Below are 131,301 nucleotides of genomic sequence, written 5' to 3' on the forward strand. Positions count from 1 at the left end.
TTCTTCTATTTATTGCTTAATTTGTCATTACCAACCATAATCACACCATGTCAGCTATTTAATTTAAATTCCATTTGTAACATTGTATATATCTAAATTGTATTCTAGCTTTATTTTTATCTATTTTTATTTTACTTATTTTTTTATTTTATTTTTTTTAATTTATTTTTATGTTATTTTGTTTTATTTTTTGTTTTATTTTTTATTTTTATTTTGTACTTATTTTTTTTTATTATCTTATTTTGTACTTATTCTGTACTTATTTTGTACTTATTGAAACTTCTTTCTTGATTGTACTTATGTCTGGGTTGCTGTAACAACTGAATTTCCCCCCCGGGGGATCAATAAAGTGATATCTTATCTTATCTTATCCTAAAAGTACAATAGTTGTCTTCTGAATGTAGTGGAGTAAAAGTAATAAGTACCCCCAAAAAATAATGGCACTCCTGGCCTTGGTATGGCGCTGTGCCAGTCCTGCACTGGCTGAAATTGACGGAGCGCACCTTTAAATAGGGGCCGTCAGCACTCCACTCCCCTTTCCTCTGAACCTGGCAGTCGGCGTTCAGGGACTGACGAAGGTGGATAGGCACCCTGGGGCGCACAGTTTGGCGTGCCCTTTTACATTTGTGTGTCAGGCAAGAGGTAAGTTATCCGTGTCTCACCTGCGTTAGGTACCAAACGCAGAGTACTAATTTAGATGTTTATCCAATTTAGCAGTCTCCAGCGGGGGTGAAACAAATTGAAACATCCAGGTTGGAGGTGGGTTTGACAAAGTTAGAGTCTGTCACATCATCATCATCATCGTCCTCTTTATCATCGTCACTAATGGTAGGGTGGGCCGGCACAACAACATTCTCCTTCCTCTTGCCATAAAACATCTGTGCAGACATTGCGTAAAATTTAGACACACACAATAAAACATAAATTGTATGAAAACGTATTCTTTATTTATTTATATCATTTCATTATAGGTAGGGCTGCAAGTATTGATTATTTGTACAATTATATATCAGTTTATCAGTACCTATAGGTGCAGTTCACGTCACCTCAGGTTTCTGTTGAATTGTTTCGTACTACATTTGTGCGCTCAACTCTGACACAAGGAGGGTGTATGTCCAAAAATGTCAATATCATACTAACTCTAGTTATTACTTGAACAGGGCATATGATCAAATATGATGCCTACATTTTTCATGCCATGATTGCACTTATTTTACCAATTTCTCTGCAAACAACACACATCATCGCTTAGTACAACTACTTAAGCATAAAATGCTTGAGTTTTGTCAGCTTACCATGGTTTGTTTTGATGTTGCACCTTATTTACTGCAGTGGGCGGTTCTGATTTCTGATTGATTTGCACCAGGAGGCCGAGGAGGCAAACCAATAATTCTGTTCTTTTTTTGTGTTGTGCAGGTGCTGTGGGCCGACACGAGCAGCAGTCCCCTTCCCTGGTGTTGGTGTTCTTCACAAATCATTTGGTTGTTGTGTTTCACAGTTGTCTTTGATTTGTGTGTTCTCCTTGGTTGTCCTGCCGCCGTGGTAAGCCCCAGCCCATACGTATTGCTTGTCTCCGTAGAATTGTTGCCTCCTGTGGGGAATAATTTAAACTTTCCTTCAAAACGAAGGAATAAATTGTACATTTTTATAAGAATCACGTCTCCTGCTCTGTGTTATCAAACCCGTGTGTCTCTAAAAGTAAATAGAGTAAATTTACTTTGTTACTGTCCACCACTGTTAATAAGCCAGCCACAGTAAAGATGGAGTGTAAGGCCAGCACAGACTAATATCTCCTCCATACTTGGGTGAGTGTTGAAGTTAAGGCCAGCTTCAGTCCAGATTAGAGAACAGTGAGAAGACCTTTTGTGTTCAACAAACACGTGTAACTGTAATTATGATTCACAGTCGTATCAGGAAAATATAAAATGAATACACCAACCAGAGCTCACGAAGGAAGATCGACCTTTATTTATTGAAACTGCTTGCATACAAAATATATTGCACTATAACATGACATGTCAACCCAAACATTGTAAATGCTAGTAGTATAAACAGAAGGAAACGAAAAAAGCCCCAAAGTGCACACAAAGTTTCCACCTTCCTCTTCTCTGGTCTGAGTATCTACAGGGACTCTGTGTCTTCACTTTTTGGCACTCTACCGTTGAGCGTCTTCACAATAGAGTCTAGTTAGTATTTGACAGCGTTATATAGACTATGTAGATAAATGACTGCTGAAGGTTCCTGTGCACTGGCTCACATTATATTGGTCCCACATGAAGCATGTTGCAACCTCAGCTGGACTAAAGGCATTATTGAAGGGGGTGGACACACTCTCATATGAGACAGGTTTTCAGATTCTCAACTTCAGTGATTTCACAAATGATATTTTTATTCTTTCTTCCTCAATTTTTAAGGTTATTTTTTTGCCTTTACAGTCCAGGACAGCTTGAGAGAGACAGGAAACATGGGAGGGGGAATGACATGCATCAAATCATGCCATGACAGGGAATCGATCCTGGGACCAGTGCAAAAGAGGACTGTCGCCTCCAAACATGAAGCCCCTGCTCTACCAACTGAGCCTCAGCAGTTTTATTTTTGAAGTTTATTTTTAGAGCATTTCTAGTCAAAATCAAGAGGTTGGTGTTAATACTACACTAACCTGACAACACTGTTGTGTTTGACTTACAAACTACAATCAAATGACTATTAAATTGGACCAGTTCAGGCCAAACAGAGGTGAAATAATTAGCATGTCTCTTCTACAACCCCCGCTGGAACATGGGTAAAGTTTACCCCCTGTGCACCAAAAGGTATAAAGACAAGTCAGCTACAAGCCCATCATTTGCTGAAAAATACCTCAAATATAAAACATGTCATGAGAAAAGCAACCAACACTAATATAAGTCAAATGAAAGGTTTCCAAATCCTCCTCTCATACAGGATATTAAACCTTTTCTCTTATTTTATATTCCTCAGAAAGATGGAGCTGCACAGATTGAAATAATCTTATCCAGCTCCGCCATCTCTCTTCTTTATCCCTTAACAGCAGATAATACATAAGACACATTTTTGGAGAAAGTACTTGTGAAAACCTCGCAGCATCTGCTCATTAAACAAGTAACAGAATACACAGTACAAGTCATCTGTTTTAGTTTCAAAAGTTTCATGTAAGTTATCAGTATTTCACAATTTTAAAGCAACATTACTCTTTCAAAACCAAACTGTATGGATTATACAGGTTTTATAGTGCCACCAGCAGAAACTCACATCTGTCATGGTGCTATTTTAATGAACTGATGACATAGGGTTGCATTGAGGATAGTGTCATGCCAAAACAACAAACAAGCCAGGGCAACAAAGTTCATTTCAAGAACGGTACATCTGCAAACCTTAAAAGCCCTCAGCAGTGAATCATCATGAACACGGTCAGGATCTGGGGATCACGCATGCAGCATGTTGTCTTAAACTTTGGTTGGGGTTCCCTAACGGTTCACAAGTTTATCCAATGTGTCTTTATTACTGCCATGATGTCCACTCCACTCATCTAAAGATAGTCTACAGTTAGTTTTTCCATGAGCGACAGAAGAACAGAAGGATCGGATAAGTATTTCACGACCAGTCTGTTAAAGGAGACTATTCAGTAAAATGTAAACCCTGGATTTGTGTCCCAACTGCTCAGCATGCGACATCCTCCCTCATCTTTTAGTTTTCTGCATCAGAGGCACAGCGATGTACACCAACAAGCTGTCTGAAGGACAGTCAGGTATTTGTTATCACTGGTGTAGCACAGCAGAGTGGTTCTGAATGTTGGACCTCTGCCTGCAGTCAGGGGGGAGAAGCTGTTTGAAGAGAACTCTCTCCTGAAGTCCAGGCCCTTTATGACACAATGTTTTAAAAACTCACATAAAATAAGTCTATCATTCATTTTTGAGGGAAACTTAACATGTGTTGTTTCTGGTGATTGAAAGCTAAAGGTCAAGTATTGGTGATTTGATTTACAAAGCTATATTACTGCCTCGACTGCATGTTTTTCTTTTTAAAGGTTGAGAGTTATCACGTTTGAAAACAAACAGAGCTAGAGACAGAACTGATCCCTCTCTCATATGTTATAACGATGCTAAAAGCATGCTTACTTCTTGTTATGCACAAAGAATAAAAGCAGGGGCAAACAGCTCGCCGGGCTACGACAAAGTTCATTCATGTATTTGTGGAGCTCATAACTGAACTCTCATGAACTGAATCTGTTTCACAGGAAACCACAAACTAAAACTTTGAACATCTGTTGATGATGTTTAAAATAAAACTCAAATACTCTATTTAATATATTCAACTACTATCTGCCTCTGTTTCTTTATGTTACTGATCATTATGCTAAGCTAAGCTTGCTACATCATGGCTAGCTGTTAGCACGGAGAAGTGAAATAGATAGATGGGATTACTGGATCCAGATTCCCAACAGTTTATGTCTAACTTTTAAACTTTCTTCTTGCTTAAAGGACGCTCGATCACACTCATTCACGTCCATTATTGAGCTCTTTTAGATGTTTTAGCAGTATCTCATGACCCCGAGAGCAGCCTAAGAAAATTACTTTTGATAACAAGTGGTTGTAAACAACAACTGAATTTATGAGAGATCATGAGATGAGACTAAAAGCTATCAAAAAATCCAGTAAGTCTTGGATGTGTTCCCTGTAAATCCTCAGGTGAGATTAAAAACTGTTATCTAAAGATAAACTACCTTCTTTATTTTAAGAGCAACAAAACCTGCAGATGTTACATTAATAAGATAATCCCATGAAGCAATATGAATGATAGAGCCAGTGTTGTGGTTTCCCTCCTAACACTGTCGCTAAAGTCTGAAGGGGGGCAGGACCAAGGATTGGACGATTCCTGAGTGGGTTTTCACTCATGAATTTAATCTGAAGGTGTTTTTTTTTCACAAACTCTTTCTGTTTCTGTTGCACAATGAACAAGTGTTTATAAATCACAGCTGTATGTGTGTTTCCACCCTAACATAGAGGATACACATCATGAAGTTTATATCAAGAGTTATAGCAATTAACTGATATGAAACAGCAAATAAAGAAAAGATCAGGATAAGTGCACATTAGAAACAAAAGTACAAATAATAAAATCACTATATACAGTACGTTATCTCTCATTCTAAAGCCACTCCAGACTGTCACTGCTCCACAGAGGAAATGGAAAAGGTTACTTTCACTCAGTTTGTTGATGCCCTGCAGAGGATGCTTATGGCTGCAGCGTGAACAGCAAAGGACTCTGTCTGCTTGGAGAGAAATCACCACAAATGATACATCTTCAAAATAAAATGAGCTCAGAAGAATGAGTTTCAGGGCTCATAACTCAGGTTAGATCAACATTTCTTCAGACATTTTCTTAAGGTGCGTCTTTACCTCTAAACTAATGGATGACAGAAAGTGTGACCCATCACTGGCTACTTCAGCTGAACTCAAGAAGGAATTAAAGGAACACGGATCATAAACTAATCTGGTAAACGCCTTTTTAAACATCTGCCAAAACCTACGGAGCACATCCTAAATAAATAATATGTACATGCTTAGCACGGCTAGAAGGTGCAACGATCTCAGGTAAAGACATCACTCAGCCCCTCTCAGAAACCTTTGAAGACTCGCACCTTGCTTAGTGAGTGACAGACAGAGAGAGGGGGAACAGGGTTAGACTGGAACAAGGTCAGGGTAATGGTCAGGATTAAAATAATCTATTTCATGTCTGTTTAATTGAGTTATTGTGTTATATAAATAGAAGTAACATTGGCATATCAGTTCAACCAGGTCATGAGATACAGGCCTGTTTGCCTCCTGTAAATATAACACAGGATACAACAATGTGACGGAGGATGAGGTGAAGGCAGATCTGTAGAGTGTGAAGTCACCCGCTCAGTCTTTGAGTCTAAGGGGAAATCCAAAATACTCAAATCATGTGAATAAATGATACATGAGCAGGTGTTGACCTGAACACACCTGCTCATGATCTGTCCATCATCCCTGATTTACATGTTGTTATTATACCATCAAATTAAAGGCACATTGCACTAAACTTGGAGAGGTTTCTCTTAGTCTGGATGGAGGAGTCTTCTTTGTTATAAAGGGTCAGCCTGAGCTGTGTGTGAATCTTTTTTTCTCAGCAGCTGCTGAAGGTGGCTGCTCAGAATCTGAAGCAGTTTCCTTTTGGTCTGCTTGGGTCAAATAGTCAGGATAATTTCATTGTTTCAAAGGATGAGTGATACTGCCACAGTATTATCCAGAAAGACCATTGAAACAACAACTTAAGTAGAGTAGCTTAGCATTAAAACAGGTAGCATAGGAAAGCTTATCAAAAGTGATTCTGCCAGGACAATGTGAATGATGTAAAACTGCAAATCATCACTTTTAAATATCAGGGTTACAGTTAAATAAAGACAGGATGTTACATGGGGGGTAGAGAGCTGGAGGAAAGTAGGTGGATTTAAGACTCAGCAAGGTCCGTCATAGCCCTGTTACACCACCAGGCTCTAGAGTCATATTTACAGACCAGATATCCTCAGACTCCTGCAGGTTTTTGACACACAGACTTCAAACAGTGTAAAAATAGACTTTCAAGAGCACATTAAAGAGAGGAGTACAATTTAAAGGATTATTTCGCCCGTTAAGTTCTTGCACGTATCAAAACTGAGATCACCGCTGCTTAGATCCCAGCAAGAAGATACAGTTTCATGACTGAGCACATTGTTTTCAGCTTACACACCTCACTTCATGGTTTCCTTTTTATCAGCACATTTTCACATTATCTACATCGTGTTTTATTTCTACCAACGTGAGCCTCAAGAATGATCTCACAGATACTCGACTCAAGCCCATCTCAGTGACTGCAGGGAGTTAAATTTAAGAACACAGTTACAGATGTTAATGCTTTTTAAAGGCGTTTATGCTGAGCTGACATGTTTTGGTGATAATGCCGCTCCATAGTGTTACCATGAAGATTTACAAAGTGGGTAACTTTCTGGGGTGTTAAGACTTCATGAAGCCAACATTTTCTCTGCATGGCATGCCTACAGTGTCTGGAAACCTCTGATGGTTCCAGTTATATGATTTAATTCCTGCGTTAGCCTTTTTTTTGTTTATGTCTTCATCCATGTCACAGAGCTTGAGCAGCAAGCAGACAAGTTGAAACCAAAGACAGAAGACCTGACGATTTCAAACTAAATCAATGATTTCAGACCATCATGCACACCACTGTGCCTCCTGCAGAAACTCAAACAGCCTAAAGCAAAATAAACTCAAGAAAACAGGTTGTTTTTAACAGACGGGTATTTTTTGGAATTGGGAACTGGAATTAGAGATTCATAAATCCAAGGCACAGAGATTTCTCTAAAGATGTTCAGACCAGAAGCAGCACCGTGACGCCGGCTCTCACTTTGCTGTTAATCCAGAGGATTAGAAACCTGGACTCGTGGATGAGACTTTCCTTCATCTTCAGTTACAAAACTTCACTCTAGAGCAGGATGTCAGTTTACAGCTGAAATCATACACACCAAAAAAAAAAACACTTCATGGTAACTGACCTGATACGTTTTTGCACTCTCGTATTTACAATCCACAGCCAAAACAAAATAAGAGTATAATATGAATGCATAAACAACTCCTCCAAAGTGACCTGGGATCAGTAGGAAAACTAGGACAAACAAAGCTTGGACTGAACTTATATTTAGAGGTGAATCTCAATGAAAGGTTTCTTTTAAATGATCTAGATCCAAAGAAAACTGTGACGTATGAATGCTTTGAGTTAAAGAAAGCTCATGTCATCAGTTGACTACATTTACGATGATGCTACTTTAATCCTACAGCCCTGTCCAGTTTGTCTGGAAACAAAGGTGATATAAAGGTAATATAGATTAAATCAGCCACATAAAGTCCAGCTTACAGCCTGTGCACTCAGTCTCAGTCTCTGAAAGCTCTCAGTCTGGTTAAGGATTCTGTGTGATGGCCTGATATTAAAAATGAAGTTCCTCCCTGATAAAAAGGAGGACAACGTTTACTACAAACACATTGTGTATCATAGCCATATATATGTAACACAACAGCTTAGGTTCTATATACAACAAAGATTTCATCCTTAACAGTTCATTATATGACTGTACACCATAGTGAATATACAGCTTTAATCCGTTTCTAGCTTTTTAAAACGTTCTGAAATTAAAATTCCTTCATCATGACATTTTAGTGAATTACTGAGATTTAAAGTGCCTACTCTCATCTTCTATTCATCTTGTCTCAGAATTATCAAAGCCAGTCCATTGAGTTTTTGTACTACAGCAGCCATTCATCTCAGGAGAGATATGAACACCATAAACCTGTTTTGCTGTCTTTGTTTTCTTTAAAATGAATCACATCTATGCAACGAATCAAAGCTCAGAGTTTGACTCTGAAAAAAGCCTTGACAGAAACTAAAGTCAATAAATTGAATTAAATGCATAAAAACAAAGCGATCACCTTTCTGTGTAATCGTCAAGAGAACACCTGAAGACTTTACAGTAAATTCTTGACTCAGCACGGTGAGGATATCTGGGGCCGTTTCAGCCCCTCAGGAGCTGCTGCTCAACACAGTGAAGGCTGAGGATGAAGTTTGTGGGTCGTGTGTTTAAACTGTCACGAGCAGCTCAGTTTGTTTTTGATGTGGATGTCTAATGACTGTTGGCTTAGTCAACAGGTCACATAACAGGGAGGTCATTTAAAGGGAAGCCTGGTGATATTCTGTCTCCTGTTAAAGGTTGTAATTAGGTGGTTTCTTTGCTCCTGTTGAGGCTGTTTAATTGTTTAGTTGCATCAAAGTGCCTTAGATTTATGTCTTCCCATTGATACGCCTTGTTTTGTTGAAATCATTTCACTGTTGGGAAGACTGAAAGCAATCTGAGAACATCCTGTAAACAGTGAAATCACAGAAAACATCACTGATGGAATCACATTTCTTTTTCAGAGATGACCCTGCCTTTACATACCCATGTGTGTTCAGCTCTGAAGACACTTTACCTCATCTCTACTTTGTTGATCCCAAAAGGTCAGTTTTATTTACTCAACTCGCAACACGATGATCAGGGCTATTAATAAATATCTTCTGTTAGTCTGAAGGCTCTGCTTTCCATTTCTAGAAACTATCTGTGTGACACCAAAACACATCTACAACTTCCGGTAGAACAAAAGGCTTCTGCACTGAAAGCCTTCAGGGACTTGGAGGGAAACAATGAAGGTGTATCCTGAGAAACCTTTTTCAGTCCCTGCACACTCAGCCTTCAGACAGCTGAGGCAAATGTCCGATGTGGAGCTTGCAGGACAACACGTACTGATGAAAACTGGGGTTTAGCGGAGTGTAAGATCTGTTTGTCAAAACAGCTGATGAGTTATGGATCAGGGTAGGCTGAATCTTTCAGTCTCTGACTTTACCGATGGAACGAGAGCTTCTCCGTGCACCAAGCTTTCTCTCCACGTCTCTCATTTGCATGAAGTCCTGCTGACTGGAGAGCATCGATTTCAAATCTTTTTATTTAAGGCCAGCTCAGAAATAAAATCAGCAACCTCTCCTCAGAATACGCCTTCATCAAACCTTCCCTCCATGTCCCATGAGGAGCTCCGTACTTTTGGAGTGAATCTGTAAAGTAATTCTGGAAAAGCACCTGAAAGTTGCTGAATGAGCTCTCTGTTGAATAAAGAATAAACAGAATTGTAATGTAGTGCAGCAGCAAACATATCCTCAAACAGTGCTGCAGGCAGGGAGGGCTGGACCTTTTCTATCCTGCTTCCCAAGACTTGTTTTCTGGTTTTCCTGACAGACTATGACCTCCTGGATTTGTTAGATTTATTTCATTTAGAAGTGAGAGAAAATTCAAACAGGGCAGTAATAAAAAACAAGTAAACAACGATTTGCATTCGATGGGTAGAGGAACAAGAAGACTGGGGTTATGCCTCTGCGAGCGATGAGCTGTAGTCCACTTCTTTTCTTTTCCTTTTGTACAAAAAAGTGCTCTTTTTGAAACTGTCACTCCAGAGAAGCGTGGTACAAACCCCACCAGTCAAGTAGACACCAGAACAGTACACTCAGGACTCAACAGAGCAGACCAGCGGATACGAGATCAACTCTGGTCTACGACTTCACAATGGTAAACGCTTCCAGGCTGATGAAGTATGTGTATTTGTGTATTTGACAAAAACAGAGAAGGAAAAAGCCGGGGAGACTAGACTCTACAATGGTTTATGACAGGTTGATCATGTGTATGTGTTTCTGAGTGTGTCTAAGTGAGAAGGTCCTCCGATGACGCTTCTACGAAACCCCGTTCACCAGCGGAGGGGCGTCCTGTTTTTCCTTCTTCATCCCTCGGTCTCTGATGGGTCTCTGATGGTGATGGCGAGACGGGCCGTCGCTGCCACCACTGAGGCCACCCTGGGATGAGGAAGGACCTCCTCCTCGCCCTCCTGAGGAGTGCTGCACGCTACGCTCATTGTTGCCATCCACACAGATCTGTGGGAGACAAAGCACAGTCTGATTTCAGCAACAAGCTCATTCTATGAAGGAAAGCAGGAGCAATGATGACTGGGACGTTTTTATAAAATGCCTCAAAACTCCTTAAGACTTTATTAACTGTTCACCGACTTTGAAGTTTCATCAATGTGCATAAGTGACTTAACTGTGACACACAACCAAAGTTATCCCTCTAGAGTCATGTTGTTATTGGTTTGCTGTAATATCAGTGCATCATGTAGTTTTCTCCTCTGTCTAAATCCAGTCATCCATTTTCAGCCCACAGATTTATATGGATAACACTTTCAAGATAAAGTACACCATACAAATATCAATATATCTATTAAACACTCTAATTCTACTTTAATAATTACATAACTAATTAATAAAGCACCTGGTTTCAAAAAGATTCATTACAGCCACAGACTCGGCTCGATAATGAACAAACATGTAAATGTGGAAAGAGAGTTTGAGTCTATCACAGGCGCTGTACTGATAAGTTTAATAAGTGACTACAGCAGCTGTTGGTTGTTGCTTTGGCTTGAAGATATGGCAGAAGTATGATAATTCGTTTTTAATATATAGCTCAATAGGTACATTTAGACCCAGAACTACTTTACCCTGAACTGAAAGGTTCCTGTGCCCCGGGTAGATTGTGTAAATCAGGCCTAAGACATATGGAGGAAATTAAAAGTAAAGGCACTACACCACCAGACCAGTAGAGGGCAGTAAAACAAAGAGGAATGCCATTCATCACAGATGACACCATAGAAGCAGACGGACAGGCAGGTATCATTATGAGCAACACAACAGTTAGCCTGTTAGCATGAAGAGACTCAGCTGGTGCTGTTTTAGATGGTGCTATATTTCATCACAGATGGATTCACTGAATCAACACGTGAGAGGAGATAAGCGCGAGTAGCAAAGACGTTTCAACACGCCTTTAAAATCCTTTTGAACTCAAAAAGCCGTGGCAGAGAACGGCCGGTGTTCTGGTTTAAACAGCGACCCTGTTAACTGGAGACTCTCAGCCGGATGCATCCCTCATAAACGTCTTTAGACGATCATTAAATATCTGATGAGGATATTTTGAAATCTTAATAAAAACTAAACTAGTTTGCATTCCCAGGAACTCCCTCTGTGTTTCAACAGCTGTGTAAACTCCACAAACACTGACACGTTCAGCTGAAGGTCTCCAGTTTACAGGGTCACTTTTAAAACCGGAACACCGGGAGGAGAGACGCATTCACGGTGGGCTGAGAGAAGACTACTGTTACAAGCTGCTAAATCAAGAGAATCACAGCTTCTTCTTTTGAAAAGTACACACACATACAAAAAAGATAGAACAAATAAAAACTAATGAAAGAAAGAGAAATCAAGAGAATCACAGATGTGTGTGATGTTATTGTGGACGGAGGGAGGAATAAAAACACTGCGGTTAATCTACCAATCAGACACGTTCAGCATTGCAGGCCCCGCCCCCTGAAAGCCCCGGGGCTTTTGAAAAGTACTACCCCCCTAGCAGGGGCTTTTAAGAGGGGAGATTATCTACACCTGAACTAAATTTAGACCCTGGTTCCTGGAAACGCATGTAGTTCAGGGGTAAAGTCCCTAGTTCCTGGGTAAAGTTCCTCCAGTCGAAATGCCCCTAATGTTAATCTTATGCAGCTGATACAGCCGTTAGTTGATTGCTCAGCCACCGAACAAACAGATAAATCATTATCCTCTTAAAACTGCTGCATTCAGCGTAAACAGGTCTCCTCAAATCAAATGGACCCAGTTATTAAAACTACTACATCTTCACTTTCACACCCTTTACTTCCTCTATTTCCCCTCTTTTTAAAAACTCATTCTTCTTTTAGCTGACTGCTCAATAATATGTACGTGCTCTTAGATTTCACGCCGTAAGCCACAGACTAAAGTGTCAGTTTCTGTCTTTAGAAAGATGTTTGATGTCTTCATACAGCAAACATCACCTTTGTTGATGTTTTGTGTTATCGTACATTTCTTTCAGGATTCCTTCTGAAGCTCGTTTCGCTCATCATCTAAAGCTGATTGGCCGGATCACATAAATGATTTCTGAGTGATGATGCCATTTTTATAGTCTCCATAGTTTCAATGATAAACAGGAATCACTCTCTTCACACATAGTTTGGAGAGAACAGATCACTTCACAGAACGTGTGTTTGTTTTACTTGTAGTGATTCTTCCGGCGCTCTCGGCTTGGGGTCTCTGATGTGACGAGGCCTCAGGTCGCCCCACTGCATGTCGTCACCTGAAGAAAGAAAGACAAGTCCTGAGTCACAGACATTAAACTTCACACCCACATTACGCCTATTTTTAAATCCTTACATTGGCTGCCTGTTGCTTGTTAAGTTGATTTTAAATTATTTTACTAGTTTTTAAGGCGCAGCATGGCCTCACACCAGACTACATGTCAGAGATGCTTTTAGTGTGTAAGCCAGGAAGGCCTCTCAGATCCTCCAGCTCCTCTCTTTTAGCTGTTCCTCAGAGGAGAACAGAAACTTTCAGTGACGCTGCTTTCAGCCACGACGCTCCTAAACTATGGAACAGCCTGCCGGAGGATCTGAGAGGAGCTGATAGAGATATTGAGACTTTTAAACGTAAACTAAAAACTAATTTATTCAGTCTGGCACTGAAGTAGGGTTCAACAATTTTATTACTTACATTTTACTATTATATTGATTTAAATGTTGCTTTATTATTTTATTAATTTAACTGTTTATTTCATTTTTATTCATTTATTACTACTACTACTATTACTCTACTCCGTTTTATTGATATTTTTAGCCTTAATTTTATTTTCAACTCTTATCCTTACCCTTTTTAAATTTATTTATTTTAACTATTTATATTCTTACTATTAATTTGATGCTTTAACTTATTTTAATTACACATATTTTATTGCTGTCAGTGTGCATTTGTCTCTATTTTAAAATCCATTTTTGTTTTCTATATTTATTGCCATTATTTTTATTTCTGCTTCTTTCTTGTGTTCAAAACGCTGTAAAGCACTTTGGGTTGCATTTGATTTGTATGAAAGGTCATTGTTTCCCCTAGGCGCCCGGCCCCCCCAGTATAATGGTAGGGGAAACAGTGAAAGTGCTTTATAAATAAAGCTTGATTGAGTGACCCTACTCCACCTCTCGATAAAAAACATGTTCTGGGACCATCTATGTCCTGGAAATCTATGTGGTGTACAAGTTTAAATAACTAAAGAAAATATTAAAACAACATAAACTTGGATGATGAAAAAAAAGAGGTCAAAATAAATATTTAGTAAAGCGTGTCTGTAAAGAATCTATAAAAATGATTTATGTTCACGTCACACTTATGTCTCCTTCATATTCTCTCCTTTTAACCTGACGGAGATATATTTTCATCATCATCAAAATTAACTTCAATTTCAGCTTCAAGTCAAAGGGTGAAAGGAAACAGATTAGTAGTTTTGAAGTTTAAAGTTTATCAAACTTTTCATGTTCCATATAAACACCTCGATCAGAATAAAAAAGCTTAGATTGAATGAAATTTCATTTAGTAGCAGAGGGGTAGTTGAATAAACATTGATTCTGATCATCGCCAGCTTTCTCACCTTAGGAGAGGGAAGCGGCAGTAACTTAATGTTTCCACAGGAAGTGTGTGTGTGTCACGTTCCATGAGCGCAGCGCAGTCTGGAGGTGATCAGGTGTTCCCACAGGGAGCGCAACACATAGCCCCGCTCCACTTAAGAGACATACTAAAGGCTGATCTATACCTCTGCGTCGAATCAACGGCGTAGCCTATGCCGGAGGTCTGCATAGCTCCTGTACCTACGCAGAGGCCTACGCGCGTAGCGGACGTGCCTTTAGCCTACAGATTTCTGCAAACTAGTTCAGTCCTGCCAGGTAATTTAGCTCATTCTGAAAGACTCTGACCCGGGCACTCATCTAGGTTGAGGTGTACGCTCTACTTGGGATTTTTTCCACCAGAAAGTCTGTTTGTTTTTATTATTTATTTATCATTTGCGGACACAACACAGACGTGCTCCTCTGCCTGCAGCGCACTGATCAGCTGTTCAGGTCTGCAGCTTCAAAGAGACAAAAATACAACCAAACTTAACACTGAGGGATTCTGACAGCGCCGATGTCATGCCGTTTACTGCGGGTACACGTGGACAACTTCATGAGCCGGAGTTTACAGAGGAAAAGGTGATTCAATGCCCCGGAGGAAAAAGAGGAGAATCTTCAGAGTTAAACTGGAGAGCAGGAGAGATCCAGAGTTACCTGGTGGTGTACACTGTGAGCTAATACACACAGCTTACACACAATGAGCCGGGAAACTTCATGCTGTCACAAGTAAGACTTAACAACAGTCCTTCTGGACCTTTGGGAATTAAGACATTCCAGCAGATTACAAAATAGTGTGACTAGTATAATTACTGACATAAAACTCATACAACTTCCAAATCAATGAAAAATCCCTGTAAGAAGCAGAACTCGGGTTTGTCTCCTCATCATATAAACAACTGTCCAGTACTTTTTAAGTGTTTAAACAAGTAGTTAGCAGCAGAGTCCGGTCATTTCCCCGTAGCCCGTAACAATAAGGAGCCTCTTTTTGCCCCCCAGGGGGGCGTTCCACAAGTGTGTGACGTCACATGAAAACTATGAAGAGACGGTAGATATCCATCTTCGGATGGGGAGTTGAGCAAACAAAAGTCTGTTTTGGACTGGAGGAGCAGCGGAGTGAGAGGCTGAATAACATCACTATCATGCACGTCACACAGCTGTTCTGATTCAATGTAACACCTGATCTGATTAAGTCACGAGCCATGTGAACACCTGAATGGTAGCTTCAATCAGAATGGAGAATTATTGTCCATTTCAACTGAGGACCGTTCTGAAGGTGACAGAAACCAGCGACTGTGAATGATGAAGTGATTACTACCAACCTTTATAACCTCCTCCTCTTCCTCTCCCTCCTCTGCCACGAGGCCCTCCACCACCTGCCCTCTTCCTCCCATCCGTTCGTCGAGGCAGGGTCCCGCCTCCCGTCATCAGCTCCTCGGTCGGGGCCAGCGACCAATCGCTGAGCTCCTCTCTGTGGTCGGACTCGGTCTCTGATGCATTTGACGCCTCTGAGTTGGTGCCTGGAGGGATCAGAGGTAACATTTAGCCTTTGATAAATAGAAACTTGTACGAGCTAAGTATTTTAATGTTTACATAATACAAAAGTCCAAACACATAATATGTTCTCATTCCTATATTTGTCAAGGTGTTTCTGACCTGAGGCAAAAACTGCACCACCGCCTCTTCGTCCTCTGCCTCCTCGTCCTCCTCCCACATAGGGTTTTCCTCCTCCTCCTGCTCCTCTGCCGATCCCCAGACCCATGCCGTTATCGAACACAAAGGTTTTGTCTTTGGGGTTCCGGGGTCCCGTCCCTCCGCCTCCACCTCCCCCTCCTATCTGCCTCAGCTGCTCGTCAATCTGAAGGCGCTCCAGACGAAGCTGATCCACCTCCTGGAAGTGAGAAGGAAATAAACTAGGGCTGTCATTGACAAAATAACCCTATCAATGAAAGGCTTTGTACTTCATTTACTGTGTAGAAACATCAAAATGTGAAGCATTCACAGGTAGACTTCCTTTATCAAGACTGGACTAGATTACTGCAAGTTGTGACTAACTTCACTGTTTCCTGAAGCACTCGACTTCACTTCAAATTAAAACGAGGTAAAGAAAAACGCCTGTCCATCTCAAGCCCTTCAACTCTGCCTCTTTGCCTATTGCTAGGTTGACCAGAAGTTAGGATGAGTCTGCATTTCAGTGATTGATCTAACCAAGCCATTCAACCTGGGAAAGTCCTTCAAGATCCAATCAGAAACATTTAAATCTAAAAACAAATAAGCAACGCCTGATGTGCTGCCTGCATCCCAGGAGGGATATCTTTTACTGATCCCACACACACTGGACTCTGCTGGAGCTTTGTTTTCACCACTTTGCCGTATAAAATGTTTCATTATAAAAATGTTTCTCATGTTTGTTTTCTTTTCTATAGTACCTTCTTTTCTTGTAAATGTTGGCATGTAAGCTGCCATGAAGCCAACGTTTTCCTGGATTGTAAATCAATAAGAAGTGTGCCACATACTTTACACAGGAAGCAAGGTGTGAAGCAATGCCCTGAGATAAATGACCAATGACAAGCAGTCCTGATCATACTCACCTTAAGGTAGTTGAGGTGATAGTCCAGCAGGACGGTGGCATTGGAGATGCTCTCTTTGGTCCCCACAAATACAAACGGCACCATTCCCTGTGGGAGAAACAAAGATTCATCTCTGGTCTGATTCACAAACAGCACACCATCAGTATTTACTGATATTCATTTTTCAGTAGCTCAGGGGTGTGAGGGTCAACCCTGAGCTGTGTGTTGTGTTGTTACAGTTGAAACCAGAAGTTTACATACACTGTATAAAAATACACAATCTTTTTTTTCTCACTGTCTGACATTAAATCAGACTAAACGATTCTTGTTTTAGGTCAGTTAGGATTACCAAAATTATTTCTATTTGCTCAATGTCAGAATAATGAGAGAGATCATTTCTAAGAGATTTTAGTATTATTTTCTTCAAAGCCAAAAGTTTACATACATTTCCCTAGTATTTGGTTGCATTGCCTTTAAACTGTATGACTTGGGTCAAACGTTTTGGGTAACCTTCCACAAGCCTCTCTCAATAGTTTGTTGGAGTTTTGTCCTACTCCTCCTGACAGAACTGGTGTAACTGAATCAGGTTGGTAGGCTGTCTTGCTCACACATTCCTTTTCAGATCTGCCCACAAATTTTCTATGGGATTGAGATCAGGGCTTTGTGATGGCCACTCCAAAACATTGACTTTGTTGTCCTTAAGCCACTTTGTTACTAATTTGGCAGTATGCTTAGGGTCATTGTCCATTTGAAAGACACATTTGTCCCCAAGCTTTAACTTCCTGGCTGATGTCTTGAGATGTTGCTTCAATATTTTCACATAATGTCCTTTCTACAAGATGCCATCTAATTTGTGAAGTGCACCAGTCCCTCCTGCAGCAAAATACCCCCACAACATGATGCTGTCACCCCCATACTTCACAGTTGGGATGGTGTTCTCAGGCTTTCAAGCTTTCCCCTTTTTCCTCCAAATGTAACAATGGTCGTTATGGCCCAACAGTTCAGTTTTCATTTCATCAGACCACAGGACATGTCTCCAGAAATGAAGGTCTTTGTCCCTGTGTGCATTTCAAACTGTAATCTGGCCTTTTTATGTTGCGTTTTGAGTAATGGCTTCTTCCTTGCTGAGTGGCCGTTCAGCCCATGTCGGTGCAGGACTCGTTTGACTGTGGACAATGACACTTTCTCACCAGCTTCAGCCAGCATCTTCACAAGGTCTTCTGCTTTTGTTCTGGGGTTGATAAACACATTTCACACCAATAAACGTTCATCTCTGGGACACAGAAGCCATGTCCTTTCTGAGCGACATGATGCCGGGACATTCCCATGGTGTTTATACTTGTGTATAATTGTTTGCACAGATGAACGTGGAACCTTCAGGCATCTGGAAATTGTACCGAAGGATGAACCAGAGCTGTGGAGGTCGAAAATTCTCTTGCTGATATCTTGGCTGGTTTCTTTTGATTTTCCCATGATGTCTAACTGGGAAGCAGTGTGTTTGAGTTGTGCCTTTAAAATACATCCACAGGTGTGCCTCCAATTAACTCAATTGTTGTCAATAAACCTATCAAAAGCTTCCAAAGCCATGACATCATCATCATCTGGGCTTTCCCAAATTGTTTAAAGGCACAGTAATCACAGTGTATGTAAACTTTTGGCTTTGAAGAAAGTAATACTAAAACCTCTAATAAATTCTCTCCCTCATTATTCTGACATTTAGCAAATATAAATAATTTTGGTAATCCTAACTGACCTTAAACAAGAAAAGTTTAGTCTGATTTGATGTCAGACAGTGAGAAAAAAAGATTCTGTGTCTTTTTATACAGTGTATGTAAACTTCTGGTTTCAACTGTATGTAGGAACAGGCTTTGGTCTTTTCTTACACACTGACCTCGTCTATTGCTGCCGCCGCTGCTGCAGCTGCAGCTGGTGCCAAGGGCTTCTTGTCACTCTCAGGCTCAATGCGGACACGCACCACCCCAGATTTGTCAACGACTTCCTGGATCAGTTTGCCGTTTTTGCCGATCACCTTCCCTGTAAGGGCACAGACACATGAAGGTTTAATAGTCTCACTTATTCTTTAATAAATCCAATGAAAGTTGTCATTGTGTCTGCTGAGTGACAGTCTCACCTACTAAGTTCCGGGGAACTTTGATGACGTCCTCGGAGAACTCCAAGAAGCTCCTGGCTATGCGGACAGCATCCTGGTCCTGAGACAAACAACAGAATGAAACAACATTTTTGAATAACATAAATTACTTTCAGGTTTAACTCATAGATGTGAAAATATAAATAGAAGGGCTGTCGAAGATTGATTTTTTAGATTGCGATTTATTGCAGGATCTCAACAGTCATTCAAGATGAATTGCCTTTTTAATTGAATATTTCAATGTCTTTATTTTGCATTTCAAAACATTTTTAAGACAATAATATGAAGAGGATAACTCATTATTACCAGCTGTTTACCAGCCAACTAAAGATGAGCGTGCATCAGATTCAGAAGATGATATCACAGTGTTGTTATTTTTTTGTAGTATACCATTAGGGCTCCAGCAGAGTCTCAAGCTACTTGAGTTTTTAGAGTTCTACATCGGTCACTATGGCTGGACTGCTTCTTTGCTGATAAGCAAGTGCAGCGCTGAGTGCATCTTTGTTTCTCGGGTGGTCATAGTCAATCAATCAATCAATCAGTCTTTATTTCTATAGTGCCAAATCACAACAAATGTTCTCCTCAGACTCTTTCCAAACAGAGCAGGTCTAGACCGTACTCTATGTTCTATTATTAACAAAGACCCAAAATCAAGACAGGATAAGATCCAGTCCCATCTTACAGACCATGACTGCCTTATAGTGTGGAGTTCCATCTGGTGAAAGGTCTTGAATTAGAGGCTCTGGCTGTTGTCCATGCTCTGCTTGTACTTGTTGCAGTTCTGCTGGATTTGCTTGACTATGCTTGAACTGTGCACAATGCAAGGCGTGCCCTTGCATGTCACGCATCTTGTTGCTGCTTTTATATTCTGTGCAGTCTGTGCAAGCTTTCATCACTTTACTTATGATATACCATTGTTCTGCAACTTCAGAGTAGGGAACAAGTTTCTGCACAGTGTTGTTAATCTGCATGTCCAACCGATAAAGTAATGAAGTGCAATGTCCAATCAATGTCCATATGGTGTGCAGTCACTCTGAGGTCACTCTGATTTCTCACTGAAGTCCAGTGATTCCTGATTAATGTGACTTAATTTGCACTTTTCAGGAGTTCCAGTCTGGTTCCTGTCTCTGTTTCATGCATGTCCTTCAAACATTAAACTATTGTCCCCCATGACGTAAGATGTCAGTTTCTAACCATTTAGCAAGCACTGTGGTGAACGTCTTTGACTTAGTATCATCAACAGGTCTGTGGTGATTCACACACTCCAAAATACTGCTCTGCTCCAGCGACATCAGTCTTATGAGCTGCTCCTGTAAGATGAGCTCGTAGGTGGTAGCTCAAACTGGAAGTACTATCAGTGATATTTTACTTCCATGTGAAACAAACTGCATATTTCTTTTGACCTGCTTACTGAGCTGTCCAAGAGGTTTTTTAAAGCGTTGTTATTCTTCATTACAGTGGAAGCAGGAAGCAGATGCTGCTTAACTAAGATGTGCAGACTTCTTCATCTTCCTCTTCTTGTTTTAGGGCGGGTGGCAACTGGTGTTCAAGAGGTTAACACCCCTTACTAACACCCCTTACGGTATTGAAGCATGGGCTGGAGTAAATAAAATAAATATGCGATTAAAAAAATAAAATTGACCTTAATACTGTCAAAATAAACCTGTTACTGTGACAGCTCTAATAAACAGCATACTTCTGAAATGAAAGCATACAGATGTACTGCACACATGGAACATACGGGCCCTGACGCTCGAGGCAGTCCTGCTCTGTGCAGGGACATGAGCACTGCTAAGGCCATTGTACCTCTCCATATATGTGAAAGGTGCACGTCTCCTCATCCAGGTCGATGTTGGTCACTCCAGGGACTTTTCTTGCTTGCTGAATATTGGCTCCGTGAGTCCCAATCGCCAGACCCATCAAGTCATCTCTAACCACAAACTGCTCGTGAAACCGGGACGCCAACTGTCTGGAGCTCTGAAGAACACAACAACACAGAGAGGAACGTTATCACTGCCACAACAGTAAACATATGTCTAAATGATTCTTGATTAAGTCTATTACATGTGTAGCAACATGTTACTACAAAACATTTCAATTTCACACGTGTATAAAGGAACCTGTTTGAAGCTGCAGCTGTCTCTAAGCATCTTCATTAGTGCCCGTGTATATTTACCTCCAGCTGTCGGCTGGCCTCTTCGTTCCTCAGCATGAGAGACAGTTTGGTGCGAAGGCTTCTGAAGTGCATGTCACTCAGCATGTTGGCCCTCTTTGTTGTGACCTCGTTCACTGACTGCAAGAATGACAAACGCTTCAATCACACGGAGAACTGGACACAGGACTTAGTTTATCACAACAGAGGTTATCTACAAATGATGCGTTAATGTAGTTCAACACAGGGTGTAAATAAATAAGCTCTATGCAGAACACAGGTACATTTAGAAATCGTGACCTTTAAATAATAAAAAATACAAACCAAAATGACCAGCTGCTTTTTCTCAGAGTCGTAGGTTACACTGAAACCTCCCACGGCCTTTTTGAAGTCTTTGTGTGCTGACTCCTTAGAGCACCTATCAATGCAGAGTAACACAAATCAGTCATGTCACAACATTTGACATCCCAGGTTAATTCAGTCACACACATGAGCATGTGGCCTTTTATTGATCTGAGGAAGAAGAGTTTGATTCCCACATTTGTCAACATTTGCATGTTGTATTGTTGGCTTCTACTACTTCTGTTCTCCCGGTTGTTCTTCACTTGTTATCACCTCACTGAATGTTTTTGAAAGATGGTTCCACAAAATGAGCAGGTTCTGATGTTACACTGAATCTCTCTGATGAAGTCCGAATGTCAATGATTAAATATGTTTGCTGTGAGTCATGGCCCAAAAGCTAGAGCCAAAGTTTTAGTTAATTCTTCTTTTTGCTTACACTTGCACATTCAGCATTAAGCATCAGCTCTGCTGCTAAAGTAATAACAGACAACACACGAAACTCCAGTTCTTCATGTGTTTTCTTGAACAAGCTCAAATCCTGAGCACCAGGAGTGCAGGCTTTAAAAGGCTCACATTAAACTTGGTGTATTTGACGTGTGAGAAACTTACATCTGCCGTAGATCCTCAGGTACGTCCAGTCTGATCTTGATGAAGGTGTTTTTGTTGGATGGTTTATTTGGGTTGACTGGCCGTAACCGCTCCAGCGTCACTATCTCATTCAATGTAGCGTCACATGCTGCATACTCTATTACATAGAACTAGAGATACAGGAACAAGAATCATTTCAGAGTGGACATGTTTTACACATTGTGAAAGCAAAGCATGCACAACTATGGAGACAAATATAACAACTTTATATCAGGATACAAAACCTTTGAACATTAATGTCAGTGATGAAGAAAGATCAGTTTTGTTGTCTTGAAGCGTTTTGGTCAGTAAGCTGTGGTTACAGGTGACTTTTCAGACACATTTCAAGGTTTTATTTCAGTGTCAGTTCAATATTTACTTTTCTATGCATACACACGGATGATCACGATCAATGGAGTATCGAGTAATTAATTGATAAGAACCTGCACAAACATGTATTTTTTGTTTCAATTTTTCATCAGACAGGGATAAACAGAGTGTGTTCTCATGTTGCATTCATCTTTCAGGCTGGTGTTTTAAGTTTAAAGCACGTTTCAATTCAAGCGAGGGATGTACATTTCCATTTTTTTCCATGATTGATCTTTGGAAATTTCAAGGATCAATTATTGATTAATCATAAAAAAAAAAAACCTTCACATTTTACATGTCAAAAATAATGCCAAGTAGGTTTTTCCCCTGAATCAAATTTTCCTTCACGACACAATGTATATAACTGACAGTATTAAACAGCTACGGATCATACTGAGGCGTACAAAACGTTTAACACGCTGAATATCAACGTGAGGAGCAGGCTCAAAATCCCTGCGGATATACAGTCATAAAAGTGAAGGCTCAGACTTCAACAAGGGAACTGAACAGAAACATACTTCAGACTCACAGTGTCCAGTTTTCTGTCTACTCGTTCTTATTGAGAGAAATAAGCATGTGAACGTGGTCAGGTGTCAGCCGGGTGAGCACCAGTATGTCTTCATCCTCATACATCAGTACTGTCTGAGCGTGTTTTCTGCCCCGGACTGATTATGTCCTGTTTGCGCTCCCGACTGACACCTGACCACCTTCACATGTTTATTTTTCTCAATAAGAACGAGTAGACAGAAAACTGGACACTGTGAGTCTGAAGTACTTCTTTGTTTACTTCTCTTGTTGCAGCAAAATCCACATTTAGCAGTTTGATCTCGCTCGACATGACTATATGTCTGCTGAGATTATCAGAAATTATATTATTGGGTTTTTTAGTTATTTATATAATTATATTACAGGGAACACCCACAACCTCAATTTCAGAGCGCTTTTCTCCAGTGTTTGTTACTAGGTTTACTAAAGTTGTCCTGCGGCATTCTCTGAATCCTCTGCATCCTTCAGCAGAGACCAATGGGTCTGTTTTAAAATGCTCTGTACGCTTCATATTTGCTTTCACTCTAGGTATTTTAACAACACTGTAAAAACTATTGATATCAGTTGTGTCACAGCATTAACAGCAGCTCCTAACTTTGAAATTGTACTTTGACAAAAACGAGTGTGATAAGTTTTCTCCTCCAAAGCTGATATCAGAAGTCCCGCCCCTTCAAGATTCTGATTGGTCGTTGATCAAGGCGTGACATTGATTAGAGCAGCAGTGTTCCAAAGGTTCAACTGTCTTTAACTGAGAGCGCTTCAACAAAAATCAGCAGGCGCCCAGGATGCTAAGTGCTGGAAACACTGAATCAGATTTGGTTTGGATAGAAAATAGACCCTGCCATCGCAAACAAAACAGCCTTTATGGACACAGCATATCATTTATTAATTATTATTAATGAGAATATGTTGATATTCTGTGTGTTAAACAATATGTAGGCCTATGCCTCATTATGTTATGTTGCTATGTGGAAAATAAGGAAATATGATTTAGGAAAATCTGCATTTTGTAATGCTTAGTCAAAGAAAGAATCTAAGTTCTTTTTTGTATAGAAAGTAATTGATTATTGGTCATTAACCAATCCAAAGATCAATTCATGAGAATACATCCTTAATGCACACTTTATATCTGTACAGACTCAGCCCTCTGCTCCTTTAAAGTGTCTGTGGTAGTCACGCTTCTTTTCTCTGTTTGCTTTGGCAGTTCTGTTTACCTGAACTCCAGAAAGGCCAGGTAACAACTCTGCCCTCTCTCACTGAAGGACCAGCCTGACTAATGGGAGACCATAACCCTAACCTGACCCAAACTTTAACCTTACACCTCGTTCCACATACCAGGGAATCTAAATGCATGAGTTTTCATCAGTGAGCCACGTATTGTAAAAGTTAGAAATAAATACTAAAGAAATTGTATCATTTGGGTAATAAAAGTTTATTCCTTCAACAAAATAAAAACGTGTCCCCTTACTGTTGACACTCTAATATTAAACAGACTACTTTTGTATCTAAGTAATGGAAATGAGAACCTGGTAAACCACTGAATGGTATATTGTGCACCTTTATTTGTAATCAGTTTTCACACTGTGTATCACTGCTGCTCCCCTTCACTGTCAGGTGACACTGTGCCTAGATTTAGAAAACGGTCTGGACCCTACCTCTCCTTTGACCATGCGAACTTTGGCCAGCCACCATCCACATGGTTCCTTGTCGTTGGCCCTGGAATACACCTGGCAACAGAGACACACAAAGTTAACTTTGCAAAGCTTGACAAATGTCACCAAAAAGGGTCGTCAGGATCTCAGGACTTTAAACTTGGATGTGATAATAATGCAATGTGGATGAAACTCTGTTAATGGTGACAGAGTGACAGCTGTCTCAGATCCTCTGCATGTTTAAAGAGCATTGATTGATCCTGGTTATATTACTTTGTAAAGAGGAAAATAACTGTGATTATTACTTTACCCGGACAGGTAGGGTTCATCTATTTACTTTTTTCATTAAACAGCTGCTCGTAATGACGATCACTCATGTCTCTGCATTAAAATGTACGTTTTCTTCTTATCTTAAATTATTTTGTTAATATTAAACTCAGTTGTCTCTTCTCAGCTGACCGTCCTCTGCCACGTAATGGAGCTGAAGCACGGGCAGGCTTATTTCTCACGCTCGTATTGATTTGAAGCGGAGATGAGTGTTTCTAAAAATTTACAAAGTAAAGTCAGCTGAAACTTTTAGATACAATTATTCCACTAAAATCAAAAATAGAAACATGTAGCCAGCTGCTAGTAAGTGTTTGGCTGACAGCTGTTGTGTATGGATAGACTCACATTAAGGCAGTATGTCAACATAAAATACCCATAAGAGCACTGTTTCCCATGAGCTTAACGGTGCTTTTGGTACTGCCCAATCACAGTACCAAAAATTCTCGATACCCATCCCTAGTTCCAGGCCACCGTTTGGCCCAGACACGCTGAATCTCTTCTTCTATACTTCACAGAGACTGTACTTCTATGTGAACCATATCTGGCCGTTAACCGCTCTTTAGATCTATTGGCAAAAACAGTGAATCAGTCCCACCTCCACCTCGTCGCTCTCGTTGATCTCCTTGCAGAACCCGGTGGGAGGAGGAAAACGCACATCCTGGAAGGGGATCTGACGCTCTGGTTGCCAGCTGTGACAGAGAAACACATAATGCAAAGACATATGAATGAATTTGATCATTAAGTTGAGGTTACTTTACAGCATGCATTATGTACGTGCATTACTCACTTATTTTCAAATGCAACAGTGACTGAGCCTTCTTGAACGTCCTTCACGAAGGCCTACAAGGATCACAGAGATGAAAACAAGGGTTAGAAAAGTGACAACGTGACAGAGCAGTAAAAACTGGCAACACAGCTTTAAACCGGCATCAAGTGTGTGGTGGGAAAAATACAGACATGATAGTATGTTGTTCTTGCTTTGATCAGAAGCTAGAAACATTCACACATACCAAACCTCCTGTGATTTGCTTATTGTTATCTGTTCCCATGGCTGAGGAGCAGACCATAAGGTGAGAAGTCAGGAAGGTGACCAGGAAGCAAGAGGTGATAAGAAACTCTCTTGTTCGTCTCACAGTTCTTTGAAGATGCTTAATGATGTGTTAATATTATTCTCTGAAGAGGATAAGTAACGTGTTGTATCTTCACTCTGGGTCAGTTGAGCAGACCTTGCCTCGGTTGTTAGATCACTCTGCCATCTGACCGCTTTGCAAAGCTTACTGAAGGCCGGAATAAAGCTCACAAAGACAAACCGTTGTTGTTTGAGTCTATCATTTCCAGATTTCCACCACAAGTGTAAAAAGTGACTTCTTGATTTTGTTAATCAACCATCACTTTAAGCAGTCAGCAATGGATCGGCACAAATTGTGTCCTGTGGGAGAGAATCAGCTTTAGCTGTGCCTGTCTTTGTTTGGTTGAACACATTCTGTTTCCATGTGTGTCAAGTAGAACATGCAAAGCCAAGAGGAGAGATAGAGAGGCCAGGCTGAACGTAGTCTGATAAGGCAACATGACTTTATCCGGTCCTGCCAAGTTTTCTGCTTGCTTGTCCACAGGGAACTACAGCAGCTCCTGTGATTGGTCCGCTGGGCAGCATCGTGTTGTAATAACTGCTGTATGATCAACAGCGATCTGGTGATTACATTGCCTACAAGTGTTTAGGTGGAGTATAGTAAACACAAACACTACAACGCACAAGTATGTAGTGCTCACGGACGCATCAGCCTTTACGCCGTACAGTCAACACAGAAGTGTAAACCAGGCTTCAGGTGACCATCACAGAGTCAGAGCAGGCAATCATTGGGACAATTCTCTGTGCATCGAACTCTTTCTCTGGATTACTTTTTTAGTTTTCGTGTGCAAAAGGGGGAAAATCACCGCCAAGTTAAAGCCAAACTTTAGATATCTTAACGAGCAGCTGCAGATATAAGCTCTCAACAAATGGAAATGAATAATGGCATGGCAGGCCGTCCTACTGTGGCCTTGTTCTCAAAGACCCTCAACAAACACGGAGCTCAGAGCAACAGAAAGTTCACCCAACAAGAATCCTTCAGATAAACTTTCCAAAACCAGATCCAACAACCAGCAACGAGCACAAGAGATCATTTTAAAAATGTCTGATTTCATATTCCACCTGTGTCCTGTAAAGATGTTTTTTTTTTTAATTGTTTCTTCTTTCATCCCAACATGTGAGGAGGTCGTCTAAACATTAGAGCTGGGTGTACAGGAAAAAGGAAAAGACTGGAAAGGCCTACTCAATGTCTGGATTTATTCAGCGAGGAAGTCAGATTCATTTTTTTCTTTAATTTGGGAGCATATTTACTCGATCAAAATCTGCATGACAACAGCCAATCAGAGTCGACCTTTTCCTGCTTCACTTTCATTTTCAAGTTGCCAGAGAAGTAAACAGAATTACTGAACGTGGAGCTAAACGCGCAGCTGAGGGCAAGAAATAGATGTCAGCAGCCATGACTTGGAGTTATCCTCCGAAGCTGAGGCTATTGTTGAGAAGAAAAGTTATTCAACGTTGGTTGTGTGGCGGTGGTTTGGGTATCTCCAAAGTGACGTGGAGCAAATTAAGCCGATGTGCAAGGTATGTCGGCGGTCGGTACCCTCAAAAACCGGCAACACAACAAATCCATTTAACCATTTGAAGAAGTACGACCCAAGTGATTATATGGACAGCATGAAAATGCGAGTGGAGTCTGCACAGCCTGCCACTAAGTTGTAAATAATGTGCACTAGATTCAGCATGTATAATGTTTACAAGTTTTGCACATTTTATTCAGGTGGTTTGTAACATTGCAAAACTAGCAGATCTGTATTGCTATTAAAGATGATGCACATTTGAAAGTAGCAATGATGTTAACAGGGTATGTAGCATCATAACTTGAATATATTTACATTCCAAAGTGTCTTCATTATTCCTGAGGGGGCAGTTTGTTTATTTTGTATCTCTTATACCTCCAATAAATACTCAGGACTGTAAACTAGTGCTCTGTTTTGTGAAATGTTTTCTTATATTTTTCTACATTTATTTTATTTACTTTGCCTTGTTTGTTAATATACTGTTGTTTTAAATATTGACCATGAAGAGTGTTGTTTGTAAAAGGCATCTGATCAAAGTATTCAGTGCTGCTAATTTTTAAATTGTTATGTTTGTTTTGAATTGTGTTATATTTTAACTTGAAAAGCTAAACTTATCAAAGATGATGCACATTTGCGAGTAGCAATAATGTTTACATTTTAAGGCCCCTAGAGGGGGCAATTTCTTTATTTTGGGTCCATGCCTGCAAAAACACTCAGGACTGTAAACTAGTTCACTGCTATTTAATATTTTTCTACATTTTTGTACTGTTGAGTAAAAATAGTTTTTGTTCATCTTATTTAATTTGATTTATTTACTTCGGATCTTAATAAAATATTGAACTAATCTCTAGTTTCTTTAGTTTTCAGTACAGATGCTTTAAAACTGGCAGTTTAAAAACAATATAAAAAAATCGTGATAATAATCGAGATCGGACGTTATGAAAAAATATATTGTGATTTTATTTGCCGTATCGTCCAGCCCTATCCCACACTGAGGAGGTAAGAGAAGAAGATGTAAGTAACAGATGTGATTAGCAAGCTTTTATAGTATTTCACAGTAGTGGAAGGAGACGGAGCATGATCACTGCCTCCTCATATCAGTTCCTTAAGCCAGTGCAGTTAGGAGACATAATGTGGATCTTTGAGTAAATTAAGTAATTGTTTTCTGGTTTTTTTTGACTGGAATCAGAAACTCAAATCTGCTGATCAGTCATTGTTATTCACAGATAAACAGCAGATCTGTGACATCAGAAACAGCAGGCTTCATTTGATCAAATAAGAATTGTAAGTGCTTGTGCAGTGTCTGTCTGTGTGTGCATGTGAGAGAGAGAAGCTTTCATCGTGTCTGCAAAAAGGTTTGATCATCATTGATGTTTTTAAAAGTCTAATAAGAGGTGAACAGGGCTCCCTGTTCATTTGAATTTGAAGCGGGAAAATGAGATCTGATCACAGACGACTCACGGTTGATGCAAGATAAAAAACAACCCTGAGCCTGGACTGTATGACTGCAGCCCGAGGCTCCATGCTGTGTATGCTATAGCCATCTTCACACGCTTGCCCAGGTGGTTTCTTTTGCTCCCCTCCTCTCCTGATACAAAAACACACATGCATGCAGGAGAGCTTTCAGGATGGGCAGGGCAGGGTGCGGTCTGCAGTGAAAGTTAGTGTCGTAGTCAAGACCACATTAACCGAGACAAAGACATGTCCGAGACCAGAGTGCACCAAGACCAAGACCAGACCAAGATATTTAGGGATCGAGACAGAGTCAAGACCAAGACCAGGGCAGGGCAAGACCGAGACAAGACCAAGATGTGTTGGAAGGGTGGCTAAAGCATGCATGCTGCAACTCCGCCCCCTTGTTAAGTTTCATTTTTGAATTAATGTGCAGTTAGGCAAGCAGAGGGAGTGGAGCCACACAGTTTTTTGACCTCTCTCTCTCAGTCTCACTCTCTTTTATTCTTTTGGGATTTTGTGGATAAAACATTTGGAAAATTGACACCTTTCTGTACTGTTCTATTATTTTTGCTGAAGTAAACAGTTCAACTTGTCATCGAGTTGTCGAGTGGATTTTGAGAGCGTCAAAACCACGGCTTCGTTCAGTGGAACCCACAATATATGTAAATGAAAAATCATGATGAGAGTTAACAAAATAAAAGACTTCTGTTTATTTTATTTAAGTTTGCTTTAAATACAATTAAAAGCAACAAACAAGGTTTGTTTTTGTCTTTGTTGCCTTTCTTTTGACACACTGAGAGAGACTTTTGACTCCTTAAGTTTCGTTTTGGTCGTCGTTAGTTTAACTTTCGCTTTAGATCAGAGGTAAAACTGTGTTTCTGTTGCCTGTGATCTCAGGAGAGGTAGGAGGTCGTATCTGCGTAGGATTATTTTGCCATGCCTTTTTTTCCTCATTAGTTATGTGCATTTTCTATTTTCTAATATTTGTGGTGTTTTTATCTGATGGGTTATAGGTGTTGACTGTGGTAATCCAGTGCCAGGTATTAAACTGGGCCCTTCTCTCAGTGTGCCTCTAGAGTTTGTTACTGAATGTGTATTTATTGCTTAATTAAACATCTTAGCAGACATCTCTTGTCACGAGCACACAGTCTCTCTCTCCATTCATTAATGCACGAGTGCAGGGGGCCGAAACAGGTGGGACAAAAAATGAATGAATTGAGAAAGGAGGGGGGGTTTCTTTTTTATCACAGTAAAAACAGGGACACGGTGCTTCAGTGGTGGTCTCCACCGGTCATGATGTTAAATACTGAGTTTGCCCAGTCAGAGACCAAGACAGGACCGAGTAAAAATGCTTTCAATTCCGAGACGAGACCGAGACCTTAAACAAAGGGTCTCGAGTACTACAACACTAGTGAGAGGGGCATTAAGGAGGAGGGAGAGGAGCAGAACTCCAGAGACTTTACAGATGTTAGATGGCTTATACCTTCAACATTACAGTACTCAATGGTGGTGGTGTTGTCATGTTTTATATATAAAGGACTACTATCCAAAACAAGCACTAAATGACAAACGCTGAAATCATCTGCTTGTGCAGACAGACAGACAGACAGACAGACAGACAGACAGACAGACAGACAGACAGACAGACAGACAGACAGACAGACAGACAGACAGACAGACAGACAGACAGACAGACAGACAGACAGACAGAGTTTACAGTGAATACTAGGGCTGAACGATTAATCAAATTCAAACCGACATCGTAATGTAATAGAATGCAATTTTCAAATCACAAAGGCTGCGATTAAAAAAAAGAAAAAAATTTTCATGCTCACAGATGCAACCTCACGTGACATGCATGCAGTAGGTGGCTGTAATGCACCTTTCAGCTGGATTGCCGACGGCCAAAAATCTCAGAAGAACGAGACACCTGCGAGCGGGAGGTTGAAGAAAACAACTTCAGCCACGCTAAGTTTGGATTTGTTGTTTTGTTGTTGACATCTTTAAAAATGACCTCAGCAGAAGAACCGATCATAATATTGAGGCGTACAAAATAATCAACACGCTGAATATCAACGACGCTGAGCGTCTCCGCTGTGAGCAACACCTTCAGTCAGCTGATTCACATCGACACATGCTTTAAACTTAAAACACCTGTCTGGAAAGATTTTGTTAAGTAGTTGTGGTGAACGCTTACAAGACTGCAAGTCAAAGTATTTAGTAAGTTCACAACTGTAATTCAAGTAAATAAATAAACCGTCTTTCATATTAATTCATGCTTCATTTGCCTTTATCTTAACAGAAGTCTATAAGAAAGAACAGTTTGTGTATAATACATCTGATATTGTTTATTATAATACAGATTGATTTATTACTTGTGTTTGTTGAAAAATACATGAGAAGAGGACCTTGAAAAAATAATTGCATATTAAATCACAATCGCAATATTAAGGAAAATAATCGCAATTAGATTATTTTTTTTATTTGAATACACTAACAAACGCCATGCTCCGTGTCTTCAGTCAACTTTCCAGCAGAAATATTCTCGTTGTGTTTCGATCTCTCAGACTTACACTCCTCAGAACACAGATATTAGGATTTATTTGAACTGTTCCGTGTGTCATCCAGAGACGAACACGGCAACAAACTCTGCAGGGCTGCACAGTGATGTTTTCCCCACACTAATGCTAAACCATTTATTGTTTTCTGATTGAAGTTTTCTGATCATGTGATCGCCAAAGCTGCGTCTTTTTTGCAGGGCTCCTGACTGATCCAGGATCTGTTGTGTCAACTATTTTACACACACATGCCGTCTCCCTGCCATCCTGCCATGCTCACCAATCAGAAGTGGCATGCTACTCGGGCACAGGTCACGCTAACCAATCAGTATTAACCTGCTCCTCGTGCTTTGTAACATCCACATGTTTTGAAATGGCTTCAGTTGAACCAGAAGCAGAGTTTGGGGATTTAATCCCAAAGAAAAACAGCATGCGGTCATTTGGGAGTATTTCGGGTTTGAGGCTGCAGACGTGCACCAGAAACCAGGTCCTGTGCAAAACCTGTCGCACTAAAGTTGCAACATCCAGCGGGAACACTAGTGTTGTAGTACTCGAGACCGGTCTAGAGACCTTATCTAAGGTCTTTGTCTTGTCTCGGAATCGAAAGCATTTTTACTCGGTCTTGTCTCGGTCTCAAGACCGGTCGAGACCACCACTGATGCACTCTGTGTCCCTGTCATTACTGTGATAAGAGAGACCCCCTCCCCCTTTTCTCAATTCAAACTGCGCAGCACAACAATATATTCAGCAATTTGCATCCACATCTGATTTCTGGTCAAGTAGGACGATGGATCCCATGTTGAGCCTCACTTTGCATTACATTGATGACAAATGGACTTTGCTTAAGAGATGCCTTGAGACGGCACATTTACCAGATGATTCAGAGATGATTGCACAGAGCCTGAGACATATGCTTTCTGCGTCTGACCCATAGACTGTATAATAACTGGACGTAGTATCCGTGACCTCACCCATCTGTTCCTGAACACTGTTTTGAAGCTGATCGTCGGCGGGAGCCATACTGGAAATGCAGAACTCAACTTAACTGTGTCGAGCTACAGTGAGGTAAAGAGGCGAGCTTTGAGCCTCCTCGCCAACAGCTACAGCGTTCGCGCCTGTCTATCAAGTCAGCTTTGCCTCAAGCGGATGCTCGAGAATCTGCAGTTTTTAACACTTCCACATTGCCTTCAATTCTCGCAGCCGGAGGTTGCTGCTTGTTTCCAACTCATTTCATTTAAATAATAAATGCCTGGTATTTCCAGCATCAATATCAAATTTCTCATTCTAGCAGGGAGAGAAGTGTCATCAGTGTCAGAGGTTTACATCTTCACCTAAGCTTCTCTGGCTTTATTAGAGACTGTGAATTTTCAGGCTTTAAAAAATGAGCGGGTTTACTTTTAATGCAGTTGTTAAAATCTATCTTGTTGTTAAAATCTTCAGACAAATCCCTGTTTTAAAACAACGCACTGTTCTACATTAAATTCATGGATATGTCGAGCTGTTTGCATAACCTGACTGTAGCATGTTATCATGAATTTTAACCTCTGCCTCATTGACTAGTTATGGAAATAACAAGTGCATACTTTGTTACTATCATCAATGGACACAGTAAGGGATGGACTCTCTTTAATAACACACTAACATGCTTTAAGGACAGAGAGAGATGGACACAAGTGCAGTTGTGAAACATAAGCCGGTCACTTGGTGTAACTCTCAGGTGTTACTGAAGTGTATGGACTGCAGTCTGGAGTCTCTGTTGACAGAGACAAACAGTGACAGCTGGAAAACAGTGTTCTTTGAAACTTCTGTCAGACCGTGGTGAGGCCGGGGGCAGAGTGTGAAACTTAGCCGAGGCAGCCGCCTTGGAGTTTCACATGCAAGAAAACCTCTGCATTACTCTAATGTGATTAACTGTACCTCAAAATGCACAGCTACAGTCCCAGGAAGTACACAAGTATCTTCTATTTCTTTTGGCCAATCTGACAAATAATCTTCAATGTACTGTGTGACACAAAACTGTGGTCCCATCGTAACTGTAACATTTGTGATTCATTGCATTCTTACTCTCGTACATCCATCCATCCATCCATCCTTCATCATCATCTCCAATGCTTATCCCGCCCGGGGTCACAGTGGGCTGGAGTCTATCCCAGCTGTCATTGGGCGCAAGGCCGGGTACAACCTGGACAGGTCGCCAGCCTATCACAGGGGTTATAGAGACAGACATGCATACAACCAGAGAGAATCCAAACACGCATTCAAGCACCACACAGAAAGGCACCTGCCCAGCTGGAGCTAAGAACCAGAAACCTTCTTGCTGTTTCGTACAGAACAGTCCAAATAAGGAGAGGATAAAGTCTTGATTTGACTTTAATTGTTTCAGAGTAAAAAAAAGAAAACTGTGATGTGTCAAGCTGCTTTTTTTACATGTTGCTGTAGCTAAGGTTTCTGCATAAGGTTTCTGCATGTCTCAATGCATAGCTAAAGTGTAGTGGGTCACAGCTAAATGTGAAGAAACTGGTAGCTTAGATCACTATATTGGAGGCTTGCTCATCAAGGGAATCCACTCTCCATCTAGTTGGCTGTAACAGAGTGAAATGTGACAATTATGTCTAATATCAGACGACCTTATAATGACAGGCTTCTTCAACATTTGAGGACAGATACAAGGATCAACACAGACATGATATCTGCCAAACAAACACATGACAAGACATCTAATACTCAGTCTCTTTCGATGTTGGTACAATATTAAAACAGCATAATGCACCCACTGACTGATCGCCTCACTTGTTGACCCTGTCTCTAAAATACTCACTGCTCGCCTCATATGAAAGACAAACTACCTGCCCGCTGGGACACACCCCCCTAATATGTTAAACATAGTATCCAGCTGTAAAGATCCACCTTTAGAGAACAAAGTAAGCACTACTTCTGCCTCTTTCACAAACTCTTATCTATCACTTTCACACAACACTGAATTACAAGCGCGTCAAAGTAATAACGTTACTATCACATCAACTGTATCGCCTCAGCATCGTCAAAATCCCCAAGTATTCATTTATTTAGTGACCATGCTCAAAAACACAGTGTAGGCTCCAGCAGAGAGGTGACTGTGGCAGCTTATCACCAGCTTTGTTGACAGATTCTCGGCAGTCCCGGTGGAGGCTGGACAAAAGCGCCAGGCCCGGTGAACAGCCTGGTTCTCTCTCGGCTAGTCCGGAGACACAATCCAGTGTCAGCTAGCCTTATTTATGTGGACTGCGGGGTTAATGGGGGGGATACATCTGAATGAAAGTGATGAACTTACCTTATAGAAGGCCCCACTTGTTCCCCTCACTTCCACGACCAGTTCATCCATGACGAAGTAACCACAGCTCGCTAGCTAGCTAACTACACCGAGAGATTTCAGTAGCTAGCTAGCCAGCTGGCTAGCCCGTCGCTAGCCCACGAAGACTGAGCTCTGCCTGCTAAGCTAGCCAAACAGGAAGAGGCCACGATAACTGTGTTTGACAGTAAAGTTATTCCCCAATCTGCATGTTCTATGAATCTTAGAAGTGTAATATTCCGGATGAATAACCAATCCGCAGCGAGGTGTGTGTCAGGCTCTGATAGCTTGGCTGGTTGTGTTACTGTTGAGTGATTAGTGGAGGAGCAGCTACTGCTGGGAGCATCTCTCCATGTGACGTCTCTCCGCCTTCTTCCTCGACCACAGTCAGAGCCTGGTTACACTGAACCGAGGCAGCTGCTGCTCTCCACAGGCAGGAGCAGGAACGCCCCTTTCAAGACCCAGGAACAACTATCAACATCTGCATTGTCTTCATACCACATAACTCATCATGCTCCCTGAGCCCCTCAAACACACATTTATTTATTTTTACTTATTTCTTTTATTTATTTATCCTTGAAAAAACTCTCAACGATTTGCTGGTCTATTGTCCCACCATTCTGTTTCATTTACGTGTATTCCTTTTAACCTCTTGCGTTGCATTATGTTTTGCATTGTTGAAATTCCTCCACCCTGTCGTTCGAAATCTTTGCTGTTATTTGATGCTTTGTTTGTCAAAGCACTTTGTAAAAATGTGTTTTTAAAGGTGCTATATAAAAATAAAATAAAATAAAATAAAATAAAATAAAATAAAATAAAATAAATAATAATAATAATAAAAATATATACAGAAGTTCAGAATAGTTAGAATTATCTATGTACAAAAACACTGGGAATCAGAATCAGAATCAGAAATACTTTATTTATCCCAGGGGGAAATTCAATTATTACAGTAAGCTCTTATAAACAGTATGGAATATAATACAAATATTAATAAAAAATAAGGAATAAAAGAAGATATAAATACGAATAAAATAATAATAAAAATAATAATTATACAAAAAAAATAAAAAATAAAGTATATACAGAAGCGCAGGATAGTTAGAATTATCTATTTACAAAAGTAGAGTATTGCATGGCTATTGTACGGTTATTGCAGAGGGAGGAGTTGTACAGTCTCATGGCCACAGGCCGGAATTACTTCCTGTGGCGTTCTGTGGTGCATTTAGGGCAGGGGTGTCAAACTCATTTCAGTTCAGGGGCCACATACAGCCCAATCTGATCTCAAGTGGGCCGGACCAGTAAAATCATAACATAATAACCTATAGAGAAGGACAACTCAAATAATTCCCTTGGTTTTAGTGCAAAAAAGTACAAATACATTCTGAAAATGTTCACATTACATGAACTATCTTTTTCATAAAAACAGCTGTTGTATTTTTCGTCATGATGAGTCTCATAGTGGGGCCAAATATGAAAATGTTTAAGCCCTGAAACCTGCTGCGAACACACCAAGCACACAGGTTTCCCAGTCACCTGACACACAGTGTGTAATGTTTACAGCAAAAGAACAGATTGATTCTAATAATGAAGGTAAAGTTGACTGTTATGGACCCCTCAGCTCCAGCATGAACAGTTTGCTTGCTGGACAGCATTGTATGCAGGGGTGTAGTGCTAGTGCTAGTAGTGACAGAGCGCACCTATGACGTGCGCACATGTATGGTACGCACACCCACAATAGGAGGCTCCTTTTTTTGAAAAATTTGGATCCACTTCTATTCCAACAGTTTGTATACTTTCAGGAACCTGACATTGGAGGTACAAGCATTTTAAGCAAACGTTAAGTCCTGCTAGCAACTAATGCAAAGAACTTGACAATTTAGGTCATCAGTTGAGCTTTGAATCATTTTTAGTGTGACACACTGAAAAGTCTCACTGGTGTCATGTTAAGCTTAACGCGCCAGTGGTTGTCGACGTATAGCTACATCAACTGTTAAAAGCAGGAGGAAAACATGTAGCGATTAAGAAAAATGTTGTAATTTATTCAATACAATGTCAACACATCCTTATTGGTCTTTTGAGCCTTGCTTAGTGAAAACGTGTCACGTCTTTACAACCTGTCCCATACAAGTGCTGCTTGTCTTTACGGTAGAAAGGAAGAGGAGAATTTCCTTTTCGTGTGAAAGTCAACACGGAATAAACTTATATAAGTTAATGTATTTGACTCTGAAGTCTTTTTTTTTTGACAAGACATATGTTAAGCATTATTCAGGCCTTTGTATGTACAAATAACAATCAACAAATTAAGGCTCATTTTCTGTGCAATGCCTAGTTTGTATTTTAAATTTTGTCTGTGTTCATGCATGTGAGATACAATTTGTCACAGGATTTGTGTATTTTATTTTTCACATTTCAAACCAGCTCCTACAATGAGTCCACAATGCTCTCTGTCGTGTAATCAGTCACACTTTAAAACTGTAATACAAAAACTTTGCCCTTAAAATCCATTGGAACTGTAAGTTTTGATCCCACATCAATAACAGGATTGAATCATGCATTGTGTTTGTCTATGGTTTGTCTGTATTAAACAGGTCTTTCCGGTTGATAGTTATAATTCTCACAACTTGCCACGAGATGGCGCCATTGTACCACACGACCAGATGGCTAAAAAACATGCTTTAACCAGTTTGCACTGTCTCTCATCTAAAGCAGGTTTTATACTTCTGCGTCGAATCAACGGCGTAGCCTACACCGGGGGTCCGCGTAGCTCCCGTACCTACGTAGAGGCCTACGCACGTAGCTGACGTGCACCTTCTCCAAAGTGTAACTGCGCGAAGAATCCATGCGGACCGCAAGCCCTGTGATTGGTCCGCTCTGGGGCATTGTGTTTCCCGCATTTGCAGCACTTCCGGGATCCCGAACATCAGCCGCACATCGGCTGTGTATTTCATCTCCTCCTCTCTATTCTTCATGTAATCATGTCTGTATGATAAACAGCAACATGTATCAGCTGTAGATTAACATAACACGCTCTGAATCTCTGTGGAAAAGTAAACAGAGATCGTAGCGGGGCCGGAAGCAGGCGACCGGACTATCAGAGAGACCACACTGCCCTCAAGTGTCTCGGGGGATCTCAGCAAGAAGACAAGAAGAGGAGCTACCTTAACCAAAAGGTAAGCTAATAATTTAGTTTAATCATTATTTGTATAACATTTTATAGATAGCTTGACCCTCTAATAACATTAATTACGTCCTATTACTCAGCATGCAAGCTTGTAAGCACCAATTAGCTTGAGAGGCCAAGTCTTACTAGCCAGTTAGCAAGTGTAGCATCAATGTTTTTTGCAGAAACTAACTAAAAATGACATGTAGGGTATATTGTTTGGATTTCTCCTGGTAAATTGGGATCCTTATTCACAACTATTGGAGAGTTATTGGTAAAATTGTTCATGTTAATGATGGTTTTGCTTTCTTATTTATAATATATTTGCTGCTATGACATTTTTACATTAGATTTATTGATAGAAAACAATCTAAATATCAAAAAAGGTATTGCCATTCTAGGCCTCCCTTGCATACGTGTCCGGGTTCTTCTTAATTATTTTAATTCCACAGCTGTAAAATGATTTAGATAATCAAAATAAAAAAGATTTGCAATAATGATCAGACATTGAAGGACCAAGAGCGTGGGGGGAAAAGACAAAAGATGCTTTTCAAAGTTGACATGTTTTTTAAGCCTGCAGAGACACAACAAAATAACATGTTCCCCCTGCGTTATTTGAATCTATCATGTTAAGCCTACAGGGACACCACAGGCTTAACATGATAGATTCAAGTAACACAGGGGGAACATGTTATTTTGAATAGAATTTCCCCCCTGTGTTACTTGAATCTATCATGTTAAAGTGTTTCTGAAGTGACAACTTGAGAATTATGAGAAATCTTGAAAGTTTTTTTTTTTAAAGCAATCAAGCATAGTACGACATTTTTAAAATAAATGGGATTTGTTATAAAGCTGACTGTAGTTTTTCTTGAACTGATGCAAAAGCTTGCTAATTTTTCTAACATTCTTTTGCAGTTCGGGATGCCGCCCAGGGTCAGTCCATTCAAGGATGCCTTTAAGTATGTTTGCTCAAAGACTGACAAAACCAGCAAATTAGAGCTCAAATACATCAATGCAGTGAAAGGTAAGATGATGTCTGCCCGATATCTGGGTGTCATGATCGATGACCAGCTAACCTTCAAGGTTCATGTTGCCTCGATTGCTCGGTCCTGCCGTTTTTCCCTCAATGACATCAAGAGGATCAGACCCTACCTGACAGAACACGCAACACAGCTCCTGGTTCAAGCTCTTGTAATGTCACGCATTGACCACTGCAACTCTCTACTGGCAGGCCTCCCTGCATTCACAGTTAAACCTCTGCAAATGATCCAGAACGCAGCAGCACGTCTGGTCTTCAACCAGCCTAAGACAGCTCATGTCACTCCCCTGCTCATCTCGCTACACTGGCTTCCATTTGCAGCTCGCATCAGATACAAAACTCTAATCATGACTTACAAAGCAGTCACCAAAACCGCTCCAGTTTACCTGGAACCCCTCATCCAGGCTTGCTGCCCTTCTCGCCCGCTACGCTCAGCCTCTGAAAAGCGCCTAGTGCTTCCAGCACACAAGGCCTCAAAATCACTAGCTGGACTCTTCTCTTCTGTTGCCCATAAATGGTGGAATGAATTGGCCAACTCGATTCGATCTGCAGAGTCCCTCTCTACTTTCAAAAGACAGCTAAAGACCCAGCTCTTTAGGAAGCACTATGCACTTAGCTAGACTGTTCTCCACTGTTGTCCCCAGTGGCAGATCATGTCTTCCAGCTACGATTGACTCACACTGTCCTGCTCTACTCTGGGAATCTGTGTTCAGCTCTTGAGTGACCCAGCACTTGGTACTTTGGTCATTATTGTGGTGATGTTAATTGTTGATGAAGATAATGGAAGGTCTTAAATTGTTTGGTTGCTTCATTGTAGATGTTCCTTATTTTACAAGAAAAATAAAAAAATCCTTACTTACTTTTGTGCATTGCCTTTACACTGCTTGGCAGTACCTGCACCCTAATGGACTTGAAGCACTTTGTTACTCTTACTGATCTTGTTTCCTCTTGTCTAGATCTTTGCTTGTGTTGTTCTTGTTCTCGTATGTACGTCGCTTTGGATAAAAGCGTCTGCTAAATGACATTGTAACATTGTAAAATGACATTGTAACATGTCAGAGCTGGTACTTAGAAATATTTTTAACACAGTACTTACTTAATAGATGTAGTCTTCAATATAATGATACTGGGACACTTTTGTTAATCTGCAGGTTGTATTAGATAAACAAAATGACAAGCTGCTGTCAAAGGAAGTCAAATTATGACAGCGTGATTGTCACTTTTCATTTGAAATATGTGTTTTCGTTAGCCTACATATTGCAACCAAGCGGCAACCTCCGGTCTAAAAACATGAGTCAATGCGGAAGTGCTAAAAGCTGCAGTTCATCGAGGATCCCCTTGAGGCTGGCTCCGGAAGTACCAGAAGTCACATACACATGAATGGGGAAAAGACGATCTTTGCAGCATTAATAAACATGTTTACAGCCTGGTACAAAAGATGAGTGTAGTCTGGATAGCTCATTTCTCGACGTCCTCTCACTGTGAGGGGGGTGAACTTTTTTCTAATTCGGCAATTTTGAAGATATTGAGATTACCAGTCTTCCAATGAGAAGCACAGCTGCCTGTGGGAACACTGCAGCTGTTGGCTAGGAGGCTCAAACTCCGCCTCTTTACGTCACACTGGCTCGACAGAAGCAATATGGCTGCCGCAGCCGATTGGTCTCAAAACAGCTCTTCAGAAACAGATGGGTGACGTCACGGATACCAAGTCCATATTTTTTACAGTCTATGATTGCAACAGACTAACATTTATAGTGTTCTGACTTGTTGAAAATGTCTTTTGTTTATATTGGTCAACAGGACATGGTGTATTTGCCTTAGCCTCATTCTCCAAAGGAGATTGTGTACTAGAGTACAGAGGGGACATGATTGATGGTGCAGAATCCCACAGAAGAAGAAGCATTTACCACCCAGCATGTTTGGCATTTATGTTCTTTTCCAAATGGAGAGGGAAGACACGGTGGTAAGATTTGGAGCTTCACCACACAATTTATCCCTAAACTCAACTACACTGAACTTATTTATTGGCACATACACAAAAGTTAGGCACTTATTTTACTTTCTACATGTAAAAAGTTGTGATATGGTTGGGAAAAAAAAGTTGTTAGTTCAAAATGTTTTCTGCCTGGCTGACTCCAATGAAAACAATCTAATAAATGAGTGTCCTAGATTAAACATGAGACTTGAAGCCAGGTACAGCCTTACGTTGTCCCGCATTTTGAATATATTGAACTATCAAAGGTTGAAATATTTCTCAAGTGAAAGACTTTTCATTTGGATAGCGCAGTTTTTAATTTTTTCCATTTCACCTCTTTTGTCCTAAAAGTATTGAAGCCTCCAGAGACGATGGATCGTTTGGACGGCTTGTCAACGATGAGCACAGTCGTCCAAATTGTAGGATGAAAAAACTTGATATAAATGGAAAACCCCACTTATGTTTGTTTGCCCTTCATGACATACAACAAGGTGAAGAGATAACATATGATTATGGAGGTGATGACTGCCCATGGAGGATGAAGGTATGTGGGACAACTGCAAAGCTGAGGTATTCAATAGATGGAGGTATCAAAATATATGAATTTGATTAATCTCTATGATTTTAAATATTATAGTGAAATTGAGAGCTCTGAAATGGATGAAGAAAACATAGTGAAGTTTTGACATACAGTGATCTAGACCTCCTATGTTTGTAAAAGCGTCTTGAGATAGCGTTTGTTGTGATTTGACGCTATACAAATAAAGATTGATTGATTGATTGATTGATTGATTGATTGATTGATTGATTGATTGATTGATTGATTGATTGAAGTATGTGGCCAGAATGCCATAAGTCTAGCACAAATTGAACACTGGTTTGCTTGGTTTTAAATTGATTTATTGAAAATCTATTTGCATACCACCCTGCATGAAGCTGGTGTCCGTCCTGCAGAAGCCTGCTCCTCTGCTTGGCCTTTAGAGACACAGTTTGAGGAAGCTCCAGGTCCACATTACCCTGATCCACAGGTACATTCATGTTGACTGTAGCTCTCGGTCTATAACTCTTCTACATCACTCTCTGATGCCTCTGTTCTTTATTTAAGCAGGTTAATAAAGGTAGGGACTGTATTATCATGGATATCTATTGTATATGAGGGATGCCATGTAGCCTCATGTAATGCACATAGAAATAGATGTGAAACATGAAGGATTCATTTTGAGCTCCACTGTGACCTTTTTGCTTAAATTTGTCCATATTCTGGGACATTAACGATGTCCCCTGAACGCACCTTACGCCAGTGTTTGAGGAAAGGAGCTGTGTTCACAGTGATGAACTAGAGACACTCAGTCCCCATAAGGGATGTTGTGTGAAATGTCCCCCCTAGGCATGTTCTATCCAGTGTGTGTGAGAATATACAGAGGTTGATGCATGTTAAGCTAATATTGTATTTAACATTAATAGTCAATATTGAAAATATATTTGCAGACAACCCTGCATGTAGCTGGTGTCCGTCCTGCAGAAGCCTGCTCCTCTGCTTGGCCATTAGAGACACAGATGGAGGAAGCTCCAGGTCCACATTACCCTGATCCACATGTGCATTCATGTTGACTGAAGCTCTCCATGTATAACCCTTCTGCATCACTCTATGATGCCTCTCCTCTGTTTTTTAAAGTTTGCATTAAATTTGAAATGTATTCCCGGAAGTAGTGTGTTAATGTTGACTTGCAATAAAATCTATGGTTGCTTTAACAAAATTAATTGCCATCTTTTTTTAATGTGTTGATGTTATTATGTTACATGTGCTTAGCAAATTACATAAGTCAAACATAACAACTTTTCAATACACTGCTCTCTTTTAAATAAATAATTGAATCAGTGCTTCATCTTTTGATTGTGCCAGATACCACCTCTGAAAGTGAAGACAGCAACATTAGCCTCACACCAAGGAAAAAAACATCTGTTGAGGATTTCTTCAATGACCTTGGCTCAACGAGTCCTCCAGTCTGTGACACCACAACACCAGACCCTGTGGCCTTCAACAGCAGCCTTACATCTGAAGTCAATGGAGTAGAAGGACCCTGCTTAAGCCAAGACACTATTGACAATATAGTTGTTAGTGCTTCCCAAAAGAAAAATGGAATGGAAGATTCAGGAAATGGGAAGGCTAGTTTACAATGGCAGGAGAGTGAGTTGCTTAAAAAACATGGAGGATTTCATAAATCCTAAGAACTACCTTGAGATGGTCAAAGCTGTCAAGTTTACTTGTGGCTGTTATAGTGACAGTAACAAATTCTTGATTCCATCACTGGCAAACAAACTTGGAAATGCCTTAGTTAAAGTCAGCAAACTATTAAAGGCTCAGGGTTTGATAACAAATAATCAAGAGCTTGTGAAGAATGCCACAGAGTTCCAACAAGTTCACAGTGAGAAGTGGAACGAAATGATTTCTGCTACGGCCCTATGGAACATTGCTGAAGTGAAGTGGAATGTGCCAGCTCTGATGCCCTTCACAGAAGACATCCAAAAGATGCATCAGTACCTCGGTAAAATGCAGAACGAGTGCACTGCTGCGATATCTAAAAGTGCTTCCACAAAGGCTTGGACGGACCTAGCAAAGGTCTGTTTAACACAGATTATCTTATTCAACCAACGCAGGGAAGGTGATGTGGCAAGCATGCCCTTTTCTGCATTCTTATCCAGGGACACAACTGATCCTCACCAGGATATAGACTGGGCCCTGTCTGAAGTCGAAAAAAATCTTTGCAGACATTTTTCTAGGGTCGTCATCAGGGGAAAGCGCGGCCGACCAGTTCCAATTCTTATGACTCCAAAAATGCTGTGTGCATTGGAATTGCTTGTGAAGCACAGAGAGGCCTGTGGTGTTCTCAAAGACAACAGCTACATGTTTGCAAGACCTGCAGCAATGTCCCATTCCCGGGTTTCAGAATGTATACAGGACTTTGCTAAAGCCTGTGGGGCAAAGTGTCCCCAGGCTTTGACCTGTACCAAGTTTAGAAAGCATGCAGCTACACTTTCTAGTGTGCTAAACATGAGGATGCAAACAGGTGAGTAAGTCTAACAGCAGGAAACACAGCTTTATCGGGTCAATATGCTTAAAGTGAAATTAACAAAGGATTAAGCATATGATTACCATAAATCCTCAAGCGTAAACCTGGACCATCAGCACAGGAGACTCTTCCATGCACTGAGAGGAATGCATTCCCACCATCACCTAAGAGACCCCCCCTCTCAGAGGAAGAAGAGGTGTCTTATAGTGTCAGTGCAGTGAGACCTTCTTCTAAAGGTACATTTTAGACATTAACTTGTTTTTATTATAATTGAATTAGTAGATGAGGCTCTTTAATATTGTTGCTATCTATCAAGAGAAACAAACACTTGACCTCATAATTAAATAATGAATGAAAAAAATGATTTTCTCTCCTGCCCCAGCCAAGCTTGCCTAGGCCTACCTGTTTTATTCTAGCCCCTAAGAGCCTGAATAGGTTCAGCAGAATAACTAACAGACAAATGAATAGTAAGAACCTGTAAACACTCATTGTGTAGCTAGAAGTGGTTAAAGTAGCCTTATGAATACATACATGTTCGATTAGGAAACTAATTTCACAAAGGACTATCATCAAATTGTAGTAGTTTACTTTAATGTCAAGGTTTTCCTTAAGTTTATAAAACACATTTTACCTTTTTGGTCAAGTTGCATAATCCCCACTTTGCAGACTAAGATCGAATTCAATATCCACTAGCACAGAATCCTAGCTGCTTGATGACTGTGATGGGCAAATGAAGCGTCATGAACCTTTTCTAGTGTTTGTTAACTCCTCTAGATGGCGCTCTCTGTTCAACAAAGAGTTGAACGCACACTGAATTGCCATTCATTGAGCCTTTATTTCTAAACCAAGAGTGCTATCTAGAGGAGTCAAAAAATACAACTAGTGGTTCACGAGGCTTCATTTGCCCATCACTATTGATGACATATGTGGATGCCTGCTGTTTTTGGTTAGTATTGCACTGAAAATGTAATTTCAATCATTAATTGAGTGCTCAAAACTTAATGAAAACCTACACGGGTCCAGTCCTATGCCAAACTTCCCTTGACTTGGTACAATATGCTCTGCAACAAAGGAAGATAAAACACTTCAGATCCTCATCACAATGATGCTGCAAGGGTGGCCAAACGACAAAAAACAGGTGCCAAATGAAATCAGGCCATACTTCTCTTTTCAGGAGGAGCTCAGCTATCAAGGAGGAATAGTGTTTCGAGGTGAACGTGCTGTTATCCCTGACGCGCTGAGAAGGGACATCATCCAACGTCTACACTCCTCTCATCTTGGTGCTGAAGGATGCCTACGTCGGTCCAGTGAGTGTGTCTACTGGCAGGGCATGAATGATCACATCAAGACCCATGTGACCAAGTGTCAATGGACAACAAACAACAAAAAGAGACACTACATCCACATGACATCCCAAGCAGACCCTGCGTAAAGGTGGGGACAGATCTGTTTTCATTCAACAACAAGGACTACCTCATTACAGTGGATTATTACTCAAACTTTTGGGAAGTAGAGTATTTGTTAGATACAAAGTCTGTAACAGTGATACAGAAACTAAAAACACATTTTGCTCGCCAAGGCATCCCAAATATTGTGTGCTCAGGTAATGGACCACAGTTCTCTTCACAAGAGTTCCAGAGAAGACCTCCTCACCTGGATACCCTCAGAGCACTGGCAAGGCCAAGTCAGATGGGAAGACTGCTAAGAAACTGATGCTCAAAGCCAAAGCTGCTGGTCAGGACCCATATCTTGCCATTCTGGACCACTGCAACACACCATCACAGGGCTTGGACACCAGCCCAGCACAGAGATTACTTAGTTGCCGCTAGAGGTGTGCGGTAAACTGGTGTCATTACCGTCACCGGTATAATATGTTGCCACGAAATGGATTTTGCAATACAGTAATTACCGCGGTAAAGCATTGCTACCATAGACTGTATAAAATATGGACGTAGTATCCGTGACGTCACCGATCTGTTCGGGAGAGCTGTTTTGAAGCCAATCGGTGGCGTCAGCCATATTGGAAATGTATTGGAAAAAAAAAATATTTATATATATATATATATATATATATATATATATATATATATATATATATATATATATATATATATGTGTATGTATATATATATATACATATATATATATATATATATATATATATATACATATATATATATATATATATATATATATATATATATATATATATATATATATGTATTATTGGTTATAGAGTCTGACCACTGGAGGAAGAAAAGATCTGCGGTATCTCTGTGAGACACCGCGGGTGAAAAATTCTGTCACTGAACAAGCTACTTAGTGTTGTTATGTTCTCCTGGAGGGGCGTGACGTGTTGTCCATCAGAGAAGATAGCTTTGCTATCATCCTCCTGTCAGCCACCACCTCCACAGAGTCCAGTGGGCAGCCCAGGACAGAGCTGGCCTTCTTCACCAGTCTGTTCAGCTTCTTCCTGTCAGCAGCAGAGATGCTGCTTCCCCAGCAGACTGTAGCGGTGTGTATGGGTAATTCCGATATTAAAATATGAAATTAATATTTCAAAAATAATAATTGTATTTAAAAAATATTTTTAATGAAATTAATATTTCATATAATTTTCCTTGTATAAATCAATGGGGCACCACCCAGAGTCGGAATCTGGGGATCAATCATAGTGATCAATTATGAAAATTGAATACTAATGATTGACCAAATAAAAATCAGTCTCGTACAATTTAAATCTGAAGTTATGAATTCTTTACAAACACACTGGCCCACCCTGCTTCGAAATGAATATACAGACAAAATCCTTTATAATATATGAAGTTTAATGTAAATAGAATGATGAAAGGATTATGATTATGGCACATAATGAACATAGATAAATAACAGACGAATGGATATACAGACAAATATACCTTTGAGCATGGATAACTAGTAGTACACTATACTATATGACTTGGTGATAGCGATTTAGTTTAGTTGTTAAAACTGAGTTTTAGACACTTATTTAAATCTCTGATTTGGAAATATAGTAAAACTATTGGACTTTCAGAATGAAGCCTAAATCAACTTCGACCACAGAAATTCACACACACAGAAATGTGTACCTCTGTACTGAAGTTTAATAAAGTGAGTACCAAGAGTAGAAACTGATATTCTGTCATGTTTGGAGTTAACAAAGAGCAGAATACAACAAGCATGACGCACAGGGAGCGATGGAGATAAAAAGAAGTGCCTGATTGATCCACAACCACTGCAAGGGCATTGTGGACAACCTTTAAAAGGTATGTGCCATTGCGCATCAATCCTATACAAACTTATTGTACCATTTTAATGTATTCGTTCATTTTGAATTCTGTCCATGTCTTATGTTTACTGTTCAGCATTTCTTACATCTATATCAGTGTAGTACAATGAGTAAATGTTTCATTTATTTCCCTCAGTCTTTTTTGTTTCTGTTTCAGGTTGCCTGCATATACAGTAGCTGCAGACGCAAGACCAACAAGTGGCTGCAAATAATTTTCTACAAAATGCGACCAGCCCCATGCAGACCTGACGCTGCCAGCCTTCTGATGGGAGTGCAAGACATCCCGTGCCCCTGCTCACTTAGCACACTACCACCGAGAGTAGGCTGCATGTGGCCTGTGCTCTCAAAAAGCAGGTTTACACCGACTACAGCAAGTGTATTAATCTGACTAATCTCTCTTTAGCTTTCTAGTACTGCCTTGGTCTACAAAAACAACTGCTGCTACTCAAACTTCTACTGCTACACCTAAAACTATCACAACTTCAACAAATATTTCTTACTACAGTCAGAATCGAGTTGATGTAATACTGCTGCAGTACCAGGCAGCACCACAAGGCGGTGCCACCTTTCTGTTTGACATTGATACTGGGCCCCAGAGCGTGTATGGAGTTCTCCTTCCTGCTAAGCACATGCCTGTATTTCACAGCAGCTCAATAAATACTCCAAGTTGCAAAACTTTGTCCTGTTAAGTAATATTCCTCATAAAGACCTAAATAAGACAGCAGCCAGTCGTCGTTCTTCTTCTACGTAAAAAGACTACATTAAGACTATTTAACTGAATTGAGTGTTGGTACAAATCATATTACAGATTTTCCAAAGCTGTTTGGAAGAATTTCAGTCACAAATCACTTATCTCATGAGGCCTACATAAAATAGTTTGAAGGAGAAGATCTCCATCTCTTCAGTTGAACCACTTCATCTGCTCTGTGACTTTGATGGTTCCAGTTTCCCTTAAAGCCTCCTGAATATTATAACATAAATCTACACTGGTTATCAATGATATAAATAGAATACATCATATTGTTGCTCACCTCATTCATTTCTTCATCATCCTCCACTTCCTGTCTGGAGTCATGCTCCTTCTGTCCACCTTTGATTTTGGTGTAAAATCAATGAATGTTAGTTTTGGAGAGTCCCTAATCGTTATTGTTTACAAAAGGTTCAGATATCAATCTGATCGAACTCTGTATACTGTTATGATTATTTAAATAACTGCATGGAGCACATGGTGTGATGGGTGCTTAGGAGTTCACCTCTAATAATGACTTTATCACAGTAATCTGAGTCGATGTAATTACATGCCAGCCTCACAAGCAACACACGGATTTTCCTCCACAGTGGGCATGCTATGTTTGGTTCTAACACTTCAATGTAAATGTTTACTTTGAATAACCAGGTCATACATAACTAGATCATCACAGCTGAAATGAACAGCACTATCTGTAACATTAGTTCAGTCTTGGCACATGAGCTAACAGGATACAAACACGATCATACTGCCATTGTTACAGGCCTCACACATGAGTTACCTGTATCTAGAATGATGTGTGTCATGTTGACAGGAGAAGCCGAGACAGGGGACGTTACCTGAGTTTATTCAGCAGGCTGTTCTCTGTCTGACAACAGGAAGCCCATTGCAGTGTTACCACAGTGTTCTCTTTAGGGGATACTCTCTCTGGTGGTGTAAACAAGTAACTACAACTCAAAATAGAAAATACAAAAAAAACCCAACAACATTACAAACATGTATTTAAATGAGGCCTTATTAACAAAAAACTGAAATAAAATAAAATAAACACAGTTGATGATGTGAATACACATTTGTGAATGTCACATCACCAACTGGCAGCTGCAACAGCTCAACCTGCCTCCTTTCTTTTTTAAATATACACATTAAATATATGTATTCCATTTTCTGGAGACATACAATATAATAAGCACATTTAACCCCGACCAACCCAAACCCAGTGCAACAAGAGTAACATCACACAGACCTCGTCAGTGAAATAGACGGCACAGTGAAATATTTACAGTTCAAAGGTTTATAGTGTCCCAGGACAGAGCACTGCTCTCTGACAGTCTAAAGGTTTCCTCCTCCTGAGGTTAGTTTGAATGGTTTTTAAAACGGTCTCACTTGTGATCACAGACTGATGGATTACAGTTTCTGCTCGTGTTTTCCAGATGTGGGTGTTGATGATGGACATGATGAGCCAGAACAATCTTCTCTTTGTGTTTGTGAGTGTTTCATTAAAGAGTCCATACATGACTGATCTCTCACTGTTACAAACATTAAAACCAACAGTAGATATTTAGTTCCTGATGTCTCTGGTCCTGTAACAGTCCAGGAGCAGGTGTGGAGGAGTCTAATCCTCATCACATGAAGGCATCGAACATTTTTGAATGGTCACAAAGCAGCTCCACTGTACCACCACTCTGACAGGGAGTCTGTTCACACTGATCAGCCACTCTGTGTCCTGAGGTTTTCAGATAAGACCCCAGACCTCCGCTTGTGTATGTATTGTACACAATATGTACTCCATCCATCCATCCATCCATCCATCCATCCATCCATCCATCCATCCATCCATCCATCCATCCATCCATCCATCCATCCATCCATCCATCCATCCATCCATGTCTGGTATCCAGGTGAGTACAGGCTGTTGTTCTGATTTAACTCTCTTTAAGTAAACTAACTATTAGTCTGTTGGCTCGTACACTTGTTGTACTTGAGTACAGTAACATTTAGTGGACTTTAGTAAACTGTATTTTCACTGGGTGTTTGTTTCAGTCTAACATCATGACTCTTCCCTCACCACTGCTCACTGTGGAGCTCACTCAGGTTTACAGGAGACATGCTGTCCCCGATTCGAGCTTCTGTTCTGTAGAGGGCGCTGATACTCTTAGAAGTTATTATCTCTGGAAGAAGAAGAAGAAGAAGAAGAAGAAGAAGAAGAAGACCCCCTCCCCCTCATGTCCCCTCAGAGGTCCTCAGTGCCTTAATATGAAGCTGCAATCCCGCCTTTTCTCCTCATTCGGTTGTTTGGTAAACTTAACTTGTAAACATGAGTGGAAGAGGAAAAGGAGGAAAGGGACTCGGTAAAGGAGGCGCCAAGCGTCACCGTAAAGTCCTCCGTGATAACATCCAGGGGATCACCAAGCCCGCTATCCGCCGTCTGGCTCGCCGTGGCGGAGTGAAGCGTATCTCCGGTCTCATCTACGAGGAGACCCGCGGGGTGCTCAAGGTGTTCCTGGAGAACGTCATCCGTGACGCCGTCACCTACACCGAGCACGCCAAGAGAAAGACTGTGACCGCCATGGATGTGGTTTATGCTCTCAAGAGACAGGGCCGCACTCTCTACGGCTTCGGAGGTTAAACAGGACCACACATCAACAACCACAACAAACGGCTCTTTTAAGAGCCACCCACTACAACTACCGAGATATTTCTACAATGTTTGTACAATGATATGTGTGGAAAATATCACAATGAACAAAGAAACACAATACACTATATACGCGCATTCTAACTAACGTTAAAATGCAATTACCGAGATAACTCTACTATATGTTTATGATGATATGTGTGTTTAAAGATCAGCATGATCAAGGAAACATAACATATAAACTCATATTGATTTATGTAAGTCAACATGATCCAATTTGTCATGCGGTAGGTTCTTATATTTCTTATATTGGTTTAATTCAATGTCCATGTATCATCCCAGAGGGTTGATGTTTTACTTTTTTTTCCTAATTATTTAGTGCACTTTCATGGGAGTGATTGAACTCCTATATAGCCTACATTTAATTTCATTTGTGCGGATGTAATATGAAAGATCAATCATCATTTAACCTGAAACATGAAAAATACATGCAAGTCCTGTACTTTATCTAATGTATTTTTAGTATGAAAGGATGGTCATGTGTTCTCATCTCTCCTCTAGCTAGTTCATAATTAAAACAAATAATTAGAAGGAAGTCCTTCTTCTAACTGGGCCACCATCACACTGACTGAGCTCAATCCCCACAAGTTACAGAATACTCTGATAAACATGGTTACTTATATTTTATAAAATAAGTCAAAATATATAACGAGCATACATCACATCAAATATTGTGTTCATGTATCAACAACACTTTCATTGGAATGGTTCAAGCCCATCCATATACATAGGCTTGAATATGGATATAATATGTAAGATCCAGCATCATTTAAACACATGAGTAATACACGCATTAAACGTCCTATTATAAATTAACTGATGTATATTTTAGTATGAAAGGATGGTCATGTGTTCTGTCATCTCCTCTACGTAGTTCATCATTTTCTTGCCACAACGCGTTTTATTCTAACTTGAAATGTCCTTTTTCAGGGCCACCATCTCACTGACAGAGAAGTCCCAGAAGTTACAGAACACTCTTATAAACATGGATATTTATTATATCTACATGTTGTCCTATATATTACAATGAGTCGATAACTAGAGCATATATCACTTTGTTGATGCTCAAAATCAAACCAAATCTTCATGTGAAAACAGACGGTGCCGCCAGCAGGCGCGCGCACACAGACGCAACCCGCCTGAACGAACATCAGTCACTGCTGCTGTAGAAATACAGTTCATAGTCTGTTTACACCTGATTCGTTTTATGGATACGTTTACACTGCAGCATCAAGGAGTTTCTGTCCATTTTACTGACATTCATTCATGGTCCGAAGAAGAAAACAAATCTGATTCTTCCAATGCACTATGCTGTTCAGCCTTTTGGGTAAAACTGCTTTCAGTGCTGCTGTACTGGTAATTTAAAGGGGTTTGGATTTGAATATCGCACTTTATTTGGCCATGAAACAACTAGTGTAATAGAATAGCAGTATGGTGTAGCTGCCCTTTAACAGACAATTTGATTTACTTAATGCTATAATAAATATACGAACCTACCGCGTGACAAATTGGATCATTTAAATAAACATCAGTTTCTATAATGTGTTATGTTTCCTTGATCATTCTGATCTTTAAACACACATATCATCGTACACATGTAGTAGAAATATCTCGGTAGTTGTAGTGGGTGGCTCTTAAAAGAGCCGTTTGTTGTGGTCGTTGGTGTGTGGTCCTGTTTAACCTCCGAAGCCGTAGAGAGTGCGGCCCTGTCTCTTGAGAGCATAAACCACATCCATGGCGGTCACAGTCTTTCTCTTGGCGTGCTCGGTGTAGGTGACGGCGTCACGGATGACGTTCTCCAGGAACACCTTGAGCACCCCGCGGGTCTCCTCGTAGATGAGACCAGAGATACGCTTCACTCCGCCACGGCGAGCGAGACGGCGGATAGCGGGCTTGGTGATCCCCTGGATGTTATCACGGAGGACTTTACGGTGACGCTTGGCGCCTCCTTTACCGAGTCCCTTTCCTCCCTTTCCGCGTCCAGACATGTTGATCAATCGAAGTGGTTCGGTTGAAGTGTAAAGTTTTTAGACAAACGTGTGTCTTTAAAGCATGTCAGCGGACGTTTCTGAGGCACACAGCTCCTGGGAGGGATCTTTGTTTTCTGCTCTGGTTTAACTCCGCCTACACTCAAACCCAGCCACTGCTTTGTCTTCATGCTTTCATGTTACTTCACTGATAACTGCATTCTCCTATTTTAATTGTTAATCTGTTTTAAATGATATATTCTGTGTGGGAAGTACAATCCACAAATCATAGGTGGGTTTCTTAATTGGCTTCACCGGCGTTAAAAACACAATCTTTAAAAACATGTTGCATACAACACAAGTTACACACAGCTGATTTCCTTTTTTCAGCTTCAACTTTCTGACTCAGTTATTTTCATCTTGTGGACATAATATCTTCAAAATGTCTAACACTTTATAAACTATCATTCTGAAACCTCTTGTACCATCTAGAGGACATTCTGTCCGTTTTATCAAAGTATCGTTTGTTCGAGTTTCATTATCTCTATAACTTTTTATGGGGAAAATAGACACAATGTAGTTGAAACATAAGCATTTACTGTGTTTTTATTTAAGCATTCAGTTGACATGTCTTATCTGAGGAGCTTTTTTATCAAGCCAAAGCAGCTTTAGTAACAATATCCCTTAATATACTTTTTTATTCTCTCCTTTGTGGTTGATTTTTTTAATATATAATTCATGGTGTCATGTATAGGGCAGAATACAAACTACCTCTGTTTGTGTATGGAGGCTCAGGCTTTGTGCTTTGAAATGATGAGGGGATAGAGGGGCAGAGTGGAGAATAAAGATTCAGACAGTTTGGTTATTACGTTTATTTGTAGTGATTTAACTTGAGGTATTATCTGTACCCGTGGTTATTCCCAAACCTCAGAGGTGTTGCACAGACTACCCTGAGTTAAACTGCGAAGACCGTGATTTATCACTAATAAAGTTACATACATTCAACGATGAACTCTGGAACGTGTGTCTGACTTGGCAGTTAAGATAAGCCAATTCTTTGAGTCAGACTACCCATTTTAACTGCCTGAATGAGTTTCAGTGTACTCTTATTTATACTCCGAACCATTTCATTCTGATGTCCAGACAAAGGAACCTCTTAGTTTGAGTGAGTGGCTCTTAAAAGAGCCTTTGGTTTACTGGTTGATGCAGCAGAGGTGTTTACTTGGAGCTGGTGTACTTGGTCACAGCCTTGGTGCCCTCAGACACGGCGTGCTTGGCCAGTTCACCGGGCAGCAGCAGGCGGACGGCGGTCTGGATCTCCCTGGAGGTGATGGTGGAGCGCTTGTTGTAGTGAGCCAGACGGGAGGCCTCACCGGCGATGCGCTCAAAGATGTCACTCACGAAGGAGTTCATGATACCCATTGCCTTGGAGGAGATTCCGGTGTCGGGGTGGACCTGCTTCAGGACCTTGTACACGTAGATAGCATAGCTCTCTTTCCTGGTCCTCCTCCTCTTCTTGCCGGTCTTAGTGGCCTTGGACACGGCTTTCTTAGATCCCTTCTTGGGTGCTTTCACTGTCTCAGGCATCTTGCTCAAATCAGACTGACCTTAGATAGATGGTTGGGTGGAGGTTCAGGAGATTCTATTTATGCTGACTCAATTCAGAGCAAACTGCACTGTCCCTCAAAGAGGATTGGCTGAAATTCAGAGCTCAACCGAGTCAACACAATACAAGTATCTGAGACACGTGACGATCCCTGACCAATAGTAGCTTTCCTTTTTTCTACACATCAGTGACGTCATGGTGGTGATGGTGCCTGGAGAGTCAAACAACATGAACTAAATGAAGGATTCTCTCATTTCCTCCTGGTAGTTGTCACAAAAAGTCAGTTTGAGTCTTGTGCGAGACAAACAGCTCTTAAAGTACTTGAACAACAAAGTGAGTGAAAATAAGTTTAATGGACATGTAAAAGTAAGGTGAGTCAGAGTGTGATACAGACCATTTAATGCTGTATTTAGCTGGTTTGGAGGGCATATATTGCCTAAAATGGAAGGAACCTCTGAATGCCTCTAGCCTCTCATCCACTGTGACATTAGGGCCTGGGTTAAAGACAAGTGGAAGTTGATCTACCCACTTGTCCCTCACTGTCCTAATGGCTGCCAGCTGTTCTCTCTTCGACCCCAGCTCCTGCAGGCACATTCCAATATGCCTGCCAACCATGTGGTCCCTTACTATAGCAGCCTCTACCATCAGTGAGTGAATGTGGTATGAATGGGTGAATGTGACGAGTAGTGTAAAGGAGCTTTGTGGGGTCAGAAGACTACAAAGAGATGTATAAGTACAAGTCTATTAAACATTTACCATTTACCATGACCAGCTCAAAAGCTGACTGGATGTCTGTTACAGGAGTCCCTGCTATCCTGGTGGCTCTGTCTTTATAATTTTTTGCCTGACATATATATTTGGGGTTGGAGATCACTGTATTTCCCTATTTTTAGATGTGAATGTCTTGCCTGGAGGAAAATGAATAGCTGTTTCCTCATTTGGTTCATAATCAGAATCATCAGACTCAGAATTGACCACAAGATGATATTCATGTTTAGACACGCCCTCCTCTCTTTCACTGTCATGATCAAAAAGGAGTGCCAGGGTTGTCACCTGTTTACTTCTGCTGCTCATTCTGTAATACTCTGACAGAGAGCATTTGAGAAATGAGGACAGAGTCAGATACGTCAGTCTGAAAACACCTTCTGCTTTTGTGAAGAGAACTCCTCCAGGCGTAGATTTAATAGATCACATGAAGCCACGTGTTCATGATGTTTCAGGGTCTTTGATGTCAGATGTTGGGCTGTCACCTTGTTGCTGCAAATTAAACTTTGACGTTGGTGCTGATAGTGAGCTCAAGGTCGATGTAAAACTACTTCCTGTCACACACCCTGTTTTTCTAAGTTATTGTGTGTCAATCTAACCTTCACAAAGGGTTACATTCTAAACAGGTTCAGTGTGAGCATTAAACAAAGTGACACAACAAGCTTTAGCAGCTTTCACTTCAGCACCTCGGACAGCGACGGTTACGCGCTGGGAGCTCCACATGTAGCTCGTCTGCTTTCTGTCTCCTGACAAGAGAACAAAATCATCTCACATAGTTGAGACTAAAGACTGATCGTGGCGTTTTTCTTTTATAGACACGCAGCTCCAATGTATCTATTATATATTCATCTTATAATTTGTCTAAAAAGGGGCCAGTGATGAAGCTCGATGATTACGGTTTGATTGATTTGTGTGAAACTTTTTCAAATGTGTGCTGAATCGTTGACTGTAAAGGTGATGTAACATGATGTGGAAATGATCTCTGTAGGTGTAGTGAGGTGGCTCTTAAAAGAGCCGTTGATGTGTGGTCGGAGCAGCAGAAGACAGTTTATGCTCTCTCTCCACGGATGCGTCTGGCCAGCTGGATGTCTTTGGGCATGATAGTGACCCTCTTGGCATGGATGGCGCACAGGTTGGTGTCCTCGAAGAGACCCACGAGGTAAGCCTCGCTGGCCTCCTGCAGAGCCATCACGGCGGAGCTCTGGAAGCGCAGGTCGGTCTTGAAGTCCTGAGCGATCTCACGGACCAGGCGCTGGAAAGGCAGCTTGCGGATGAGCAGCTCGGTGGACTTCTGGTAACGACGGATCTCTCTCAGGGCCACGGTACCGGGCCTGTAACGATGAGGCTTCTTCACGCCTCCGGTAGCCGGTGCGCTCTTACGGGCTGCCTTGGTGGCCAGCTGCTTCCTGGGAGCTTTGCCTCCGGTGGACTTACGGGCGGTCTGCTTGGTTCTTGCCATTGTCTCTGCTTACTGTGAGCGGGAGAAAAATGTTGAAGAAAGAGGAGGCGCGCTGCTCTTAAAGCGGAGGAGCAGCTGTGACACGGTGACGCTGCTTCAGACCTCCGGCTTGTGATTGGTGAGAGGCCGCTCCTGGAGCCCAGCCCCGCCGCAGAGGGGGGAGTGAGCCCCCGCCTCAAGCTCCGCTGCTTATTGGAGAGAAAGCCTCCAGACTGTGAAGCGGGGCTGAGCGCGGACCGCCCTCTGCTGCTCTGCTGGAAGCCTCTTTTCTGGTTGGTGAGCCAGGAAAACGCGCGCGCTCCGTGGGTATATATCCTGGGTTTGGTCTATGAAGAACATTATTTCTCTGAGTCCAGACTCTAGAAACAACCTAATAATGAGTGGAAGAGGCAAAACCGGCGGAAAGGCCAGAGCAAAGGCAAAGACCCGCTCATCCCGTGCCGGGCTCCAGTTCCCGGTCGGTCGTGTCCACAGACTGCTGCGCAAAGGGAACTATGCCCAGCGTGTTGGTGCCGGTGCCCCCGTGTACCTGGCAGCTGTGCTGGAGTACCTGACCGCTGAGATCCTGGAGTTGGCTGGAAACGCTGCCCGCGACAACAAGAAGACTCGTATCATCCCCCGTCACCTGCAGCTGGCTGTCCGCAACGACGAGGAGCTCAACAAGCTGCTGGGCGGAGTGACCATCGCTCAGGGCGGCGTGCTGCCCAACATCCAGGCTGTCCTGCTGCCCAAGAAGACTGAGAAGGCCGCCAAGAAGTAAACACTTACCAAGGACTGCAAACAAACACAAAGGCTCTTTTAAGAGCCACCCACCATACACCTTAAAGAGCAGAGCTTCACTGATGTAAAAAAGAGAAACTGATATTATATTGTTTACTCTGATTACTTGATGCATCTCATAAAGGCTTTTTAACTCAGGATTCAGAACAGGAAAAATAAATATTCATCACAGAAAACCACCTTAATGCATAATTTTTCCAATATAAATCAATTATCTGAAACTTCATCATTATCATTATCATAAAATACGCACACGAGGCCTGGTGTAATACAAACTGCTTAACACCCACAATGTGATTTCCTAGTGGAACTAGTCGCAGATCTTCTGGACCCTTCTGGAGGTAGAGAACAGTCACAATGGCTTGGAATTATTATTATTTCAAGCTCAAGTGTTAACACACTTGACACTTGCTTCCCAAAAAATAACACCATATCAAACCAGAATTAGCTCTTCTTCTATGGCAAGGAGCTAAGCTACAATAAACAACTTCATATTATTGATAATATTAATATTCCATCATTTATGTTGGGATCCAGGATCTCCATTTTCACTCTTCTTACTAAGTACCAACAGGAAGCTGAAAATACGAGCTGTCTTGTCCGTCAGCAACACAAATGAAACAAAGTATTTTGCATTGGCATCACTCCCATTTCTCTCTGTCTCCCTATGCCTGTCCGCCTCTCTCTTACTTCACTTTCATCTTACGTAAAACATGCAAAAAACAAAACCACAACACACAAGTATTACAAATGAAATATTGAGAACGTTCATAAACATATTATAACACAGTATCACTCCTGAGTTTTGTGTCTTATTTTTTCTGAGTCACAAACAAAAAATCTTCAGAAAGTCAAACAACATTAAGATGATGGAAATATTTTCTACTTGATCAGTTATTAATCTGGTTTACGTTTTATCATAGAGAGAGTTAAAGTCTGAGAAATCGTAGTCCGCAAAAAAAACTTGTTGCATTTAGTGACACATTAATTGGCTTCCATTTAAGGCTGATCACCAAAGATTAGAGCCACTAATCGACATTACAGGAACCGCTTTAGCTCGGCTTAAGTCGTATCTGACAGATCGATCTCAGTTGGTACACGTTAATGAAAAGTCCTCTGAGCACACCAGGGTTAGTCATGGAGTTCCACAAGGATCAGAGCTTGGACCAATTATTTTCACATTATTTATATGCTTCCTCTAGGTAGCATCATGAGGAAATACTCCATACATTTTCATTGTTATGCTGATGACACTCAGTTGAACTTATCAATGAAGCCTGAAGACACCAATCAGGTATTAGATTAATGTATATTTCTGACATAAAGCTTTTCCTCTCATGACAAAAACAGATTATTGCCTCACCACTGACAGTTTGACTTGTCTCCTTAAGATGTGCACAGGTCTCACTGATTACATGAAGGAAGGCTGTGTTGTGTTCAGGTGTCCCAGTGAGACATCACTGAAGTGACAGGAAGCCATATTTCATTTGATCATTTACACATAAAAGTAGATGTGCACTAACAACAGGACAGAACACCGGTGCTCTCATGGCTGGGCAAAACACAGTAGAAGAGCCTGTTTGAATGCCTTTGTAGTGCACATAAAATATCATTTATCACAAATAAACCAGATGTGTGTTCTCCTTTCACAAAATTACATTTTCACCTCAAATTGACGTATAAATGTTCAAAAAAATGCAGAGAAGTAAGTGTTAGATGCTCAGACCTCCCTGTACCAACCCCAGCCTCTTCTCTGATTATCTGGGCCTCAGTATGCTGAAATGAACCCTAAACTGTGGTTATCAGAGTGTTGAAAAACGGCTCCAGTTCTGGAACCTACAGGCGAAATTACAGGTTTTCAGTCCAACATATTTACTATAGCTCTCCCTTTTAACAGGTTAGGGCCGCCGCTTCTATACAACTACCTTATGATCACAGAACACCAAGGAGAGAGAAAACTGAAGAGCTCACACAGTGGTCTTCAAAATGCTGTAAGAGGCAGATCTTTTAGTGCTCTGCTCCTCACATCACACAGGAGAAGCCCTTTTTGTTTGTTTGTCCTCAATGCTCCTCAAACAGACTGAGTACGTCCCTGCTCTTCATCATGCTCTCTCAGTCTGTTAAAGACAAACCTCTAACTTGAATGGATGTGAGATCAGCTGCTGTGACTGATGGTCATTGCTCCTCTCCTCCAGGTGGAGGCGCTGCAGGACAAACAAACACAGCTGCTCCGTGCAGGTGTGTATGGAAACAAGAAGCAGCAGAAGCAGTGCTGAAGCTGTTGTAACATGTAGAAACATTGATGTTGAGCCTGTGTGTGTTTGTTTGTCAGTGTGCAGAGTGTAAAAAGACTGGGTCCCGCTGTATTACTCAGGCTGCACTACAGCGTCTATTCTCAGGCGCGATCCCACTACTGAGCGGCACGAGGGCTTTGACCTGCTCCGTCTCCGACCTGGGCCGGTGCACTCCTCCTTAGACGACCTGGTGGTCCCGGGCTCCCCCAGGAGCACCATATCGATACCGAACTTAGTGCGGACACCCGATCGACACAGTCCGCTGCAGCTCAGAGCTCCTGAGCTCAAACGATCCTCCAGCCTCAGCCTCCCGGTAGCTTGGATTACAGGCGCGCGCCACCGCACCCGGCGAGAGATTCTCTCATTCATAGAGGGTTTGTGGTTTTACGCACGTGACGTCATCAGAGAGGACGCTCAGGCTGGGAGCTTTATTGATGTTGTGTGTTTATATGTTGTTTCGGATAGATCTTAATGTTAAAGTTACACTTTGCTTCACATCTTAAGGCTCTCTGTTACTTAGATAATAAAAGTGAGACCACTGCAGATAATGTTATTTGGGTATTTCTGTAAACCTGCCTTCTCTTGTATCAGACACTGGGATAAAGGCCCGGGAGAGGTGCTCGTATATATATATTATATATATTTATATATATATATAAATTGCATCTGTAGAAGAAAGATTAGCATTTTTAAAACAATTGGTATTTTATAAACAAAAAAAAAACTGTTGCCTCACCCAGTTAATAATTGCATTCTCTAACATCACAACAGCAAAAATAAATATAGGGATTTCTTTATCTTTCTGTATGTTTATGTGATGGTTGTATTGTTATTACTAGTAACTTACATCAGTTTGGACCAATATTATTTCAATATTTAGACAACAGCAAGAAAGAAATGTAATATCTGCTCGAGATCATTTTGTTTCACCAAAAACGATTGTATCTATTCTGTTTTACTGTAACTAATTATTTCCATAGATAGTTGTCATGACTATTCATAAAGACACAAACAAACAGGTCATGCCACATCCTGCAAGTCAAAATATACTGACTAAACTCTGAAGTGTTGACAGATATGAACAAAATAAATAACTCAGCCTAAGAAACAACCTACCAGCCCCCTTATTGTATTGCTGCATCCACACTGTGTTGTTTTCATTCACATGGATGTTGTCCAGTGTTGGACAGTAAACAGAATAAATTTACTCAAGTACTGTACTTAAGTAAATTTTTTGAGTATCTGTACTTTACTTGATTATTATTTTTGGGGAACATATTACTTTTACTCCACTACATTTAGAAGACAATTATTGTACTTTTTACTCCACTACATTTCTATCAGTGCTCTAGTTACTCACTACTTTAGCTTTGAAGTCAGCTCATGAATGTCCTTCTCTTTTCTGAAATCTGATCCTAAGACAGTAAACTGTGTTTGTGTAGTTCTGTTTGTCTCAGTGGTTCAAACACAGAGCAGATTTCACTCAGATCAGGCAGTTCATGTAGAGGTGGTAATGATGGCTATAATTCTCCACCTGAGTACCTATGACCATATCTTCAGCCCGTGTTAGAGGTTTTTGAGATGAAGCATGATATGTATGGTTTGGAATGTTCTCCCTGTTTCCCACTCTGCCCAAACATACAAACATTCACTGTCCAACCTGAGAAAGCGTGAGCAAGATAAATCATGTCCGAACTTTTTCCACTTGTAATGTAACCCATAACATGAACAATTCAATTGAAAATAATATTCAAATATTTTAGGATGAAGAATGAAAAATAAAAAAAATAAATAATGTGGTTGTATAAGTGTACACACCCTTTAACAAATACTTTTTTGAAGCACCTTTTGATTTTATTACAGCACTCCATTTTTTTGCAGGAGTCTATTAGCATGGCACATCTGGACTCTCCAAATCCATCAGATAGTAAGGGCATCTCCTGTGCACAGCCCTCTTCAGACCACCCCGCAGATATTCAACTGGATTCAGGTCTGGACTCTTGCTTGGCCATTCCAAAACATTCCATTCCATAAGATGGTGCCATATCCCCATGCTTCCACAGTGAGATCACTATTTTGAATTTCCTTTCACCTAAACATCTTTGTGGCACTATATAAACTATGTAGGCTACAGATAACTTCCATGCAAAACAACTTTACTGTAATATTTTCCACACAAGAACATTTTAACAATACAGAAAAATATATAAACATAATAAATACAAATAAATAAATATATATGTCTACAAAAGATGTAAATATAACTAGAATAAAAATGAAGGGATTATAAAAATGTGAATGCAAAATTGTACAACCCCACCTGGTGTTTCTACACCTGAACTACTTTACAAACAGTAGCTCAGCTCTTTGACTCGAATCCACATCAAAACAATGTAAACAATAACAAAGTGTAGACAATAAGTGTGAAGGAAAGACTCATGGTCAGGTGACACGTGAAAAACGGCTCCCAAATGAACGGCTCACAACTGCGAATCGGTTCTCATCCTTCACTTAGAAGAGCCGTTCAAAAGACTGACTCATTTGCGAACCTCACATCTCTAACGGTTTCTAAATAAACATATTGTACAGAATCTACTACTATGTATTCTTGACTGCATTTATATATTTTGAAAATACAACGTTTTGAGATATTTTCAAAAGTACTTTGAATACTTCAGTACTTTAATAAGGAAGTTCTCCAGGACTTTAACTCAAGTTATAATTTGACAGAGCAACTTTCATTTGTATTGAAGTAATATTTGACCTGGAGTATCTATACTTTGACTTAAGTAAGGAAGCTGTGTACTTTGTCTGCCACTGCAGGTTGTAAAGAAACTTGATATTAATCGGTACAATGTCACCCATCAATAGCTTGCCTGGCCTCTCCTCCTCAATGAGCAGATAATGAGCAGGTGACGTGCAGCAGTGAAGTGATGCGCCGGGCAAGGGTCAAGGATGGAGCAACCTTTTTGACGTAGTTATGAACTGTTAATTAATACCAAGAAAATGATAGTAGATGAAATAATAGGCAATAAAGTGATAGATAAACACGTTTTCTTTGATGATAACTGACGTCCCTTACATTAACAATACATTAATAAAGTTAAAGGATACAAACCTTTATCTCAAGTTCACTGCTGGGTTACATGGTTGGATTCTGTGCTGTGTACTGGATAGGCCAAGTGACTGATGACAACATGTGATGTGTATTCATTTTACTTGAATCGAATTCGTACAAAAGTGAGAAATTCAAGAGAAGGCAGGTTTACAGAAATACCCAAATAACTTTATCTGCAGTGGTCTCACTTTTATTATCTAAGTAACAGAGAGCCTTAAGATGTGAAGCAAATTGTTACTTCAACATTAAGATCTATCCAAAACAAGATATACACATCAAACAACAATAACATTTCCAGCCTGAGCGTCCTCTCTGATGACGTCATGTGCGTAAAACCACAAACCCTCTATGAATGAGAGAATCTCTCGCCGGGTGCGGTGGCGCGCGCCTGTAATCCAAGCTACCGGGAGGCTGAGGCTGGAGGATCGTTTGAGCTCAGGAGCTCTGAGCTGCAGCGGACTGTGTCGATCGGGTGTCCGCACTAAGTTCGGTATCGATATGGTGCTCCTGGGGGAGCCCGGGACCACCAGGTCGTCTAAGGAGGGGTGCACCGGCCCAGGTCGGAGACGGAGCAGGTCAAAGCCCTCGTGCCGCTCAGTAGTGGGATCGCGCCTGAGAATAGACGCTGTAGTGCAGCCTGAGTAATACAGCGGGACCCGGTCTTTTTACACTCTGCACACTGACAAACAAACACACACAGGCTCAACATCAATGTTTCTACATGTTGCAGCTTCAGCACTGCTTCTGCTGCTTCTTGTTACCATACACACCTGCACAGAGCAGCTGTGTTTGTTTGTCCTACAGCGCCTCCACCTGGAGGAGAGGAGCAATGACCATCAGTCACAGCAGCTGATGTCACATCCATTCAAGTTAGAGGTTTGTCTTTAACAGACTGAGTGAGCATGATGAAGAGCAGGGACGTACTCAGTCTGTTTGAGGAGCATTGAGGACAAACAAACAAAAAGGGCTCCTCCTGTGTGATGTGAGGAGCAAAGCACTAAAAGATCTGCCTCTTACAGCATTTTGAAGACCACTGTGTGAGCTCTTCAGTTTTCTCTCTCCTTGGTGTTCTGTGATCATAAGGTAGTTGTATAGAAGCGGCGGCCCTAACCTGTTAAAAGGGAGAGCTAGTAAATATGTTGGACTGAAAACCTGTAAGGTCGCCTGGAGGTTCCAGAACTGGAGCAGTTTTTCAACACTCTGATAACCACAGTTTAGGGTTCATTTCAGCATACTGAGGCCCAGATAATCAGAGAAGAGTCTAGTGTTTGTACTCCAGGGAGGTTTGAGCATCTAACACTTACTTCTCTGCATTTTGTTGAACATGTATACATCAATTTGAGGTGAAAAATATAATTTTGTGAAAGGAGAAAACACATCTTGTTTATTTGTTGTGTTACAGTTCCACCTTGTGGTGTATTTTTGAAGTACCTTCACCGTGATGCAAAGAAAGGAGACTGCAGTTTCACAGAAGAAAGATAACTTCAGTAAACTTCATCAAAGGCAGCAACTTTGACGTGGAGTTTATTTCTCTGTTTAGCTTGTTGGATAGTTTCAGCAGGTAGTGAGACCTTCACACACATATATCATCAGGTCAAAGTTCAAGTAATGCATTTCATCACATTTTATCCTTTGAAAGGATAGCTGAGAGCTTTTTAAACATTTAAACCACTGGAGGGGAACCTGAGGAGGAACGTCCTAACATTTTATTTACTGGAAAAGCATCAAGAGATGACTTTGTTTACAGCCTATCCACTGGACGGGCACCTGTGACAACTTTTACTGTGTTTTCTACTAAAAGGTCACCAGAGAGGACATTTTATGATATTATATGTGCACTACAAAGGCATTCAAACGGGCTCTTCTGCATTTTTGTGTCCAGCCATGAGAGCACCGGTGTTCTGTCATGTTGTAAGTGCACATCCACTTTTATGTGTAAATGATCAAATTAAATATGGCTTCCTGTCACTTCAGTGATGTCTCACTGGGACACCTGAACACAACACAGCCTTCATTCATGTAATTAGTTGTAACCAGGTTTTGTTTTTTTTTTGCATGTTTTACGTAAGATGAAAGTGAAGAAAGAGAGAGAGACAGGCATAGGGAGACAGAGAGAAAAGGGAGTGATGACAATGCAAAATACTTTGTTTCATTTGTGTTGCTGTCGGACAAGACAGCTCGTCTTTTCAGCCTGGATCCCAATATAAATGTAACATGATTACAATAATATCAATGTTATGAAGTTTGTTGTAGCTTAGCTCCTTTCAGGAGAAAAGCTAAATCTGGTTTGACTGAGGTAATGTTATTTTTGGGAAGCAAGTGGAAAGTGTGTTCTTTTTTTCCCCCCCATTTCATTTTTAAATGAAAAAAATAATAATAAAAGCCATTGTGACTGTTATTCTCCTGGGAAGACACAAACACGGAGTCAGAAGATCTGCGACTCCTCCAGACGCAGTTCCACTCGGGAAGTCACATTGTGGGTGTTAAGCACTTTGTATTACACCAGCCTTCATGTACGTATTTTATAAAAGATTACAAAGTTTCAGATGATTAATTTATATTGAAGAGAAGTCCTTAGCAGAAGCATCAAGTATCAGAGTAAACATTATTATATCAATCCCTCATTTTCACATCAGTGAAGCTCTGCTCTTTAAGGTGTATGGTGGGTGGCTCTTAAAAGAGCCTTTGTGTTTGTTTGCAGTCCTTGGTAAGTGTTTACTTCTTGGCGGCCTTCTCGGTCTTCTTGGGCAGCAGGACAGCCTGGATGTTGGGCAGCACGCCGCCCTGAGCGATGGTCACTCCGCCCAGCAGCTTGTTGAGCTCCTCGTCGTTGCGGACAGCCAGCTGCAGGTGACGGGGGATGATACGAGTCTTCTTGTTGTCACGGGCAGCGTTTCCAGCCAACTCCAGGATCTCAGCGGTCAGGTACTCCAGCACAGCTGCCAGGTACACGGGGGCACCGGCACCAACACGCTGGGCATAATTCCCTTTACGCAGCAGTCTGTGGACACGACCGACCGGGAACTGGAGCCCGGCACGGGATGAGCGGGTCTTTGCCTTTGCTCTGGCCTTTCCGCCGGTTTTGCCTCTTCCACTCATTTTTGGGGTTGTTTCTAGAGTCTGGACTCAGAGACATAATGTCCTCAATAGACCAAACCCAGGTTATATACCCACGGAGCGCGCGCGTTTTCCTGGCTCACCAACCAGAAAAGAGGCTTCCAGCAGAGCAGCAGAGGGCGGTCCGCGCTCAGCCCCGCTTCACAGTCTGGAGGCATTTCTCTCCAATAAGCAGCGGAGCTTGAGGCGGGGGCTCGCTCCCCCCTCAGCGGCGGGGCTGGGCTCCAGGAGCGGCCTCTCACCAATCACGAGCAGGAGGTCTGAATCAGCGTCACCGTGTCACAGCTGCTCCTCCGCTTTAAGAGCAGCGCGCCTCCTCTGTCTTCAACATTACTCTCCCGCTCACAGTAAGCAGAGACAATGGCAAGAACCAAGCAGACCGCTCGTAAGTCCACCGGAGGCAAAGCCCCCAGGAAGCAGCTGGCCACCAAGGCAGCCCGTAAGAGCGCACCGGCTACCGGAGGCGTGAAGAAGCCTCATCGTTACAGGCCCGGTACCGTGGCCCTGAGAGAGATCCGTCGTTACCAGAAGTCCACCGAGCTGCTGATCCGCAAGCTGCCCTTCCAGCGCCTGGTCCGTGAGATCGCTCAAGACTTCAAGACCGACCTGCGCTTCCAGAGCTCCGCCGTCATGGCTCTGCAGGAGGCCAGCGAGGCTTACCTCGTGGGTCTCTTCGAGGACACCAACCTGTGCGCCATCCATGCCAAGAGGGTCACCATCATGCCCAAAGACATCCAGCTGGCCAGACGCATCCGTGGAGAGAGAGCATAAACTGTCTTCTGCTGCTGCTCCAACCAACACAACAACGGCTCTTTTAAGAGCCACCTCACTACACCTACAGAGATCATTTCCACATAAAGTTTCACACAAATCAATCAAACCGTAATCACCGAGCTTCATCACTCGCCCCTTTTTAGACAAATTATAAGATGAATATATGATAGATACATTGGAGCTGTGTGTCTATAAAAGAATAACGCCACGATCAGTCTTTAGTCTCAACTATGTGAGATGATTTTGTTCTCGTCAGGAGACAGAAAGCAGACGAGCTACATGTGGAGCTCCCAGCGCGTAACCGTCGCTGTCCGAGGTGCTGAAGTGAAAGCTGCTAAAGCTTGTTGTGTCACTTTGTTTAATGCTCACACTGGACCTGTTTAGAATTTAACCCTTTGTGAAGGTTAGATTGACACACAATAACTTATTATAGCTGTGTGTCTATAAAAGAATCCTGTCTCGGTCAGCATTCAGTCACAAGTATTTGAATGGACTTGTTCTCATCGCTCAGATGACAACACGACAGAGCTGGAGCAGTTTTGCCTCCATCTGCTCAAACACGAGCTCAATGGATGCTCAAATACTGCCAACAATTGTCTAACATGAGATCTCTTAGTTATTGACACTCATGCAGATTAATATCGTTTTAAGCTCAAATCACTGATTAAATAACCAGTAGTCCTGTAACAATGTATTTAGAGTGGTTCAGAGTTCACATCCAAACATGAAGCAGAATCAGAAACTTTGATCAACTCTTCAGATTCAACTAACCTCTGATCAGAGTGTGTGCAGGTGTGTATTAGTTCTTGTTTAACTCATGGTTTTATTGATCAGCACAGAGATGCAAGGCTTCCTGGTTGTAACTGTGTTCACATGTAACCTTCCTGTGATGTGTATGTTCACACAGTTCATTGGTTCATTTCGTGCAGGAGACAGAAAGCAGGTGAGCTACAGGTGGAGCTCCCAGCGAGCAACCGTCGCTGTCCGAGGTGCTGAAGTGAAAGCTGTCAAAGCTTGTTGTGTCACTTTGTTCAATGCTCACACTGAACCTGTTTATAATGAGTAGAGAACAAAGTACTCAGCTTCATTACTCAAGTCAAAGTATAGATACTCCATGTCAAATATTACTCCAATATCTGTGAAAGTTGCTCTGTCAAATTACTAAAGTATTCAAAGTACTTTTTAAAATATCTCAAAACGTTGTATTTTCAAAATGCATAAATGCAGTAAAAAAATACATAGGAGTTCATTCTGTTACATTGTTTATTTAGAAACCATTGCTTGAAATCTCTAAACACTATACCATGGAATAAAAAAAAAAACAGGAACTAAGTTACTCCAAGAACAGACATCTTAGTTTGAAATGTTCACCTGGAATTAAACAAATGTTACGTAGCTCAACACGCTTATCAGGTTGGACAGTGAATGTTTGTTTGGGCAGAGTGGGAAACAGGAAGAACATTTCAAACATAAGTATCATTCTTCATTTCAAAAACCTCTAACACGGGCTGAAGATATGGTCATGGGTGCTCAGGTGAAGAATTATAGCCATCATTACCACCTCTACATGAACTGCCTGATCTGAGTGAAATCTGCTCTGTGTCTGATATACAGGTAGGACTAAACCACTGAGACAAACAGAACTACACAAACACAGTTTACTGTCTTAGGATCAGATTTCAGAAAAGAGGAGGACATTCATGAGCTGACTTCAAAGCTAAATTAGTGAGTAACTAGAGCACTGATAGAAATGTAGTGGAGTATAAAGTACAATAATTGTCTTCTGAATGTTGTGGAGTAAAAGTAATATGTTCCCCAAAAATAATACTCAAGTAAAGTACAGAAACTCAAAAAAAGCTACTTAAGTACAGTACTCAAGTAAATTTACACGTGGCTTCATGTGATCTACTAAATCTACGCCTGGATAAGTTCTCTTCACAAAAGCAGAAGGTGTTTTCAGACTGACGTATCTGACTCTGTCTTCATTTCTCAAAGTCTCAGCTTCAAAGAATATCAGCACGATACTTCTGTGACGTGAGGCACCGGGCTTTTATGTGAATCGGCAATGCCACCCAGGGGAATTTCACCCCCGGGAAATATTAACCATAAATTTAAACTTGCTAACTGAAATAACTACAGGTTCGAGGGACTACTGGGCAGAGGCAGGTTACAATTTGAAAACTCGATTTATTTTAAGATATGGTTCTTTTTAAGAGACAATATAATATACAAACAACCCAAAACAAAAGCAATTATAAAAGGTAACTAAACCAACTCAAATAAATCCAAACAAATCAATCAAGAAAACAAACAAAGCAATGAAAATAACCACACTCCTGCAAATAAAGAATATAACAAAATATCCACAAACAACAGTTAACAAAAAATACCTGAATTAAGGAAAAGGAAAATGAATAACTCAAAACCAATATAAAAGAAACAAACAACCAACCCAACATGAAGCAATACACTATTAAGAGATGACCGGGCTTCAGAGTCCGCAGAGCGCTGAGACGCCCCTGCTGCTGACGCGCACCTGCGTCTCCGGCAGATCGGGGAGTAACAGCGCGAACAATATCCTCACGTTCAGGAGGATTAACAGTTCGTACAAAGGATCAGAGTCACTATGTCCCCTCTTTCCGATCCTGAATCGTTCATGAAGTTGCAGTCTGAACAAACAGCGCCAGCTGAATCCAAGGCTGGAGGAAGAGCCGAGTGAGGGCCTGCTGCTCCAATGAACTGAAGTAAAACAAAAACTACAGTCAGTTTGCAGCAGGGAACCACGGACACAGTCAAGGCAGGCAAGAGCCACTTACCTCAGGACACGAGATGCCAAACACAAGGAAAGGCTCCTGTAGAGCAACCTGTCCACCACGACATCCAGTCATCCTCAGCCACACTGCAACAGGTGGCGGTAAAGTCACAAAGACGCACAGAGCGCACACACAATGGATAGACGGAAGGAAAGGCGCGTTACCTGCAGGTGATTATTCAGCACCAGATCGCAATCCTGGTCTGATGATCAAAACCACACACACCACAGACGCCGAGCCAAACCGGGAAGTGGACCGGAGCGGGAGGAGAGGGCGATCAATCACTCGCACCTGTATATATAGATGCCAGTGGCAAAACCTGGCACAGTGCCAACAGTGGTCAGGAGGTAAACAACCTCCGGTCACACTTCCTCATAGACTGGGAGAGTAAACCACAAACTCACTTAAAGAAGACGCTCTTCTCAGGGTCCCGAGAAGAAGAGGGTGAATTATTCAAATGTTTTCAACAACACATGTTGAGCTAAGTTAAAATAGGCTTGTGCATTTTGGCAACAGAAGCAGCGTTTTATCATCCAGACGAGTCAGCGAGCTTCAAACACTGAAATAAAACTCAAGCATCCAAATATCTGATTGTTGTGTGGTCGGTTGTCAGAATGGATTTTCCAACAATGGACTGAAGTTGTTCAGAATCCAGACGGGATCAGGACCTTTTCAGAACAACCTGTACTTGAGTTTAGAGTGTGCTGGTAACTGGTGACTTCCAGCTGAATGTGTCAGTGAAACACAGAACAATCCTCACAAATGCAGCCTGGTTTAGTCTCTATGAATGTCTAAAGATACTCCTTCAGTGAAAACTAAAGACATTTGTCTGAAAGTGTCCAGTTAACAGGGTACTGGTCTGTCAAAGCTGCTATCAGTGATGTGTCATGAAGCAACTTCAGGTATATTTCAGGGACTCTTGCATTATAAACCCAAACAGAGAGCATGCTTGTTAAAGCAGTGCTTGTTATTGAAATGATGTATTTGAGTAACAGCTTGTTCAGCTCAGTCTGCTTGTGATAAATGTATTTGGATGATGGTGCTCAGTTGAGGAGCACTGGGAGCAGTGTGTTGTGTATTTGTGTTAGTATATTCTAAGCTCCCAGCAGCCATGTTGTTGAAGTGATGGATTGAGTGCTATCATATGAACGCTGCTGAACAAGGTTTTGTTGTTGAACAGGACTTATTGATTGAGGCCTGTTGATGTTACATGTTTGAAATGTTTGTCCTGTCTGCTGTGAATGTAAGGAGTTGGATTGAAATGTCCTACGAGGTGACATAGAGCTCAGTGAATAAGAATGAATGTCTCTGTAATTGATTGAATGTGTTGAATGTGACATGAATGAACAGGACTCTCTTCAGTGTGAGATGTGGGTGGCTCTTAAAAGAGCCTTTAGTTTTGAGGTGAATCTTCGGTGGTCTCAGCTCACTTCTTCTTTGCTGCTACCTTCTTGACTTTGGGCTTGGCAACCTTCTTTGCGGGGGCTTTCTTGGCTGCAGGAGCCTTCTTGACCACCTTCTTGGGACTCTTGGTGGCCTTCTTTGGACTCTTGGTAGCCTTCTTAGGGCTCTTTGTGGGCTTCTTGGGGCTCTTGGCTGCTTTCTTGGCCGCCGCGGGTTTCTTGACCTTCTTCGGGGACTTCTTAGCTGCTACTGGCTTCTTAGCTGCCGCTGCCTTGGGCTTCTTGGCCGCTGCAGGTTTCTTGGCTTTAGGAGCGACTTTCTTAGCCGGCTTCTTCTCTGCGACCTTCTTGCTCATCTTGAAGGATCCGGAGGCCCCGGTTCCCTTAACCTGGACCAGAGTGCCCTTTGCCACCAGACTCTTAATAGCAGTCTTGACGCGGGCCTTGTTCTTGTCCACATCGTATCCTCCTGCAGCCAGGACCTTCTTGAGGGCGGCCGCGGACACGCCGCTCCGCTCCTTGGACGCGGCCACAGCTGTAACGATGAGCTCGCTGACGCTGGGGCCGGTCTTCTTCGGCTTGGGAGCCTTCTTCTTGGCCGCCTTGGCCGGGGCGGCGGCTGGGGCTGGAGCTTGTTCTGCCATAGTTCAGTCGTAGAGTCGTTCACAGCACGGAGTGACTGACACGTTAAAGCTCAATGAGCAATACGCTGCTCTTAAGCGCACCATGAGAACCGTAGAGACTCAATCCAGACCGGGTCTCCTCTGGGCCGTCTGAAAGCCGAGCCTCTTGTGTTTTCTCTCCCTGATAAAAGAGTCCAAACTAAAAGATGGAGCCGTGCTGAAGGCTGACAGTGAAGGAGCAGATAGTAGACTTGTGTCTCTTCAGACTGAAGTCATGTTGAGCTCTGCTGCTCGCTGCGCCTTCTTTGTGGAGCCTCCAAAGCGCACAGATTCACTGCCGTGAGCTGCACTGCTCAGCGGCTTTTCTCTCTCATTTCTCTCCTAAAAGGATTGAAAAAGCTTCAGAGCTCGGTGAAAAGTGCTTCTCCCGCTGCTCCACATGTTTGTTCAGAGCCTCAGAGTAAAAACATCCATGTGTTGATGAAGAGTTTGTCATCAAATCAAGTTATTGTGGTCGCAGCAAACACACTGAGGAGGACTGAGGCCTGTGCTGCAGTTTGTCCAGGCTTCCTCTCAGAGCTGCTCTCTGTCTCTGTGGACATGTCCTCTGCTTTCAATCATTGACACAAACTGTTCCTCTGCTCTGTACGAACACAAACAAAGATCTTTTGATGGCATTTTATGGGTTTTGCTGCAGTATTCATTCATAAACACACTGACTAATGTTAGAAGCACACAACCTAATGTGGAGCCATTTTCCCTCCAAGTCAGTGCTGAGAAGAGTCTGAAACACTGATCACACTGACAGACTAATACATGATTGACAGCTTTATTGGATGAAATGAGTCTTTGGAAGAGAGCAGGAATGATTTCCTCTACCAGAACATGACTGAAGTCGTACAGTATTTCTCAATTGCTAAAACACTAAACCCTGTTGTTTGAACCAGATTCCTTGGCGGCCTGAACCCATGAATCAGTCACTCTCTTGACAAAACCATAAGCACCATTCACCTGTTAGACACAACTTATTAGTTGGAAAATTGGGTTTTGTGCTAATAGTGTTGAGAAAAGCATGGTGGATGTCAAGAAATGTGTTTTAGTAATTGAGAAATACTGTCATAGGATGTAGCGAATGAAACAAGCCCAACATAAACACCTGCTGCTGTGGACTCACAAAGTTTAGATACTATATAAGTCTGTGATGATCAAAACATGTCAGTAACTCAACATTAGCTCTTACACTTTTAGGCCTATCTCTCAGTTCAAAGTCTAAAGTTGACTTGAACATATGATCATATTGTTTATGTTGATTGTTTGTACACAGAGAGCAAACTTCCCCAGAGTCACATTTCTTCTATGTGCTTGTACACTCGACCCATACAGCTGATTCTGGTTCTTTGGACAAAAGCGTCTGCTAAATGAAATTGAAACGTTGAACACTGTAAGGAACATTTTATTTGATAATCTTGTTATCTTCTTCTTTTTGTTCATAGTTGTCAGAAATCTGAAAGTGTTTTCATCCCTTGTCTTCTCATGGCTCATGGAGTGTTTATATCGAGCAGTGACGTAACTTTCTGAAGTATGAAACAATATGAACAAAGGTCACAGACCACACTAAAACTAATGTCCTTTGTTAGAACATTGAATCATTCATCAAACTATATGAACAATGAATCTCAAGAATTGAATGATTATTATATGTCTTTGTGTTTTTACAGAAGCTCCTCTCAGATTCAGACCTCATCACCACTGACTACATGGAGGACTCATCCTGTGTGCTCTGTTTTCATCCACTCTCAGTGCACTTCTTTGTCTTCATATTGGAGGATATCTCTTCAGTCATTTTTAGAACATGTTTTAATATAAAATATCATTGTTAGTTAGAAAGTTACACTTGTCTGATAAGTGCATCATGACTGAACTATAATATAACTGAACTAACTATATTGAACTATAATATAATGTGTAGTGTGGACAACTTCCGGTTCCTGGGATCTACTATCTCCCAGGACCTGAAGTGGACCTCCCACATAGACTCCATTAGGAAGAAGGCACAGCAGAGGCTGTAATTCCTCAGACAGCTCAGGAAGTTCAACCTGTCCCGAGAACTGCTCATCATCTTTTACACCTCCATCATCCAGTCTGTCCTGTCTCTCTCCATCACTGTTTGGTTTCCCTCTGCCTCCAAACGTGACAGGTGCACACTGCAGCACACAGTAAAGTCTGCAGAGAAGATCATTGGAGTCAGCCTGCCCTCCATCCAGGACTTGTACCGGTCAAGGACCAGGAAGCGGGCCAGTAACATCTCTGCAGACCCCTCACACCCTGGACACTCACTTTTCAAACTCCTCCGCTCCGGTCGGCGTTACAGAGTTCTGTACGCAAAAACATCCAGACACAAGAACAGTTTCTTCCCCCGGGCCGTCACACTGATGAACACTTAACACTGTGTCATAAACTAGCTACCTCATGGACAGAGCCACCTTATTTTTTGCACTATTACACGTTAAGTTTGTCTATTGTTTCCTTATTGCACTCGTTCTTTTTGTACTTATATGTATATATTTTATTAGTACTTGATTTTTAGTGTCTGTCTATTTATGTTTGTACAGAGAGTACGCAAAAAATACCTGAGTCAAATTTTTTGTATTCTTGAGGGACATTGTGAATAAAGTTCTTTCTGATTCTGATAATGCACTGATCTTCTCATGTGTCTGTATCACACTCTGACTCGCCTTACTTACATGTCCTTTACACTTCTTTTCACTCACTTTGTTGTTCAAGTACTTTAAGAGCTGTTTGTCTCACACAAGACTCAAACTGACTTTTTGTGACAACTACCAGGAGGAAATGAGAGAATCATTCATTTAGTTCATGTTGTTTGACTCCCCAGGCACCATCATCTCCATGACGTCACTGATGTGTAGAAAAAAGGAGAGCTACTATTGGTCAGGGATCGTCACGTGTCTTAGAGACTTGTGTTGTGTTGACTCAGTTGAGCTCAGAATCTCAGCCAATCCTCTTTGAGGGACAGAGCAGTTTGATCTGAATTGAGTCAATATAAATAGAATCTCCTGAACCTCCACCCAACCATCTATCTAAGGTCAATCTGACTAGAGCAAGATGCCTGAGACAGTGAAAGCACCCAAGAAGGGCTCTAAGAAAGCCGTGTCCAAGGCCACCAAGACCGGCAAGAAGAGAAGGAGGACCAGGAAAGAGAGCTACGCCATCTACGTGTACAAGGTCCTGAAGCAGGTCCACCCCGACACCGGGATCTCCTCCAAGGCTATGGGCATCATGAACTCCTTCGTGAGTGATATCTTTGAGCGCATCGCCGGTGAGGCCTCCCGTCTGGCTCACTACAACAAGCGCTCCACCATCACCTCCAGGGAGATCCAGACCGCCGTCCGCCTGCTGCTGCCCGGTGAGCTGGCCAAGCACGCCGTGTCTGAGGGCACCAAGGCTGTGACCAAGTACACCAGCTCCAAGTAAACACCTCTGCTGAATCAACCTGTAAACCAAAGGCTCTTTTAAGAGCCACTCACTCAAACTAAGAGGTTCCTCTGTCTAGACATCAGAATGAAAAGGTTCTGAATATCAATAAGAGTACACAAACACATTTGGGTTATATTATTAGTCTCTTTATGATGCATAGCCTTTTCATGGCGGCAGTTAAAGAGGTAATCTCACAATCTGCAAACATTATATCCATGTTTCAGAAATACACTTAACATAAACGGCATCAGTTTCTAGGAATTGACTCGTCCTATTTGTGAAGTCGGACACGTACAAGAGTTCATCGTTCATTTATGTAACCATATCAGTGATAAATCACAGTTTAAATCCGGGCAGTCTGTGCAACACCTGAGGTTTGGGAATAACCATGGGTACAGATAATACCTCAAGTTAAATCACTTCAAATAAACGTAATAACCAAACTGTCTGAATCTATATTCTCCATGTTGTGTTACTGTTACCAAAGCTGCTTTGGCTTGATAAAAAAAGCTCCTCAGATAAGACATGTCAACTGAATGCTTAAATTAAAACACAGTAAATGCTTATGTTTCAACTACATTGTGTTTATTTTCCCCATAAAAAAGTTATAGAGATAAGAAAACTCGAACAAACGATACTTTGATAAAACGGACAGAATGTCCTCTACGTGGTACAAGAGGTTTCAGAATGATAGTTTATAAAGTGTTAGACATTTTGAAGATATTATGTCCACAAGATGAAAATAACTGAGTCAGAAAGTTGAGGCTGAAAAAAGGAAATCAGCTGTGTGTAACTTGTGTTGTATGCAACATGTTTTTAAAGATTGTGTTTTTAACGCCGGTGAAGCCAATTAAGAAACCCACCTATGATTTGTGGATTGGACTTCCCACAAAGAATATATAATTTAAAACAGATGAACAATTAGAATAGAAGAATGCAGTTATAAGTGAAGTCACATGAAAGCATGAAGAAAAAGCAGTGACTGGGTTTGAGTGTAGGCGGAGTTAAACCAGAGCAGAAAACAAAGATCCCTCCCAGGAGCTGTGTGCCTCAGAAACGTCCGCTGACATGCTTTAAACACACACGTTTGCCTAAAATCAATATACTTCAACCGAACCACTTCGATTGATCAACATGTCTGGACGCGGAAAGGGAGGAAAGGGACTCGGTAAAGGAGGCGCCAAGCGTCACCGTAAAGTCCTTCGTGATAACATCCAGGGGATCACCAAGCCCGCTATCCGCCGTCTGGCTCGTCGTGGCGGAGTGAAGCGTATCTCCGGTCTCATCTACGAGGAGACCCGCGGGGTGCTCAAGGTGTTCTTGGAGAACGTCATCCGTGACGCCGTCACCTACACCGAGCACGCCAAGAGAAAGACTGTGACCGCCATGGATGTGGTTTATGCTCTCAAGAGACAGGGCCGCACTCTCTACGGCTTCGGAGGTTAAACACTACTACTACTACTACTACTACTACTACTACTACAACAACAACATCAACGGCTCTTTTAAGAGCCACCCACTGAATCAGTAGAGGCAGAAATGATCCTCCAGATTTATTGAAATTGCCACCGTTGTGCATAGTCCATTATTCATAAAACTCCAAAATACAGCCTGACAGGGTCAGTGATGTTTGTATGAGTCTTCGATCACCTTCATGTTAACTTGATCACCTGAAGTATCTGCGCGTAAATCCTCGTACACAAGCCCTGACAAACCAAACATTAAGGCAGGGTTTCCAGGTCTAGCCAACGTATCCAGCACCAACAATCAAATGAGATATTCACACTAACCCCATACGTGTCAGATTTACTAGCACTGAAAGCAGTTTTCCCTAAAGTTGTTTCTTCTGCACAAGTGCTTCAACAACTATAAAGGCCGAATAGTAGAGCGCATGCGTAAAATCCCTGATTTCTCCCGGTCCATATTTAGCCTACATGATATTTCATATCATGAAAGCTGTGCTTAGACAAAAACCCCTCGTTCTGTATTATCAACGTATGAATAAAGGGACTGAATAGAAGTTTGTTAGCTGCAGTCCTGCAGTAACTAAGCGCGCGAGGAAAACGTTTGTGTGTCCGCGCTTCTTCTGGCGGGACCGTGGGTCTGTGTTGTTGTGACATTCCTGCTCCCTGCGATTTGGTGCTTTAAGAGTGGACAATTTAAAAGATGGAGATTTATTAGAACTCAGTTAGCAAGTTCACAGTACCAACAAGTAATCACACAAGAAAGCCGCTATGATAAGAGTTGATTCTGTCTTCACAGATCAATAGTCACTAGGTTAGTTAGAACACTCCATAGGTGATATTAAATATTTAGAATGTAGATATTTCATCAGAAGTAATTATGTTTGTGTAATGTAACAGCTAAGGCTTCAGCGCTTTAAGGGAGATGTGGGTGGCCCTGAAAAGGACCTTTGTGGTTGCTAGTTCACAGCAGCTTTACTTGGAGCTGGTGTATTTGGTCACAGCCTTGGTGCCCTCAGACACAGCGTGCTTGGCCAGCTCACCGGGCAGCAGCAGGCGGACGGCGGTCTGGATCTCCCTGGAGGTGATGGTGGAGCGCTTGTTGTAGTGAGCCAGACGGGAGGCCTCACCGGCGATGCGCTCAAAGATATCACTCACGAAGGAGTTCATGATGCCCATAGCCTTGGAGGAGATCCCGGTGTCGGGGTGGACCTGCTTCAGGACCTTGTACACATAGATGGCATAGCTCTCTTTCCTGGTCCTCCTCCTCTTCTTGCCGGTCTTGGTGGCCTTGGACACGGCTTTCTTAGAGCCCTTCTTGGGTGCTTTCACTGTCTCAGGCATCTTGCTCTAGTCAGACTGACCTTAGATAGATGGATGTTGGGTGGAGGTTCAGGAGATTCTATTTATATTGGCTCAATTCAGATCAAACTGCTCTGTCCCTCAAAGAGGATTGGCTGAGATTCAGAGCTCAACTGAGTCAACACAATACAAGTCTCTAAGACACGTGACGATCCCTGACCAATAGTAGCTCTCCTTTTTTCTACACATCAGTGACGTCATGGAGGTGCTGGTGCCTGGGGAGTCAAACAACATGAACTAAATGAATGATTCTCTCATTTCCTCCTGGTAGTTGTCACAAAAAGTCAGTTTGAGTCTTGTGTGAGACAAACAGCTCTTAAAGTACTTGAACAACAACGTGAGTGAAAATAAGTGTAAAGGACATGTAAGTGAGGTGAGTCAGAGTGTGATACAGACACATGAGAAGATCAGTGCATTATATTATAGTTCAGTCATGATGCACTTATCAAACAAGTGTCACTTTCTAACTAACAATGATATTTTATATTAAAACATGTTCCACAAATGACTGAAGAGATATCCTCCAATATGAAGACAAAGAAGTGCACTGAGAGTGGATGAAAACAGAGCACACAGGATGAGTCCTCCATGTAGTCAGTGGTGATGAGGTCTGAATCTGAGAGGAGCTTCTGTAAAAACACAAAGACATATAATAATCATTCAATTCTTGAGATTCATTGTTCATATAGTTTGATGAATGATTCAATGTTCTCACAAAGGACATTAGTTTTAGTGTGGTCTGTGGTATGATTACTGACAACTATGAACAAAAAGAAGAAGATAAAAAGATTATCAAGTAAAATGTTCCTTACAGTGTTCAATGTTTCAATTTAATTTAGCAGACGCTTCTGTCCAAAGAATCAGAATCAGCTGTATGGGTCGAGTGTACGAGCACATAGAAGAAATGTGACTCTGGGGAAGTTTGCTCTCTGTGTACAAACAATCAACAAAAACAATATGATCATATGTTCAAGTCAACTTAAGACTTTGAACTGAGAGATAGGCCTAAAAGTGTAAGAGCTAATGTTGAGTTACTGACATGTTTTGATCATCACAGACTTATATAGTATCTAAACTTTGTGAGTCCACAGCAGCAGGTGTTTATGTTGGGCTTGTTTCATTCGCTACATCCTATGACAGTATTTCTCAATTACTAAAACACATTTCTTGACATCCACCACGCTTTTCTCAACACTATTAGCGCAAAACCCAATTTTCAAACTACATTCACCAAACCTCTGACTCCTACTGCAAAACCAAACAATGTTCTCAGATCATATCCCAAGTCAGTCAAAATTAAAACAATACTGAGCAGTCATTACACACTACATTAAAACAATATAAAAAACACAATGCTCAGGACATGGAGCTGTAGAAATAATGTTTATTGTTCACAGTAAGCTAAATTAATCCTCTTTGAATTTAGCACCTGAATACAGTAACAATGAAGTAAAAACAAATATAAATGAGAGGCACATTACAGTGTAATCCACAAAATCAAACTGAAGTGCTTACAGTATCTACAATCATTCAGCCACAGCATCAGGTCTTCCTGCTGGATCAGGCCACAGGACTTCATCCACATCACAGGCCACATTCTCTCTGGGCAGGCAAGGGGGAAAAACCCCGGCGTTCCGGTCCAGGATTATATTGGCTTCCTCACATCATAAGCCAAAAGTGTGATCAGTTTTGAGTGGTTGTGTTTAAGCTGTGACACCTGTGCTTCAAATGGGTTTCACTTTTTCTACCTGTGCTTACCATTATGCAACACAAGTGCATCACAGTGCAACATGTGTTTTAGTGAGTGAGAATGTGTTTGAAGTTGTGTCTAACAGGTGAAAGGTGCTTATGGTTTTGCCAAAAGAGTGACTGATTCAATACATGGATTCAGGCCGCCAAGGAATCTGGTTCAAACAACAGGGTTTAGTGTTTTAGCAATTGAGAAATACTGTACGACTTCAGTCATGTTCTGGTAGAGGAAATCATTCCTGCTCTCTTCCAAAGACTCATTTCATCCAATAAAGCTGTCAATCATGTATTAGTCTGTCAGTGTGATGAGTGTTTCAGACTCTTCTCAGCACTGACTTGGAGGGAAAATGGCTCCACATTAGGTTGTGTGCTTCTAACATTAGTCAGTGTGTTTATGAATGAATACTGCAGCAAAACCCATAAAGTGCCATCAAAAGATCTTTGTCTGTGTTCGTACAGAGCAGAGGAACAGTTTGTGTCAATGATTGAAAGCAGAGGACATGTCCACAGAGACAGAGAGCAGCTCTGAGAGGAAGCCTGGACAAACTGCAGCACAGGCCTCAGTCCTCCTCAGTGTGTTTGCTGCGACCACAATAACTTGATTTGATGACAAACTCTTCATCAACACATGGATGTTTTTACTCTGAGGCTCTGAACAAACATGTGGAGCAGCGGGAGAAGCACTTTTCACCGAGCTCTGAAGCTTTTTCAATCATTTTAGGAGAGAAATGAGAGAGAAAAGCCGCTGAGCAGTGCTGCTCACGGCGGTGAATCTGTGCGCTTTGGAGGCTCCACAAAGAAGGCGCAGCGAGCAGCAGAGCTCAACATGACTTCAGTCTGAAGAGAAACAAGTCCACTATCTGCTCCTTCACTGTCAGCCTTCAGCACGGCTCCATCTTTTAGTTTGGACTCTTTCATCAGGGAGAGAAAACACAAGAGGCTCGGCTTTCAGACGGCCCAGAGGAGACCCGGTCCGGATTGAGTCTCTACGGTTCTCATGGTGCGTTTAAGAGCAGCGTATTGCTCATTGAGCTTTAACGTGTTAGTCACTCCGTGCTGTGAACGACTCTACCACTGAACTATGGCAGAACAAGCTCCAGCCCCAGCCGCCGCCCCGGCCAAGGCGGCCAAGAAGAAGGCTTCCAAGCCGAAGAAGGCCGGCCCCAGCGTCAGCGAGCTCATCGTTACAGCTGTGTCCGCGTCCAAGGAGCGGAGCGGCGTGTCCGCGGCCGCCCTCAAGAAGGTCCTGGCTGCAGGAGGATACGATGTGGACAAGAACAAGGCCCGCGTCAAGACTGCTATTAAGAGTCTGGTGGCAAAGGGCACTCTGGTCCAGGTTAAGGGAACCGGGGCCTCCGGATCCTTCAAGATGAGCAAGAAGGTCGCAGAGAAGAAGCCGGCTAAGAAAGTCGCTCCTAAAGCCAAGAAACCTGCAGCGGCCAAGAAGCCCAAGGCAGCGGCAGCTAAGAAGCCAGTAGCAGCTAAGAAGTCCCCGAAGAAGGTCAAGAAACCCGCGGCGGCCAAGAAAGCAGCCAAGAGCCCCAAGAAGCCCACAAAGAGCCCTAAGAAGGCTACAAAGAGCCCCAAGAAGGCCACCAAGAGCCCTAAGAAGGCCACCAAGAGTCCCAAGAAGGTGGTCAAGAAGGCTCCTGCAGCCAAGAAAGCCCCCGCAAAGAAGGTTGCCAAGCCCAAAGTCAAGAAGGCAGCAGCAAAGAAGAAGTGAGCTGAGACCACTGAAGATTCACCTCAAAACTAAAGGCTCTTTTAAGAGCCACCCACATCTCACACTGAAGAGAGGAGTCCTGTTCATTCATGTCACATTTAACACATTCAATCAATTACAGAGACATTCATTCTTATTCACTGAGCTCTATGTCACCTCGTAGGCCATTTCAATCCAACTCCTTACATTCACCGCAGACAGAAAACATTTCAAGCTATGTAACATCAACAGGCCTCATTCAATAAGTCCTGTTCAACAACAAAACCCTGTTCAGCAGCGTTCATATGATAGGACTCAATCCATCACTTCAACAACATGGCTGCTGGGAGCTTAGAATATACTAACACAAATACACAACACACTGCTCCCAGTGCTCCTCAACTGAGCACCATCATCCAAATACATTTATCACAAGCAGACTGAGCTGAACAAGCTGTTACTCAAATACATCATTTCAATAACAAACACTTCTTTAACAAACATGCTCTCTGTTTGGGTTTATAATGCAAGAGTCCCTGAAATATACCTGAGGCCAGGTCATATTTAATTATCCAAAAGTGTTAAAACCCCAATCAATATTTTTTTACTCTCATTATCAACTCCATTACTAACCATTTAAATCAATATTTAGTGCAATGGTGTTCTTTAGTTCCCACAGATCATGGTTCAAAGAGGATAACTCACTTGTTTTCATGAAACTTCATGTTAAATCTTTTTTAAATACATTGGAAAGCTCTAAATATAAATACAATAGTTTTACATGAAGTAGATTTGTGTGTATTGTATTTTACATTTTAAATTTTGATTTCTTTTTTATTATTATCTTTTTTACCAAGTGATGTTGATACATTAACAAGAGACAACTCTCCTGTCATATGCTGCCATTTAATGCTGTATTTAGCTGGTTTGGAGGGCATATATTGCCTAAAATTGAAGGAACCTCTGAATGCCACTATCCTTTCATCCACTGTGACATTAGGGCCTGGATTAAAGACAAGTGGAAGTTGATCTACCAACTTGTCCCTCACTGTCCTAATGGCTGCCAGCTTGTCTCTCTTCCATCCAAGCTCCTTCAGTCACATTCCAAAGTGTCCTTGCCACTAGTCCTCTACCATCATTGAGTGAATGTGGTATGAATGGGTGAATGTGACGAGTAGTGTAAAAGAGCTTTGAGTGGTCAGAAGACTAGAAAGAGATGTACAAGTACAAATCTATTAAACATTTACCATTGACCATGACCAGCTCAAAAGCTGACTGTATGTCTGTTACACGAGTCCCTGCTATCCTAGTGGCTCTGTCTTTATAATGTTTTCTGCAAACAGTTTTGCCTGACGTATATTTGGGGTTGGAGATCACTGTATTTCCCTATCTTTAGATGTGAATGTCTTGCCTGGAGGAAAACGAATAGCTGTTTCCTCATTTGGTTCATAATCAGAATCATCAGACTCAGAATTGACCACAAGATGATCTTCATGTTCAGACACACCCTCCTCTCTTTCCCTGTCATGATCAAAAAGGAGTGCCAGGGTTGTCACCTGTTTACTTCTGCTGCTCACTCTGTAACATTCTGACAGAGAGCATTTGAGAAATGAAGACAGAGTCAGATACGTCAGTCTGAAAACACCTTCTGCTTTTGTGAAGAGAACTCATCCAGGCGTAGATTTATTAGATCACATGAAGCCACGTGTTCATGATGTTTCAGGGTCTTTGATGTCAGATGTTGGGCTGTCACCTTGTCAATAAGTCTTTTACTTCACACATGATATATTTTGTTTGATTTTCCTGGAACATTGCATCAACTGTCTTCATCTGTACTCGTGTTTGGAATGACACATTGTCTTGATTTTGGATGCAAACTTGGATCCTGAAGACTTCCTGCTCACTCTCTGAGAGGGACAGCAGGTCTCCAGCATCATCACTGAGCGGCTCTTCTCTTTAGAGTCAGCTCAGAGAGTGAGTGCAGCAGGATGTAGCTACATGGTGTCAGCGAGGCCAGGTGGAGACTTTAGTCTCAAAGCTGCTCATGAATGGAGATGTTTCTCTCACTGTCTTTACAAATGTTCTCTAAGGACTGATGGAAATTAAACTTTCATGTAGTTGCTGATAGTGAGCTCAAGGTCAATGTAAAACCACTTTCTGTCACACACCCTGTTTTTCTAAGTTGTTGTGTGTCAATCTCACCTTCACAAAGGATTACATTCTAAACAGGTTCAGTGTGAGCATTAAACAAAGTGACACAACAAGCTTTGGCAGCTTTCACTTCAGCACCTCGGACAGCTACGGTTGCTCGCTGGGAGCTCCACCTGTAGCTCACCTGCTTTCTGTCTCCTGCAAGGAATGAACCAATGAACTGTGTGAACATACACATCACAGGAAGGTTACATGTGAACACAGTTACAACCAGGAAGCTTTGCATCTCTGTGCTGATCAATAAAACCACGAGTTAAACAAGAACTAATACACACCTGCACACACTCTGATCAGAGGTTAGTTGAAGCTGAAGAGTTGATCAAAGTTTCTGATTCTGCTTCATGTTTGGATGTGAACTCTAAACCACTCTGAATACATTGTTACAGGACTACTGGTTGTTTAATCAGTGATTTGAACTTAAAACGATATTAATCTGCATGAGTGTCAATAACTAAGAGATCTCATGTTTGACAATTGTTGGCAGTATTTGAGCATCCATTGAGCTTGCGTTTGAGCATATGCAGGCAGCACTGCTCCAGCTCTGTCATGTTATCATCTGAGTGAAGAGAAGTCTGATATATGCTGCTCGTGATGTGATTCTTTTATAGACACACAGCTCTAATAATTTATCTAAGAGAGTGGCCAGTGATGAAGCTCGGTGATTACGGTTTGATTGATTTGTGTGAAACTTTTCCAAATGTGTGCTGAATCGTTGACTGTAAAGGTGATGTAACATTATGTGGAAATGATCTCTGTATGTGTAGTGAGGTGGCTCTTAAAAGAGCCGTTGTTGTGTTGGTTGGAGCAGCAGCAGAAGACAGTTTATGCTCTCTCGCCACGGATGCGTCTGGCCAGCTGGATGTCTTTGGGCATGATGGTGACCCTCTTGGCATGGATGGCGCACAGGTTGGTGTCCTCGAACAGTCCCACGAGGTAAGCCTCGCTGGCCTCCTGCAGAGCCATGACGGCGGAGCTCTGGAAGCGCAGGTCGGTCTTGAAGTCCTGAGCGATCTCACGGACCAGGCGCTGGAAGGGCAGCTTGCGGATCAGCAGCTCGGTGGACTTCTGGTAACGACGGATCTCTCTCAGGGCCACGGTACCGGGCCTGTAACGATGAGGCTTCTTCACGCCTCCGGTAGCCGGTGCGCTCTTACGTGCTGCCTTGGTGGCCAGCTGCTTCCTGGGGGCTTTGCCTCCGGTGGACTTACGGGCAGTCTGCTTAGTTCTTGCCATTGTCTCTGCTTACTGTGAGCGGGAGAATAATGTTGAAGACAGAGGAGGCGCGCTGCTCTTAAAGCGGAGGAGCAGCTGTGACACGGTGACGCTGCTTCAAACCTCCGGCTCGTGATTGGTGAGAGGCCGCTCCTGGAGCCCAGCCCCGCCGCTGAGGGGGGAGCGAGCCCCCGCCTCAAGCTCCGCTGCTTATTGGAGAGAAAGCCTCCAGACTGTGAAGCGGGGCTGAGCGCGGACCGCCCTCTGCTGCTCTGCTGGAAGCCTCTTTTCTGGTTGGTGAGCCAGGAAAACGCGCGCGCTCCGCGGGTATATAACCTGGGTTTGTTCTATGGAGGACATTATTTCTCTGAGTCCAGACTCTAGAAACAACCCCAAAAATGAGTGGAAGAGGCAAAACCGGCGGAAAGGCCAGAGCAAAGGCAAAGACCCGCTCATCCCGTGCCGGGCTCCAGTTCCCGGTCGGTCGTGTCCACAGACTGTTGCGTAAAGGGAACTATGCCCAGCGTGTTGGTGCCGGTGCCCCCGTGTACCTGGCAGCTGTGCTGGAGTACCTGACCGCTGAGATCCTGGAGTTGGCTGGAAACGCTGCCCGTGACAACAAGAAGACTCGTATCATCCCCCGTCACCTGCAGCTGGCTGTCCGCAACGACGAGGAGCTCAACAAGCTGCTGGGCGGAGTGACCATCGCTCAGGGCGGCGTGCTGCCCAACATCCAGGCTGTCCTGCTGCCCAAGAAGACCGAGAAGGCCGCCAAGAAGTAAACACTTACCAAGGACTGCAATCAAACACAAAGGCTCTTTTAAGAGCCACCCACCATACACCTTTAAAGAGCAGAGCTTCACTGATGGGAAAAAAGAGAAATTGATATTATATTGTTTACTCTGGTTACTTGATGCATCTCATAAAGGCTTTTTAACCCAGGATTAAGAACTGGAAAAATTAATATTCATCACAATAAACCACCTTAATACTTAATTTTCTCCAATATAAATCAATTATCTGAAACGTTGTAATCATTTATAAAATGCACACACGAGGGACGATAAAATACGAACTGCTGAACACCCACAATGTGATTTCCGAGTGGAACTAGTCGCAGATCTTCTGGACCCTGTGGTGTCTTCACAGGAGAAGAACAGTCACAATGGCTTGGAATTATTATTATTATTTCAAGCTCAAGTGTTAACACACATGACACTTGCTTCCCAAAACTAAAAAAATAACATTTCCTCAGTCAAACCAGAATTAGCTTTTCTTCTACCATGGCAAGGAGCTAAGCTACAATAAACAACTTCATATTATTGATAATATTAAAATTCCATCATTTATGTTAGGATCCAGGATCTCCCATTTTCACTCTTCTTACTAAGTACCAACAGGAAGCTGAAAATACGAGCTGTCTTGTCCGACAGCAACACAAATGAAACAAAGTATTTTGCATTGGCATCACTCCCTTTTCTCTCTGTCCCCCTATGCCTGTCCGTCTCTCTCTTACTTCACTTTCATCTTACGTAAAACATGCAAAAAACAAAACCACAACACACAAGTATTACAAATGAAATATTGAGAACGTTCATAAACATATTATAACACAGTATCACTCCTGAGTTTTGTGTCTTATTTTTTTCTGAGTCACGAACAAAAAATCTTCATAAAGTCAAACAACATTAAGATGATGGAAATATTTTGGACTTGATCAGTTATTAATCTGGTTTACGTTTTATCATAGAGAGAGTTAAAGTCTGAGAAATTATAGTCAGCAAAAAACACTTGTTGCATTTAGTGACACATTAATTGGCTTCCATTTAAGGCTGATCACCAAAGATTAGAGCCACTAATCGACATTACAGGAACCGCTTTAGCTCCGTTTAAGTCGTATCTGACAGATCGATCTCAGTTGGTACACGTTAATGAAAAGTCCTCTGAGCACACCAGGGTTAGTCATGGAGTTCCACAAGGATCAGTGCTTGGACCAATTATTTTCACATATATGCTTCCTCTAGCATCATGAAGAAATACTCCATACATTTTCATTGTTATGCTGATGACACTCAGTTGAACTTATCAATGAAGCCTGAAGACACCAATCAGGTATTAGATTAATGTGTATTTCTGACATAAAGCTTTTCCTCTCATGACAAAAAGAGATTTTTGCCTCACCACTGACAGTTTGACTTGTCTCCTTAAAGGTGACATATCACGCTTTTTTCATCAATATATATTGGTCTAAGAGGTCCCCAAAACATGTCTTTAAAGTTTATGCTCAAAAAAACACTTTGAAATCAGATTTTGACATGCCTGAAAAGTCCTTTTCTTCAGTCCTCCTCAGAACAGTCTGTTTTCTCTCTGACCACGCCCCCTCCGGAAGTGGATGTGCCTCGGCTCTCCAGCACGTTGATCTAATGTTTACATGTTGGCTGAATATACACGGCTGCTCAGAGATCGCGTTATTTCAACCCTCTGAATCTGATCCTGACGGAGAGGCGCCTGTAGCAGGACCTTTCTGAGGGATTGGTCACAGATTTAGTGTTTCTTGTTGTTTTATTTATCAGTATGTAGACGTGTGTCTTGGTACACAGCTACGAACATGTAGCTATGTGGCTATGCTAACTAGCGCTAGCACTTATCCATGATAAATAAAAATCATCCACTAGATCTTCAAATCTGCAGACGTGGGGAGTAAAACCGACCTCTGCCAGAAAGGCAGCTGGACCTTTTATGAAGGATTGGTCACAGATTTAGTGTTTCTTGTTGTTTTATTTGTCAGTATGTCGACGTATGTCTTGGTACACAGCTACAGCTACAGCTACAGCTACAGCTACAGCTATGAACATTTAGCTATGTGGCTATGCTAATTAGCGCTAGCACTTATCCATGACAAATAAAAATCATCCACTAGATCTTCAAATCTGCAGACGTGGGGAGTAAAACCGACCTTTGTGTTTATTAAGACAGCCTACAACTAGCATGCCTCCCTCCTAAGCTCATTGTTAGCACACATTTGTGCAGGTAATGAAAAACGGGGGAGGGATTCAGTATTATTTTATACAGTCTATGGGCTGAACAAGCTCCGAGCTCTGACTCCGTGACAGACCGGATATTGTTGTTACGTAACAAAAACACGGAAGTCTGAAACAGCTCGTTTCACACACATTTACAGAAAGGTGGAGAAATCAGAACAGGGGCAGAATGGATTTTTTTCATTCTCGGGGGGTTTGTAGACATGCCAGGGAAACATATTTCAGGTAAAGAACCATTAAAAAGTCAATTTTGCATGAATATGTCACCTTTAAGATGTGCACAGGTCTCAATGATTACATGAAGGAAGGCTGTGTTGTGTTCAGGTGTCCCAGTGAGACATCACTGAAGTGACAGGAAGCCATATTTCATTTGATCATTTACACATAAAAGTGGATGTGAGCTCACAACAGGACAGAACACCGGTGCTCTCATGGCTGGACAAAACACAGCAGAAGAGCCTGTTTGAATGCCTTTGTAGTGCACATAAAATATCATTTATCACAAATAAACCAGATGTGTGTTCTCCTTTCACAAAATTACATTTTCACCTCAAATTGACGTATAAATGTTCATCAAATTGCAGAGAAGTAAGTGTTAGATGCTCAGACCTCCCTGTACCAACCCCAGCCTCTTCTCTGATTATCTGGGCCTCAGTATGCTGAAATGAACCCTAAACTGTGGTTGAGGGTTGAAAAACGGCTCCAGTTCTGGAACCTACAGGCGACCTTACAGGTTTTCAGTCCAACATATTTACTAGCTCTCCCTTTTAGCAGGTTAGGGCCGCCGCTTCTATACAACTACCTTATAATCACAGAACACCAAGGAGAGAGAAAACTGAAGAGCTCACACAGTGGTCTTCAAAATAATGTAAGAGGCAGATCTTTTAGTGCTCTGCTCCTCACATCACACAGGAGGAGCCCTTTTTGTTTGTTTGTCCTCAATGCTCCTCAAACAGACTGAGTACGTCCCTGCTCTTCATCATGCTCTCTCAGTCTGATAAAGACAAACCTCTAACTTGAATGGATGTGAGATCAGCTGCTGTGACTGATGGTCATTGCTCCTCTCCTCCAGGTGGAGGCGCTGCAGGACAAACAAACACAGCTGCTCTGTGCAGGTGTGTATGGAAACAAGAAGCAGCAGAAGCAGTGCTGAAGCTGTTGTAACATGTAGAAACATTGAAGTTGAGCCTGTGTGTGTTTGTGTGTCAGTGTGCAGAGTGTAAAAAGACTGGGTCCCGCTGTATTACTCAGGCTGCACTACAGCGTCTATTCTCAGGCGCGATCCCACTACTGAGCGGCACGAGGGCTTTGACCTGCTCCGTCTCCGACCTGGGCCGGTGCACCCCTCCTTAGACGACCTGGTGGTCCCGGGCTCCCCCAGGAGCACCATATCGATACCGAACTTAGTGCGGACACCCGATCGACACAGTCCGCTGCAGCTCAGAGCTCCTGAGCTCAAACGATCCTCCAGCCTCAGCCTCCCGGTAGCTTGGATTACAGGCGCGCGCCACCGCACCCGGCGAGAGTTCCTGTCATTCATAGAGGGTTTGTGGTTTTACGCACGCGACGTCATCAGAGAGGACGCTCAGGCTGGGAACTTTATTGATGCTGTGTGTTTATATGTTGTTTTGGATAGATCTTAATGCTAAAGTTACACTTTGCTTCACATCTTAAGGCTCTCTGTTACTTAGATAATAAAAGTGAGACCACTGCAGATAAAGTTATTTGGGTATGTCTGTAAACCTGCCTTCTCTTGAATTTCTCACTTTTGTACGAATTCGATTCGAGTAAAATGAATCCACATCACATGTTGTCATCAGTCACTCGGCCTATCCAGTACACAGCACAGAATCCAACCGCATGTAACCCAGCAGTAAACTTGAGATAAAGATTTATATCCTTTGACTTTATAAATGTATAGTTGATGTAAGGGAGTTATCTTGGCAATACTGTCAACGTGTCCTGAGTTTCACATGATGAATGAAGAATGTGGGGTGTTAAATGATACACCAAAATGTTATAGATCTGCTCTTATACTGAAGGGCCACGTGTTAATATGTGCATGTGCAGAAAATTAAGTTTTGTTTTGTGTTCTTCGTTCCAGCTAAATATATGTGTGTGGTTTATTTCCTCCTTGAAGCATGATTCACTTTATTTATCCGGTATTCCGGACCTTTTAAAAAATAGTCTTTTAAACGATGATAAAACAAACGTCATTCTGCTGCAATGAAGAGAGGTGGAGAGATGAGCTCATGTTGTAAATGATTTATTTACATTAATCATATTGGCTTATGACAACTTAGGAGGAAACTAGAATCAACTTCAGGTTGAACAAAGTCCAAATTAACAAACTGAGGTGGGTCTTATCTGAAAACCTCCAGGAAACCGTGTGGCTGATCAGTGTGAACAGCAGTGTGCCCTCGTGTGATGAGGATGAGACTCTCCATCACCTGCTCCTGGACTGTTACAGGCAGGCCCGGCCTGTGGTATAGGCAGTATAGGCAAATGCTAGGGGCGCCGTCAGTCCGAAGGGGGCGCCATGTAAAGTTGAAGACAATATGAAGGGGAAAAAAGAAAATGTGTTTATCTATCACTTTATTGCCTAGTATTTCATCTACTGTCATTTTCTTGATATAAATTAACATTGTTACAAAATAAGTCAAGAAAACACAACTACGTTAAAAAGGTATATTGTTTTGCTCCCCCTTGACCCTTGCCCGGCGCATCACTTCAATGCTGCACGTCACCTGCTCATTATCTGCTCATTGAGGAGGAGAGGCCAGGCAAGCTATTGATGAGTGACACTGTACCGATTAATATCAAGTTTCTTTACAACCTGCAGTGGCAGACAAAGTACACAGCTTCCTTACTTAAGTCAAAGTATAGATACTCCAGGTCAAATATTACTTCAATACAAATGAAAGTTGCTCTGTCAAATTATAACTTGAGTTAAAGTCCTGGAGAACTTCCTTATAAAAGTACTGAAGTATTCAAAGTACTTTTGAAAATATCTCAAAACGTGAGGTTCGCAAACGAGTCAGTCTTTTGAACGGCTCTTTTAAGTGAAGCATGAGAACCGATTCGCAGTTGTGAGCTGTTCATTTGGGAGCCGTTTTTCACGTGTCACCTGGCCATGAGTCTTTCCTTCACACTTATTGTCTACACTTTGTTATTGTTTACATTGTTTTGATGTGGATTGGAGTCAAAGAGCTGAGCTACTGTTTGTAAAGTAGTTCAGGTGTAGAAACACCAGGTGGGGTAGTACAATTTTGCATTCACATTTTTATAATCATTTTTATTCTAGTTGTATTTACATTTTTTGTATACATACATCTTTATATTATTTAGTATGTTAATATGCATTCACATGGGAAGGATGAAGTGTGGTGGTGTGAGCCAAAAGCAACCTTGCACTGCCCTGAGAAGGGCAGGTCAGACAAGTGGGATCCAGGGCCAGGTTGAAAACCACAGCGCCGATGGGCCCAACATTGTGGAGGCAAGGTCGGAAGACAGGAATGCCGGTGACCCCCAAGATGTCAACCCAGAAACACCCCCAAGCAACCCAGGAGCGGAGTCGAGCCAGAGAGCCAGAAGTCTATAGAGCCCTGGTCGAAGGAACAGCATCATGTGGCCAAAGTCCAATGACACTGCGGAGTGGAGAATCTTAGATGAACACCTGAGCAATCTGCTGGAGAGAACGCTGAGAGGCTCGGCCGAAACCAAGTTGAACCTGTTTGGGGAAATCCTGTATGAAGAGAGCAGAGGCAGGTATGGCGAGGTAACATTCAAGAAGGCAGCAGCAAGGATAAAGGGGAGGAGGGAGAAGGAAATAGATGATCTGGCAGCAAGCAGAAGAAGGCTACACAAGCGCTGGAGGAGGGCAGATGAGTCGGAAAAAGAGGATCTGAAAGTCCTCTGGGATGAGATCAAGGGAAGGCTTGCTAACCTGCGAAGGGCAGAGCGCATCCGGCGACGCAGGAAAAGGAAAGAAAAGGAGAGAGCAAACTTCTTTAGGAATCCTTTCCACTATGCCCGTGGGCTCCTTACTGAGAGGACCAGTGGAACACTGGAAGCCTCCAAACAAGAGCTGGAGGAACATCTTCACGCACAGTACAGTGACCCTTCAAGAAGGGAGCCCCTAGGCTCACCAGGTTACGTGCCGAAGCCCCCAGAACCACCAGCCTTGTTTGATGCATCACCACCCAAACTCAGTGAGGTCAGGCAGGTGACCCTGCGAGCAAGATCTGCCTCAGCCCCAGGACCAATCGGAACACCATACAAACTATATAAGAACTGTCCAAGAGTGCTGAAGCTCCTTTGGTCCCTCATGAAAGTTACCTGGACTAGGAAGAGAGCATCCCATCAGACTGGCAAAGGGCAGTGGCAGTGGCTATCCCGAAAGAGGTGAATTCCAAGTCCCTCAACCAATTCAGGAGTATAGCCCGACTGAATGTTGATGGGAAGATTTTCTTTTCTGTCATGGCAAGAAGGATCACCACCTACCTAATGGAGAACAACTACATTGACACTAGCTGCCAGAAGGCCGGGGTCCCTGGTTTCCCGGGCTGTATGGAGCATGCGTCGACATAAAAGACAAGCAGACGACAAGGGAAGAGGTGGAATAATTAATGTGTGGGGAATGCCTGTTTGAAAAGGTAAGTTTTTAACTGTTTCTTAAATGAATGAAGTGAGTCAGAAGCACGGATGTGTGGGGGGAGAGAGTTCCAGAGGGTGGGGGCGGCTATGGCAAAGGCCCGGTCCCCCAAGGTACAGTGCTTGGATTTAGTAATGGGAGTGAGGAGGCTGGAGTCAGAGGATCGGTGGCGGCGGGAGGGGTGGTAGTACTGGAGAAGGTCAGTGAGGTATGGGGGGGCCAAGTTATTGAGGGATTTGTACGTGGTGAGCAGGAGCTTCACCTCTTGTTGGCAACGGCTGGAAGTGGGGATTGCAAAGGGGTGCTCCATCTCCCCTATCCTCTTTGTGGCAGCTTTTGAAGTCATCCTGGTCGGAGCAAGGCAGGTGGTGGGTGGTGTCAGGCTGCCTGCAGGTCGGAGGCTTCCCCCACTTAGAAGCTACATGGATGATATCACTTGCCTGCTGAGGACTGCCCCATGTACAACAAGGCTCCTCAAAAGACTGGACAAACTCATCAACTGGTCAAGAATGAAATTCAAGCCATGCAAGTCCAGGAGTCTTTCCTTACAGAAAGGGGTGCGGAGGAACAAAAGTATCTACACCATCGGAGGGGAAAACATCCCCCTCCTTGCAGACCAGCCCATTCGCAGTCTAGGAAGTACTACTAGTCTCTCAGACAAGGGAGTAGGGAAAGCCATCCTCCAGCAGCTTTCAGAAGACCTGGCCAAGATCGACTCCAGCCCTCTACCTGGAAAATATAAGGTGTGGTGTTACAACTTCCCCTTGTACCCAAGATTAATGTGGCCCCTGAAGCTGAGTGAAGTCACCTCATCGGCTGTAAGCAGGATGGATGCGAAAGCCAATGTCTTCATCTGCAAATGGCTAGGGCTCCCACGTTGCTTTTCTGCAGTAGGCCTGTACGGATGGAACTCTCAGCACCTACCCCTAAAATCCATCACCTTGGGTACAGGCAGGAGAAGGCTTGTAATGGAGCTAGGTGAGTCCTCCGACATGGCAGTGAGGGAGGCACATGTCTGAGTGGCTACTGGAAGGAAATGGAAGGCGGAGGAAGAGGTGCAGAAGGCGATAAGCAGGCTGCAGCACCAAGAGGTTGTGGGCAGAGTCCAGACAGGAAGGGGAGGCCTTGGATGGGGCCCACCCAGCATGTGGTCCAAGGCAGGCAAGAAGGAGAGGAAGGATCTGGTGGTCACTGAAGTCACCAGAATGGAGCAAGAGAGTTTCAGGATACAGGCTGTGGCACAGGGTCAGCAGGGGCGCTGGACGACATGGGAAGGAGTCTCAAATCGTAAAATCAGCTGGGCTGATGTGTGGAAACTGCCACAGGCTCGCCTCAGTTTCCTCATCAAAGCAACATATGACACCCTTCCCTCCCCTCGGAACCTCCACCAGTGGCTCGGGAGGGAACAAACCTGTGATCTCTGTGGAACCATAAATGCCTCCCTCAAGCACATTCTGTCAGGCTGCAAAACTGCACTGGCACAAGGTCACTTCAGATGGAGACACGACCAAGTGCTCAGGAAGCTGGCTGAAGTAGTGGAGGGAAGAAGAGTTGAGGCTAAGAGAGAGAGCCCTACTAGGGGCCACCAGAGGATGACTTTCCTCAGGCAGGGGGAGCCTGCAACTACTACCAACAGGACACTGATACCCAAGCTTCCGGCACCAGGGTTGGAGTGGAGGATTGGGGTGGACCTGGGCAGACATATCCACTTTCCAGCAGAAATCTGCAGCACCACCCTTCGGCCAGACCTGGTCCTATGGTCCTCGGCAGGAAAATCTGCCCTCCTTGTGGAGCTCACAGTGCCATGGGAGGAGGGGTTGGAGGCTGCCCACGAGAGAAAGAGAGCAAAGTATGCTGATTTGGTGGCAGAGTGCAGGGAAGGAGGATGGAGCGTAAAGCTCTACCCAGTGGAGGTGGGGACCAGAGGCTTTGTGGGAGCCTCAACAACACGGCTACTCAAAGACTTGGGATGTAACCAAAACAGGCACCGTTGTAGGTGCGGCAGGCCGAGGGCCATGCAGGAAGAACACCAACCTGTAAAACAAATTTATATATTTTTCTGTTTTATTAAAATGTTCTTGTGTGGAAAATCTTACAGTAAAGTTGTTTTGCATGGAAGTTATCTGTAGCCTGCGTAGTTTATATAGTGCCACAAAGATGTTTAGGTGAAGGAAAATTCAAAATAGTGATCTCACTGTGGAAGCATGGGGATATGGCACCATCTTATGGAATGTTTACAATGCCAAATTAAATTATAATCAATATTTTAGAATAATTCTCACCAATAGAGTATATTCAGTGGATAGCAAAAGTCTACACACCTCTGTTAAAATGCTAGGTTTTGTGATGTAAAAAAATGAGACCAAGATAAATCATGTCAGAATTTTTTCCACCTTTAATGTGACCTATAACATTCACAATTCAACTGGTTGGACAGTGAATGTTTGTATGTTTGGGCAGAGTGGGAAACAGGGAGAACATTTCAAATGATACGCATCATTCTTCATTTCAAAAACCTCTAGAAGGACATTCATGAACTAACTTAAAAGCTAGTAAAGTAAGATAATTGTCTTCTGAGTGTAGTGGAGTAAAAGCAATACGTTTCCCAAAAAATAAGCACAGTGTGGATGCAGCAATACAATAAGGGGGCTGGTAGGTTGTTTCTTAGGCTGAGTTATTTATTTTCTTCATCTTCCTTCTACAGATGCACTTTTAAAATATCTAAATCCATCAACTGCTATCCCTGGACCATCTGTGACCCTTTCTGCTCCCTCCACCTCTGCACAGCCAAGTCATGCTCCATCAGGTCTTCTCCCTCCACCTCTGCACAGCCAAGTGATGCTCCATCAGGTCTTCTCCCTCCACCTCTGCACCGCCAAGTGATGCTCCATCAGGCCTTTTCCCTCCACCTCTGCACAGCCAAGTGATGCTCCGTCGGGTCCTCTGCCTTCAACTCTGCACAGGCACCTGACATTTAAGTAGTCTTTTTTTTGTGTTTGTAAATATTATGTGATTCCATTTCGTAAATATTTTTGTTTTGTTATTCATCAATAAAAACAGACAGGGTCCTCTAATATGTATTGTGTGCAATCTTGTATTTATAGGTATTTGTTTTTCTGTACTGAGTTGTTTATGTATTCTATTTTTGTTTATCCAGGATAAGTATTATTGTTGTTGACATTTTGTTGTTGATTGTTCAGAGTTATTTTTCTTTTTTAAAATAAAGAAAATATGTAAAATATAAATCTTAATGCCACTTCTCTTGGAGTTTATGAATATTTTGATTGGTGGTGGAGCTGACTGCAATACAAGGAGCAACAGCTAAAATCTTGTGGTGCCTATAGGGCACCAACATGGTTAAGGCCGGCTCTGGTATTATTTGACAGTTTACTTTTGTTTCCGTTTCAGGGAAATGTTTGTCTGTTTTTTAACAACTCTGCCTTCCATTAGAATAAGTCATTATTGGGTTTTAACATTGTTATCTTGACTTCTATATCTTGTTATCTTGTCCTAACAAAGCTGGTTTCAGCGAACAGATTCATTTTACTTTCACACTTATTTGTTGGGATATGACAGTTGAAGGAAACCATGAATGAAACCAGGTTTATTTCACCACATTAGTGCTCATTAGAACATACTAGTCATTGTCAGTGTCACCTGAAACCATATTTAAGCTACTTTGATCTCATGTTTTTATCATTTGTGTTTAATCGTCTATTTCTAAAAACTGATGAAGGTGTATCTTTGCTGTGTGAATTTTTAAAGTGAGATCACTGGAAATGCCTTTAAAGGACGCATGATCTGCAGGTGTGAACCGCTGTGATTAGAGCTGTACACTGTGATAATATCCGCCTGACCACATTGCTATGTAAATGTAAATATATATATATACGAGCACCTCTCCCGGGCCTTTATCCCGGTGTCTGATACAAGAGAAGGCAGGTTTACAGAAATACCCAAATAACTTTATCTGCAGTGGTCTCACTTTTATTATCTAAGTAACAGACAGCCTTAAGATGTGAAGCAAAGTGTAACTTTAACATTAAGATCTGTCCAAAACAACATATAAACACACAACATCAATAAAGGTCCCAGCCTGGGCGTCCTCTCTGATGACGTCGCGTGCGTAAAACCACAAACCCGCTATGAATGAGAGAATCTCTCGCCGGGTGCGGTGGCGCGCGCCTATAATCCAAGCTACCGGGAGGCTGAGGCTGGAGGATCGTTTGAGCTCAGGAGCTCTGAGCTGCAGCGGACTGTGTCGATCGGGTGTCCGCACTAAGTTCGGTATCGATATGGTGCTCCTGGGGGAGCCCGGGACCACCAGGTCGTCTAAGGAGGGGTGCACCGGCCCAGGTCGGAGACGGAGCAGGTCAAAGCCCTCGTGCCGCTCAGTAGTGGGATCGCGCCTGAGAATAGACGCTGTAGTGCAGCCTGAGTAATACAGCGGGACCCGGTCTTTTTACACTCTGCACACTGACACACAAACACACACAGGCTCAACATCAATGTTTCTACATGTTACAACAGCTTCAGCACTGCTTCTGCTGCTTCTTGTTTCCATACACACCTGCACGGAGCAGCTGTGTTTGTTTGTCCTACAGCGCCTCCACCTGGAGGAGAGGAGCAATGACCATCAGTCACAGCAGCTGATCTCACATCCATTCAAGTTAGAGGTTTGTCTTTATCAGACTGAGAGAGCATGATGAAGAGCAGGGACGTACTCAGTCTGTTTGAGGAGCATTGAGGACAAACAAACAAACAAACAAACAAACAAACAAACAAACAAACAAACAAACAAACAAAAAGGGCTCCTCCTGTGTGATGTGAGGAGCAGAGCACTAAAAGATCTGCCTCGTACCCTCTGATAACCACAGTTTGGGGTTCATTTCAGCATACTGAGGCCCAGATAATCAGAGAAGAGTCTAGGGTTTGTACTCCAGGGAGGTCTGAGCATCTAACACTTACTTCTCTGCATTATGTTGAACATGTATACATCAATTTGAGGTGAAAATGTAATTTTGTGAAAGGAAAACACACATCTGGTTTATTTGTTGTGTTACAGTTCCACCTTGTGGTGTATTTTTGAAGTACCTTCACCGTGATGCAAAGAGAGGAGACTGCAGTTTCACAGAAGAAAGATAACTTCAGTAAACTTCATCAAAGGCAGCAACTTTGTTGTGGAGTTTATTTCTCTGTTTAGCTTGTTAGATAGCTTCAGCAGGTGTTAAGATCTTCACACAAACACATATCATCAGGCCTAAGTTCAAATAAAGGACTTTAAAGGCTTTTTAAACATTGAAACCACTGGAGGGGAACCTGAGGAGGAACGTCCTAACATTGTATTTACTGGAAAAGCATCGAGAGAGCCCTTTGTTTACAGCCTGTCCACTGGATGGGCACCTGTGACAACTTGTATTGTGTTTTCCACTAAAAGGTCACCAGAGAGGACATTTTATGATATTTTATGTGCACTACAAAGGCATAAAAACGGGCTCTTCTGCATTATTTTGTCCAGCCATGAGAGCAACGGTGTTCTGTTCTGTTGTTAGTGCACATCCACTTTTATGTGTAGATCAGGCATGTCCAAAGTACGGCCCGGGGGCCAATTGCGGCCCAAGGTCCATTTATTTATGGCCCCAAGCTTCCATCTTAAATCGTGTCATTCATAGCAAAGAAAATAATCACATTCTGAATCATCTGTACATTTGCAGTTTCTTTTAAGCGCACAAACAAAACTAAAGTCAATCCAGAAATGTCGCAAAAAGCTTCATATTGACTTCCTGTCTAAAGCCAAAGCTCTGGGAATTCTGCAAGACTGCAATAAAGAAGAAACACAAGAACTCTTTAAGTTGAAAGGTTTTCAAAATAATGTTTTTATCATGATTTGAATTTTTTTTTTCTGAACACTAAAATTTCAGAGGACACAAGACAAGATCAAAATTATGAAATCGTACAGAAAAGGCAACATTTGATGCATAAAAATTGTTCAGAACACAGGAAAGGAATGATTTTGTTCTTAAAATGTTGTCTGCTGGTCAGAATAGTCTTAAAAACAACATAAAAAAAAGAAGTGTGATGAAATCCAGATCTTGATCCTGCCATAGGAAAATAATAATACAATATTTTTTCCACATTGCCCAAGCCCAATGAAAAACCTTTTCCTCCAGAAGAAGATAAAGTTTGCTAATGTTTAAGTGGCTTGTGGAGAACTGAGGACTACCGAGTTACTGTTTTATTGAGAAAAAAGGTAAATAATTGTTATTAAATAGAGATTTCATATATAACTTTTAGGATTCCTATGTCTCAGTAGGAGCCACTGGCCCTGAGGTAATCTGACACATCAAATGTGGCCCTCTTTGAAAAAAGTTTGGACACCACTGGTGTAGATGATCAAATGAAATATGGCTTCCTGTCACTTCAGTGATGTCTCTCTGGGACAACTGAACAGGGCACAGCCTTCATTCATGTAATCAGTTGTAACCAGTTTTTTTTTTGTTTGCATGTTTTACGTAAGATGAAAGTGAAGTAAGAGAGAGACGGACAGGCATAGGGAGACAGAGAGAAAAGAGTGATACCAATGCAAAATACTTTGTTTCATTTGTGTTGCTGTCGGACAAGACAGCTCGTATTTCCAGCTTCCTGTTGGTACTTAGTAAGAAGAGTGAAAATGGGAGAGCCTGGATCCCAACATAAATGATGGAATATTAATATTATCAATAATATGAAGTTGTTTATTGTAGCTTAGCTCCTTGCCATAGTAGAAGAAGAGCGAATTCTGGTTTGGTTTGGAAATGTTATTTTTTTAGTTTTGGGAAGCAAGTGTCAAGTGTGTTAACACTTGAGCTTGAAATAATTAGTTTTGGGAAGCAAGTGTGTTCATTTTTTTCATTTAATTTTGAAATGAAAAAAATAATAATTCAAAGCCATTGTGAGCGTTCTTCTCCTGGGAAGACACCAACACGGGGTCAGAAGATCTGCGACTCCTCAAGACGCAGTTCCACTCCGGAAGTCACATTGTGGGTGTTAAGCAGTTTGTATTACACCAGCCTTCATGTATGCATTTTATAAAAGATTCGATTCCAATCATTGATTTATATTAAAGAGAAAGGAAGAATTAAGGTCGCCTTGTGTGATTAATATTTCTTCTTCCAGTTATGAATCCTGGGTTAAAAAGCCTTAATGAGATGCATCAAGTAATCAGAGTAAACAATATAATATCAATTTCTCTTTTTTACATCAGTGAAGCTCTGCTCTTTAAGGTGTATGGTGAGTGGCTCTTAAAAGAGCCTTTGTGTTTGTTTGCAGTCCTTGGTAAGTGTTTACTTCTTGGCGGCCTTCTCGGTCTTCTTGGGCAGCAGGACAGCCTGGATGTTGGGCAGCACGCCGCCCTGAGCGATGGTCACTCCGCCCAGCAGCTTGTTGAGCTCCTCGTCGTTGCGGACAGCCAGCTGCAGGTGACGGGGGATGATACGAGTCTTCTTGTTGTCACGGGCAGCGTTTCCAGCCAACTCCAGGATCTCAGCGGTCAGGTACTCCAGCACAGCTGCCAGGTACACGGGGGCACCGGCACCAACGCGCTGGGCATAGTTCCCTTTACGCAGCAGTCTGTGGACACGACCGACCGGGAACTGGAGCCCAGCACGGGATGAGCGGGTCTTTGCCTTTGCTCTGGCCTTTCCGCCGGTTTTGCCTCTTCCACTCATTATTAGGTTGTTTCTAGAGTCTGGACTCAGAGAAATAATGTCTCCATAGACCAAACCCAGGTTATATACCCGCGGAGCGCGCGCGTTTTCCTGGCTCACCAACCAGAAAAGAGGCTTCCAGCAGAGCAGCAGAGGGCGGTCCGCGCTCAGCCCCGCTTCACAGTCTGGAGACATTTCTCTCCAATAAGCAGCGGAGCTTGAGGCGGGGGCTCGCTCCCCCCTCTGCGGCGGGGCTGGGCTCCATGAGCGGCCTCTCACCAATCACGAGCCGGAGGTCTGAAGCAGCGTCACCGTGTCACAGCTGCTCCTCCGCTTTAAGAGCAGCGCGCCTCCTCTATCTTCAACATTTTTCTCCCGCTCACAGTAAGCAGAGACAATGGCAAGAACCAAGCAGACCGCTCGTAAGTCCACCGGAGGCAAAGCTCCCAGGAAGCAGCTGGCCACCAAGGCAGCCCGTAAGAGCGCACCGGCTACCGGAGGCGTGAAGAAGCCTCATCGTTACAGGCCCGGTACCGTGGCCCTGAGAGAGATCCGTCGCTATCAGAAGTCCACCGAGCTGCTGATCCGCAAGCTGCCTTTCCAGCGCCTTGTCCGTGAGATCGCTCAGGACTTCAAGACCGACCTGCGCTTCCAGAGCTCCGCCGTCATGGCTCTGCAGGAGGCCAGCGAGGCTTACCTCGTGGGTCTCTTCGAGGACACCAACCTGTGCGCCATCCACGCCAAGAGGGTCACCATCATGCCCAAAGACATCCAGCTGGCCAGACGCATCCGTGGAGAGAGAGCATAAACGGTCTTCTACTGCTGCTCCAACCAACACAACAACGGCTCTTTTAAGAGCCACCTCACTACACCTACAGAGATCATTTCCACATCATATTACATCACCTTTACAGTCAACGATTCAGCACACATTTGGAAAAGTTTCACACGAATCAATCAAACCGTAATCATCGTGCTTCATCACTGGCCCCTCTCTTAGATAAATTATAAGATTAATAGATTGGACATTGGAGCTGTGTGTCTATAAAAGAATCAAGCCACGATCAGTCTTTAGTCTCAACTATTTGAATTGATTTTGTTCTCTTGTCAGGAGACAGAAAACAGGTGAGCTATGTGGAGCTCCCAGCGCGTAACCGTAGCTGTCCGAGGTGCTGAAGTGAAGCTGACAGAGCTTGTTGTGTCACTTTGTTTAATGCTCACACTGTACCTGTTTAGAATGTAACCCCTTGTGAAGGTTAGATTGACACACAATAACTTAGAAAAACAGGGTGTGTGACAGGAAGTAGTTTAACATCGACCTTGAGCTCACTATCATCACCAACGTCAAAGTATAATTTGCAGCAGTCGTTAGAGAACATTTGTAAAGACAGTGAGAGAAACATCTCCATTCAGGAGCAGCTTTGAGACTAAAGTCTCCACCTGGCCTCGCTGACACCCTGTAGGTCCATCATGCTGCACTCACTCTCTGAGCTGACTCTAAAGAGAAGAGCCGCTCAGTGATGATGCTGAAGACCTGCTGTCCCTCTCAGAGAGTGAGCAGGAAGTCTTCAGGATCCAAGTTTGCATCCAAAATCAAGACAATGTGTTCTTTCAAACACGAGTACAGACGAAGACAGTTGATGCAATGTTCCAGGAAAATCAAACAAAATATATCATGTGTGAAATAAAAGACTTATTAACAAGGTGACAGCCCAACATCTGACATCAAAGACCCTGAAACATCATGAACACGTGGCTTCATGTAATCTACTTAATCTACGCCTGGAGGAGTTCTCTTCACAAAAGCAGAAGGTGTTTTCAGACTGACGTATCTGTCTTCATTTCTCAAATGCTCTCTGTCAGAGTGTTACAGAATGAGCAGCAGAAGTAAACAGGTGACAACCCTGGTACTCCTTTTTGATCATGACAGGGAAAGAGAGGAGGGTGTGTCTAAACATGAAGATCATCTTGTGGTCAATTCTGAGTCTGATGATTCTGATTACAATCCAAATGAGGAAACAGCTATTCATTTTCCTCCAGGCAAGACATTCACATCTAAAAATGGGGAAATACAGTGATTGCCATCCCCAAATATACATCAGGCAAAACATTATAAAGACAGAGCCACCAGGATAGCAGGGAATCCTGTAACAGACATCCAGTCAGCTTTTGAGCTGGTCATGGTCAATGGTAAATGTTTAATAGACTTGTACTTTTACATTTCGTTCTAGTCTTCTAGACCCCACAAAGCTCCTTTACACTACTCGTCACATTCACCCATTCATACCACATTCACTCACTGATGGTAGAGGCTGCTATAGTAAGGGACCACATGGTTGGCAGGCACATTGGAATGTGCCTGCGGGAACTGGGATCGAAGAGAGAACAGCTGGCAGCCATTAGGACAGTGAGGGACAAGTGGGTAGATCAACTTCCACTTGTCTTTAACCCAGGCCCTAATGTCACAGTGGATGAGAGGCTAGAGGCATTCAGAGGTTCCTTCCATTTTAGGCAATATATGCCCTCCAAACCAGCTTAATACAGCATTAAATGGTCTGTATCACACTCTGACTCACCTTACTTACATGTCCATTAAACTTATTTTCACTCACTTTGTTGTTCAAGTACTTTAAGAGCTGTTTGTCTCACACAAGACTCAAACTGACTTTTTGTGACACCTACCAGGAGGAAATGAGAGAATCATTCATTTAGTTCATGTTGTTTGACTCTTCAGGCACTATTACCTTCATGCCGTCACTGATGTGTAGAAAAAAGGAAAGCTACTATTGGTCAGGGATCGTCACGTGTCTCAGAGACTTGGATTGTGTTGACTCAGTTGAGCTCTGAATCTCAGCCAATCCTCTTTGAGGGACAGAGCAGTTTGATCTGAATTGAGCCAATATAAATAGAATCTCCTGAACCTCCACCCAACCATCTATCTAAGGTCAATCTGACTAGAGCAAGATGCCTGAGACAGTGAAAGCACCCAAGAAGGGTTCTAAAAAAGCCGTGTCCAAGGCCACCAAGACCGGCAAGAAGAGGAGGAAGACCAGGAAAGAGAGCTATGCTATCTACGTGTACAAGGTCCTGAAGCAGGTCCACCCCGACACCGGGATCTCCTCCAAGGCTATGGGCATCATGAACTCCTTCGTGAGTGATATCTTTGAGCGCATCGCCGGTGAGGCCTCCCGTCTGGCTCACTACAACAAGCGCTCCACCATCACCTCCAGGGAGATCCAGACCGCCGTCCGCCTGCTGCTGCCCGGTGAGCTGGCCAAGCACGCTGTGTCTGAGGGCACCAAGGCTGTGACCAAGTACACCAGCTCCAAGTAAACACCTCTGCTGCATCAACCTGTAAACCAAAGGCTCTTTTAAGAGCCACTCACTCAAACTAAGAGGTTCCTTTTTCTGGACATCAGAATGAAATGGTTCGGAGTATAACTAAGAGTACACACAAACACATTCAGGCAGTTAAAATCGGTAGCTTACCTTAACTGCCAAGTCAGACACACTTTCCAGAGTTCATCGTTGAATGTATGTAACTTTAGTAGTGATAAATCGCGGTCTTCGCAGTTTAACTCAGGGCAGTCTGTCCAACACCTCTGAGGTTTGGGAATAACCATGGGTACAGATAATACCTCAAGCTAAATCAGTACAAATACACGTAATAACCAAACCGTCTGAATCTATATTCTCCACTCTGCCCCTCTACCCCCTCACCATTTCAAAGCACAAAGCCTGAGCCTCCATACACAAACAGAGGTAGTTTGTATTTTGCCCTATACATGACACCATGAATTATATATTTTTAAAAAATCAACCGCAAAGGAGAGAATAAAAAAAGTATATTAAGGGATACTGTTACTAAAGCTGCTTTGGCTTTATAAAAAAAGCTCCTCAGATAAGACATGTCAACTGAATGCTTAAATAAAAACACAGTAAATGCCTATGTTTCAACGACATATCTACTATAACTACTATATCTATTTTCCCCATACAAAGTTATAGAGATAATGGAACTCGAACAAACAATACCTTGATTAAAACGGACAGAATGTCCTCTACATGGTACAAGAGGTTTCAGAATGATAGTTTATAAAGTGTTAGACATTTTGAAGATATTATGTCCACAAGATGAAAATAACTGAGTCAGAAAGTTGAGGCAGAAAAAAGGAAATCAGCTGTGTGTAACTTGTGTTGTATGCAACATGTTTTTAAAGATTGTGTTTTTAACGCCGGTGAAGCCAATTAAGAAACCCACCTATGATTTGTGGATTGGACTTCCCACACAGAATATATCATTTAAAACAGATGAACAACAAGAATAGGAGAATGCAGTTATAAGTGAAGTCACATGAAAGCATGAAGACAAAGCAGTGACTGGGTTTGAGTGTAGGCGGAGTTAAACCAGAGCAGAAAACAAAGATCCCTCCCAGGAGCTGTGTGCCTCAGAAACGTCCGCTGACATGCTTTAAACACACACGTTTGCCTAAAAAGTTTACACTTCAACCGAACCACTTCGATTGATCATCATGTCTGGACGCGGAAAGGGAGGAAAGGGACTTGGTAAAGGAGGCGCCAAGCGTCACCGTAAAGTCCTCCGTGATAACATCCAGGGGATCACCAAGCCCGCTATCCGCCGTCTGGCTCGCCGTGGCGGAGTGAAGCGTATCTCCGGTCTCATCTACGAGGAGACCCGCGGGGTGCTCAAGGTGTTCCTGGAGAACGTCATCCGTGACGCCGTCACCTACACCGAGCACGCCAAGAGAAAGACTGTGACCGCCATGGATGTGGTTTATGCTCTCAAGAGACAGGGCCGCACTCTCTACGGCTTCGGAGGTTAAACAGGACCACACACCAACAACCACAACAAACGGCTCTTTTAAGAGCCACCCACTACAACTACCGAGATATTTCTACTATGTTTGTACGATGATATGTGTGATATGCTCCTATGTTGTGGAGGTTAGTGTTGATTGTTAAAGCAGACCAAAATACACCTAACCTGTAAAAAATTACCGAAACAAGGTCCTGACAGTAGTCGCGCGCGCACATGGACACTGTTAATCCCTTCATTCATTTTATGGATCATACACTCACTCAGCATCAAGGGGTTTCTGTCCATGTTACTGTCATTCATTCATTCATTCATTCATTCATGGTCCGAGGAAGAAAACAAATCAGATTCTTCCAATGCGCTCTGTTGTTCCTATTAGGTAAAACTGCTTTCAGTGCTGCTGTACTGGTAACTTAAGGGGGGTCTGGATTTGAGTATCACACTTTATTTGGCTATGAAACAACTAGTGTAATTAAATAGCAGTATGGTGTGGCTGCCCTTTAACAGACCATTTGATTTACTTGATAATAACTGAGAATCAGCGCCTCTACAGAACAGAAGCTCGAATCAGGGACAGCATGTCTCCTGCAAACCTGAGTGAGCTCCACAGTGAGCAGTGGTGAGGGAAGAGTCATGATGTTGGACTGAAACAAACACCCAGTGAAAATACAGTCCACTAAATGTTGCTGTACTCAAGTACAACAAGTGCACGGGCCAACAGACTAATAGTTAGTTTACTTAAAGAGAGTTAAATCAGAACTGAATCTGATCATCACCACAGCTGGAGCTCTGTGCAGCATCTGTTTTCAAGGTCAGACTAAAAATGATGTTCATAGAAGCGAACATTAAGTCAGTATTTATACCGACCAAATGACAACAGGCAGCGTCACAGAAACCTGGGGCCTGTTGCATGAAACTAGGATAAGGGATTAAGCCGGGATATGTTGCTTATCCTGGCTCAACTTATCCGTGATCCGGTTGCATGAAAGTAGGATAGGAGGAAGCAGGATATTTTATGACATTAGTTACCATGGAGATTTAGTCTTTGGAGCTAGCCTGCTCCAGACCAGGCTAAGTTCCAGGATCTATTTAATCCCATCCCTTATCTCAGTCAGCAGTCACCACAAATGGAAACTAATAGATATTCTGCTGTCCACTTCTCATTGTTATCACATTCAACTAGACCCACAGTCATTATTTAAACATTTGCGATCATTGATTTTTAATCATTGTAGATAAATGATGATTTTAGATGTTGCAAATTGCAATTAGATAATTTAGTTTCCCCACACGCAATATATAAAATACACATCCCATATAAATACACAGAGAGTGACATGATCTTCCTTTATTGAATAAGGATAATAAAAGCAGGTAAACCATCAGCTCCTTTCAAAACTGAAGCCACACAGTGACTCTACAAGATAGAAAGCATGGAATCAAAAGCATACAACAAAATAATGCATACACAATCAGTCTGTATATAATGTCTGCACACTGAAATAAATGTAGGCCAAATCCATACACAACAAATTAACAGACAAATTAATACATGCAGTAGCCTCCCTACAAGCTTGTATACACAATATACAGTGCAATTATAAGAGGTCAAATTAATTCAAATTTGTATATATATATGTCTCTGCCACTGCAGGCCATATATAACTGAAATTTAAAGCATGTTAACTTAAGTAATTCAACACATATTGGTCCCTGATCAGGGAACACGGCAGGCGTACAGTGTACTTACTGGATCATCATCATCATCATCATCTGGCATTGGTGGCTCCAGCAAGGAGATGGTGCTGCCAGAAACTGCAAGGCAAACCAAAGTCAGATAGTCCAAATGGATTAGATATGAATGTGCTTACATCACATGTAAAGATGGAAGAAGGTACCTTGTATGAAGCGGTTAGCCTCTTGGGAGGGACATGCATTTGTTTCTGTCCCCCCAAGGATCCCCTCCAAAACTGGCCTGCCTTTATTTTGTGATAAGGCCAATGTCTTCGGCTGGGGTGAGGGCGGTGGGAGGTGACCCACCACCCATTCTTTGTATTTGGCCTCTCTTTTTGACGGCTAAAACAGTACATCATTTGTGTGAGCAGGCACCTTCTGGGTACAATGTACACTTGTGTAAGTATTAGTCAGGGGGGCACTTACCATTCTGCAAGATGTTCTTGTATTTGACTTTTACTTGCTGCCAAGTTATTTTTGGCCCAGTCATGTTTAAGCCACACACACACACACACACACACACACACACACACACACACACACACACACACACACACACACACACACACACACACACACACACACACACACACACACACACACACACACATATATATATAAAGAAAGTTTCTATCTTGTCCTGTAAGTAAGTATATACATATATGTACACACACACACACTTGCAGGATAAGATAGGATAAACTTTATTTCTCCCAAGGGGAAATTAAATCAGAGAGTTATACAGTCTGATGAAGTTACATTTACACAATTTCAAACACATCTGCATCGATTCCACAACAATTTTAATTTAGTGATTATCAAGAGTGTAAGTGTGTACATGTGCACTACTTACGCATTCAGGCGATCTGCAATGGTTTCCCAAGCTTTTTGGCGCTGTTTAATTATTGATGCTGTGTTGCCTTTCTTTCTGATTTGATCTTTCACCTCTTCATATGCTTCCATGAGGATCTCCGCTTCTGACGGTGAAAAGTATGCCGCAAGCGTTGCCATGGTTAATCAGTGAATCTGCGATCGATATCTGGGGTCTATTTAAGGAAGCCGCGTACGCGCACTTAGCCAGGATTGGTTTCCCCTGGCTTGATGAATCCGTGTCTGCTCATCCTGGCTTGGTCTTTGTGCAACCGACTGAGCCTGGACGCTCTTGTTTTGGATTGGTTGAACTCGGCTCAGTCATTTATCCCGGATATCTTAATCCTACTTTCATGCAACAGGCCCCTGATCTTTGAATTCAATCGTTGCTTATTTGTATTGATTTATTGTGGATGTTGACTGAAGCTTCATGTCTGCTCCACAGAGCTCAGCAGCAGCACAGGTGCAGCATCCTGAACAGAGACAGAAGATACCTGAGCTGTTTCTGACAGTTCAGCACCTTGGACAGCGATGGCCAAACAACTCCCAAGAGACTAGAACAGGACACTCTACCTGTACTCACCTGGATACCAGACATGGATGGATGGATGGATGGATGAAGTATATTGTGTACAATACATACACAAGCAGAGGTCTGGGGTCTTATCGGAAGGCTCTGACTCCATGTCAGAGCGGTGGTACAGTGGAGCTGCTTTATGACCACTAAAAAATGTCCGATGCCCTCATGTGATGAGGATTAGCCTCTCGAACACCTTCTCCTGGACTGTTACAGGACCAGAGACATCAGGAACTAAATGTCTGCAATTGGTTTTAATGTTTGTAACAGTGAGAGATCAGTCATGTATGGACTCTTTAACCTTCCTCTTGTGTTAGAAAATGTGTTTTATTGCATCAAGGCTTTTTGACTTTGTCAGGAACCTCTATTTCAACAAAATACAACTTTTTTTTTCACTTAATCATAAAATGCTCTGGTTGAAATGATAACCTTTGTGTCGTTAGGGTCGGTTTCGACACGGTCATAAAAATAAGATGAAAAAGCAATAATTAGAGTCAAAACTGAAATCCTAAGTGAACTGTCAGTCAACACACTGACAGCCAGATCATTTCCCAATCACGTGAGCTTTAGGGGATTCTCATTTTGTATTGTTTTCGAGTATACCTGCACAAAAACAAAATAAATGAAGACAGGCATATCCAGACATGTGAGGTTAATTCACTCATTTGAGTGATCATTTGGGGAGCTTGCCTATGTTCCCACATTTAGGCATCTATAAGCTCTGCTTCAGCCGAAACCCTTTTTGATCTATGGGGCGCCGTTTGAAAAGTTGTGCACACCGAAAATAACAGCAACATTTCTTCACAAATGTGAGTGATTTTTTAAAAGTCACTTTTTTATCACATTTACAGGAATATTTGTGATCTTCTTCACATTTAATTTTGTTGTAAAAAATATATTAAGCTGAAATAATTGTTAAATCCAAATGTTAAATGTAAATCTAAATGTTAAATGTATATCTAAATATTAAATTTAAATCTAAATATTAAATCTAAATCCAAATGTTAAATACAAATCTAAATGTTAGCTGATATGCAGATTCACACTGCTGCCTCGCGGATATACCAAAATAAAAGCTTCAGAAAGAGATACAGACTTAGCAATAGCAACTTAGCTTGTCCGTACCATAGACTGGGTCAGTTCTGTCTCTGAGCGTTGAGAAATCCCTTTTTCATTTTTACAGTGGGCAGTCCGGCTAGTAACCCGTAGGAGTCATACTGACAGACTGATTGGGATAAATGTATCGCTTTATGAAGCTTTTATTTTGGTACTTCTGCCGGGCGGCAGTGGGAATTTGTATTGGGCGCTGTCAGTACCAAAATAAAAGCTTCATAAAGCGATACAAATATCCTAATTTCTGTCAGTACCAAGCGGCAAACTCCGGTCTCAAACGATGAAGCCAATGCGGAAGTGTTATAAATTGCAATACATCAAGAATCCGCTTGAGGCTGGCTGCAGAAACACCGGAAACCACATAGATATGAATGGGAGAAAGACGATCTTTGCAGCATTAATAAACATGTTTACAGCCTGGTTCAAAAAACGTCTTTGCCCTATGAAGCTAATCTCTCTAGTGGCACACACTGTACGGGGGGTGAATTTTTTTCAAACGTGACGGTTCAGAAGATATTTAGATTACGAGTTTTGCCCAAATAAGGACATGACTGACGTGACTCCCGGTCGGGAACACACAGCCATTGGCTAAGAGACTCACACTACGTCACACTCTGCCTGGTTGAGTTCCGCATTACCAATATGGCTGCCGCCGTCGATTTGCTTCAAAACAGCTCTCAGGAACAGATGGGTGACGTCACGGATACTACGTCCATATTTTATACAGTCTATGGTCAGTACTGGCTCCTACGGGTTACTAGCCGGACTGCCTGCTGTAAAAATGCCGCATAGGCAGTTTTGGAGGCTATAAAGGGATTTCTCAACGCTCAGAGGCAGAACTGACCCAGTCTATGGTACGGACAAGCTAAGTTGCTACTGCTAAGTCTGTATCGCTGTCTGAAGCTTTTATTTTGGTATTTCCGCTCGGCTGCAGTGTGAATTTGCATATCAGCTAAATATTTAGGATCCCAGAGCTACATTTAGATTTAACATTTAACATTCAGATTTAGATTTAGCATTTAGATTTAGATTAGATTTAACATTTACATTTAGATTTAGATTTAGATTTAGATTTAGATTTAGCATTTAGATTTAGATTTAACATTTAGATTTAGATTAAACATTTAGATTTACATTTAATATTTAGATTTACATTTAGATTTATATTTAACATTTAGATTTAGATTTAATATGTGGATTTAGATTTAATATTTGGATTTACATTTAACATTTAGATTTATATTTAGCATTTGGATTTAACAATTATTTTAACTTAATATATTTTTCACAACAAAATTAAATGTGAAGAAGATCACAAATATTCCTCTAAATGTGATAAAAAAGTGACTTTTAAAAAATCACTTTTATGACGTTTTGGAGCTAAATGTGGAGAAATGTTGCTGTTATTTTCGGTGTGCACAACTTTACAAACAGCGCCCCATATTGATCAGCCTATTTTTTTTTTTTTTTGTAATAATTGTGATTGTGACGATTTCTGCTGCTGATCGAAATAAAATTAACCATTTATTCATTAATTTACTATAAAGTGCTTGAAAACCCATTTGTGAGAGGATAGGCTTCAATTGACGGGAAATATAGGAACACAAGACCTAATTTTGAAAATCTTCTAGAAATGTGAGAACATAGTGCTGTGGGAACATAGGGATGACCAGCATTGGACTTGCAGAGTGCACATCTCCAATTTTCAGAATGCAAAAACTGAGCCAAGTTCTGGATAACATTTTTGGTTAAAATGAGGGAGAGAACACAGAACAGTATGAGGATGAGCAGGTTACTGAGGAGGAAGACAATGTGGAGTATCATCCAGAAGACATGGACACATCTGATGAGTCTGATGAGGAGGTCCCCGGTGGTGAAGCTGCTCTCCCTGAAACATTCAAGTCCAAAGATGGTGAGATCTTTTGGAGCTCAGTACCTGCACATGTCATCAAAGTGAGCCCTGGAATCACAAGGTTTGCTGTGACGAGAGTCAGTGACATCAAGACATTTTTTGAGCTATTTATGCCATTGTCACTAAAAAGAGTCATCATATATGACAAACCTTGAAGGAAAAAAAGTCCATGGTGACATGTGGAAAGAGATGAGGAATACTTGGATGCTTATATTACTTTTTTTGCCTTTTTCTTGAAGTAATTATATATGGGTCGAAACTGACCCCTAACACCATATATGTTACTATAGTTAATTAAATTGAAATGAAAAATAAATAAAACAAATTTATTTCAGAGATGTGTTCTAATACCCCTCATTAATAGGCAGGTAACACAACAACCTTTCATTTAATTATATAATTCTCTTGAGGTTAATTTTACAATATTTTAAAATTGAAATATAGGGGTATACTTACAAAAAAAGGCCCAGAGGCCCACACCAAAAATATTAATAGCACTATTTTCGTGGATAAGGAAGCCTAACAAGGTAACCAAGAGATGAGAAACAAATTGGATGATAGTAAATTGTTTTTAGTGTATTTTACAGCTGATTTAAGACACAGGTTGAAACCGACCCGTTAACACAAGAGATGGTAACAGAGAGCTAACACAAGAGGAAGGTTAATGAAACACTCACAAACACAAAGAGAAGATTGTTCTGGCTCATCATGTCCATCATCAACACCCACATCTGGAAAACACGAGCAGAAACTGTAATCCATCAGTCTGTGATAACAAGTGAGACCGTTTTAAAAACCATTCAGACTAACCTCAGGAGGAGGAAACCTTTAGACTGTCAGAGAGCAGTGCTCTGTCCTGGGACACTATAAACCTTAGAACTGTAAATATTTCACTGTGCCGTCTGTTTCACTGACGAGGTCTGTGTGATGTTGCTCTTGTTGCACTGGGTTTGGGTTGAGCGGGCTTAAATGTATTTATTATATTGTATGTCTCAAGAAAATTGAATAAAGTTATTCAATATATATGCAATATATACTAATGATACAGATAGTGCTGTTCATTTCAGCTGTGATGATCTAGTTATGTATAACCAAAGAAAACAATTACATTGAAGTGTTAGAACCAAACATAGCATGCCCACTGTGGAGGAAAATCCGTGTGTTGCTTGTGAGGCTGGCATGTAATTACATCGACTCAGATTACTGTGATAAAGTCATTTTTGGAGTTGAACTCCTAAGCACCCATCACACCATGTGCTCCATGCAGTTATTTAAATAATCATAACAGTATACAGAGTTCAATCAGATTGATATCTGAACCTTTTGTAAACAATAACGATTAGGGACTCTCCAAAACTAACATTCATCTATTTTACACCAAAATCAAAGGTGGACAGAAGGAGCATGACTCCAGACAGGAAGTGGAGGATGATGAAGAAATGAATGAGGTGAGCAACAATTTGATGTATTCTATTCATATCATTGTATCATTGATAACCAGTGTAGATTTATGTTATAATATTCAGGAAGCTTTAAGGGAAACTGGAACCATCAAAGTCACAGAGCAGATGAAGTGGTTCAACTGAAGAGATGGAGATCTTCTCCTTCAAACTATTGTATGTAGGCCTCATAATTTTTATTTTTGAATTGGTCTCAGGGCATCCCATAATAGGAGACATGAAATACATATTTTTTTTTAAATATATATAGGTGAAAACTCAGTTTTATAATAACATACTAAATAGATCCATTTTTTAATAGTATCCCAAGTTGTCCTTATTTTGGCACAATACCAAAAGGCATGTATGAGGGAGTCGCTGTGGGAGTTGCATTTTAAACATCTATCTGAGCAGCTGGGGTTAAATTTATGGATTTGTCTCTACTATAGTACATGCTTGTTATTAGCTTATGCTGGATTAGGCGCATATTTTCAATAGTGCTCACGTTATATGTTAGTTTTAAACAATCCTTCCATTTAGTTTGTTTCTGTTTCTACAATATCAAGATCCTCATTCCATTTATTACATATCTTTTGTAACAGTTATTCATTGCTTTCGGCCCTGATAAGAATATTACACACCGCACCTACTAGTCTTTTCTTTTTATTCTTCTTATTTAGAATTTTCTCTATTTCAGTTGGCATTCCATTTTCGAGATTCAAGTTTCCTGTTGTATTACGGCGCCCCTAAAGTGACGTGGGCAGAAAAAAGTAATAACAGTAATTAGATAGATCGTTTCTGGTGAGCACGAAAAGGTATGCGCGCGTGAAACAAACTACATATCCAATTAGGAAAAACACACTTCAGAGAGGCAGAGTGGCAGCAGGAGTGGATTTATTTACTTTACTGAAAACGCGAAATATACATGAAGGCGTCATCTACGGAGCCCCTAAGGTGACATGGGCCGAACAAAATTACATTAAGATCTGTCCAAAACAAGATATACACATCAAACAACAATAACATTTCCAGCCTGAGCGTCCTCTCTGATGACGTCGCGTGCGTAAAATCACAAACCCTCTATGAATGAGAGAATCTCATCTTCCACCTTAGCCAACGCTGAGGTGAAAGGTCAGGTTGCGTCATCATTAGCTCACGGGATGAACAGCGGCGCGAGTTAAAGGCTATTTTCAAAACGGCCTGCTGCATACTACTTACTAATGTAGTAGGCAGTAGGTATTGCCTACTACATACTGCGTTTGAATTTAGTCTGTAGTATGACTGTTCTGTTCGATCTGTGTAGCAGCATGCTGGGTCAGACGTCACTGGATTTCCGGTTTTGAAAAGCGGAAGTAAACAACGACAAAGCAGATAGATAAACTGCTTCTTTAGCATCACTTATGATTTAAAAAGTTATGAAGTGGTTTATATGGAATTTGATGACTTTTACAGCACCTAAAAATGGATTTCCTCCCCTCAAAAAAAAGAAGAGAAAAGAAAAAGTGGAACGAGCGCTGTGCATTGTGGGAAACAGTACGCGAGGCAGACTGGTCCGATGCATACTGAGATGTTTTCCCGAATCAGTAGACATCCGGGGAGTTTTGGCTTACTGCAGATTTTGCTCTTTTTCCCATACCATTACTACATACTGAATTTTGGCCAAATCAGTACGTACTGCTAGTATAGTAGACGGTTTCGAAATCTGCCAAAGTCTCCAGCTCAGAAATCAAGTCATGTGAACTTAACATGAAGACTGGAAAACTCCAAAAGCCTGCCCGTGTGTACGCTGTGTAGAAAAGTGATTATATATGTAGTCTGCAAACTATTTTCACCTGATAAGACCCCATGACGACCACCTGTGCGACCACGCTACTAGCATTAGCAAGTAGCTTGACGAGCGGCCCCCAGCATTGAAGACCTTTTCCGGTCACGGCGTAGAGAAGCCTAAAATTATCATGTAATATGTGGCCCTGTATCCCATTTGTATTGTTAGGATTGTTAAGATCACGACCTTACTGTGACGTTTGGACTATTGGTTTATCGCTAAATCTACGCTACAAATTACCGAGCAGACCACATTAAAAAACAGTAGCAACAATGTTTCTCAAAAAAAAAACCCTTCTGACTGAAGAGCAAGTGGCTACAACAATACCTAACCACATACGAGAATCACAGCCCAGAGGGGAGAAATCGATGAATTGAATTGTTTTCATCATCACAATATTAACAACACTACTTCTTGTAATGTGACCCAATTAGCTCTGTCATTTAGTGTGTTTCTGACTACGTTTATTGTTTGAGTGGCTTTAATTTATGATACTTGTAAAGTATTTTTTAAGTGCAAGCAGGGCTTAACAAAAACCATACAACTAGACATGTTAAGCTATAAGTGTTATAACAAACTGTCCAATTTCTCACGATACTACTTGTCATAGTGATACACATGGCACGAGACTTTACTTAATTACTTTTTCAGTTTATAGAGAAGGTACGTTGTACTGATGCTGATTTCTTCTCTCATCTGCTTAGACACTTGAAACTGAAGCAAAAGGTGATTTGTCCAGATCAAGGCTGCAACTTTGAAAGTAATGTTTATGAAACCTTTAACTCACACAGAAGCAGAGAGCATATGATGCAAAACAAGACACTATTTAAACCTGAATTTTTTTCAGAGAATAGTCTTAATGAACCTCTCCCTGATGCGGTTTTACAAACTGAGGACGATGTCCTTGATGCAGGTGATGCAGAGTTTGAGTTTACTGAGGTCAACAGTAATATTGAGGACTTTGAGAATCAGTTGGAACTGAATGTAGCTGCCCCTTTTTTGAAAATGACATCAATTCTAAACATCTCGGAAAGTGCCTTGCAAGAAGTCATAGAGCAGATCAGCCCAATCTGTTCGTTGTCACAGCCATTGATCTATGCTTCATGTCGATAAATACTGCATCAGCATGATGACTCTTTAGTGAGGGAGGTAGCCTATTTTTTACTGAGAAAAACCCTTTCCTGAAATTAACTTCCAAAGGGGGATCATTGTAAACTGTTAGCAAGTGAACAACATGCATTTTAAGAGAGATCTCTGTAGTGATGCCTATTGAGTTTGTCTTGAAAAATACACAGACAGTTGTGTATGTCCCCATATTAAAAATGCTGCAGACTTTGCTAAACAATAGGGACATTTTGGACAAGGCCATGTCACCTGAGATCAATTTGTCACCGGGGGTACAAGTCTTACAGGGATGGATCCCGCTTCAAAAGTAGTTCTCTCTTGACAGAAGAAGAGTTCAGGATTTCTCTTTTTTTATATATTGATGACTTTGAGGTGGCCAACCCCTTGGGAACCTCCAGGAACAAGCACAAGCTATGTGCCATTTATTGGGTACTTGGGAATCTGCACCCTAAATATCGCTCTTCCCTTCATTTTGGGAACGCTTTGCAAGGTTAGCAACATAAAAGACTGTGGTTATGGGGAAATTCTTTGCCCTCTCCTACAGGACCTTGTTTCTCTTGAGCAACATGGAGTATATGTGGAACAACTTGGAGCAAGTGTCACAGGCACTGTTTTATTTGTTGCTGCAGACAACTTAGCTGCGCATTCTTTGGGAGGATTTTTTGAAAGCTTCACAGTAAGTCTGCTGTGTCGATTTTGTATGGCCACAAAGGAGGAAATGCAACACAAAGAAGTACTGACAGGCTCATTCCAACCACTAACAAAAGAGAGTCACAACAGACAGGTACAAGATGTACTGCAAGATTCTAGCATGGCGCAGAAACATGGTGTAAAAAGAGTCTGTCCTCTTACTGACAGCTTGCAACATTTTCATGTTGTTGATAGTTCCCCACCAGCTCATTTGCAAGATCTTCTGGAGGGTATCGTTCCTGCTGAATTGGCCTAGGGCTTAAGAAAACTGATATCAAAGGGATACTTTTTCCTTTGAAACCATTAATGGGGCTATCAAAAAGTTTCCAATTCCATATACATTTTCAGACAAAACAAATCAACCCCAGCTCCTCAGGAAGAACTTCACCACAAAGCTAACAATTGAGGGAAACGCCCATGACAATTGGGCACTTATCCGACTTCTGCCTCTACTGATATGTCATCATATTCCTGATGAAGATGAAACTTGGGAGGTTCTGATGAGCTTAATGGATGTGTTGGGACTGTCACTTTCTGCAGCATTTACAGAAGAGTCTGTTTCATTTCTTGACTGCAAGATTGCAGAGCATCGGGATCTTTTTCAGAAAGTTTTCCCAAATGAAACACTACGTCCAAAGCACCAGTACCTGGAACATTACCCTGACCTGATAAGAACTTTTGGCCCTTTATCTGACGTGTGGACCATGCGCTTTGAGGGCAAACACAAGTTTTTTAAAAGATGTTGTTCGACAAGTTCGCAATTTCAAGAACATAGCCCTTACATTAGCCCTCAGACACCAGAAAATGGTAGCCTTCCATTTAGGTTCCACTTCTTTTTTCAAGCCATCTGTTGAAATTAATAAAATGAAGTCTGTGATGGTTGCTTCATTCCCTGAAAATGTGCAGAACTGTCTGTATCAAATGAATGGCCAGACAAACACAGTCATTGAATCATCTTCAGACTGTCTAGATGGATCTTTTTCTTATTTGATTCTATTTTAAGTTGTTTTTATTTACAGCACTTTGTGTTACAATGCCATTGCAGGAAAAGCACTGTATAACTAAAGTCTGATTGATATTGTTTAGAATCATTAAATTGCACTGCATTGTAATTGGGGTTCTATTTGTATCATTTCACAGCAATAGTTGCTGCATATGTATCTGTAACGTTGTGGATTGTTTACAGTGTATTGGGATGTATCGTCTGCTTCACACCAACATTAGGATCTGTTCTGCTGTGGACTGGACCAGCTGACACCTCATGGAATGCCCCATGAGGTCACAATAGGATACAAAGGATGGATGGAACGTAACCATGGAAAATAGCCATTTAGAATGTAGAGATTTTACTATGAACCACGGACTGAGCTGACAAACTGCCATCGCTTAACAGATTCATCTCGAGAGCACCGTCAGAGAGACCATTGAGACCTCAAACAATCCTCAGACAAGAGAGATGGAGAACACACACTCAAAGAGCTGGTATGACATAATGGTGATGGAGGAGTCAAATAATGGGACTCTTGAGAAGGTCAACAGCAGGCATTGCCGCTGGCCTGACCAGGATGAACCTCATCGACCATCCTACCAAAGACGCCCACCCCGACGGCAGGAGAGATATCCTGTCGCCAAGAGCCACGTCCAAGAATTACAGGAGAGGCTGAAGGTGGAAAAACACCAGAGAATGGAGTATGAAAAACAAAACGAGATCTTGAAAGAACAACTGCAAGACCTGGAGATCAAGTTGTATTATGCAAAGAAACCGAAAAAGGACCGCACACTGACTGTGAAAGTTGTGGCCTTGGAAAAACAGCTGGAGGCGAGTAAGAGCTGTAACCTCCAGCTGTCCTCACAGCTTACAGCACAGGAGGAGGACAATGAAAACCTCCAGAAAGAGGTAGAGGACCTCAAGAAGCAGATCAAGAAACAAATGCTGAGGGATGACGGCCTGGTCCGAAAAATCAGGAGCCAGAACGAAAAAACCTTCAAAAGTGACTTCCAAGTGGCGAAGGACTTCATGGGGCTAAAAAAACAGCTGGCAGAAATTACATCAAGTCACACAGAGCTGTCCTCAAAGCTGACAGCTCAGGAGGAGGACAATGTCAGACTGCAGAAAGAGGTAGAGGACCTCAAGAAGCAAATCAAGATCCAAATGCTGAGGGATGACGGCCTGGTCCAAAAAATCAGGAGCCAGAACGAAAAAACCATCAAAAATGACTTCAAAGTGGCGAGGGACTTCATGGACCTGAAAAAACAGCTGGCAGAAGTTACAACAAGTCACACAGCACAAGAGGAGGGCAACAACCGACTGCAGAAAGAGGTTGAGGAGCTCAGGAAGGAGAAGGTGGACCAAATGATGAGGGCTCATGGCCTCAGTAAAGAACTGGAGGAGGTCAGGCAGCAGCTTTCCAAGGCTACCAACATCCAGCCTGTGCTGACTGAAGAGCCCACCCTTCCCGCCGATGAGCATGACACCGAAGACATCATCCAGACCTCTAGGAAGAAAAAGAGAAGGCTCCTAAACGTTAGCCTCAGACGATTCCTGCAGCGCAAGAAGCAAACGCTTGACAAGACGTGACAACCTCGCCACACGTGGGTTTCCCCCGGGTCACTCCGGCTTTATCCCACACAAAGAAATGCAATAAAAATTAAAGCCGCAAGCGGCGATGTGCGGGCCCTCGTTCAAGCACCGCCTGATGTGCGCGAGTCCCAGATGTGCACTACCGCCTGATTTAGGGCACCGCCTGATGTGCTGCAGGTGTTGCTGTGCTGCCTAGGCTGAAACTGTGAGCTTACCTGTGCAGTTATCAGCATAGTGTACATTGCAGTACCACCTGTCACCAGTAGGTGCTGCTGTGTCTTTAATTATGTTCTGAAGGATTGTTCATCACAGATCATTATAGAAAGAGTTGGGCTCACAAGCATGTTAAAAACATGTTCTGAGAGTAAATACTGATTGTGTCCATTAGGTGGCGCTATTCATATGACAAACATGTGTATGTATATGAGTTCAGGCTGGGCCCATGATGAAACATGTCAAATTTGGAAGAGATCGGAGATTGTATGTAAATGTCAGTACCGTGTATTTCCTGTGGGTGGCGCTATGGCTGTAGTAGATAAATGAGTCCATAGGTGTGTTGAGGGATGGACCCTGATCATGTGTATGTAAGATCAAACAAATTGAACACTGTATGAAGGAGCTATAAGTATTTCCTGTTTCATGGCGAGACATCAGAGTTTGAGGCGGGGCCACGCCCACACCGATTGACTTAGAGAAATTCTGTCTCATAGCTTTTGATCGTCAATGTGTCTGCTTCAAAATGTGCGTGGTTGGGAGTTGATCGGAGCAAAATTGTAGGAGCTATTTACATAAATACATACTTTAGAGGTTGAAAAAATGTACTCCAAGTTTAGCGCGGTGCCACGCCCACAAAAATTGAGTTAGAGAAATTCTGTCCGATATCGTTTGATCGTTAATCTGTCCACTCCAAAATGTGCGTGGTTGGGAGTTGATGGGACCAAAACTGTAGGAGGAGTTTACACAAATACATACCCAAAATAATGGGGTCAAAAACAGAAAAATCAAAATGGCCGACTTCCTGTTGGGATTTCACCACGACGTTAAGAGGCTTTTTTGTAGATCTTGGCATGACACCTTACCAAAAAAAATTTGATGCATGCATGTTGAACCGTCGCGAGGGGCTGGCCCTCTGAAATTTTCAACTTCAAGGGGGCGCCGTTTAGCCATTTTGGGGATTTTTTTTTCGGGACCACCAAAATGTCGAATTTTTCACCAGGCCTGGTCCATGTGCAGCGGTTGGGGAACTTTGCACCGCGTTAAGGCAAGCACATTGGGGTTTGAAAATACGGAAGAAACAATAATAATAATAATAATAAGAATAATCCCTCGGGTTACAAGAGGGCCTTCGCCGACATTGTCGGTGCTCGGGCCCTAATAAATTCTTGCAAATATATTATTTTCCTTATGGTTGGATTTCTGTATTTATCATATTGTTGTTTGTATTGAGAGTGTTATGTGTAATAGAATCAAATACAGTGCTTTCAGAGTGTGTTTCAACCGGTCTAAGTCAAAGTCTCTGAATGTGTCAACATTTTGAACATAGCAAAGTACACCATGCCCCAGAGTGACTGAAGTGTTCCTTTATCTGAGCAGGTTTTCTTCACATTGTAGAGACTTGGTTAACACAGACATCTTATATAAACCTATTTCATATGTGCAAATATGAGCAGCAAGAGGAATAACTGAGGTGTATTACAAAGAACACAGTTCTTATCAGGTGCTGGGTACAAAAATATTACTCAGGGTTTTCTGTATAAAACATTAATCAATATGACAAAAAAACTGAAGTCTGGCCGAACTTTTAAATGATTTTTTTCCCAAATTTAGCTGGTGGTCATCACACAATGAAAGTTAAAAAAAAAAAAAGGGGTCAAAAACTTCAATTTCAGTTCCACTGCTCAGGTTAAAAAATAATGTCCTGATGCTTTATGCATTGTATTTCTTGTCTCAACATCTCTGAGAGCCAGCCAGACAACACTGATGAGCTGTGCAGAAATGGCATGGGTAACTTGCACATCTGTGAAGGCTCCATTAATCAGGGTATATGCTGGAATCCTGAGATTAATTTCAATACCTTTTTAAGACTTTTTTTTAAAAGCCTTTCATAAAAATTTGAAGACCTCATCGCGACTTCAAGCTGTTGTTAGCAACACATCTTTAACAGTTGTAGTTTGCAATTTAACAGAAATGAGGTAAACTGAGAAGGAATAAAGCTCGAAAGAATAAATTAAACTAAAGGCAGGTTTATTGACATTCCCACATCATGATCAACATTTAGGGCATGTGCCTGAGATTGTGTGACTTGCTTTCCATCAGCTTCTCTGTGTCCATCAGCTCTCTGAGCTTTTCTTTGTGCCTTCGTGTAGTCACAGTACAGTACCTCAAGTAAAGGATCTATGTTTTTCCCCTAACCATAGCACAGCGACTATGACAATAAAGTGACGCTAATGTTAGTTTTGCGCATGTATATTTAATAGGGGTGACCCCGACTAAAGATTTGCTTCGTCAAATCTGATTCTTCAGTTCTTGCAATCAGGGCCGTAACTACCATTGAGGACACCGAGGTCATGTCCTCGGTATTTTTTTTCAAGTGACAAAAAGAAGGTGATATAACTGACTGCAAATATACTTTGTGTAGGACATCGTTTGCACCTCTACATCACCGTGCGGTAGATCATCCTCTCGTAACTCTAAGATATTTGGTCATCGCAGTGGTTTGTGGGTGGACTGCCTTAAAAATCCGCTAGATTTGTACCGATTTCTGATGAACAGATCGGTATAATACCGCGTTTGTGTTACTCCGCGTTGACTGAGTCATCGGGTGATTACTCTGTTCACAGAGATGAAGAAATACACTCAAGCCTTGCTCTCCTTTGGGAAAAAACGGAACAGGAAGAGGATGATAGGGGAGAAATAAATAAGAAAAGTGGTGAGTGAGAAGTCAAGTGCTGCCCTCAGTTCCCCACCCAGGACAGGATTATCCTTGTACCATATACTATACACACACACTGATGTTAAACAAACAATACTGTCCTCATCCAGTTCAAACAATGTAATGACCATAGAGGTTTTCTGTGGCAATCATAATGGAAGTTATATAGCCTAAGATTAACAACATACCAACTGTAAGAATAATAGGATCATTGTATAACCTACATTTTACGTTTACTCTTGTGCTGTTGTGTCACTATTTAGTATTTGAATGATTTAAATGTGTCTCAAAGTTGATATGAAGGATGTGTATTTTATGTTACTTCATGATCCTCCTTACAATTTAGCAGGAGAGACAAGTGAGGACAGACAGGGACAGACAGTGGATGAAGGAACGGAAAGAGAATAGTGTGGAGGCAGAAGTGTTGAGATCAACAGCAGAGAGACACAGAAAAGGAGGCTGAGGGAAAGAGTGAAGCAGACTCACAGGGACAAGAGAGGGAGAGCAGCACTGAGGGAGACAAAGATGGAAGAGAGATGACAGAAGAGGGGAGTCTGTCTACATGAATTGGATCCTGCCAGGCAAAATTGTGTGCCATCTCTACCAAATTTTGACCTCGGTATTTGTCAAATCCTGGTTACGGCCCTGCTTGCATTAGTTGACGAATCATGGAATGTTTTTTTTTTTTTCTTCCCTGACCCAAAGTCTGCATTATGGTGACCGTACGACGATAATAGGCCTACCATTTACAATTAAGTGGATCATAGCTTAAAGTGAAAGATACACGACAGTAGATAGGTATGAAACCTTTTTTTAAACAATCAATTACACGCGAAAACAAAGAGGTGATGAACGAGAAAAAACTCATGAGGCCACCGTCCGGTAAACATAAAAAAACGTAACATTTTAAAATAAACATGTATGAATGGACATAATGAGATCAGAGCACTACACATGATTTATCTGAACAATGTTTCAGTGTCTGCAAATCTAATTAATAACCACTGAAATTATGATAGTCGTAACACCTGCACGCACATCATAATGTTTCAAATCTATTCATCCATGAAAATAAACAAAAACGTATATTAGTCAGGAAAAACGTCCTGAATATGTTAATCATTGATTAAACGTAAAAAAGGTAGGACATCGGGAGATATTTAAATATTGTTCACTCTGCAGAGACCAGCGCTGTGGAGGGTAGTTTGTCTAACTCGAGACGAAACATTTCTATAATGGCTCCAGTTCTGGAACCTCCAGGCGACCTTACAGGTTTTCAGTCCAACATACTAGCTCTCCTCTTTAGCAGGTTAGGGCCGCCGCTTCTATACAACTACCTTATGATCACAGAACACCAAGGAGAGAGAAAACTGAAGAGCTCACACAGTGGTCTTCAAAATAATGTAAGAGGCAGATCTTTTAGTGCTCTGCTCCTCACATCACACAGGAGGAGCCCTTTTTGTTTGTTTGTCCTCAATGCTCCTCAAACAGTCTGAGTACGTCCCTGCTCTTCATCATACTCACTCAGTCTGATAAAGACAAACCTCTAACTTGAATGGATGTGAGATCAGCTGCTGTGACTGATGGTCATTGCTCCTCTCCTCCAGGTGGAGGCGCTGTAGGACAAACAATCACAGCTGCTCTGTGCAGGTGTGTATGGAAACAAGAAGCAGCAGAAGCAGTGCTGAAGCTGTTGTAACATGTAGAAACATTGATGTTGAGCCTGTGTGTGTTTGTGTGTCAGTGTGCAGAGTGTAAAAAGACCGGGTCCCGCTGTATTACTCAGGCTGCACTACAGCGTCTATTCTCAGGCGCGATCCCACTACTGAGCGGCACGAGGGCTTTGACCTGCTCCGTCTCCGACCTGGGCCGGTGCACCCCTCCTTAGACGACCTGGTGGTCCCGGGCTCCCTCAGGAGCATCATATCGATACCGAACTTAGTGCGGACACCCGATCGACACAGTCCGCTGCAGCTCAGAGCTCCTGAGCTCAAACGATCCTCCAGCCTCAGCCTCCCGGTAGCTTGGATTACAGGCGCGCGCCACCGCACCCGGCGAGAGCCTCTCGTTCATTCATAGAGGGTTTGTGGTTTTACTCACGCGACGTCATCAGAGAGGACGCTCAGGCTGGAAATGTTATTGTTGTTTGATGTGTATATCTTGTTTTGGACAGATCTTAATGTAATTTTGTTCGGCCCATGTCACCTTAGGGGCTCCGTAGATGACGCCTTCATGTTTGTTTCGCGTTTTCAGTAAAGTTAATAAATCCACTCCTGCTGCCACTCTGCCTCGCTGAAGTGTGTTTTTCCCAATGAGATATGCAGTTTGTTTCACGTGCGCATACCTTTTCGTGCTCACCAGAAACTATCTAATTACTGTTATTACTTTTTTCTGCCCACGTCACTTTAGGGGCGCCGTAATACAACAGGAAACTTGAATCTCGAAAATGGAATGCCAACTGAAATAGAGGCAATTCTAAATAAGAAGAATGAAAAGAAAAGACTAGTAGGTGCGGTGTGTAATATTCTTATCAGTGCCGAAAGCAATGAAGAAGTGTTACAAAAGATATGTAATAAATGGAATGAGGATCTTGATATTGTAGAAACAGAAACAAACTAAATGGAAGGATTGTTTAAAACTAACATATAACGTGAGCACTATTGAAAATCTGCGCCTAATCCAGCATAAGCTAATAACAAGCATGTACTATAGTAGAGACAAATCCATAAATTTAACCCAGCTGCTCAGATAGATGTTTAAAATGCAACTCCCACAGCGACTCCCTCATACATGCCTTTTGGTATTGTGCCAAAATAAGGACAACTTGGGATACTATTGAAAAATGGATCTATTTAGTATGTTATTATAAAACTGAGTTTTCACCTATATATATTTAAAAAAAATGTATTTAATGTCTCATATTATGGGATGCCCTGAGACCAATTCAACAATAAAAAACATGAGGCCTACATACAATAGTTTTAAGGAGAAGATCTCCATCTCTTCAGTTGAACCACTTCATCTGCTCTGTGACTTTGATGGTTCCAGTTTCCATTAAAGCCTCCTGAATATTATAACATAAATCTACACCGGTTATCAATGATATAAATAGAATACATCATATTGTTGCTCACCTCATTCATTTCTTCATCATCCTCCACTTCCTGTCTGGAGTCATGCTCCTTCTGTCCACCTTTGATTTTGGTGTAAAATCAATGAATGTTAGTTTTGGAGAGTCCCTAATCGTTATTGTTTACAAAAGGTTCAGATATCAATCTGATCGAACTCTGTATACTGTTATGATTATTTAAATAACTGCATGGAGCACATGGTGTGATGGGTGCTTAGGAGTTCAACTCTAATAATGACTTTATCACAGTAATCTGAGTCGATGTAATTACATGCCAGCCTCACAAGCAACACATGCATTTTCCTCCACAGTGGGCATGCTATGTTTGGTTCTAACACTTCAATGTAAATGTTTACTTTGAACAACCAGGTCATACATAACTAGATCATCACAGCTGAAATGAACAGCACTATCTGTATCATTAGTTTATATTGCATATATATTGAATAACTTTATTCCATTTTCTTGAGACATACAATATAATAAATACATTTAAGCCCGCTCAACCCAAACCCAGTGCAACAAGAGCAACATCACACAGACCTCGTCAGTGAAACAGACGGCACAGTGAAATATTTACAGTTCAAAGGTTTATAGTGTCCCAGGACAGAGCACTGCTCTCTGACAGTCTAAAGGTTTCCTCCTCCTGAGGTTAGTCTGAATGGTTTTTTAAAACGGTCTCACTTGTGATCACAGACTGATGGATTACAGTTTCTGCTCGTGTTTTCCAGATGTGGGTGTTGATGATGGACATGATGAGCCAGAACAATCTTCTCTTTGTGTTTGTGAGTGTTTCATTAACTTTCCTCTTGTGTTAGTTGTCTGTTACCATCTCTTGTGTTAACAGGTCGGTTTCGACCTGTGTCTTAAATCAGCTGTAAAATACACTAAAAACAATTTACTATCATCCAATTTGTTTCTCATCTCTTGGTGACCTTGTTAGGCTTCTTTATCCATGAAAAGATTGGTTTTAATATTTTTGGTGTGGGCCTCTGGGCCTTTTTTTGTAAGTATACCCCTATATTTCAATTTTCAAAAATGGTAAAATTAACCTCAAGAGATTTATATGAATGAATTAAAGGTTGTTGTGTTACCTGCCTATTACTGAGGGGTATTAGAACACATCTCTGAAATACATTTGTTTTATTTATTTTTCATTTTAATTTAATTAACTATAGTAACATATACGGTGTTATGGGTCAGTTTCGACCCATATATAATTACTTCAAGAAAAAGGCAAAAAAAGTAATATAAGCATCCAGGTATTCCTCATCTCTTTCCACATGTCACCATGGACTTTTTTTCCTTCAAGGTTTGTCATATATGATGACTCTTTTTAGCGACAATGGCATAAATAGAATACAATAGAATAGAAATAGAAATAGAATAAATGGGTAATTTAATTTTGATTAGCAGCAGCAGAAATAGTCACAATCAAAATTATTACAAGAAAAATAAAACAGGCTGATCAAAAAGGGTTTCGGCTGAAGCAGAGCTTATAGATGCCTAATTGTGGGAACACAGGCAAGCTCCCCAAATGATCACTCAAATGAGTGAATTGACCTCACATGTCTGGATATGCCTGTCTTTGTTTATTTTGTTTTTGTGCAGGTATACTGGAAAACAATACAAAATGAGAATCCCCTAAAGCTCACGTGATTGGGAAATGATCTGGCTGTCAGTGTGTTGACTGACAGTTCACTTAGGATTTCGGTTTTGACTCTAATTTTTGCTTTTTCATCTTATTTTTATGACCGGGTCGAAACCGACCCTAACGACACAAAGGTTATCATTTCAACAAGAGCATTTTATGATTAAGTGAAAAAAAAGTTGTATTTTCTTGAAATAGAGGTTCCTGACAAAGTCAAGAAGCCTTGATGCAATAAAACAAATTTTCTAACACAAGAGGAAGGTTAAAGAGTCCATACATGACTGATCTCTCACTGTTACAAACATTAAAACCAATTGCAGACATTTAGTTCCTGATGTCTCTGGTCCTGTAACAGTCCAGGAGAAGGTGTTCGAGAGGCTAATCCTCATCACATGAGGGCATTTTTTAGTGGTCATAAAGCAGTTCCACTGTACCACTGCTCTGACAGGGAGTCAGAGCCTTCAGATAAGACCCCAGACCTCTGCTTGTGTATGTATTGTACACAATATACTTCATCCATCCATCCATGTCTGGTATCCAGGTGAGTACAGGTAGAGTGTCCTGCTCTAGTCTCCTGGGAGTTGTGTGGCCGTCGCTGTCCAAGGTGCTGAACTGTCAGAAACAGCTCAGGTATCTTCTGTCTCTGTTCAGGATGCTGCACCTGTGCTGCTGCTGAGCTCTGTGGAGCAAACATGAAGCTTCAGTCAACATCCACAAACTGCTCGTCTCTCTTGTAACTGTTGGATGTCAAATAAATCAATACAAATAAGCAACGATTGAATTCAAAGATCAGGTTTCTGTGATGCTGCCTGTTGTCATTTGATCAGTATAAATGCTGACTCAGTGATCACTTCTATGAACATCAAGTTTAGTCTGACCTTGAAAACAGCTGCTGCACTGAGCTCCAGCTGTGGCGATGATCAGTTCAGTCTCACTATTAGTCTGTTGGCTCGTACACTTGTTATACAGAAACATTGACAGGAGACATGCTGTCCCTGATTCGAGCCTCTGTTCTGTAAAGCGCACTGATACTCTGTTATTATCAAGCAGATCAAATGGACTGTTAAAGGGCAGCGACACCATACTGCTATTCTATTACACTATTTGTTTCATAGACAAATAAAGTGTGATATTGAAATCCAAACCCCTTAAGTTACCAGTACAGCAGCACTGAAAGCAGTTTTACCCAAAAGGATGAACAGCAGAGTGCATAGGAATAATCCGATTGGTTTTCTTCCTCGGACCATGAATGAATGTCAGTAACATGGACAGAAACCCCTTGATGCTGCAGTGAGTGTATGATCCATAAAATGAATGAAGGGTTTACAGTGTCCATGAGCGCGCGACTACTGCCGGGACCTTGTTTTTGTTTTTAACAGGTTGGGTGTATTTTGGTCTGGTTTGGTTTGGTTTAACAATCAACAATTACCTGCAGTACATAGGAGCTTGTTCATTGTGATATTATCCACACATATAATCGTACACATTTAGTAGAAATAGCTCGGTAGTTGTAGTGGGTGGCTCTTAAAAGAGCCGTTTGTTGTGGTTGTTGATGTGTGTGGTCCTGTTTAACCTCCAAAGCCGTAGAGAGTGCGGCCCTGTCTCTTGAGAGCATAAACCACATCCATGGCGGTCACAGTCTTTCTCTTGGCGTGCTCGGTGTAGGTGACGGCGTCACGGATGACGTTCTCCAGGAACACCTTGAGCACCCCGCGGGTCTCCTCGTAGATGAGACCGGAGATACGCTTCACTCCGCCACGGCGAGCCAGACGGCGGATAGCGGGCTTGGTGATCCCCTGGATGTTATCACGGAGAACTTTACGGTGACGCTTGGCGCCTCCTTTACCGAGTCCCTTTCCTCCCTTTCCGCGTCCAGACATGTTGATCAATCGAAGTGGTTCGGTTGAAGTGTAAAGTTTTTAGGCAAACGTGTGTCTTTAAAACATGTCAGCGGACGTTTCTGAGGCACACAGCTCCTGGGAGGGATCTTTGTTTTCTGCTCTGGTTTAACTCCGCCTACACTCAAACCCAGTCACTGCTTTGTCTTCATGCTTTCATGTGACTTCACTTATAACTGCATTCTTCTATTCTAATTGTTAATCGGGCTTAAATTATATATTCTGTGTGGGAAGTCCAATCCACAAATCATATATGGGTTTCTTAATTGGCTTCACCGGCGTTAAAAACACAATCTTTAAAAACATGTTGCATACAACACAAGTTACACACAGCTGATTTCCTTTTTTCAGCCTCAACTTTCTGACTCAGTTATTTTCATCTTGTGGACATAATATCTTCAAAATGTCTAACACTTTATAAGCTATCATTCTGAAACCTCTTGTACCATCTGGGACATTATGTCCGTTTTATCAAAGTATCGTTTGTTCGAGTTTTCTTATCTCTACAACTTTTTATGGGGAAAATAAATATAATGTAGTTGAAACATAAGCATTTACTGTGTTTTTATTTAAGCATTCAGTTGACATGTCTTATCTGAGGATCTTTTTTTTATCAAGCCAAAGCAGCTTTAGTAACAGTATCCCTTAATATACTTTTTTTATTCTCTCCTTTGTGGTTGATTTTTTTAAATATATAATTCATGGTGTCATGTATAGGGCAGAATACAAACTACCTCTGTTTGTGGAGGCTCAGGCTTTGTGCTTTGAAATGGTGAGGGGATAGAGGGGCAGAGTGGAGAATATAGATTCATACAGTTTGGTTATCACGGTTATTTGTAGGGATTTAGCTTGAGGTATTATCTGTACCCATGGTTATTCCCAAACCTCAGAGGTGTTGCACAGACTGCCCCGAGTTAAACGGATTTATCACTGATATGGTTACATAAATGAACGATGAACTCTTGAACGTGTATCTGACTTTGCAGTTAGGATAAGCAAATTGTTAGAAACTGATCCTCATAATGTTAGGTGTATTTATAAAACATTGATAGAATGTCTGAAGATGGTCAGATTACCTCTTTAACTGCCTCCATGGAAATGATATGCATCATTAGGGACTAATAATATAACCTACATGTGTTTGTGTACTCTTATTGATACTCAGAAACTTTACATTCTGATGTCCAGACAAAGGAACCTCTTAGTTTGAGTGAGTGGCTCTTAAAAGAGCCTTTGGTTTACAGGTTGATGCAGCAGAGGTGTTTACTTGGAGCTGGTGTACTTGGTCACAGCCTTGGTGCCCTCAGACACAGCGTGCTTGGCCAGCTCACCGGGCAGCAGCAGGCGGACGGCGGTCTGGATCTCCCTGGAGGTGATGGTGGAGCGCTTGTTGTAGTGAGCCAGACGGGAGGCCTCGCCGGCGATGCGCTCAAAGATATCACTCACGAAGGAGTTCATGATGCCCATAGCCTTGGAGGAGATCCCGGTGTCGGGGTGGACCTGCTTCAGGACCTTGTACACGTAGATGGCGTAGCTCTCTTTCCTGGTCCTCCTCCTCTTCTTGCCGGTCTTGGTGGCCTTGGACACGGCTTTCTTAGAGCCCTTCTTGGGTGCTTTCACTGTCTCAGGCATCTTGCTCTAGTAAGACTGACCTTAGATAGATGGATGTTGGGTGGAGGTTCAGGAGATTCTATTTATATTAACTCAATTCAGATCAAACTGCTCTGTCCCTCAAAGAGGATTGGCTGAGATTCAGAGCTCAACTGAGTCAACACAATACAAGTCTCTGAGACACGTGACGATCCCTGACCAATAGTAGCTTTCCTTTTTTCTACACATCAGTGACGTCATGGTGATGATGGTGCCTGGGGAGTCAAACAACATGAACTAAATGAATGATTCTCTCATTTCCTCCTGGTAGTTGTCACAAAAAGTCAGTTTGAGTCTTGTGTGAGACAAACAGCTCTTAAAGTACTTGAACAACAAAGTGAGTGAAAAGAAGTTTAAAGGACATGTAAGTAAGGTGAGTCAGAGTGTGATACAGACACATGAGAAGATCAGTGCATTATATTACAGTTCAGTCATGATGCACTTATCAAACAAGTGTCACTTTCTAACTAACAATGATATTTTATATTAAAACATGTTCCACAAATGACTGAAGAGATATCCTCCAATATAAAGACAAAGAAGTGCACTGAGAGTGGATGAAAACAGAGCACACAGGATGAGTCCTCCATGTAGTTAGTGGTGATGAGGTCTGAATCTGAGAGGAGCTTCTGTAAAAACACAAAGACATATAATAATCATTCAATTCTTGAGATTCATTGTTCATATAGTTTGATGAATGATTCAATGTTCTCACAAAGGAAATTAGTTTTAGTGTGGTATGTGACCTTTGTTCATATTGTTCCATACTTCAGAAAGTTACCTCACTGCTCGATATAAATACTCCAGAATAATGAGCCATGAGAAGACAAGGGATGAAAACACTTTCAGATTATTGACAACTATGAACAAAAAGAAGAAGATAACAAGATTATCAAATAAAATGTTCCTTACAGTGTTCAACGTTTCAATTTAATATAGCAGACGCTTTTGTCCAAATAACCAGAATCAGCTGTATGGGTCGAGTGTACGAGCACATAGAAGAAATGTGACTCTGGGGAAGTTTGCTCTCTGTGTACAAACAATCAACAAAAACAATATGATCATATGTTCAAGTCAACTTTAGACTTTGAACTGAGAGATAGACCTAAAAGTGTGAGAGCTAATGTATGATGAAAAGAAGAAGGCATTTTATTCTACAGAGT

The 131,301-nt window shown here is 41.9% G+C and overlaps 20 protein-coding genes and 5 long non-coding RNA genes across 26 annotated transcripts; 11 read left to right on the top strand and 14 right to left on the bottom strand.

Moving 5' to 3' along the window:
- The first annotated feature begins 531 nt into the window (after positions 1-531).
- Positions 532-1,654, top strand: LOC117817780. Its single transcript, XR_004632206.1, has 3 exons — positions 532-642; positions 715-833; positions 1,417-1,654. It is a non-coding gene; the product is annotated as an uncharacterized LOC117817780 (long non-coding RNA).
- An 8,199-nt stretch (positions 1,655-9,853) lies between these two features.
- Positions 9,854-35,291, bottom strand: fmr1 (FMRP translational regulator 1). Its single transcript, XM_034689780.1, has 15 exons — positions 34,860-35,291; positions 25,678-25,730; positions 25,486-25,579; positions 24,567-24,638; positions 21,979-22,127; positions 21,352-21,445; positions 21,052-21,168; positions 20,682-20,852; positions 18,858-18,936; positions 18,618-18,760; positions 16,748-16,834; positions 15,813-16,047; positions 15,479-15,676; positions 12,726-12,805; positions 9,854-10,530 (listed from the first exon to the last, which is right to left on the bottom strand). Exons 1-15 carry the CDS (start codon positions 34,908-34,910, stop codon positions 10,333-10,335), a joined length of 1,821 nt encoding a protein of 606 aa, XP_034545671.1. The 5' UTR covers positions 34,911-35,291; the 3' UTR covers positions 9,854-10,332.
- A 2,669-nt stretch (positions 35,292-37,960) lies between these two features.
- LOC117817097 (N-lysine methyltransferase KMT5A-like) lies at positions 37,961-42,787 on the top strand. Its single transcript, XM_034689588.1, has 6 exons — positions 37,961-38,050; positions 38,956-39,064; positions 40,880-41,042; positions 41,406-41,598; positions 41,991-42,082; positions 42,543-42,787. The coding sequence occupies exons 2-5, from the start codon at positions 38,962-38,964 to the stop codon at positions 42,033-42,035; spliced, it is 504 nt and encodes a 167-aa protein (XP_034545479.1). The 5' UTR covers positions 37,961-38,050; positions 38,956-38,961; the 3' UTR covers positions 42,036-42,082; positions 42,543-42,787.
- A 7,669-nt stretch (positions 42,788-50,456) lies between these two features.
- On the top strand, positions 50,457-76,541 carry LOC117817136. Its single transcript, XM_034689623.1, has 4 exons — positions 50,457-50,798; positions 61,224-61,247; positions 66,340-66,686; positions 76,224-76,541. Exons 1-4 carry the CDS (start codon positions 50,501-50,503, stop codon positions 76,539-76,541), a joined length of 987 nt encoding a protein of 328 aa, XP_034545514.1. The 5' UTR covers positions 50,457-50,500.
- Positions 52,458-52,916, bottom strand: LOC117817131 (histone H4). The gene has a single exon (XM_034689618.1). The coding sequence runs from the start codon at positions 52,867-52,869 to the stop codon at positions 52,558-52,560; it is 312 nt and encodes a 103-aa protein (XP_034545509.1). The 5' UTR covers positions 52,870-52,916; the 3' UTR covers positions 52,458-52,557.
- Positions 54,018-54,450, bottom strand: LOC117817118 (histone H2B 1/2-like). Its single transcript, XM_034689606.1, has one exon. It carries the CDS (start codon positions 54,433-54,435, stop codon positions 54,067-54,069), a length of 369 nt encoding a protein of 122 aa, XP_034545497.1. The 5' UTR covers positions 54,436-54,450; the 3' UTR covers positions 54,018-54,066.
- On the bottom strand, positions 54,024-77,960 carry LOC117817119 (histone H2B 1/2-like). 2 transcript variants are annotated; one of them, XM_034689607.1, is made up of 2 exons: positions 77,564-77,960; positions 54,024-54,096 (listed from the first exon to the last, which is right to left on the bottom strand). In XM_034689607.1, exons 1-2 carry the CDS (start codon positions 77,900-77,902, stop codon positions 54,067-54,069), a joined length of 369 nt encoding a protein of 122 aa, XP_034545498.1. In that variant the 5' UTR covers positions 77,903-77,960; the 3' UTR covers positions 54,024-54,066. The 2 variants fall into 2 exon arrangements, with proteins under 2 accessions (XP_034545498.1, XP_034545499.1); XM_034689608.1 differs by having other exon boundaries at positions 54,032-54,085; positions 77,553-77,960.
- Positions 56,217-56,692, bottom strand: LOC117817107 (histone H3). Its single transcript, XM_034689597.1, has one exon. The coding sequence runs from the start codon at positions 56,676-56,678 to the stop codon at positions 56,268-56,270; it is 411 nt and encodes a 136-aa protein (XP_034545488.1). The 5' UTR covers positions 56,679-56,692; the 3' UTR covers positions 56,217-56,267.
- Positions 57,021-57,629, top strand: LOC117817099 (histone H2A). The gene has a single exon (XM_034689589.1). It carries the CDS (start codon positions 57,055-57,057, stop codon positions 57,436-57,438), a length of 384 nt encoding a protein of 127 aa, XP_034545480.1. The 5' UTR covers positions 57,021-57,054; the 3' UTR covers positions 57,439-57,629.
- LOC117817111 (histone H2A) lies at positions 65,536-66,015 on the bottom strand. The gene has a single exon (XM_034689600.1). The coding sequence runs from the start codon at positions 65,967-65,969 to the stop codon at positions 65,586-65,588; it is 384 nt and encodes a 127-aa protein (XP_034545491.1). The 5' UTR covers positions 65,970-66,015; the 3' UTR covers positions 65,536-65,585.
- On the bottom strand, positions 68,929-69,866 carry LOC117817137. Its single transcript, XR_004632084.1, has 3 exons — positions 69,739-69,866; positions 69,578-69,660; positions 68,929-69,500 (listed from the first exon to the last, which is right to left on the bottom strand). It is a non-coding gene; the product is annotated as an uncharacterized LOC117817137 (long non-coding RNA).
- Positions 69,859-74,290, top strand: LOC117817143. The gene is made up of 2 exons (XR_004632090.1): positions 69,859-70,018; positions 73,319-74,290. It is a non-coding gene; the product is annotated as an uncharacterized LOC117817143 (long non-coding RNA).
- Positions 70,948-71,664, bottom strand: LOC117817092 (histone H1-like). The gene has a single exon (XM_034689584.1). It carries the CDS (start codon positions 71,619-71,621, stop codon positions 71,001-71,003), a length of 621 nt encoding a protein of 206 aa, XP_034545475.1. The 5' UTR covers positions 71,622-71,664; the 3' UTR covers positions 70,948-71,000.
- Positions 74,705-75,659, top strand: LOC117817122 (histone H2B 1/2-like). Its single transcript, XM_034689610.1, has one exon. The coding sequence runs from the start codon at positions 74,724-74,726 to the stop codon at positions 75,090-75,092; it is 369 nt and encodes a 122-aa protein (XP_034545501.1). The 5' UTR covers positions 74,705-74,723; the 3' UTR covers positions 75,093-75,659.
- A 2,739-nt stretch (positions 77,961-80,699) lies between the features above and the next one.
- Positions 80,700-81,426, top strand: LOC117817090 (histone H1-like). Its single transcript, XM_034689581.1, has one exon. It carries the CDS (start codon positions 80,751-80,753, stop codon positions 81,390-81,392), a length of 642 nt encoding a protein of 213 aa, XP_034545472.1. The 5' UTR covers positions 80,700-80,750; the 3' UTR covers positions 81,393-81,426.
- A 2,660-nt stretch (positions 81,427-84,086) lies between these two features.
- Positions 84,087-84,829, bottom strand: LOC117817102 (histone H3). The gene has a single exon (XM_034689592.1). It carries the CDS (start codon positions 84,813-84,815, stop codon positions 84,405-84,407), a length of 411 nt encoding a protein of 136 aa, XP_034545483.1. The 5' UTR covers positions 84,816-84,829; the 3' UTR covers positions 84,087-84,404.
- Positions 84,830-85,152: 323 nt separating this feature from the next.
- On the top strand, positions 85,153-85,774 carry LOC117817114 (histone H2A). The gene has a single exon (XM_034689603.1). The coding sequence runs from the start codon at positions 85,193-85,195 to the stop codon at positions 85,574-85,576; it is 384 nt and encodes a 127-aa protein (XP_034545494.1). The 5' UTR covers positions 85,153-85,192; the 3' UTR covers positions 85,577-85,774.
- A 13,930-nt stretch (positions 85,775-99,704) lies between these two features.
- LOC117817113 (histone H2A) lies at positions 99,705-100,213 on the bottom strand. The gene has a single exon (XM_034689602.1). It carries the CDS (start codon positions 100,193-100,195, stop codon positions 99,812-99,814), a length of 384 nt encoding a protein of 127 aa, XP_034545493.1. The 5' UTR covers positions 100,196-100,213; the 3' UTR covers positions 99,705-99,811.
- Positions 100,214-100,557: 344 nt separating this feature from the next.
- LOC117817106 (histone H3) lies at positions 100,558-101,036 on the top strand. The gene has a single exon (XM_034689596.1). The coding sequence runs from the start codon at positions 100,572-100,574 to the stop codon at positions 100,980-100,982; it is 411 nt and encodes a 136-aa protein (XP_034545487.1). The 5' UTR covers positions 100,558-100,571; the 3' UTR covers positions 100,983-101,036.
- Positions 101,037-103,123: 2,087 nt separating this feature from the next.
- LOC117817121 (histone H2B 3-like) lies at positions 103,124-103,557 on the top strand. The gene has a single exon (XM_034689609.1). It carries the CDS (start codon positions 103,139-103,141, stop codon positions 103,505-103,507), a length of 369 nt encoding a protein of 122 aa, XP_034545500.1. The 5' UTR covers positions 103,124-103,138; the 3' UTR covers positions 103,508-103,557.
- Positions 103,558-104,673: 1,116 nt separating this feature from the next.
- Positions 104,674-105,193, top strand: LOC117817135 (histone H4). Its single transcript, XM_034689622.1, has one exon. It carries the CDS (start codon positions 104,707-104,709, stop codon positions 105,016-105,018), a length of 312 nt encoding a protein of 103 aa, XP_034545513.1. The 5' UTR covers positions 104,674-104,706; the 3' UTR covers positions 105,019-105,193.
- Positions 105,194-106,352: 1,159 nt separating this feature from the next.
- On the bottom strand, positions 106,353-107,010 carry LOC117817138. Its single transcript, XR_004632085.1, has 3 exons — positions 106,910-107,010; positions 106,762-106,826; positions 106,353-106,428 (listed from the first exon to the last, which is right to left on the bottom strand). It is a non-coding gene; the product is annotated as an uncharacterized LOC117817138 (long non-coding RNA).
- A 51-nt stretch (positions 107,011-107,061) lies between these two features.
- Positions 107,062-107,735, bottom strand: LOC117817141. The gene is made up of 3 exons (XR_004632089.1): positions 107,599-107,735; positions 107,172-107,208; positions 107,062-107,087 (listed from the first exon to the last, which is right to left on the bottom strand). It is a non-coding gene; the product is annotated as an uncharacterized LOC117817141 (long non-coding RNA).
- Positions 107,736-128,093: 20,358 nt separating this feature from the next.
- LOC117817129 (histone H4) lies at positions 128,094-128,506 on the bottom strand. Its single transcript, XM_034689617.1, has one exon. It carries the CDS (start codon positions 128,468-128,470, stop codon positions 128,159-128,161), a length of 312 nt encoding a protein of 103 aa, XP_034545508.1. The 5' UTR covers positions 128,471-128,506; the 3' UTR covers positions 128,094-128,158.
- A 1,195-nt stretch (positions 128,507-129,701) lies between these two features.
- LOC117817124 (histone H2B 1/2-like) lies at positions 129,702-130,140 on the bottom strand. Its single transcript, XM_034689613.1, has one exon. The coding sequence runs from the start codon at positions 130,118-130,120 to the stop codon at positions 129,752-129,754; it is 369 nt and encodes a 122-aa protein (XP_034545504.1). The 5' UTR covers positions 130,121-130,140; the 3' UTR covers positions 129,702-129,751.
- Between the last annotated feature and the right edge of the window lie 1,161 nt (positions 130,141-131,301).

Source organism: Notolabrus celidotus, chromosome 8, assembly GCF_009762535.1.
Source record: "Notolabrus celidotus isolate fNotCel1 chromosome 8, fNotCel1.pri, whole genome shotgun sequence".
Taxonomy (NCBI): Eukaryota; Metazoa; Chordata; class Actinopteri; order Labriformes; family Labridae; genus Notolabrus; species Notolabrus celidotus.

Bases quoted from the DNA above. Each gene is read 5' to 3' on its own strand.
- LOC117817090 (XM_034689581.1), top strand. From the start codon at position 80,751: ATGGCAGAACAAGCTCCAGCCCCAGCCGCCGCCCCGGCCAAGGCGGCC.
- LOC117817119 (XM_034689607.1), bottom strand. From the start codon at position 77,902: ATGCCTGAGACAGTGAAAGCACCCAAGAAGGGCTCTAAGAAAGCCGTG. The intron at 54,097-77,563 runs GCTGTGACCAAA...GAGGGCACCAAG, and splicing joins CTGTGTCTGAGGGCACCAAG to GCTGTGACCAAGTACACCAG.
- LOC117817136 (XM_034689623.1), top strand. From the start codon at position 50,501: ATGAGTGGAAGAGGAAAAGGAGGAAAGGGACTCGGTAAAGGAGGCGCC. The intron at 50,799-61,223 runs GCTTCGGAGGTT...GTTCAAACACAG, and splicing joins ACAGGGCCGCACTCTCTACG to AGCAGATTTCACTCAGATCA. The intron at 66,687-76,223 runs CATGCCAAGAGG...CCACTTCGATTG, and splicing joins ACACCAACCTGTGCGCCATC to ATCAACATGTCTGGACGCGG.
- LOC117817092 (XM_034689584.1), bottom strand. From the start codon at position 71,621: ATGGCAGAACAAGCTCCAGCCCCAGCCGCCGCCCCGGCCAAGGCGGCC.
- LOC117817114 (XM_034689603.1), top strand. From the start codon at position 85,193: ATGAGTGGAAGAGGCAAAACCGGCGGAAAGGCCAGAGCAAAGGCAAAG.
- LOC117817102 (XM_034689592.1), bottom strand. From the start codon at position 84,815: ATGGCAAGAACTAAGCAGACTGCCCGTAAGTCCACCGGAGGCAAAGCC.
- LOC117817097 (XM_034689588.1), top strand. From the start codon at position 38,962: ATGCCGCCCAGGGTCAGTCCATTCAAGGATGCCTTTAAGTATGTTTGC. The intron at 41,043-41,405 runs GTAAGATTTGGA...TTGTCCTAAAAG, and splicing joins TGGAGAGGGAAGACACGGTG to TATTGAAGCCTCCAGAGACG. The intron at 41,599-41,990 runs GTATGTGGGACA...CCCTGCATGAAG, and splicing joins ACTGCCCATGGAGGATGAAG to CTGGTGTCCGTCCTGCAGAA.
- LOC117817131 (XM_034689618.1), bottom strand. From the start codon at position 52,869: ATGTCTGGACGCGGAAAGGGAGGAAAGGGACTCGGTAAAGGAGGCGCC.
- fmr1 (XM_034689780.1), bottom strand. From the start codon at position 34,910: ATGGATGAACTGGTCGTGGAAGTGAGGGGAACAAGTGGGGCCTTCTAT. The intron at 22,128-24,566 runs GTAGGGTCCAGA...CTGTATCTCTAG, and splicing joins TTCGCATGGTCAAAGGAGAG to TTCTATGTAATAGAGTATGC. The intron at 18,937-20,681 runs GTACAATGGCCT...TGTTTGTCTCAG, and splicing joins CCTTTCACATATATGGAGAG to GACCAGGATGCTGTCCGCAT.
- LOC117817129 (XM_034689617.1), bottom strand. From the start codon at position 128,470: ATGTCTGGACGCGGAAAGGGAGGAAAGGGACTCGGTAAAGGAGGCGCC.
- LOC117817107 (XM_034689597.1), bottom strand. From the start codon at position 56,678: ATGGCAAGAACCAAGCAGACCGCCCGTAAGTCCACCGGAGGCAAAGCT.
- LOC117817099 (XM_034689589.1), top strand. From the start codon at position 57,055: ATGAGTGGAAGAGGCAAAACCGGCGGAAAGGCCAGAGCAAAGGCAAAG.
- LOC117817124 (XM_034689613.1), bottom strand. From the start codon at position 130,120: ATGCCTGAGACAGTGAAAGCACCCAAGAAGGGCTCTAAGAAAGCCGTG.
- LOC117817121 (XM_034689609.1), top strand. From the start codon at position 103,139: ATGCCTGAGACAGTGAAAGCACCCAAGAAGGGTTCTAAAAAAGCCGTG.
- LOC117817118 (XM_034689606.1), bottom strand. From the start codon at position 54,435: ATGCCTGAGACAGTGAAAGCACCCAAGAAGGGATCTAAGAAAGCCGTG.
- LOC117817106 (XM_034689596.1), top strand. From the start codon at position 100,572: ATGGCAAGAACCAAGCAGACCGCTCGTAAGTCCACCGGAGGCAAAGCT.
- LOC117817122 (XM_034689610.1), top strand. From the start codon at position 74,724: ATGCCTGAGACAGTGAAAGCACCCAAGAAGGGCTCTAAGAAAGCCGTG.
- LOC117817111 (XM_034689600.1), bottom strand. From the start codon at position 65,969: ATGAGTGGAAGAGGCAAAACCGGCGGAAAGGCCAGAGCAAAGGCAAAG.
- LOC117817135 (XM_034689622.1), top strand. From the start codon at position 104,707: ATGTCTGGACGCGGAAAGGGAGGAAAGGGACTTGGTAAAGGAGGCGCC.
- LOC117817113 (XM_034689602.1), bottom strand. From the start codon at position 100,195: ATGAGTGGAAGAGGCAAAACCGGCGGAAAGGCCAGAGCAAAGGCAAAG.